We start from the raw sequence: 144,179 nt of genomic DNA on the forward strand, positions 1-144,179 counted from the left end.
ATAAGTATCCGTCTATTTTCGTGGCTCATTCGGTGCACCTCAGAAAGGAATAAAACAGTGTCAAAACCTGGCCAGAAACTTTGAAGTATGATGAGTACGGCTGGGAGGTTATTGGATATTTTAAAATGGAGGTATTTCTTATGTGTCTCCAAGGAAGCTTTACCAAGTTTCTCTGTTATCTTTGCCTTTGGGACAGCAGGGACACCACAGCGCACTACAACAGGAAGCATTGGTCACAACAGACAGATTTCTCTGTGGATAGACACAATGTCAAATGTGAACCACTAGTGGACCTCCAGAAGGTGTTGTTCCCACCATTGCAATAAAATTGGGTCTTAGGAAACAGTTTGTCACAGCTCTTGATAAGGAGTCTGCAGCCTTCAAGTACCTTCAAGACTTCTTCCCTAAGCTGTTTGAGGCAAAGGTCAAAGCTGGTGTCTTCGTTGAACAACAAATAAAGAAGGTCCTGTAGTGCACAGAATTCCGCAAGAAGCTCAGAAAGAAGGAAAAAAGCTTGGGGCAGCTTTGTCGCAGTGGTTTGGGGCTTCTTGGGCAATTACAAGGCCGAAAATTATATGGAACTGGTTGAGGTACTGATGAAGAATTACGGCAAAATGGGATGCTGGATGTCCCTGAAGGTTCATATCCTTGACGTTCATCTTGATAAATTTGAGGAAATCATGGGAGCATACTCAGACGAGCAAGGCGAACGCTTCCACCAAGATATACTGAACTTTAAACGCCGCTACCAAGGAGCGTATAACGAAAACATGATGGGAGACTGTATTTGGGGGCTGTTACGTGAAAGTGATTTACATTACAGTCGCCAATCTCGAAAAACTACTCACTTCTAAACATTTTTGTATAACTTTAGTATAAATACATGTAAATGTGGATTCATATGTTGTTTTATTCAGATCTTATGTAAATGAAAATGTGCAAATTTACCTGTTTTTACATAGAAAATAGGTTAATTTCTAAATTTTATTATCCAGCTCACAAAAGCAAAGTTTGAAGGAAATAATGGCCAGTTGCCGTACTTTTACAGCATAAGCAATTAAGAAATAACATATACTATTCAGGAACAAAACTTGTGTTACATAGTGTTATCAAACACAACTTATCCCATAACTTTATGTGAGATGTAGTTTTGAGCGAGATCAGTTTTTACCAGTTTAGCTTAACAGATGAATACAAATTCCACATAATTAATTTATTTATACGTTTAAGAAAAGAAGATTTGTTATACTTTTTTTTGTATATATATATATGTGTATATATATATACACACACATATATATATATAAACATATATTTGTTTCTGGTTAAGTACAAAGATACTCTGTGGGCTATCCGTGCTCTGTCCACCACGGGTATCGAAACCCGATTTCTAGCAATGTAAATCCGCAAACACTCCGTTGTGCCTCTGAGGGGCATAAACACGCATAGTTATGATTGCTTCAGTCTACGTATTGCACAGTTTATTTTATTTTTTATATTGCAAGATAAAGGAAAATAATATATAACTTCAAAGATAACTCTCCTTAGATAGTAAATATTTCAAATATTCATCATTATTTATTTTGACTAAATATTGTATAAACCAACAACATTTCAGGTGGTGAAACTTAACTTCATAGTTAAATCATAACACGTAACTGCATCAGTTATATATTTTCATTACATCATCATACTAAAACATTTGTTTTCTACAGAAAGTATGTAAAATGGGCTGGCTACTTTATCTTAAAACCAGTTTGAAGCTTCACTTTGACGTTAAGGTGAAAATAGACACGTTCAGTCATTCTCTCTCTGGTGATTCTACTTCTTGAAAACAACCCTGACATACATATATTAATAAAAAGCATATATTAGGGTTAACAAAGAATGTCGAAACGTTATTCTATACTTTATTTTAATTAAAGTTTTAATACCCATACCAGTTGTCTTTAGAATTCATTTTTTACTTCTAGTGAGTTTCTCTTCATCGTGAATTAATAAAGAGAAGAAATATTAAAAGGCACAGGGTTAATTACTCTGCTCTCTTTCTTAACTATGAAGAGAAAACAAACATCATACTCAGATTATTAGATCATATATAACATTTGTTGCTTCTTTATATGAATTGTGTGTATGTTTCCTTATAACAAAGCTACACTGGGCTATCTGCTGAGTCCACTTAGGAGAATTGAATACCTAATTTTAGCGTTGTAAATCCGAAGACTTACCGCTGTACCAGCGAGATACTATTCATGAATTACCAGAAGTGTGCATATCTTTCATTCCTCATCGATTATACTGAGACGAGTACTTTAAATCCAAATAAATTGGGAATCTCTCTACGTCGTTACAGTTAATGTCGCCACGTCTGGTTATTCTCTATCTGATGATTGTGCAACCTGACAATAGCTCTGCAGTGTAATTTACACTGCAAATGGATCTGTCTTAAAGATATCTGCTTTTCTTCTTTTTTACGAGGACGACGGTTTGCCAGAGCCGGATTTGACGGCTCCTCTGATAAATCGTCGTGTGGAATAGCATGATTAGTTGTGTCGTTCTTCAGCTGCTTGATATATTCAATAATTGAATGGAAATATTGTGGTTATGTCAGCAAATGTGGAACTGTTAAAAGATATCTTAGAAGTAAAAGAACTAACATTATGGAATGGTCAGGTCAAGCACCTCGTAACAATCCAATTGAAAATTTATGGACTGAATTAAACATGTTAATTCACGAAAGCTTGTAAGCCAAACACGGAAGATGAACTTTTTGAAGTACTCAAAGAAGGATGACAGTCAATTACTTAGAAATATCTGCGCAAAATCACTGAAAGTATGCCAAACTGATGTGAAGCAGTCTTGAAGTACAAAGAAGAGCCAACTAAATATTAATTTTTGAAACTTGTCTGTGTTATTTTGAGTTTCGTTTTTACATTCGATTATTGCAGAAAAACTTATTTGATTATTTTGTAGGCCAACTAGAATAAGAAGATCTAAGAAACTACCACAGGTGCACAACACTTTTTATAAGAAAGTATAAATAAAATCATGAAATGTTCAGGTATTTACAAAAGCTAGTGTTATAATTAAGATTTGAGATCATATTTGAATGGATCTCGTCGAGTGTGTTCTAAAAAACTACAGTTTTACATATTTTTCTGTTATCGAATAAAAGATATAACAAATTGACAACATTTTCAAGGTGGGCGGGGCCCTTTTTTTTGTCCATCCTCTGTAACACTCAACTGGTTTAGTACGAAATTCAAGAATCAAACAATCCCCCAATTTTATATCAGCTTTAGTTGTCATATGTTTGCTTATTCATTATTGATTTAATGTAACGTACTGAATCCTCTGCATTTTAATAAGAATACACTATTTATCACATGTTACTTTTATTCGAAACTTAGTATAAGTAGCAAACTTAGAAAACTTTGTTAAAATTAAAAAAGTATGTCAATTTTCACGTCCATGTCTAAACTCTCATTCACCATTTGCAGACAATCGTGATAAAGTAGTTTCTCTCAAATATCAAAAACTGGTTATTAAAAAAATGTAACTTAACAAATTGGAATTTTATACAATAATGGTCTCACACCTTTTGCATTAAATATAAGAGAAATAGAGTAATATATTTTAAGATATAATACAATTAAAATTTACCTTAAAATTTTGATAATGAAATGTAACATTCAAGCTCTTAATTGATAACATACTCACGCACACACACATATTTATACGTTTTTGCATAAATTATATATATACTTGTTGAAAAGGTAGACTGAATAAATAAAGTTAGGGTCATATTTGTTGCTTATATTTGTTATTATGGAATAAAATATTAAAATATCACAGGCAAAGTGTAATATTTCGAATTACTAAAATAACTCACAATTCGTAGCCCTCTATAATTATTATAAATACAATTCATAATAAACGCGCGGGAAGATTGGTAGAGGAGAATGATATCTTGGGGCTTGTTGCATAGTTAAAAATCAAGTGTTTAGAACAATATTAATATTTTATCTTTAACCGAATATAATATTTAGAGTCGCATGCAATGCATATAAAATCAATGGTGATTGATGGATTCAAATCATATGGCCAAAGAACTGAAGTAAATGGCTTTGACCCTTTATTTAATGCAATTACAGGATTGAATGGAAGTGGAAAGTCAAACATCTTGGATGCAATTTGTTTTTTGCTTGGAATAACGAACTTAACTCAGGTAACTTAACGTCTTAAGCCTAGCATTATCTAAAATTATTTTAGTAAGACTTAGAGCATATGTTAACTGTAGTGCAAGCAGTTATTGTAAAATTGCGAAAGTTAAAATATAAAACAGCAAAATTAATTAAGAGTACAAGCTTATTTCTATAACATGTGTTGTGTATTCAATAACTCACCAGTTTTGAGAATTCTGACTTTGATTTTGTGTGATTGTTGCTAGTACTAGCAGTAGAACTGCTGCATGACAGTGATAGTACCACTAAATAATAGTAGTCTACTAACCTAAAACTTTCTTCATGTTTTATATGACTATTAGTCGTGTTTTTGTATTATCTGTGCCCACTTCTGGATAATCAAGTCAACTATAATTTGTTGCAAAGTATATCTAAATATTTGTTAGTGTGTTGCAACTTATACAACTTTTAAGTTACAGCATCAAACAATGACATTCTCCACTTATCTTCAGGTATTTGACAATTATTAAAATATTTAATTTTTTAAATATAATATACTTAAGCTTTGAGAATGTTGCATTTATTTACAGTTTGCCAGAATTTCAAACTGTGAAAGTCCTTGAGTTTCTTAAAGTCAGTCTACTAAATTCTAAGAAAATTTGTTTTAGCGTGATAGAAATGTATGTTTTTTTAATAAAGATTTTAAAGAGTTGTGACACTTTTGAATAGCATTGACTTTTATAAGCTTGTGAATCTTAGTCATATTTATGGAATGGAGATACTGAGTTAATATCTTTCTTTAAAAAACTGCTGTTTAACAAGAGTTAAGACTGAGTACTATTAGTGTCACACATCATTATGAAATAGTCTTAAACCTTGAATAGTTTTTTAAAAGTTAAACAGATAAAAATTAAATAATTATTACATGACTGACCTATGATTTGCAAACTTGTATATTAAAAAAAAAGTACCATTTGAAAGTATTGCAACTCTTTAAAGTTGATGTCAAATTTATTTTTCTGTCACACTGAAACAAATTTAAGTTGTAACACTCCATTATGAATTATTTTAATATTTTCTGTTATAGATTACAATAAAGTTGACATTATTCAGATGAGCATGGATGCTACAAAGTGTGAAAAAAGCTTTACACACAAATGTTTTTAAGAACATTTAAAGAAATGGAAAAATGAATTTTTACAAAATACATTAAAAACTTATAAAGCTTATCTAGATGTGTACTAATATAATTTTGTCTTGTATTTTTGTTTTCTTTACTTTTTTGTCTTAACTGCAGGATGCAGTTTCACAAATTTTAGTCTGACATTGTTCACTTTTTTCTAATGATCTTGAGTTTTTGTTGAATTATCAATGTAGCTCATTTATATTTCATTCTTAATAAACACATGACACTCAATATTAAAAACTATAAATAGAAGATAATGAATAGGAACCATTGCATAAATAATTCAAAGTCACACTTAAATATAACAGCTTGTAGGATTTTCTGGATTGTGGCATAATTAAATTGCAAACTGGATAAGTAAGAGTTAACTTACACTTATTAAGTCTTGCAAGTTTTACACCATTTCTTTGAAATATCTTGCACTCACATGCAATAAATTTAATTTTGTTATAAATATTGCTTACTAGTGCACAAGAAAGCCTGTTCTACATTCTTACTCAGAAAAATTTGACATTGAAATTCAACTTCAAGTGTTTGTTTTTGCATAACATTGAGCTAGATACATCACTAGTCTAATAATAAGACTGTGGTTTAACTTTTTATTGTTTAGACATTCATGTAACTTTGGAGTTTGTGACTGTTTTAGTATTTTGCTTGCATTTCTAATGGCTGTCACTTTTGTAATGACATATCCACTTAAAATGTACATATGGTACCAAACTACGAATAATTTCATTATACATATTACTATTTTATTTTGCCATTCAACTTGTTACTTGTTTGAACTATAATGCAGAGAATCATTTGTACTTATTCTAATTTTTTTGTTTAGGTTCTTTTTTTTCTCATTGTAGGAATTGTAATAAATATCAAATTATATGTACTTTGATGCTGTATGCAGTGTACCTTATGAGAGGGCATGTCATTTCAAAAGAAATGGGTATTGAAATGTACATTGTAATCTAACTATAACTAACATAAAAGCCCCGAAAAAAAAACAAAAACATTAATCAGTCTCAAAGAAATTCTTTAATTGCCACCTTTTCTGTAAACACTATGCAGAAAAATGAAGTTATCATGAACAAAATTACTTGTGCATTTTGAAAGAAACTTAAATAACACAGCCTTTTAACTGTATTCTAGGTCATGAAGTAGAAAATATGGTGTGAATATTGTTTCATATTTTCAACTCTTTTTGACTGTACAGAGCATAAAAAATATTTGATAGTAACAACCATTTAATTTTTTGTTGTTTTAAGACCAAGTAAATAATGTCAAAATATCAAATGAATATTTATTCATCACTTAAAACATGCCAAAGATTGGCTCTGACATTAGTAATAGTAGGCCTGTTTGCAGTCTAATTTAAGCATGTGGTCTAATACATAAATAATAATGTAAAACTTAGCTGAAATGTTACTTGTTGCATTTTATTTTGCTTTTTGCTGAAACTATCATAAAACTTCTGAATTAAACTATTTTTGTGGTTATATCACCAAAGTTATATATATATATATATAAAAAAAAAAAAAACTTTATTGGGCATTCAATATAAATATTGCTTAAGAACAATCAGTTGATAGTTTTGTTGCTGATCAATAATGTATACTGTTGAGCATTATCTGAAAAAGACCCTAAATGTATTTTTGACAGTTAGGATGGTGGCTTTTAGTGTTAGTTGATTCCTGTATAAGAGTTTTAGGGAGTTATATCTGTAGTAATGAATGAGTGAATGATGCTTAATTTATGGAGTGTGGTAATGGCAGAGTAGGTTATTTTAAAAAGTAATTTAAGATGTAATTTTTAAGAAGCATAAGGTAAGTGTAAAGTTTGTATAATATTCATGTTGGAAGAAAAGTTAGAATTTGATTTGAAAAGTTGCTTAAGTGTTATAAGAAATAAGTTAAGTAATATATAACAGTAAGAAACTAATTTAGAAGCCAGTTATTCTTGTGAGAGGAGTTTCAAAAATTCTTTTTGTTAATGTAAACTAAAGTTTTTTTCATACCTGTCCACTGTTTTTGTCTTGAATTTTGTTATTATTGTTGCTTTACATTCTGTGACTGATAACTGCTCACTGCAGAATATCAATTTGCAAATGATGCTATTTCATTATGCCATTTTTATTTAAATAAAAACATTGACAGATTTGAATACAAAGCCTTCTTGTCCTGATTGTTTACATATGGTATTAGACTAGTAATAAAATGTAAGATTAAAAATGTCTCCCATCAACCAAAAACTTGATGAAAATCAATCGCAAGGAAATAGGTTTAGGACAAATTCAGATGCAGATAATTACATGAAACTGATTTAAAATTATACCCTACAATGAGGATGAAGAGAAGAGTGGTGCAAAGTGGTTTTATAGAATCCTCGAGGTACACTGAGGTGTAAGGGTACGTAGTGAAACAGACAGGAACAGTAGGGCTTCATAATGGTTGTTCAAATTCATGATATTACAGTAGAAATAAAAACTTCTATTTTTTAAGTTTTAAGGACAGAAATTCTAAGTGTCTCTGAAACGTTCTGTGTGTGAGACTTGGAAAGACTTGGAAAAGTTTCAAATGGGATGTCTGGATTAAATGAGAATACCTGTAAATCAATTTAAGTTTGTAGAACAGGTTTTAAGAGTGTGGAACTGATGTATAACTATGACGGCTGTAGAAATCATTATAAATAAGATTTTGAAAAGTTGTCCTTAGCATGAAATACTATCAATAAGAGATCACCTGCAAACCAACCAATGAGAAAAGTAAATTTAACCCACTTCTTATGATTTTAAGGAAATCATTAGTACTTTGATGTGTAGAAAATAACTTAAGTTTTAATTTCTCCATGGAAGGTAGGTATGGCTACTGTCAGAATATGACAAGATTTCTTTGTCTTGTGAATTGACCAGATAGAATTTCAAAGGATTAAAGGGTGAATAGCCCTGTATGCATTGCTTTGCATCTAGACATCGATGTATCTTGGAGGTGAAGCATTATTCAAATAATAGTGCATCATCTGACACCAAAATCTGAAAGTTTGATTATTTTTATAGTGTTTTTTTTTAAAGAGATAAAACTTTGAATTATGACATGTATGATGGTGCTAATTTTATTATGCAGTGATATTAAAAGGATTAAATTTTGGATGTAACTTTGTAAAATCTTGTAACGTGTGCAGAAAGGAGTTTAAAACATGCATAGTAGTTGAAGGGCTAAACTCCTATAATGTGCTGGTCTTTACTGCTAATTTCAACTTATTATAGTCAGTCTGTTGCAAAAAATAGTTTTAACTGGAGCTTATCTGATTTTTCCAAATTATGTATCTTCTCATTTTGTTACCTTCAAAATATAGCAGAAAGAAATTGGAGGCTTTTATCATACCAATTCCATAGAGGTCTGATACCACTAGGTGGTTAAGGCACTTGACTCGTAATCCGAGGGTTGCGGGTTCGATTCCCTGTCACACCAAACATGCTTACTCTTTCAACCCTGGGGGTATTTATAATTTGGTCTATTCCACTATTCGTGGCAAAAGAGTAGCCCAAGAGTTGGTGGCAGATGGAGATGGCTAGCTGCTTTTCCTCTAGTCTTACATTGCTAAATTAGGAACAGCTAGTGCACATAGCCCTTGTGTAACTTTATGTGAAATTTAGAACAAATCAATTCTATAGATGATTTTGTACAATTAAAAAAAATAACCTCTTGCCATTTTTTTTCTCATGGGAATTCAGTTAATTTTTAACTATTCTTGTTTCCAATTAGATAACTTTTCATCCTTAGAATTATCCTTGCAGGTCACCTTTGAACTTTTCTACTAAGCCACCAAACTTTCTAGTCTATGACCAAAGATGTATATAGTATTCTAAATGAGACCTAACTAGTGATCTGTACATGAAAAGTACCTCTTTTTGTTTTTGACCCTTTTGTGACAAATTATGGGACAAAGATCACATCATCTTGTTTGCTGACTTGAATTTAAAATTTTATTGAACTACTATTTTATGAACGTGTATGTAGATAAGTTTGGAATGAAATTGTAGATAATTCACATTTTATGTGTATTAATTTCTTAATTTAAAAGTAAATATTAAAAGAGCACATCTAAATATAGAATTTAGTGAGCTACGTGATATGTTGAATGCAACACTGTTTTAAAATTAATTTTTGTGATATCAAAATACTAAGTCTGTAGTTTCATACAAATTAGGAACTCCAATTACTAATGTTGAAAAGCTAGAGTATAAAATAAACTTCATTCATGTCATTTTGTTTGGCTTAGATATGGCTTATGTACTGAAACACTGATCCTGTTCAACACATTCCATTTTTTCAAACAATCCTTTTTGTACTCTTACTATAATTTATGACATAACCAATTTCAGCCATTTTAATCTGTGAAAAGGCTATCATATTCTTTTGATACAAGTTTTCAAGGAGGTAGGTTATGTTTTAAGTCTACTCAAAGTTTCATATTTTCGAAAATCTAAATAAAATTTGGTTACTAAGCTTAATAAATTATAGTGGAATTCTGTGGTGTCAGTTTTGATTATTTACGATTTTTTGGTTATTCAGTTGTATGTATAAAACAAAAAACCTGTTTTGATATTCTCCACATACAGAATTTTTAAAAGGCTTAGCAACCTATGTTCAGTAACAATGGAGTACAAAGGTTGTAGTGAGAAGAGAATATTTTGCTTTAACTCTTGATTTACTGTTCAATATTTTAAGAAAAATAAGTTTTAATAATTTATTTTTAAGTAGTAATAATCGATGTACATGTATATAATGTATACTAATTGATACTTGACTGTATATTACAAAATACTAAAACACAGCCAAGACAGAAGAGACTGAAGGTTTTATGTTACTGGATACGTGACCTGGGTGCATGTGTACTGCATCAATGCAAGTTGTGTAATGTTAGGTAGACATGATTGGAAGGTCAATATAATTGAAAAAAAGAAACAAATGTAAATATATAGTGTTATAGACTTAAGCTACTTAGAATAAACAATTACATTTTTATGTAGTCATTCCAGCATGAAAAAAAGCATAATTTATATTTATTTCCTAATGTTTGCTTATAATGGTTGTGAGGTTGGTTAAGTGATTCTCTACATGTGATTAGAGTACAGAAAATAACAATTTTAGTTACTGAAAACAAATGTTTAAAATGTATTTTGGAGGTTTTAGAGATCATGCAAATATTTGCAATTTTTGCGATGAAGAATAGTTCTTGTTTTTTTTTATCGTAACATGATATTGCACTCAGACAAGTAACAAAACAGAGTACTTTCACAAACATTTAGTAAAAGTGTTTCAATAAAAAATCTGATTTTTTATTAGAAATATTTATAATCTTTATTAAAAGTATTCCAAATTTTTTGAAGATAACGCATGGTGTATCAAGGTATAGTGCAAATACTTAATATGTGCAAATTTGGAGATGAACTCTTGTATATTATACCAAGCACATTGTGAAAGGGCTAAAACAATGCCAATAAATAAACCCTCATAGTTTCATTGTTAGTGATAGAGCACTGCTTTGAGCTCAGATCACTTATTCACCACTGTGTGATAATCATCTTATTCAATATCAATATAGAATGTGTTGTGCCTGTATCAAACAAATGATACAAATTTTGATAATCCGGTGCATTATCTTGTATAAACTATAATTAAATATAATTTGTCAAATGCCCAATTTGTTATTTGGTTAAGATTCAAATAGTTTCAGCTGATGGTACTGGTGTGCTTAGAAGTGGTGACTGTTATTCAAGAGGGCCTTGACAGCTAATGTTAAGGAAACTATAGCTTAAAATTCATTTTAATATTAATATAATTCCTATACAATATAATAGCTTTTTGGTTCATGCTTATATCTATATGCACAGAATGTTTTGCTAACAGCCTTGATTCCTGCACCTTCCTAGTATGTAATGTGGCATAGCTGTGTTGTAACATGGAAATAAGCATGCAACAACTGGTTCCTCTGAAGCAGTGGGTTCCAAACTTTTTGTGGTCATGACACCCTAGGAAAAGGTTAACTTTGCAGCACATGTCTGACCCTGCACTCAAAAAGAGGACAGTTTTTTTTGTATTAAAAAATTTGAAATATGCCAGTTTGGGGTTATGTTCTCAATTCAATACATTTTAAATTTAATAAAAGAATTTAAACATATTTGAACACAGTTTTTAATCTACACAAAATAAATGTTGCTTATTTACCTAATTATCCAAATGAAGCCATTTTAAGTGAGAATTCCCCATTTATTTTACTTTGATACTTTGTGTTTGGGTAATAAGGCTACATTGACTTTAAGCTTGATTATTTTACACAATCATGAAAAAACATACTTAATGTTATATATTTACAAAATTTCATAACTCGCATCTTGATTTGAGAGAGTAGTGTGAAGATGCATCTAAATTTTGCTTGTGAGATTTTGACTTTTTCAATATATTTTTTTTTCCTACAACTTTTACTTCTGCTTTGTTTTGTTTTATGCAATTGAACTTGAATTACTGTACATTGTTAATTTTCTTATCCATGTTTATTTAAGTTATGAATTCTGAATTTCAAATCATGGCCACTACTACTGCACCTCAACCTGCATTTTCTCAGGCTTTATTTTGCATACTTTCAGTTGAGGAGGTTTGGGCTTTAGTATGTTGTGAATTGGAATCCATTATGTGACCTGTAGTGTCTCCTGATCTCAGACAGTTATTCCCTTTCTTGGCAAACCTAAATAAGATGATGATGATTTGGATAGTCTTGTTTTTTTTCTGTTTTTTGTCTCCGTATATTGCTGTACAATCCTATAATTTCCACATTGATCCCCCCCTCCATAATGTCTTCAGCTTATCTGGATATGGTATTGCAGGTGTTACCTCTTATCTGTCTCCTGTGTCATGATTCCTCTCATTCCTTTTTGTCACACAATTTCCTTTTTTTTTAGAGCATTTAAATGTTTTTCACCTATCTATTTCGTGTGTGTGTGTGTGTGTGTGTACACATATAAAAGGTCAATGCTATCTGTAAAATTCCTCACACAATGGAGGAAACTTTGCATGATGTTTCAACATCGTAAGAAGAACTTCCTAATAATGTTTCATTATAATTGTGTTTTTTATAAAAGAAATTTATTTAGTGCATGTGTCCCCTGTTTTAATGAAACAAGTCAATAACAGCTTTATATTGCACCAACATGAAAAATGTTATGAATTCTTGCTAAAATTAATAACAGGACCTTATGTTATAACATTTTTCAAAAATTACTTAAATAAAAAAAAAGGTAATTCTTTACTTTTTTAGCAGTGTATATTAATTTGTACACTTATTAAGAATGTTTCACTAATAATAATAATAACTTAAAATTGTGGTAAAATGAGTTTGAAGAATTTCATAGCGAGTCTTCCGAGTGGAGAATCGTTGTTTCAGAAAAAAATTTTCAGTTGGGTAAAAGGAATCTCTAGTCTTTTGTACTGAGTTCATTTAATAGAAAGTTTTAAGAATTTTGTAGTAACTCAATGCTTGTAAATTATACAAGTGTTTTTTTTTACTTCAGTATGAGTTTTAAGTGACCAAAAATATTGAAAATCGCAATATCAGAAAGTGCTAAATGGAAGTGTTTTTTATCATGAGAAAGTCTGAAATTTGGAGAAATAAAATGGAAAATAAAATTGAAAATTAAAGTCAAATAGAAATAAGTTGATCACTAAATTGGATAATAGTAATGCAGAGTGTTTCCTGCAGGTTGTTTTAGTTGCATGGTTCCAAGAAGTTTCCTTAACTTCAGTTGTGGCTCAACAAATATGATTGCTAATTGGTTGGGTTGCTTGTAAATGAGAAAAAACTTATTTTTAGTACAAAGCAAATGGTGAAAAACAAGAATTACAAAGGTAGGCAATTGTTGTAAGACTTTCTGTTGCACTTGTAACTAAGAGGACTCTTAATTCTTTTGACTGACACTAAAGCTAAAATTTTGTAATTTTTTTATGTCACAAGTGAGACAATGTAAGTGCTGAGATTTGAAAAAATACTTGATGAAAGAATGTTTCATGTGAGTTGAAAAATTCTATATAATTCAACCAGAAAAAGTGGGTCTTCTTTTATCATAATGTATTTAAGGTTGTAAAGGTGATTATTACATATGTGATTAAAATTACCTTAAGAGTTTTTTTTTTTTTTTTTTAGTAAGGCCAATTTAAAAAAAATATTTGGGCAACTGGTTTAAAAGTAAAAACTTTGATAGGGTTTCACTTTGACTCTTGGTTGTAATACTTCATTTGGTTTGGAAAGTGATTTTATTCAATGTATAGAGTGATAGCAGTCTTATAGTTAAAGTAAATAATGAATTTAGGGAGTGATCCTCAACAATTCATTTTTCTTGCAACAGTCATATAATGTTGTGGCTTGATCATATACAAGCCACAAGTTATTCACCATTTTTATGTTAAGCTTCAAAGTACATTTGCTGCTTTATTATCAACTATACTGTATGTAAATAGAATTGGGCTGATTGTGCTGTATAATAATCAGAAGTCTGTGATTTCTAATTGTGACATGATACATAAAATGGCAATGTTTTTATATTTAGCTAGTGCAGCATGTAAAGTTGGATTAAAAAATGCTTGGACTAATATATACAAACAATATAAATACAAAAATGTAGATTCTCCAGATCACTTACAAGTTTACAATTTCAACGTGCATACATGTTTCAAGTGTGTGAACATTGATGCAGGTTTGGTGTTGTATATAAAATGTTAAAGTAGTATCCTAATTGAAAACAATCATATTGATTAGAAATTCAAATAATTACTCCACATTTTAAATTTTTGTACAGTAAATTGTATGTCAATTTTATTACATTGGTACAAAAAGTTTGAATTTAGACAAAGTAATAACTTTCTTATTAAAGAAAGTGTATTTACTTTGAATACACAGGCATTAAGTGATGATGATTGTGGATTATGTGTGACTGACAAGTGTTTGTAAATTTAAGAAAATCCATTTGTAGTTTGTTTTAAGGCACGCTCAGTTAAGAAGTGCTTAGAACAGCTTATGTGGAGACAAACTTTTAATAGCTCCTTTGATTTTAAGAGGTCTCATGAACTACCTAGCAGACACTTTTCTATGGGGCTAGTGGCTCATAGCTAATTTCAAAATCTGCTACTTGGTTTACCTTCCCCCTCCAGATATTGGGGTCCATGTTGACCAGTTAGTGGCATAGTTACGTTCTGGAATCAGCATGCCTCGATCCTTCTTACTTCAGATCCCCTCAGTGTGGATTCCTGTATGTGGTGAGGGGACCCCCAGGAAAGGTTCTATTCTTTCAGTTTACCTCCTTTGGGATCTAAACATCCACCCACGTGTTTGCCTGTGAAGGGAAAAGAGGATCATGGTGGCTGAGGGATCCAACCCTAACTCACTGTTTTGCCTTTGAATTCCTTTAGACGGGCAGCCTTGGGGTGACCCCCATGGGTCAGTTGGCTGGTCCACTTGGGCTAGGGTCAACCAAGTACCAGTGTTGGATGTTCTCAACAGGTGTTGTGGACATTGTATCTGATGCTGATTTTGGGTATAGTGCTCACAAAACCCTGATGTTGCTGCAGTGTTCTTGCTTGACATTGTAGTGTGTCCCCTCTTTGGTTCCATGGTGGGTGGGGTCAGTGGGCACCAAAATATTCCTTTTATTATGGATCCTCCAAAGAAGATTTTAAATAAAATAGTGAAAAAAACGGTACATAGGTAAATGTCCACGTATAGAAGATTCTGAGCAGCAATCTCCATTTGTAACACCTGTTGTACCTTATTCTCTTTCAGACAACCCTTTAGGGCAGATGTCTCCCTTTATCATTTAGAAGGTACTAGAGGGACTTGCTGGCTATCCATAGTGAGTAAAGAAGCTTCAATCTGACCATGTATTGGTGGAAACATCCACATCTCAACCCAGTGAACTCCTCTTGCATTCAAAGGCAATTGGGGATATACCTAATTGAGGTTACACTTCATGCTACTTTGAATTCATCACAAAGAGTTATTGTTGAGAGGGATTTGAAGAACATTCCAGAGTCTGAGATTCTTGCTGGTTTCTCCACCCAAGGAGTTTCTGCAGTGAGGCATATCCACTTGCAAAGATGGACTTATGATGCTGACCAATGTCCTCACTCTGACATTTACATCACTATGCCCTCTTTCCACCATGAAGGCAGGTTATCTTAATTGTAGAATATGGCCATACATTCCAAACCCTCTCTGATGTTTCCAATGTCAGCAGTTCAGTCACTCAAAGACATCGTGTCGTGGTTTCTTGACGTGCTTGTTGCAGTGGCAAGGACCATGATGCCTACAAGTGTGAAATGGATCTGCATTGCATCAATTGCAATGGCTCTTGCCTGTCCTGCTTTCATTCTTGCCCTAAATGGTTGGAAGGAAGAAGTACAGCATTTGAAAATGATTCATAACATTACCTATCCTGAGGCTCAAAAATTGCTGTCCAACACCTCATCTCGGACATATGCTGCTGCAATTTGTCCCACAACTACTCTGCAGACAAATCTCTCTGCCTTCTAAAGAATCATTCTCTAAACAAATGAAAAGTTTTTTGACCTCCATGGTTAAAAAAAAGTTGATGAATCAACTTCAACACCTATCTGTCTCTTGTATACAATTCACCAAACCCCAACATCCACATCCTTTTGTTCCAGGTACAGGCATTTCCTCTGATCTATCTTTATCTCTCTCACCAAGATGCAAAACAATCATTTATTCACATTTTCAGTCTCAGGAATCCCCTTCCAACAGCAAAGACCTGCTCAATTGACTTGGCAGGATCTATGGAGGTTGATAGACTTCCCTCCAATAAGGGCAGTAAGGAAAAAAGATGTGGTTGTAAACAAAAGGATTCTCCACACAATTCGCCTACTCGTAAATAAAAATGGCCACATTGATACAATGGAACTGTCGAGGTTTACATTCTAATCTGGATGATATCAAACACTGATTATTGCTTCCTACCATCCTATTTGTCTTTCCTTGCAGGAAACATTTCTGAAACCTACTGATACAGTCACCTTTTTGGTGGTTTTCTTTGTACAGAAATGGCAGGCTGTGTGATGGATGAGTGCATGGAGGGGTGGCACTGTTGGTTGATCAGCATTTGCCACTCAACACACCCTTGGAGGCTGTAGCCATCCATGTTTCCTTGGGCCATGCCATCACTGTTTGTTCTTTCTACCTGTTGCCTGGAAAGATGTATGATCAATCAGACCTTGATGCTCTCATTGAACAGTTGCTATCTCCCTTTTTAATCTTGGGAGACTTTAATGGACAAAATCCCCTCTGGGGAAGTTCTGATATTGATAGGAGAGATTGCTCTATAGAGCATATGCTCTCTGATCACAACCTCTCTTTTCAATACTGGTTCTTTTACTTATTTTCATGCACCTCATCAGTCCTTTATTGATCTCTCAATTTGCTCCCCTTCACTATTATCCCATTTTTCATGGAGTGTCGACAAGAGAGAGACTGGCTGTGGTTGATGCCACCCCACCTGCGTGCCCCGGTGGAAGCTGGATCAGGCAAACTGGCCCTCTTTCACTATTCTCACAGAATATGATCCTACCCTTGTCTGTAAGCTATCAAAAGATGGCTGTGTGGCAGCAGTAACTGACTGTATTACACAAGCAGCTGCTCAATGTATTCCTAAAACCTCAACATGTTTTTCACTGTATCCTCATCCGTGGTGGAATTCTGCCTGCCACCTGGCATGGAAGTCTCAAAAACGGTCCTGGAATACTTTCCGTAGGTATTTCACACTCTTGCACTGCATCACTTTCCAGTAGGCTTATGTACATGCTCAGTTGGTAAGACATCAAAGCCAGAAGGAATCTTGGATTAAGTTCACAACTAGCATATCTTTTACCACCAGTTCCAAATTCATATGGGACAAAATACAAAAGGTCAGTGGGCAATATAATTCTGTTCCCCTCTCAATCTTGCTCTCTGATGGCCAGGAAGTAGCTAATACCTGGAGCATCAGCGATACTCTAGGTGAAAACTTTTTTGCTGGGTATCTAGCACATCTGCTTCTTCCTCCACCTTCTTAGCTATTAAGACTCGGGCAGAGTGATCACATCTTTCCGTTCAAGCTTGTTGTCTCTCTGACTATAATCGTGCCTTTACACTGGTGAAACTCAAACTGGCCATTCATTTGTCTGGCAGTACATTTGTTGGACCAGATGATGTACACTATGAAATGCTGTGCCATTTATCTCCTGCTTCTTCTCCTGTTCTTTTGATTGTTTTTAACCAGATCTGGCAGGAGAATGTTTTTTCTAATGCTTGGCACCAGGCTATTATCTTACCTTCTCTAAGCCTGGGAAGGATCCCAAAGTTCCTTCAAACTACTGTCCATTTGTTTTAATGAGCTGTCCCTGTAAGATTTTAGTGAAGATGGTTGATGTTCCTCTTGTTTGGTTTTTCAAATCAAACAACCTCCTCTCACCCACTCAGTGTGGGTTCCAATGACAGCACTTCATCATGGACCATCTGATTCAAGTTGAAATGTTGATCAGAGGAAACTTTCTCAAACGACAACTTGTATCAATATTCTTTGACATTTGAGAAGGCTTATGGTACACAATGGAGAAATGTCATTTTGCAAGACCTCCATATATGTGGGTTACATGGCCATTTGCCCATTTTTATTAATGTTTTAATGGACAGCAGATTCCAAGTTCATGTGGGTGCGACGCTTTCCTGTTCTTTTCTACAGGGACTTTGAATATTCTCAGGGCTGTGTTTTGAGTGTCACACTTTTCAGTATCCAAATTAATGCCATCACTGAACTCCCTGTCACTGTTGCAAACCGGCTCTATGTTGACGACTTTCTCATCTCCTGTCAGTCATTGAACATGAGGTATATTGAGTGGGCAGCTACAGACTGCCTTCAATTGCTTACCTAAGTGGACCACAGCAAAGAGCTTGAACTTCTCTCTCTAAAACCATTTGCATGTACTTTTGCTGCCAACAAGGTATTCACCATATCGGTAAAGTTGTGCTGCCTGTGGTCCCTGAGACCAAGTTCTTGGGCAAATGTTTGACCGTAAGCTGACCTTCATACCACAAATCAAGTAGCTATGGGTCAAATGTACAAGAGCACTGAACATCCTTTGTGTCCTCTTTTCCGCCACTTGGAGAATGGATCGACATTCTATGCTAAAGATATATTGTGGTCTTATTGGATTAAAAATTGATTATCGATGACTGGTCTATGGCTCTGCCAGACCATTAGCGTTAAAAATACTAGACCTTATTAATCATCTAGGACTTTGGCTCTGCAGTGTGGCTTTCCACACTTCCCCATTTCAGAGCTTATACATAGTCTCATGAACCTTCTTTGCACTTCTTCCGTTTGCAACTGTCTTTACAATATGCTTCGAAACTTTGTTCCTTACCAAAGCATTCCACCTGAGATTGTGTTTTCCTTCTTCGATGGGCCATGCTTTTTCAGATCAGACGGTCTGCCATTGCTCCTTTTGGCCTTTGTATCCAGGTGCAGTTGGATGAATTGGTTCTGCCCTTGGATAACTTTGGTGAATCCATTGGTCAGCCCATCCCACCATGGCTTCTTACAATCTCTGTATGTGGCCTATCTTTAAGTCATCTGAGAAAAGCAGACACTCTCAATTGGAAATACTGTCTGTTATTTGCTGAACATCTTTCAAACCAAACTTCCATTCCTATTTATACAGATGGTTCAAAATCAGGTGACTGTGTGGGCTCTGCCATGATTTGTTGTGGTTCAGTGGTTGCGTGCAGAATCCCCTCTACAGCTTCTGTGTTCACTGCTGAACTGTATGCCTTTTCTCTTGCCCTGGATCACATAGAAGCTAAGCAGTACTCAAGCTGCATGATTTATACTGACTTGCTTAGTTCTCTACTGGCCCTGGAATTGCTTCATGTTGGTTCACACCATGTTCTTGCCAATATTCAAAACTGACTGGTCCATTTTTCTTTTAACATCTACTTCTATCCAGTTTTTCTGGACACTGGACCACGTTGGTATTCATGGGAATGAGCTTGCTGACACTGCAGCTAAGTCTATCTGCTCTGGCGCTATTACTGCTGTGCCTGTCCCATACATGGATTATGGTCTTGTATTCAAGGCTCGGCTCCGTGCCAGCTGGCAATCGACTTGGAGTGAGCAACGAGAAAACAAGCTTTTCCAAATAAAACCCTATATTGGACTTTGGCCATCTTGCTTCCATAAGGATCGGAAAGAGGAAGTTGTTCTAACTAGACTATGCATTTGTCACAGTTTTTTAACTCATTGTTTTCTTTAATCTGGAACTGATACACCATTGTGTAGTTTGTGTAACACTCAGATCACAATAAGCCACATTTTAATTTCTTGGCATTGTTAAGATCCTCAATGATGGCACCAATTTAAGCATGTTCTGTCCTAAGGTTTGTCCATAATGTTGGACAGTATCATTGGTGATGGTGACACTGTCCACCTTGGTAATGTTTTTAGTTTTTTAAAGGCCATTAATTTTTTTAATGTCATTTTAAGTTTTTAATTTATACATTACATCTTAATGTGGCTCCATTTTAAAAATCGCAGTTCATCTAGTTTGATTTGAAATTAGAAACTGGCCGTAACATTAAATAACTCAACCAGGACTGGAAAAGCCAACTTCAGGTGACTGACAGTGGTTTTAGTACTTACCTGTTAGTCTTTATGGCAAGTTATGATTATTACAATTATACTACAGAAAGTCCTTTACAACTTGAATTACTGTAGTTTTTCTCTTGACATTGTAGGCTAGATGTAAACATTGGTTTTATGCTATTTGTTTTTTAAACATTGGTTTGTTTTACCTTAATTTCCTTTTATGAATTTTACTAAATTTCCTTTAATTTAAATTTTTACTAGATGTTTGGCACAGATAGCCTAGCTGCTTTGTGCCATAAAACACTAAATCAACCAACTTTTAGATGGTCTTGCTAGCAATTTTGTTTTTTTCCATACCTCCCATTTCCTTTCCTCCTCCTTGAGATTTGTGATATGCTCGTATCTGTTAAAGATGGTTGAAGATTTACTTTTGCAGTGGGCTCTTGGCCTGGTTCACCATCCCACATTCCCATGGAGAGTTTATTTTTATTCAAGTCTTTTCATAGCCCTTAAGAAAACAAAGGATTGGAAGCTGGTCATCAATTGTTATCATGCCTAATTTCATTTTGCCACATTGTACACCACAATTATATTAAAATTTCATTTTTGTTATAAATTCATTAATATAACAGTTCTTTATCCTTTCATAGTACTGGAAGAAAGAAAATATAGCCCCAAATATATTAAAGATGTATTAAGTTTATGCATTTATAATTATACATTTTTCAATATCCAGATTTTTAAATAAGTAGGAGTTCCAATGGGAGCTAACTATTCTACTTATATTACAAATTAATAGGTTTATTGAAAATTACATGAACCAAGACATTTTTAGTTTAACTTTAGATATGAGATGATTTAATAGTATAAATAACTATTTATACTTAGGTGATGAATGTTATTTTCACTTTATTCTTAGACTTAAACATTGAAAATACTTCAATTCCTAATATAGATGTTATTTAAATCTATAAATTAAAATAATTGATGACAATCTAAATATTTTGATAAAAGAGAATATTTTTATTTCCCAATATATGGCTTATCCTAAGTTGATAGTAATGTACCATACTCTTCTGTTAGTAGCATTGTAACTTCACAGTTATTCAGGTTTTGTAAAATTTGCAGTAAATTACTATATTTTATTATTAATGTTGAAATATTGATGCAAAAGTTAAAACATAATGGATATTTACTAAATACACTAAATGAAAGTATTTACATATTTTGTGAAATATATAAGAATTTATTAAATATGAAAAATTAAGGACATTTTACTGAAATTGTTTAAGTATTTTCAGTTAAGGTCATTTAGACAACTTGGCAATTAATTTTGTGTGAACTAATCTATTATTGCATAGAAAGGCTTGTTTTTTAGTTTGAAAACATGTAGTTACAGTGGTCTTAATGGGTGATGGTTGGCAGTTATACTAGTTTGTTTAGATAACTGGTTGGGACTTTCTATTCTAATATAATTTGCTCACTGTGCTACTAATCAGTGCTTTACCACTATAATGGAGGCTGGAATATCAACTTCAGGAGAAGTTTTCTTACTTAACCCAAAGCAGTAATATCTTTTTTATTTTTTTCTTTCTTCTCTCTAAAGCAGTCACCTTCTCAAAGCTGTCTGCAAGCAGTGAAGGGTGATATATAAATGTGGGACATAGTGGGGTTGAGCATCTCCCATCTTGCCCTCCTAATTTTCATTTCTTTTATTATTTGATTTTCATTATTTTGTTATTAGTTATGAATTTTCTCATGAGTGGTGCACAGAGGTTAAGACCGATAGACAATGTATTCCAACCACAGTGTGGGTCCTACTTCTAAGTCACCTCCAAAACTTAGAGTACATTTTATATCCCACAATATAGCCTGTACTCTGGGAATCTTTTAATTTGTGCAGCATTTTTGTATTTTTGTTTTGGCTTGGTTTTATTCATTTAAAAATATCAGTCAGTGGTTTGGATTTGCAATTTTTAATGCAGTCCTTTTGATTTAGTTTTATTTTACTTGACTGTACACACACAAGATTAATACTCCACAGTCAAGTAAAATAAAACTAAATCAAAAGGACTGTATTAAAAATTGCAAATCCAAACCACTGACTGATATTTTTAAATGAATAAAACCAAGCCAAAATATAAATGTGGGACATAGTGGGGTTGAGCATCTCCCATCTTGTATATATGCATTAAATTTGCCCTTTGTGTATTTATTTTATCTCTAATTATAATGGAATTATAATTAGAAATGTTTAAGAAAAATTTTTAATATGTAAATTAATGTGAATAATTATAATGTAGAGTAGTAGTGGAGGGTAATATCATCAGGTGCCTAATATCATCATCTGGGACATACATAATTTATTAACAAATGCAAATTCAATATATGGGTTGAATAGTGTGGAAAATTTTCAGCACAAATGTTTTGCTTACCAGTTATTGTGTTTGTCAACAGCAAGTGATAATACATCTAAATGCGTATTATGGTTTATAATTCTTTACCTGTTGATGATGCGTTGGAAAGATCTTCATAATTTTTTCGTTTAAGAAAATGCACAGCAGATTGTTGGAGGCAATTGTGAAAAATGACCTTGAAAGGTGACAGGACTGGGCATGATATTACCAATCAAAAAATAGTGTTCTGGTAATATCACCTTGCAGATAAAAAGGAAAGTCCAGAAAATTCTCAATTTACAACTTAAGTTATAGTACTAATTCTGGGGAGTGATTATTTTCACAATTTGCATGTGGAAGCCTCATGAATTCCAGATTAGTGCCAACATTGCTTCTCCCTGACAACATGGTATTTTATTTAAAAAACAACAGTTCAGATAACTTTCTTAATTCAAAATATGAGATAGCAAATTGGTGGGAATAATGGACACATTCAACAAAAAACACAACAAATTTCAGTGATGATATTAGCCTCCCGATGACAATATTATCCTACCATGACACTGTTCCATTTGAAAAATACTTCCTCATTTCATTGTATTTAATAAAACATGTATCAGTTTTATTCATTGCTCATAAAGCACCACAAACAAAACAATTTGTATGTTCAATACTAATGATTGATTTTTAAAGTGGCAATATTACCCTCCACTGCTCTATTAGTTTTCTAAATTTAATTATATATTTGAAATGTTTGTTCAATGCCTATAAAATATTTTTTGGGAGCTTGAAGGACTTCTTTTTTTGCATTTTTCAGGTACGAGCCACAAATTTGCAAGAACTTGTTTATAAAAATGGACAAGCAGGTGTTACCAAGGCAACTGTCTCAATAACATTTGAGAACAACAACAAAAAACAGAGTCCTTTGGGTTATGAACAGTATGATGAAATAACTATCACACGCCAAGTAAGTATGTTAAATATTTCTCAAGTCAGGGCTATTGTTGTTTAATGTTTAAGTTTCTGTTCTATACTTATTGATTTTGTTTAATACTTAATATTTTTTTTGTTAATTGTAAGTAATCATGATGAACCTACTGTCAGATATTAGAAATTATGAAATCAAACATACAGTGCTAAATATTTGCATAAGTAAGCTTTATTAAAAACAAGTTTCAGGCTTAAAAAAAACTTTCAGTCACATTCTCTGAAATGTCTTTTTAGAGCCGTTTCCTCTTTTGTTTTGAAGAAATTTTATTTATTGTGCAGCTATTTAATGTTTGTTTGCATGAGAGCCTTTTTGATTTATGTATTACTCACTATTAGCTTGTACTTGCAATTGGTGCAAGAAATAAAACTTTGTTGCTTTCTATTCTGTAAATTTTTTTTTTTTCAGTTGCAAATCTGAAGTCAATTCAGCATTTAATCCAATTTGAATTTGAAAAGAACCTGAATTTTGGGCTTCAGTTGGTAGGATGAGACTTGCCGTTTAACTTTTAACTACAAACCTTTCTCTTAATATTGGAGTTAACCTTCATATACCAATATTTCCAAACCAATACTGGAGCTAGTCTTTAAATACCAATGTCTACAGTTTATAGCTGGACAGTCTTGGATACAAATGTTCAGTTAGTACTGAATGTATTCTTGAAATACTAATGTGCACAGTTACTCTGAATTTTTTGGTAACATTCAAATTGTCTCAGTGGTTAGTCATGGGCAGAAGTTTCATGTTCAAATCTCAATGAAGAGGACACTTTTTTTTTTTTTTTTAATTATTAACTAGTGCTTAGAACAAAATCTTATGAAAAACCAAAATAACATAATAATTTAAATTAGGTACTTAAGGATTATTTGTTGACTTTCAATTACAAAAAACTGCATGCCACAGTGATTATAGTACTAGACTATTATGTAGAAACCTCTTGTTCAAATCCTGGTCATGTTGAGATTTAACATTCAGATTTTTAATATTTAATTTTGAAATATTTATCAGCGTTCGTCTGTGTCAGACGCAACTTAAGTATATTTTCAATGCAATAACTGTTACAGTACATTATGATTGTTTTTCTTGGGTAAAAGATTTTCAAAAACTTAGTCAATTTTATAAACATTTTATATGAAAACTTTACCTTCAGGCATTTTCCCTTCACCCTCAAATTCATTGATTGCTTTTACAATAAATAAATCACTGCATCAGGCTTTTGATAATGTAATATTTTTTCAAGATCTAGTTTTGTGCATGATTCAGTCTAAAAGGCTTTACCAAGAAGCAGATTTAAACATAACAAAAATATACACAATTCAAAATTCTAATGAAGGACCACTTAGAGGAGATGATTAAATATACACAATGTTTTCATGTAATTCTAGAAAAATAAAACATTGTTTATGCATATATTGTCACTATAATAAATTTATTTTTAGTAAATGTATTGATAAAGCATTTATTTTATTTAAATTTTGATAAGTTCATTCATCATCATATGATGGGCATTTTGCTAGTACATTTGTAATTTTGTAGTTTTCATTGTTCATGAGATGATAAATGAACCATAGAAAAATTTAATTTTATTAATTGTGAAAGCTACCAATTTTTGTTTATTAAGTATTACAAATATAAAACTAATATTTGTGCAATTATTTGAGACTTGAGTACTAAAATTTGTTTCCTTGGTCTTGGTTTGAGGCTATTAAATTTACTCTTAGTGTGTGGAAGTTGTTCTTTTGTTACCTTTTTTTTCAGGTAATCCATAGTAATAAGATTCCTTAAACTTGTTCGTAATAACAGAAGTTCAGCTAATGTCTGGTATTCCTGTATGCGTTTTTGTATTTTTCTGTCTAAAGTATTGAAACATTCATAATATTTCATTTATACAGGATCTATCTAATATTTGTAGAATTTTTAAGCATTAGGGTTATTTCCTGTTAATTCCAATTAACATCATGAATATCATCAAGAACAAAGGTTTAAGTTTTTAAACTTTCAGTTGTTGTGTGGGAGTTTCTTCTCTAAATGTTTTAGAAAACCTAATTCCCTTCAGTAATAAAAAATATTTTCAGCATATCCACACTCAGCTGTAACCTTCAGTGAATTTTTATTACTCAGAACCATAACATTCATAAAACACATTAATAGCACCCTATCATGTTTTTAAATGTGCACTTTTTCTTTATTTTATGAACTTGAAAGACTATCAGAAATTTCATTTAAAAAGGCTATTTTGAAGAGCAAAGATGTTTAAACTTGTAAGTCATACGGTACTCCTTTGTTTGGTTACAACCCATTTGTTAAGGGACATTGTGCAAGGATAGTGAAAATCAGGTAAAAGCAAGTTCACTTGGGGGGAAAAAATATAAAGTTGTACTACTTTCACAGATAATTTAGCGAAAAGACTAACATCAAACGGTATTCTCAAATTGAAACAATGAAGCCACACAATAGGAATGAAGTTAACTAACCAAAATTTACAATTAGATTTTTATACAAAATGCTTGAATGTATCAGACAATTGAATATTTAAGTATTTTGTTAGCACAAAACTGTTAGGATATTGTGAGAGTTGTATATTAAAATGTTTTTATATTTTGAACAGGTAGTGATTGGTGGACGAAATAAGTATCTCATCAATGGATGCAATGCAAATAATACTAGAGTTCAAGACCTTTTTCGCTCTGTACAATTAAATGTGAACAACCCACACTTTCTGATTATGCAGGGACGTATCACCAAAGTACTTAACATGAAACCTCCAGAGGTACAATTTACAACACTCTGTGTTGTATTATCATCAAAAAGTTAAAACTGTGATTATGTTTATAATGATGCTATTTAGCAGATGTAACTGTTTCCCTTTTCTATTTGGATATTTTGAGTTCAGGCTGTTTTATTTCAGTTAAATGTTGCAAAAACATTATTTGATGTTTGAAAAAGAAATTGATTTAACTAATAGCAAAGTATCAAGTTGTTATTAGGTTAAATCCTTTAGATGTATAAATGGAGGGGGGGACCAAAAAAACCTAGATTTTAATGACTTTTGGTCCTAGATGCAAATTATCACATTCTTTTAAATATCTTTTCTGGCCTGGTATGGCCAGGTGTTTAAGTTACTCAACTCATAATCTGAGGGTTGCAGGTATGAATCCTGTGGGAGTATTATAATGTGACAGTCAATCCATCTATTTGTTGGTAAAAGAGTAGCCCAAGAGTTGGCATTGAGTGGTGACGACTGACAAGTTGCCTTCCCTCTAGTCTTGCACTGCAAAATTAGGGACGGCTAGTGAGATAGCCCTCGTGTAGCTTTGTGCAAAATGCAAAACAAACCAATCATCTTTTCTGATTCATTTACTTTGTAATTTAATAATTGGTCACTTCTCATGTTTGTATTTGGTAATCTTAAATCTATCTATATAGCATCAGAAAAATTAGTGTTGACTAATTGTCTGCACCCATAAGTAGAGTTGGTAAGTATATATTAAAACTTGTTTATATATGTAAAATATGAGACAGAAATCATGGGATTAGCATAGTGTTTTCCTTATATCCACAGAAATTGTATATCTCTATAAAGTTTACATTTTGCTGTACCAAAATTGCATTACCAATAATACCTCTTCTTGCACTTTATCCAAATGAAAGGTTTTTTTTTGTTTTTTTTCCATTTAACTGTTGGTGTGAATTTTACTTTGCTTCCTTCAGTCTTTATACTGTACTATGTTGCCCCTAGTGATTTTAATTTTGTGACTCTCCACCTATATTAATTTGTTCCCTACAGCTGATCTGATCTGCATAGAAGCTTCCCATTATTCTTTCTTATTCAGTTTCTCAAATCTAGCAAGGTTATTAGGCCAAAATGGTGTATATGTGTGGAGGAAGGGTTGGATAGTGTGAAAGCATGTATTATCAGAAATACATTTTTGGTATAGGGAAATGTAAACTTTCACAATATGTTAACCTCCACTTGCACTTTAGCTAGAATCCCACATTGGCAAGGTTGAGGGGCTGGTGAGGGCAAGATCCTCACAGAAAGCATCTGCTTAGAAAAACAGGTGTGCAAAACTTAAATATAATAAAGCAGACTAGTGGGGATCTGCACTACTTCTGGAACAGGTGTACTCTGTGCTTTATCTGAATAAAAAAAAAATCTAATCATGAACAGTAAGGGCCAATCAGCTATAGAATCAACATTTTCCACTATCACAAAATTTATTTAGACTCCAACTACACAGATGAGTTTTTCTAGTCTGATAATTGAAATTATAGGGCTGCAGATACAAAGCTACATCAAAATTGTACTGGTTAAGGCATGATGATTAAAATATGATATGAAGGGAGACCAACCTTATGCTAGAGAATGTTACATGTTGAGCCACCAGAATTGTGAAGAGAAGTCAAGCAATACTTATGTGGATGAACTCTCACTTCAACATGAAGAAGCACAAAAAGTAACAAACCAAACTCAAAATTACAAGCCCAGGCACACAACCTGAAAGCTACAGAATGTTGCATGTGAGCTACCAAAATTATGAAGGGGAAGGCAAGCAATACCCAACTGAGAAAGTTTCCCCCTCTCTCCCCCCAACCTGAAGAAGCACATGAAACAACAATCTAAACTCAAAATTATGGAGCTCATTAGATCTGAAGAAATGGATCATCCAGTCTTTGATTACTAACCTCATTCTGGGAGGTACACCTCTTGCCCCTGGAATTATGAGGATGTAGAACAAATTAAGTCAAACCAACAACTAAAAAGAAGGGCCATGCTTACACAACTGGATAATGAAGTGTCATCTCTGAACCAGAATTATGAGGAGGCTCCTGAGACAAACATCCAGAGTGGAGGGTGGGAGGGTGCCAAGCTTTGCCTTTTCACTTGTGTGGAATAAGAGTATAAAAACACTTGGGAGGAATAGACTTCTATCCACCACTCCAGCAACTGAAAATGGTAATAACTCCCTTACACCACAAGAAGAGAGGTAGGAAACTCTTTGGGGTGTTTTGAGGAAAGATCCTCATGAGACAGTTCATCTCTTGCACTATGTTTCTTATTTGGGAAAGTAAACAAACCCACATTTGTTCAATATAGGAATTAGCAGGGAGGGGCAAAATCCCATTATGCTTTGCTTGTGGTTGTCCATGGAGGCAGTTCAGTATTGTATATTATATTTGATATCAGACAGTTTTTCACCATCCAGAAAGAACCAAGGTGATCTCATGGAACACTCCATCTTCATAGAGCTTGCTGCTACCAGACATTTACTTATTAGTCTACTGGTAGCTAGTGCAAATTTGTAAAAGCATACTTGACCAGGCAACTCACCACTGAGTGGATCCAAATGAGAATGATGAGTCCCTGGAAAGAAATAGTTATTCACCACTGTCACACCGAAGTCAGAGCATGTAGAATAGCTACAGGAGGTAGCTGGAATTCATCCAAGGAAGAGACTGTTAAATCACATAAATTATGTGGTATAAAGGTATTAGGTGTGATCCTCATACCAATCTGTACAATTTCCTCCAGTTTGTGATGTAACCAAGCTGCCATGGACATTAATGTGTCAAATTTGAGATGAGACCCAAGAAAGCCTCTCCTACTCCAGTGAAAGACCAGAGTAAACTATCCTAACCAGTTGAGGAATCCAACTTGTCAAATTTAAAAGTGATAAGTTGTAGGATACCAAAGAATCTCGACAGATTAAATAACCAGTGATGTTGAGCCCATAAATGCTTCGGTACATGCAACATAACCTCAACACTGATCAGAGAGAGAGGAGGTGGCATACTGTATGGTGTTTTTGTACACAATATCCTGGATGATTTATTTTTGATGGTTGAATTTAAGAGGGTCCCGGGAATAGTGGAAAGCCAATTGATACAAGAGACAGAAGAGATGAAGATGAAAAAGAAGGAACAATCTGCTTATAGGGCTTGAATGATCCATTTATCTGTGATGAATATCTTTCATACTGACATGAACACTTTCAAATAAGACCACACAGGACCTGACCCCATGAGGTACTACCTCAAGGTCAAAATCTGTGCTTTGCTCTGGAGGATGATTCCTGCTTGTAAGGTTGAAGTTGCATTTGCATTCCACTGGATTGTGATGCCAAAGCAGAAGGTGTGAAAATTCAAGTGGTAGATGTAGTAAACTATACTTCAGAAGAACAATGGATAGTGTAAATGACTCATATTCACATTTTGTGCTGACTGGAATTCCTACAAGTATTGACTGGCTAAGAAAGCTTTTCTGAAATCTCTAAGGATTGACACAGGATGGCAAACTCCTTCTAGGAAGACATTTCAGCAACAGAATAGCACAATACCAAAGGGAGAACAGAGGCCAATAATCTGATCAAAGTGGAAGTCAGTTAATGACTAAGATCCTCTAAATTTGAGTAGGTGATCTATGATAGGCCTCAGACAACAGTGGCAAAAACTATAAAAACTCAACTGTTATAACAAACTAATTTTGGAAACATTTAAGATGAATAGTCTCATTTATCTGGAGACCCAAATATGAAGATGGTCTAATCTCTGAGAATGCAAATAGGGGTTCTCCAGGTGTTTGAAATCTGAAGCATGCTGATCTAATAAATGAAGAGCTCAATACATGGCAGCTTCCTCCATCAGTTTATCTGCCATAGTCTGGCAAAGGAGGAAGGATCATGTAATCCAATAAAATTTTTCTCAAGAAAGGTGATGATTCATAAGCTACAGGAGAAATACTCAAATATTACAAACATGGCATACTAGTTGTATAAAGGGTGCAGGAAATGGAATGTCTATGCGAGTTTCATGAGTAGCTGTCTGAGTAAAGAAAGGTATTGTAAAAATAGTGTAATTCTCATTAGTCCACCCTTGATCTTCAACAACCTTGCTTCAGAGCGAGCACCAGAAAAAACAACTTACTCACATGTATGAGATGTTCATATTTTAAAATATCCCAAAAGTGCTTTTTCTGTTTTTAAATCAAGAAAGCAAACAATTAACTCGAGTCCTACAGAAAAGGTCTAAAATAATTCATGATAAAATGTAATAAATGTAGCAATAATACTGCAGTAAACACAAGATTGCTCTTCATAAGTTTTACTGTTGAGAAAAAGTGAATAGAAAAATAATGGGGTTCTTGCAGAGGGAATGGGTGTAGGTCCACATTGACATAGGTGGAAAGAGTTATGTGATTAAAATTACTCAAAGCAATATAATGGGATATGAGACTAGAGTGAGTTAGAATTCATACTAGTGATTAGATTGCAAAGAGAACCTTTCATTGGGATCAAGTTAGTGAATGTGGTTTGAAATGTATTTTCAATAATGTGAAGAGAGCTCAACTATTAATGTTATTTATACATTGACTAACCAAAGTCTCTAGTACTGTGTCCCTCAAACTATGGCATGTATAAGAAAAACAAATTGGCAGGAGGTACTGCTAGCTAGTTACTTCCCCATAGTTACCTATAACCTACATTTAAAAAAGAAAAACAATTTTGCTACAGTTTGTGCAACCAGTTACCTTCCTCATAGTTACATCACACAATTATTCCCAAAGTTGAACAAACTTGAAGTAAAAATAAAACTTGTAAGGCAACAGTTGGGAAGCACAGAAATAGCAAATTTATGTAGTTTCATGGTTTATCAACTAAAAACATAATAGCAATATTGCGATTACTTGGATGATTGGAATGATTGAAAACTAATAATTAAAACCACTAATTTTCATTGAGTTTCTTTAATTCTACTTTTGATTGATTTATTAGTTTTTGACACTAATCAATCTAAAGTAATCATTTGTATAAATTAAGTCGCATACTTCGAGGTGTGAATGTAGAAAAATTCTATTAATAGTTCCTAGTAAGGTGCAGGTTTGTTAATGTTCTGCCAGTTTATGAGAAATGGCTACTCTTGGGCCATCCGTACTTTATTTCTGTATTTACTTAATTTTTTAATTCATCATTTAAGGAGTTTGTTTTGTGTGAAAACAAAACTAAGACAATAATATATTGTGAGAATAATTGTATGAAGAATAGTATCTGTACTTTTTATATTTTCTTCCTTTATGTTTTTTATTAAGTTGTTGGTACTGTATCCATTTTGTAATTCTAAGTTATGAAAGTTTTGTTAGAATATGATGAAAGATGTGGAGTAGGTAATAAGTAACTTGGTTTTATTGCTTGAAGATATAGTAATATATGAAAAATAATAGCTTCAGTAACTGTCTTGCAGATATTATCTATGATTGAAGAAGCAGCTGGAACCAGGATGTATGAAAGCAAAAAACAATCGGCAGAAAAAACCATTGAAAAAAAAGATGCTAAGCTGAAAGAGATTGACACTGTGAGTCGTTTATATCTACATTCTCCCAAGGTTCTTGATTATACCAGATAATGCTTGGTCTTCAAATATTTACTGGAATAACTTGTTATGCAGAATTTGAGAATAACCCTTGGTGTTCATAAATAAGAGTACAGATGGCTTTTGTGAAATATTTTAAATCTGAAGAGTGGTTAATTCTTATTTGGTGAAATTAATTCAATGTAAAAAAGATGGAGAGAGGGAGTAGCATACTTCTGATTGAATATTGTGTGTAGTATTTATTTTTTGTTAAATAGTTTTAAGTACTGTGTATCATAATGAAAGCAGACTGTTTTGTTCACTAGTTTCTTGAAATATCTTTAGCTTTACAGGTGATTTTATATAAATATAGCAGTCAAATTAATATAATGTAATATGGGTGGTCCCACATTTAAAACTTCCTGTATATGACTTGTTGAAACAGAATTTTAACCTTAGAATAATTGAATATAATGATTTTAACATGATTAACCATTATTGATGTATTTTGACCTCAAAGTTATTGTTAACAAGTATTGTGGAGTTAGGTAATTGGGGCACTTTTCACCTGGTTATGTAGAATGTTCAAAACGTCACTATAATAGTCATAATAACTTAAAAGGAATTCTTCTGTAGTTCCTTTAATCAAACTTCACACTGTTGTGCTATATGATAAAAATGTAGATTAGTGTTTGTTTTCAAATTAGTTCCTGATGACACTAGTAGTATTTTTATAATACTCAGTAACATTCCAATTGGTTTGAAGTACAACTGTGTTTAAAAAAATTGCATTAATCTTCTCAGCACGTTTCCTCGAGTTGGATTCCTGTACGTCGTGAGCGGACTTCTCAGTGAAGTTTCTGTACTTTCAATTTGCCTCCTAGAATCTGAAATCCACTCGTGTTTGCTGTGGCTGAAGACTTTTGAAGGGGATGAAAGGATCCTGGTGGTTGAGGGGTTGAACCCCAACACTCCACTTTGGCTTTGTATTCCTGTAGGTGGGCAGTTTTGAGGTGTCTTACCCAGGGTCAATTGGCTGGTCCTCTTGGGCTAGGATCAATGGTGTACCAGTGTTGGACTTTCTCAACAGGTGTTGTGGACTTTTTATCTGATGCTGGTGTTTGGGTATAATGCTCACAAAACCCTTGAATTGTTGCAATGTCTTTGTTTGGCATTCTAGTGTCACTTCATAGATCTCCATGGTGGTGGGATCAGTGGGCACTGAAACATAATCCTCAAAGAAAAACTGAAAAAAAAATATTGGCATTTGACCACACATGGACGATAACTGTTGCACAGTCACCATCACAATTGGACTGAACACCTTAAATTCTGATTCTGCATTCATTATATGAGAAATCCTAAGGGTAGATGTCTCCCTTTTTCATTTGAAAGGAGTTTGAGGGCTTGCTTGCACCCCGAAGTCAGTCAGGAAGTTGTGTTTGGAAGTTCTTCATGATGAGAAACCCACTTGAAATTATAATGTATCTCAGATGGCTGGTTTGGGTATTAACACTGACCACCTTATTTCTGTTTTTAAATTTTTAAGGGTCATTGGCCTTTTTAATGCTATTTAAATCTTTTATTCAAATTTTAACCATTGTTTTGTTTGAACTTTTGACTTGTTATAATAATTTTACTTTTATTGTTTACCAGTTGTTTGATGCAGATAAGTTAGTTCTTTGTGCCAATAAATGTCAAACACCCAACCTTTCAACATGAGGTCAGTCTTATATGTCCAACCATACAATCTCTTTGTACTTCTAACTTTCAATATAGTGTGTGTAGCTTCACAACATTTGGCAGTATTTCACTTAATATTATGCCTTTTAACATACAAAAACTTCATATCTTTAGTGAAGTTTGTTTAATAAGATAAAGATTTCTCCATAAATATGTGTATTTATTTTGGATAATCTTTGTACAAAGTAATTTTTATGTTTACAAATACTTTTTCCCTATCTCAAAAATATCTAACTTTTCTGTAATTCCTAAGACCTCCTAAATACATTTGAAACATTTTTAGTAAAGCTTGATAGTTTGCCTAACTCCAAAATGAGATCAGTAAATTCAAATTACCTCATAACCACATTTTGTTTATCCTAATTAGCTCCAAATTCCTAACAGTATATAACTATTTATAGTAATTTTATTGTGTTATTGCTTTTGAACCATGACTAACTACTGTCTAAGTGTTTAGAAGTGGTAAATCACTAAGGGAACATGCAGCTCACTTTATGCAATTGAATTATGGTTGCCCATGAGCTGCTACATCTAGTACAGTCAGACTAGAAATGAAACATTTTTTGGTATTATTATTATTATTATTATTATTATTGTTGTTATATATTACACTTAATCTAATCTTAACTTACCTAAAAATTAAATGTTATTTTTACATTTTAGTGGTATTTTTTTATACATACAAAAAATATGTAAACATGAAAAACAAAAATTACTTAAAATCTTTTTCTTGCTTTTTTACTTGAGTTGACCTTAATTTTTATACTACTCATTTTATTGAAATTAATAATTAGTATTTAATTAAATAATGCTCAAAACAATGTATACTGCTCAAAAAGATTAAAGGAACAGGTACATATTTCACTATTTTTCTCATAATTAAATTTATGTATGAAAAACATATCTGTTAGTCTACAAGTGTAAATTTTCTAAGCTTGCAAGTGAAGTTTGAAGCAACTCAAATGAAAATAGGGGTACCCTGTATAAGGCTATTACATGAAACTATGCATTCTTCATTAATTCTTAAAATAAACATCAACATGGATATTTTGCAGCTCATTTTGTCAAGCACTCAGGTGCCATCTGCAGAGATGCCAACCATTACAATTTGAGCGTAATCATTACGATTTTGGTGTATACATTATAACTATACACTCATACAGACAAATATTACGACTTGTTGCAACTCCCAAATTATACATTACTTAGACCTATACAATAAAGTGATAAATTGTTCCCCCAATACTAGAAAATTTCTAGTGAGATACAAATTTTTATAATAAATAAAAGACGTAGTCCAAATGGCTACTTGCGATAATCATGTTTGTGTTTGAAATAACAAAAAATATTTATCTCCGATGTGTACCAATAGTTTGAGTGCGGTGCTTGTCTGTACTGGGTATGTGGGGGAATCCATAGTTTCATCATCAGTGCTTGTCAGCCAATCAGTGCTCGCGTAGATGGGTATTTCTCGTTTTCTATGAGGCATAGAAATTCCAATGTGATCGATCACAAGATGGAAAAAAACAGAACTCGTTCACCAGATTGTCTTGTTTCTGGCAATTCTAAAAGGAGTAAAACTGTGAATCAAAAATTTAGGAAAGAGTATAGTGCAAAATATCCAGTCATTGCATCAAAACTTAGTGACAGTCATGCGTTTTGTACAGTTTCACATCAATTTTTTTTCTGTGGTGCATGGCAGGATAAACGATTGTTCTAGACATACAAAATCTGCATCTTGCCAACAAAAGGCTGAGGCAAAGACAAAAATGATGCAGATAACGACATTTATGAGTAAGAATTCAGAATATGAAACCATAAATGCAGAAGTGATGTTCATGTAATTTGTCATTGCTCATAATTTACCCCTAGCTCTAGCTGATCATGCAGGACATCTATTCAGAAAAATGTTCCAAGACTCTGATATAGCAAACAAATGTGGCTGTGCTAGAACCAAAACTACAGCCATTGTACAAATGTTGGGTTGTGAAGATGACAAAATGATTTCAAGCATACTTATTAACAGTTTACAGTTCAGCCACAGATGGTTCCATAGACATAGATGACTCAAAACTGTATCCAGTGGTTGTACAATATCTGTATGGGCTCTGTCTACAATCATTATGCTAGTCATTTGAAATAGTTGGTATCTCTGCATCTGACAGAGAACGAGGTGGCCAGGGTGGTCCAGATGCTGTGCCAGACTCAAAGACTGGTGGCACAGTGTGTTGGTGTGTCACTAATAGTCGTCAATCAATTTTGGCATTGCTACAAGGAGACGAACTCTTATGACAGGAGACCAGGTCAAGGTCATCATCGCTGCACAACAGTCAGAGAGGACCGCTACATCGTGACTACTTCTCTGCAGTACAGGTTAGCTACGGCTTGGTCACTGTGAAATAACAGTCACCTTTCCACTGGAACCTGTGTGTCGACCCAAACAGTTCGCAGTTGTCTGTACAAAGGACATCTTAGGGCTAGGTGGTCTGCAAGAGTAATTATTTTAACAGCACGACACTGTGCAGCCAGGTTGGAGTTTGCTCGTCAGCATCTGGACTGGGAACTTGGTCAATGGACCATCATGCTGTGAACAGACGGGAGTAGGTTCACTGTGTCTCTTGATGATGGATGTGCGATTTTTCCACCCTAACATTGTGCAAGTCGATGCTGATGGAGGATGTTCTGTAATGATCTGGGCAGGCATATGCTTGGGTGGCTGCACAGACTTACTCACACTTGACAAGGTTCTCTGAACACACGATGATATAGAGACGAAATTCTGGAACCCATTGGGAGACCTTTTGTCAATGTTGTTGGCAATAGGTTCATTTTCATGCAGGTTAATGTGCAAGCCCATGTTGCCAGACTGTGTGTGGACTTCCTTGACAAGGAAGGAATAGAGATTTGAGTGGCCTGCCAGATCTCCAGATTTAAATCCGATTGAACATTGTTGGGATATGTTGTCAAGGCATGTTAGTCAATGCCAGCACCCTCCTCAGAATGTACAGCAACTCTGACGAGCCCTGGTAGACAAGTGGGCTGCCATACCCCAATATAATATCAATAAAGTGATTTGAAGTGTGTCAAATCAGTGTCAGGAGTGTGACACAGCCTTTGGAGGTCACACTAGATATTGAATGTTTCAAACATTTCTTGAATAAATGCATGTAAACTTTTTAAAGCATGTTTTAAACACAGTATGGGATATGAGTTTTGGTGATGTTGGTCATTTTTAAAAATTTTATTACTTAATGTTTTTACTGTTCATCACACATTAAACAATAGTTGGAACTGAAATGAGGCAAATTTCCTAAAAATAAAATAAAAATATCACATTTGGAAAACTGAGATAAATTATTTAAAAAAAAATACATGTTTCTTTAATTTTTTTTTATGCAGTTTAGATTAATAACATGCAAAACTTAGACAAATTCCCATACCTATCAAAACTTTTCTTGGTTTTTAACACTGCGACAAGAGTCATTACAAATTCATCCAAGATGGGTATCTGTCTGAGAGGAACAATGTTTGTACTCGAATGCAATTGACATTTAATTGTTCAGAACATAGCATTATACAACACTTCATTTGATAAATGAAAACCTTGTTTCTGTTTGTTATAGATAAAACATAATTAAATGGTCACCTATTAACAAGTTATGAAAACGTGGATGTGGCAGGAGGTATCTGATTTTCTATTCAATCGCTGTGTAACCAAACAAAGTTGAAACTTGTATAAAAATTATCCTTGTTCAGATATCTACATAATTAAATGTAAATTACTCTTTAATAAATAAATTCAAGATGTTTTCAAATGATCCCTTGTAAAATAAAGATTTTAGAACTTGTATACTATAAAAATATGAATTATTCATTAAGATTTTATGCAGTTCTACCTGCATAACATAAAGTAGTTTTTAATACAATTTTTGAATGTAAGATATTAAAACTTTAAGTGTAGTGAAGGACACCTGGGGAGATGGGGTTAAAGAATGCTTATGTTTTATGTCCAAAATCTACTTCTTAAGCTCTGCTTTTATACACAATTTCATGTTGTAAAATAAAATCCAGAAACATGCATGTCTTAATTCCAGAAATTCTTCAGTAACTTTGCAGCTACATTTTGATAGGTCAATTTCAATGTTAAGTGTTGACCTTTTTCAGACAAAAAAAAAGCTAATTGTTTTGATTAATATCCTAAATTTGAATACCACTAGTGTGGTTTACAGTTCATTTGATCTGTGATGTAATAACATTTTTACCTTTTGAAATCCTTTTAATGACCAATTTGAATTAATCTTGTGTGAAATATATGCACACAGTTTAAGGTGAAAATATAATTGATACAGATTTAATGAGCAACGTGTATGATAGTTTTGCTTGAATAAGTGCCTTTTCATAAACCTCCTTAATCACTTATCAATCTCTTTCAGCACAGCTTTAAGCTGTAATAAACTTTTAAACAAAAGATTTTCAATTTTTCTGTGTTCCATTTTTTTCTTTCAGTACAAAAAAGGTGTTCTTAGTTTAAAAAAAAAGAAAAACAAGAACCTCTCTATGTAATATAAAAACTCGAACAATGCCTATCCAGTAAAATGAGTGACTTGCATCATGATTTATGTATAAACAATTATTTGGAATAGTCATATTAGTTAAATTATTTTCTGTTTTTTTTGTTGTATTTTTTCCTCTTTGATACTCTTCTGTGAAAAATCTTTGGTATCAAATTTGTGTATGATGTGGGAAAATGTACATTTAATTTTTAGTATTATATATCAAACTGAAAAACTATTGAGCAGTAAATAAATTAGATTTAGAATATAAACTTCTATAGTACTTAGTATTTTCTTTATTCAAGAATATAATTAGTTGTTCATTTAACATGCTAAGTTAATTCTAAGAAATGTAGAACTAGAATAAAAAGACAACGTACAAATATAGCAGTGTGTTCTATCCATACCTCTTTCAATTTCTTTTCTTAAATGTTTTATTGATTTTGAGACATTTTGTTTAAAATATTTTCCATAAGATATTGAATGAAGAGATTACCCCCACTTTGACCCGCTTGAAAGCTGAGCGGCAGGCTTATATGGAATACACAAAAGTTGTTCGAGAATTGGAACATTTGACAAAGCTCTATATAGCTTGGCAGTTTGTTCAGACACAGGTAAGTAACAAAAAAAAAAGATATGTCACTTAGTTCACTTTTATATAGCACTGAAGTGAAGTGGTATATCATAAACTTTGAATAAATGGGTATATTATTTTTTACAAACTACTGTTGAAAATATCAAGTTTGCTCAAAAATTCTTTTGTTTGTGAACATTTTTTGTGGAAACATCTGTGTGATGAACGATTAATACTGAAAACATTCAAAATATCACTAAATTATTATTTTTTCTTACCAAACAGCTTGTGCAGATAATTGTTACAATATTCTTCAGTGTTCTTCATTTCTAAATAAGTAAACTGGACAAAACAAAAATATTTCTTCAATGAGGCTTACATTTGATAATATTTCTACAGTTACATTAAATTTATTCATCAACCCTATAGAGATGGGTCTTCCTGTGGTCACGGGTCCAAGACCACATCATCATGTTTGTAAATTTCCATCCAAAATGTTGAACTACCATTCTATGAATATATGTCAATAACTTTAACATCAAATTGTAAATTATAATTTAAAACTTAGTGTTATACATTAGTTAATTTATTAATTTAAAAGTAAATATTAAAAAACAAATCTAAATATTGATGTTTGTTTCATGTGGTATGTTGAATGGAGCATTCCTTCAGATTAGATGTTTATGATGTCCAAATGCAAAAATCCAGTCTTTTTACAAATAAGAAACTGATTACTAATATTGACAAGCTAGAACATAAATTCTTATCTCTCCTGCATTTTGAGGTATTAATGTTTTATATTATTGCATAAAGTAATGTTAAGTAGGTATTGTTGACAGGTCAGAAAAAAACAACAAATTTTATATGTAAAATGTTATGAGATTTAAGTTAGGTAGTCAGTACAAGAAAATACTTATGCACAAGCAAATAATTAATTTACAACTGTTAAAACTTAATTTAAAAATTTAATACTTTGTGTATGAATGCTTTATAATGTTTACTGATAATCTTCAAAATGTTGTGAATGTGTGTACATTTTAAAAAGTTACGATGTATCTGCTTTATGGTTACTTTTGGGAATAAGGGCTGGGTGGAATCTAATTCTCGTTATTAGAAGGGTTAACCTTTAAGAAATGTAACGTATAATTTTTCAAGGATTGCAGTTTTTGTGAATTTTTGTTTTTTCATTATTATGATAGTGTTTGATTTTCCTAGTTATGTAGTAATTTAGACCCTACAAAAAATCTTAATTTCATCTGTTAATCTTAAGGCATCACTTTTTATTATTTTAATTATTTCAGACTAATCATATTAGTATTTTGAGTATCATATTTTGATACTGAAAAAAAATTAGAAATTATTTTGGGTGTGAAATTAATTTGCCAAATGAAAGGATTTTTGCACAATCGAGGAAGTAGAGTGAATCATGAAGATTTTTATGGACTTTTGATGTGAATAAACATTAGTTATTTATTTAACAGGAACTGTGTCAGAAATCAACAGAAATACTGAACGAGATGAAAGAAAATATTGCATCTCACCAGAATCATATTGTCCAAGTAGAAAAGAAAGTTAAAGAGTTGGATCAACATATTTATGAATTGGAAAAGCAAAAAGATGAGGTGAAATCTCCATATTGTTGAAGTTGCTTAGCTATTTAGACTTAATTTCATTAAAATTTTGGGTGGAACTATATATATTAATACCTTTTTCAAAATTGTTAGTTTTCAGAAATTCATTTGCATATTTCTATAATTTTCAGGAAGCTGGAGGAAAACTTTCAAGGTTGGAAGAGGCACTTAAAGAAAAGCAGATGTCTGAGGCCAAATTTAACAGTGATCTTCAGTACAAGAGAGATTGTCTGAAGGAAGAAAACAAGAAAAAAAAAGATTTGCAGAAAAACCTCGATGAGGTGATTTTATAGAATTGTGCTACAACTTTTGTATATAAGTTTGTTTTGCTCATTTAGTAATAACTTTTGGAGCACATCTGATATTATTAATGTTACAAGTTAAATTTTTCTTAATGAGGAAGTTCTGGGGCAAACTTTTATGTTCTGTGCAGAAAAGAATGGACATAATATTATGACTTTTCTATGTCACTATTATTGAATGAATATTTAGTATAATGTATATATGAGCAAGATTATGTACTGTGCTAATTCAAACTATTTGAAATGAAAGTTTGTATAAACTACTTTTTAATTTTGTTGTTGACATTATGTTTATGTAATAAAACCTTATAGGATGTTGCAACAACTGTAAGCAAAGAAAAACAACTTCAAACATTGCTGACCCAATTAGAAAAATTGCAACAGGATAGCAAAGTAGACAGTGAAGCTCTGACTGCAGCGCAGAAGCATTTTCAGGCTGTGAGTGCTGGTCTTTCTAGTAATGAGGATGGAGAAGAGGCAACTTTAGCTGATCAGTTGATGAGTATGTTTCCAATTTAATTTTTCAGTACTTTGTGTTTGTGTGTGTGTGTTTGCTTGTAATTTATTTTAATTTAAAAACAAGCCAAAACAAAACAAATACAAAAAAAAAATTGTATCAACTGAAATAATTCCAGGGTACAAGCTACAATGTGAGATTATAAAATATACCCTAGGTTTTGGAAGTAATTATAGAAGTAGGACCCACATAGTGGTGGGGATACACTTTCATCAGTTTTAACCTCTGCTTGCCAGTCTTGCATGAGAAATAAAGAATAGCAATAGATATTAGAAATTAGGAGAGTGAGATGTGGGTATTCAAGCCCACAATTTTTCCACATCTGTATCACCCTTCACTGCCTGCAGACAGTTGCAGAAAGGTGACTGCTCTCCCAAGTAAAGAAATAAGATACTACCATTTGTGGGTAAATAATATAAAACAATATGGTAGAAAGGCACTAATTGACAACACAGCAAATGAACTATACCAGTACGAAGTGTCCCATCCAGCTGTCCAAACCAGTACAGCTCCCAATCACCATGTCTATTGTGACTATTATGCTTTAAGCAAGCCTTTATGTGCAGCAAGGTTTGCATCCTCATAAAGTTGTGCCAAGTTGTTAAATGACCTTATTATTAACTAAAAATAGTTATTAGAAATTTAAAGTAAACTTTCTCTAATTTATTTATTTAACATGTTCTTGTATTTGCTACAGAATAATTTAATTTTATTTAAAAATTCTTTATTAAATCCATTAATTCTTGTATCAATATTTCAACATTACTGATAAAACATTGTAATTTATTACAAATTTATATTGTATTTATAATATGTATATTTCAACAAACTGGTTTTTAAACAAGAAATAGGGGTTGAAATTATTTCTAAGCTTAAGGTCAGTCATGTTCACTTGCAAAGATGTGCTGCCAAGTAATAGTTCGAAGGTGAACGACATGCATGTGACTAATAAAAAGAGCAGATTTTACACCATTCATGTATAGCTTAAAGAAATTGCTACCAGTGTATGGACATGTAGCATGAGATAGAAGCTTAGTCCATTGTTCTCTTGAGATGTACAGAGTGCTTGGCAAGTGTTTCTTGCCTTTATATATTAGTTTGCTAAACAGTTAGATTGTATTTAGGTTTTACATTTATATTTTAATTAGTTATGTATTATTTTTATAAATGCATATTTAAAATTCTGTGATGGTTTACATTTAACTTGATGTAGTATGGGATCTTTGCCACTTACAAGTTCATTACCACTGGTATGGACTGTAGGCCTCTTCTCTTGAGTGATACATCATATCACTCAGTTGAGAGTAGAATGGCACATTCTGTTGGTGTTGATGGCAGATAACACTCCCTTCCACAGACCTGATATCTGATTCCAGATGCCATAAGGTTTTGTTTGCATACTCTCTAGAACCTTCTAAATACATTTCAAATGTTTTGTGTCAGTAAAACTTTATATTTTATCTGTAACTTTTTCTACCCTAACTCTTTAAAAGACTGGTCAGTTTCACTAACCTTGAAACCAACTCCCCCCAAAAAAAAGTGTGGTTGTATATACATAAAATCTAAATCACTTAATTCTAAAATTACTTTATTATAACATGGAACTTTATATGCTTATCCTAACTAGCTTTAAATTCATAACAATATACATCTGTTTATACATAAATTTTATTGTCTTACTGCCCTTTGAACCATAACATTTGTAAGTCATTGAATGCACAGCTTGCATTACACTGCTAAATTGCATAACACATGGGCTGCTTGTAAGCATACTTGCTGGGGAAATTTTATTATTTATTTTTACCTGAAAATTTTCTAATTTCTCTATTTTAATTACTTTTACAAGAATAAGTAAAGAATAACATGAAAAACAAGAAATACTTACCTAGATCATAACTAGATTATACATATCTGGATCACTGTTGTCATAATAAAGAGCTGTTAAAAATGCAGCTAAGCTTGTTAATGTATTTCCAGTAAGAATAAAGTTTGAAATGGGAGGGCAGTAGTAGACAGTTCTTTGTACAGAAAACAATGTAATATTGAATATAACCAACAAAAGCCAAGGTTTTAATATATCAAACTACATATTAAATGTCAGGGAGAGAACTATTGGCATTTTGTGAAGATGATGTGACAAGCAGGCTTGTCAAAAAAGTTATTTTCTATTTTATGGCTCTGTAATTAAATGAGATTGAAGATATAAACATTATTCTTTGAGTGATGACAATATTATAATAGTTAATTTTATACTTCTTAGAGGGGTGGTGAATAAAATGGGGATGGGATGCTTACAGAAAATGTCACCTTTCTCCCACTAGGAGAAAATCAGGAATTTTTAGAAATACTTTCATATAAAATTAAGGATTTCAAGTGTGTACACTATTGAAATATGCATTATTAGCTATGTTTTCTTGCCAAATGATAAAATAATTTAATAAAATTTTAAATATAATTTGCTAGAACCTAGTAATATTTGCAGAAAAAGATACCCATAGCAAAAGTTAATAATGGTTAAATGCTTAAAAAAATTAAAAGCTAACTTGATAGTGCTTTTGTACTGAAGTATAAATTTAAAATTAATATATCTTGTGATACAAAGAATGGAAAGCTTAAATGTAAGCTTACTTAAAAGTAAGATGTCTTTTTAACCAAATACATCTGTAGGAATGTATCAAACTCAGGTCATCCCTTAAGTAATGGTCAATTTTAAGATCAGAAAAAGAGAGAGGATTTCAAATGCTTTTAGTGTTATTTAATAGTGCATGTCCCATTATTATTATTAATTGCGTTCTGCCAACAGTTCACAAGCTCCTGAATACCACTTCTATAAAATTCTTGGAGTTTCAAGGAAGAGAATGCAGAAGGTAGTTTGGACATCTTCATGCATTTTAAAGCTCTTTTCCATCAGTATAGTTCTGCAAACTTTGGAATAGATGATAATCAGATGAGGGCAACGTCTGGAGAATAAGGAGAATGTGGAAGTTTTTCCCAGTTCTTAAATCTTTGCAGGTGTGACACATGCTATATGGGGCTGTGTGGTATTCTGGGGTAACGCAACACCTTTATGATTGATCAAAGCAGGCCTCTTTCTTTCAGTGCAACATTCAGGTTCTCTAACTGTTGACAGTAGAAGTCTGTAATCGTCACATTGAATGGAAACAACTCAAAGTGGATCACACCACCAAATGTTTAAGAAGACTCTTCTAGGGTGGAGATTCATTTTGGGCTGTGCTTTAGCCAGTTTACCTGCACTGAGCCATTGTTTGTGGCACTTAACATTTTTATAAAATATCCATTTTTCGTATCCAGTCGATAACCTGTTAAAAAAAAGTGTTATGTTCATGAGAGTGCAGGGAAGTACAAATATCCACTCTTGCTCTAAGGTTCGCTTGTGTCAAATCATGGGGACCCATTTTTCAAGTTTTAACACATTTTCATGCTGCTGCAGATGATTGTGAACTGTTGAATGGGTTGAATTAAGCTTCTGTGCTAGTTCAACTGTTACAGCACAATCTTCATCAAGTGCAGCCAGCAGCAAGTCATTATTAAACTCAACAGGACGATTTAAATGTGGTGCATCACTTAACTTGTAATCACTTGGTCTGAACTTCTGAAACCACCTTCAAAATTTTCTTTCATTGAGAGAGACTGTACCATTAACATCTTCAATGTTTCGTGTTTTTTCTGCTGCATTATTGCCTTTTTTAAACACATAAAGCATTATATGCCTAATGAGCTCCTCAGAACATCCATCTTCATAAGGGTTTATTTGATTAATGATCTGAAAAAATGTAGTTGGGCTAGTTTCTTTTTGTCTGAACATTTTCATACACATCCCACTACATATTTTAGTCATTAAAGCCTTCTGCAAAGACAGAAATGATGATGCCCTTTCTGTATTAAATTTTTGAACATTGCATATGGAATGACCTGATAAGTAATGTAATGAAGTAATTCCAATAATTTCAATAAAATAATGGGATCACCTTTAGTTGCATATGACGCATAAGAAAGAATCAAAGTGTACGTGTCATGATTTTGTATAGCTATGTTCAAAAGGTAATTCAAGAACTTCATTATCTGTATATGTAAGCAAGCCTGGTATCAAAATGTATATGTATGTATCTGTCTATCTGTCATGCTTTTTGACTTTATGGCCTAATGGTAAGGGCAGTCAACTTAATGATGGGGACTAAAACCCATGACCCTCACTCTGAGTATACTTTTTCAACCAAGAGGTATTATAATATAATGGTCGTTCTTCTAACTACTTATTAATAAAAAAAAAACAAACCAAGAGTTGGCAGTAGATAGTGTTGACTACCTGCTTTCAGTGTAGTTTATCACTGCTAAGTTATGGATGGCTAGTGCTGATAGCCCTCGTGTATCTTTGTACAAAATTCAAGATAAACCAAGCCATTATGCTCTGTATCCCTTGAAGAGTACATTACAAGGAAATTATTAAATTTTTTGTAATTCCTAAAATTTCATGTCTATCAACATCAGTCTGTCAGTGTTCACGTGTGGTGAACAGTCTAGAAAAAATTTATATATTTAATTTTTCATTTCAGTATTATAGACATCTGTAATTTAATTATACTATGTCAAATAAATTGTTTGAATTGAATATTACTGACACTGCTTACAGTAATGAAAACTGTCAAAAAATGCTCATTTACATCACAATCTTATCTTGAGCTTGATAAAAATGACAACCAGTGGTTGCATCCATATTAAATATTCTCTATGGCCACTTGAAAAAGCTGAGTGCTGTATTATGCTGGATGTTTCCATTGCATGAAATACAAACATTTTTGCTAACAATGTACAGCAGTTAGTCTACTTTGCTCAAAAACAAATTATTCTGCCTTATTTCAACGAGAAATACAGCACTTAAGAAAATACAGTAGTAAGTGGTTCACTCGGCAATCATGTTTATGTTCTTTGGTACAAGAGATTGGGTTGACTTTGTTGTATATTCTTTCATCTCTTTTTATAAAAATTACCATTGAACTATTTCATGTACTTTAGAAAATCTAAGTTTTTTTGTAGTTTTAAAAGGAAAAATTTAACTATCAGAATTTGCTTTTATGTATTTATTGCTCTAAATTGCCAATTTTAGGTTTTCTATTTCCTCGTACGAACTTGGTGTCTCATCAGTTACAAACTTATTCTATAGATATTGACAAACAGAGTATAGATTTCTGGCTTAAAAACTTCGTTTTAGTAAGATTTAAAAACGTCAAAACCACATTCTGTGTCCCTCCTGTCTCATTCTGTTTTTTAAAAAAAGGTCAATAATTCTCTGACATTTCCTATTGAATTACTTAACCAGTAGAAACAGATATTAGGCATCAGTTTAATCCTTTATAATTGTTTTTCTATTCCAAGAAGAAAACTAAATTGTTTTAGCTTATTTATTGCTTAGGTAGAAAGCTAGTTAAATTTGTTTTGTTTTAGGATATGTTCTACTGTCTTACCTGTGTTTAATGTTCTAAAATGTATATTTGAAAGCTTAGAGAATTGCATGAGGAACTGACTTTGTGAGAACAAAGTTTTCACTGAGATCGAGCATGTTATGTACTTCAATGTGTAATGGATTATCTCCTGATGCTGCATTTATTATTTTTGAGAAAGGATTAGTGCTCAAGTAGGACAATACAACATTAAAACCATAAATTTAAAGGAAATAAGTGTGGAAAGTTTAACAGTTGAAATTTTGAAGATTAGAACTACATGGGAAAGAGCAAATTGGAAAAAAATTCAACCACTTCTGTAGACAGACACAAGTTCCAGCTTTAAATCTATAGAAAAATTAATTTTGAGATATACACTATGCCCCAGAAGTTTGGACCCACAGGGAAAACTAATATATTCTTAGTTACACTTTCACATATCCAATCCCATTTATACATATGTTGGGAAGGAAAATACCCTGATGGCACAGCATACAAAGAATTGATATGGCGATTTAACCCCTTTCCAGATGAGTCACAGGCCAAAGGCCATGTCATTGTGTTTGACTTGGATTCAAAATATTGTTGAACTACTATTTCATAATGAGTATGATATCAAACTGTAGATCACAATTCAGGTTTTAGTATTGTACATTATTTAGTTTACTTTTAAATTAAGAACTATTAAAAAAATGCAGATAAATGTATGTTTATGGTATGTCGAATGCATTTCTTGTTCAGATTAGATTTTTATGATGCCAAAATACTAAGTGTGTAGTTTTGTACAACTTAGGAACTCAAATTACCAATATTTACAAGCTAGAATATAAAATGAGAACCTCTTATTTCTTCATTTGGCTTTTGTACTGAATCAAACGTGGTGGCTACATTCACCTCTCCAATTTTCGAAACAGTCCCTTCTATACACTCAATTCAAATTATAGTGGAATTCTATGGTATCAATATGGTAATGTATGATATTTTTGGTTCTTGAACTGTGTGTGTGTGAATATATATATATATATATAAGTATAACTAAAATATTATTCATTTCATATCCTCCATTTGTAAAAAATTTTAAAAGTTTTAGCTATCTGTCATTCAGCAACAGGCTATATAGGACATAGCTGAAAGAGATAACTGCTTTACTTGTGTTTGGTTTTGCAAGGACAGGTGCTCAGGGTGCTTGACTTGCAATCTGAGTGTTGCAGGTTCGAGCAGTAGGATGTGACGGTCAATCCTGCTATTTGTTGGTAAAAGAGTAGCCACAAGTTGGTGGTGGGTGGTGATGACTAGCTACCTTCCCTCTAGTCATATACTACATCCCAGAGATAGCTAGTGCAGATATCCCTAATATAGCTTTGCACAAAATTCAAAACAAATACTTACTTTATTTACTGTTCTATATTTTAAGAAAAATAAACATTTCTAAATAGTAATAATCTGCGTACATAAATGTATAATAATTGAAATGTGAGTGTATATTATAAAATATACTAGTTTACTAAAACACAGCCATATATTATTGAATATTGTAGTGACTATTATGGGATTTAAAGCTATTTAGTCTGAACAATTATGTTTTTGTGTTATAACCTGTTGTCATTCTGGAACAAAAGCATAATTTAGACACACACACACACACACACACACACACACACACACACACACACACTGTTGCATATTTTTATGCTAAATAAAGGCAAATGTTTCCTAACTTAAAATATTTACAGTTCTATAAAAATAAACTTTTTGTTTAATTATCTGAGCATAAAAGGGACCAACAGTCAAACTGCCTATAATTTATGCATTTTGAATAATTCCAATAAGTTTTCTGAGATTTTCATGATCTGAAATTTTGGATTTGTATATTTCAATACTTTATATGACCCGTGTAAACCCTGTATTCAAACTGTCTTCAGCTTACTATACCTAAGTTACTTTAAAAATTATACATCTTTTTATATTATGCTTACCTCATTAACCCTATCATAATGGGTCACAGGTCAAAGACCAAATCATTGTGTTTCTTGACTTGCATTCAAAGTTTCATTGAATTACTATTTTATAAATTTGTCAGTTTGGTGTCTGAAAAACACACCTAAACATTGATTTTTGTGTGTCGGATGGTATGTTGAATGCAGCACTAATTCAAATTGGATGTCTGTCAAAATACAGACTATATTTTTTGTACAAATTAAGAAGTCAAATTACTGACATTTAAAAGTTGGAATATAAAATTAAAACTTCCTCTCTTTAGTTTATAATAAATAGTGTATTTTACCCTTTTGATCCAGATTTCTGAGACCATTTACAGTTATAGTGGTTTTAAAGTCCATAATAATTTTGATATTTTTCATTGTCAGAGTAGACAACAATTTAACTTTTATACTTCACTTTATTTTTCATTGTTTTTTGAGTAAGTGAACCTGAAAATAAAAGTAGAAGATGATGCAATGTTGGTTATTTTGTGATTTAAATTTGAGAATTCTAACAATACCAACTGTGTGCCAAGTTCTACAACTGATAGATTTGCTCTTGCACTTAGTATTTATCCAAATATGAATGCAAGTTAAAAAATATTGATATGGATTAAGAAGTGAAAAATGTTTTAATGAGAAGTGATATAAAATTAACTTCCTAGAATTTTATTTTAAATTGAGTGAAGTTTCATTGTTCTTAATCTGTTAAAAGCAAACAACACAATTTTGATAAAACATAGTTCTATAAATTATGAGTTTTAAATTTTGATTATACTGTTTTCTATTGAACCACAGGAAATTATAATTGACTTTGATATTGATTAACACTATAATTATAAATCTATAGTAGAACAATGTTCAGTATGCATGCCTTGTACATGTGGTGGATGTGGAACAGCTCAAAATATGAGGTTGACATTTCTTAAAATTAGTAAGCAATATATTAAATGTTTTATAATAAATAAATTTGCAGTAGTTATGCAACCCCATAAAGAATCACATAATACAAAAACTAAAATAAAAAATCTGTTTTACATATATATATATATGTATATAGAGCTTTAAAAGATGTTTAAGATAGGAAGATTTAAGCAATTAAGGATGCAACTATTGAAAGAGGATTTGAACTGAGTATATTAGCACTTAAGAAATTTAGCAAAGGTGCAAATACACTTAAAAATTCTAGATTAAGATTTATTTGCAAAGAAAAGAAAACTACATTTATCTTACAATCAAGGATTAACAAGTCAATTTTATAAAGTATACTCTTTAAAAAAAAGAAACACAAAATATGAGACATATTGTTAAGTTTATTTCGGGTAGTTCTGTATGACGTGTGAAACTTTGCACATTCACTGCTGAACATCCAAAGTCTGCAAAGGCGAAGTCCATGCTCACTAGTTGACATTTAACGTCACTCAACGTCAATAACGAGTATGCCCCCGTGAGCATCAATAACTGCTTGGTATCTCCTGCCCATGGAAGCGATGAGATGACGAATCACATCCTGTGGAATGGCTGTCCACTCAGCCTGCAAAGCTGCTGCAAGCTGAGGTAGAGTCTGTGGTTGAGGTTGTCGCAGACGTCGGTCCAACTCGTCCCAAAGATGTTCGATGGGGTTTAAATCTGGTGATCTGGAGGGCCAGGGAAGAACGCTGATGTTGTGGTGTTTCAATAACACAGTGGTGAGTCGGGCTGTGTGAGACGGGCGTTGTCATGTTGAAAAACGTCGTTGACATTCACCATGATGGGTTGCACATGGGGCCTAAGAATCTCGTCGACGGTTGCGTACGGTCTGATTAGAAATCCTACTCAGCCCTGGTATGGTTGAGGCAGTAGACGTCGCAGTGGCGGTCCTATCCCGAAGGTGACGTAACCGAATGTAGCGATCTTGTGTGGGCGTGGTCACACGAGGTCTGCCAGATCGTGGACGGTCACGAGTTGATCCATGTTGTTGGTGATGATTCCATAGCCTTGTGATGGTGCTTGGGTGGACATTCACAGCTCTGGTAACATCTGATCGAGATTCGCTTGCTTCCAAGCGACCAATGGCGTTGTTGTGTTGTGCTTTAGTCAGTCTTGGCGTAACTGTATTGTGCGTCGGTGGCTTAACACTGAGCTATGGAAACAGAAAACCCATCACTTTTATAGGGATTTTGCACATGTTGCACTTGCAGAACATGCAGATCTCTCAAACAAATGTATTGGACATGAATGCGTTTTGGTGAAAAATCCGATGTTTTCCTTCGTTTTCAAAGTGCACAACTTTTATTGTCATTTTGGTCTTACAATCAGTGCCTTAACACGTGTAACATCACATACTTTGAGCTTGTAACATTATTACATATATTTCTCTTTAAAATAACAAAAATATCCCTTTTGCGTTTCTTGTTTTGAAGAGTATATTTAAAAAGCATCAAAATTTTTATCCTATCTTCACATCAATAAAGAAAGAAGATAAAAAATAGAATTAACAAATAAAATTAGTATTTACAGAATAGAATGTGAATGTAGTAGTATTTATGGTGGACAAAATAAGAGAAATTTAAAATTGCAAGTTGCTAGAATGTAAAGGTTGTATAAGAAATAATAAAATAAACCGTGTGTATAATGAACATTATAAACTACCTGAAATACAATGTTATGGGGAAAATCTTTAATTTTAGCTTAGCCTCATAGTATTATAGCATTAAATATTATAGAAAACATCAGAAATAATGAAATATAAAAAAACAAAATCTAGTACTAAATAGAGATGAAGGACCAGCAAGTCAGTATATGGTGAGATATAATAAAAAAAAGAAAAAAAAAGTAGAACAAGGAAATATGCATATAATAATCAAGTGATATGACAAGTTATACAAATATTAAGTACGTCTTGTAAGTGACACCTGAATATGATGCAGGTCGCACCAAATTTTCTACATGTAGTGCCATTTTAAAGTGTAAACCATAGGGCTTCAATAAAGTTTTAAATTGTGTAAATAGGAAACAGTTTTTATTTATAATTTTACAGATTGCATAAGTGCCAGTAATTTGGATATAAAATGCTGGTAAGAGTTAAATTGTGATGAAGTTAGTAAACACCATGCATTTTTTTACTACTTTTTGTCTGAAAACTTACAAATAAGCGAGAGTAGTGACTCTGATATATCATAGGCATGTGGAAAAGTGTTAAGTTCTGACCAATATGTTTGACTTGAATATGATAGTTGTCAAAATGGATTCAACCTCAAAGTTTTACCTTTGCTATTTGATTCCATTCTTTGCATGCCAACAAATATTAGTTAAGTATTTAAATGAAACTACAAATTTGTTTTGCATATGCAATTTGAGGCCTTGTTGACAGGAAAAGGTAAGTTTCATTGATCACTACTACAAAGTTCTAATAACATATAGTAACATGTTTTACTGTATGCTAGGAATTTTCACACCTAGGTGATCTGTTTGAATTTAAGAAAATATTTATGTATTGCCAAAGTTTCAGGTTTAATTGCAGAAACATACTTTCACCAGGCATGGAATTTGCAACCATGTTAATGAATTTAATGTTTTTATCTTATACTTATACTTGCTAGTCATTGGTATAATTTTATTGTGTATTTTTAAAAAAATAACTTCATATAGCTTATGTAATGGAAGTCCTACAGATAGATGATGACACTAGTCTGAACAATGTCTATACCTTTCCAATCCTGATCATTTTCATCCCTGATTATGTTGAGTGCATGTGTAGTTAAGCAACATTTACACATAATGGAAGACACAGCCAGGGTTAGAAGCTAAATGTTGCATGATATATATTTAACATTGCAATAAAAGAAAGAACCTTATCACATCTGATAATGACATTTTAATGCTTTAATCATTTCTTAATGAGGAGCTGCTGGTGCATTAACATGTTAATCAGCAGACTATAACTATGTGGGAATGTACAGAAAAATCCTGTAGTGCTGTACAATGCTTAAATGCAAATGACAGAAAAAAATTTGCAAAAGTGTTGAGTCCCATGACCTGAAATATCTTCAGTGGTTTGTTTTGGTTACTATCTTAGCTACAAGATGGCAGAGTTGTGCAAATGTTTAGGTTTCAACAAAAGTGGGAATATTTTATAAGAACTTGATCCAGGGTCATATGATGATGATGTCAATAGAGATGGTACTTATAGGCCTACTGATTTTGAGTCTGATGATGAAAGAGGCCTGGATTCTACAGACAAATTTGATGCTCAAGCTGATTCTTTCATAGCTGACTCTTCTGATCTAGACACTAATGCCAGCACCAGTTGATGGATGACAAACTGTCCAACCTACATATATTATTCTGAGTGATATTTCTCTTATAACACAATCCAAGGTGGTAGTTTGCTTCTGTGGAGGCCATTGCTGTTGTCCTTTTAACTACTTGTGCTGCAGGATGTTGGGAATATAATGGTCGCTGAAAACAAACAAGTTTGCTAGACAGTTTTATAATAGTACTGCTGAAAACCTGAAAGCAAAATCTGCTGGCTGTCTGCAACTAATGCATCTGAATTGAGGAAGTTTCTTGACATTATGAAAACTACTTGGAGAAGATTACTGGTCAAATCATTTATTGTTGGCTATTCTGCTTGCCAGTATCATTTTGCCACCTGATTATTTCGAACTGTTGCATAAGTTGGCATTTTAGCAGTAATAAATGTGGCTTAGCTCACAGGTTAAAATTACTACAGTGGCAAATGTGTTAATGAAACTTAACTTTCTCCTACCCCAGTACGTTTTTTAGTTTTCTTTACAAATAAAATAATTAGTATTGTTAACATATTGCAGTATTATCAATCACCATTCATTGAATTTCACATATTTAAAGTATTGAAAAAATGAACTTTGTCATTGTATTAATTTTAATACTTGATATTTAGTTTAAGTAGACCATATTTATTAATGTTGTATTTTTCACCCATTCACTATGCAGATGTACTGAATCTTAGAAAAAAATTTTTTCCCAGAAATTCACTTTTGCTTGCAGTCAAATACGTTTTGAAGTTAGTGTTGGGCAGTGCTATCACATATTTTTAACCTTTTTGCAGTGGGGCAACATGTTTTGCATAATCTTGACTGGGAAGGATATTTATGCAACAATATATATATCTTTAGATAGCCTCATAAGACTTGGCAATATTTTATTGAAGATAAGAATCTCATTCACAAAGTGACACTGTTATTAGAAATAATAAAAATATATTAAAATAATGTTATTTATATTCAAACTCATAAAAATTCAAGATTTTCATTTTGAGTATAAAAAAACTTCTATTGATATACTTTTCATATTTTATTGCATAACATCTAGAACCTCATAAATGAATAACAAATTTTCCAAGGCAATTGTTTATGTATTTTTTTCATTTTTATTCATATCACTAACTCTACCTGTTATCATGAACATACAATGCAGTGCAATGATTATAGTCCTTAACACTTAGTCATCTCAATACAAGTCAATGGTACCTTCAGGCAGAGATGCAAAACCCTACAGCAAAATTTTCATGCATCGCATAATGTAAGCTGTGAGAACTGATGCAAAGTATGACGTATTTAGAAAACGTTTATACTTTTCAATTATGCATTTGAAAACATAATTAACTAAAATGTAAAAGTAAGACCTAAATACAATTTAACTGTATCTCTAAATATGACATATTTAGGTAAAAAAACAAGGAGTGCTATAGTTGATCAAGCTGTTGATACTATTACAGGTAGTTACATGTAACCTGCAATGAAAACTGTGTACCAATTCCAAAATTATTTATGTTGGATTATAGTGTGACATGAGCTATTTCTAACGACTATTTACATATGTATGTTACGCTACATTCATATGGAAAATATATAGCTCAAAGAAATCTGGTAAATGTGGGAGTGTCATCAGTTGGGTTTATAAACTTTATTACCGCTTCAATTGCATCAATCCAGTAAATTTTGAAATGTGCATGTCAGAAGCTTAAGTAAACGCCTTATTGTCTGATTTATATCTACACAACTGGTGTTATTTTAGTGAAGATACATAGTGCCAAAGTAGAAAATTTTCATAGCTCTTGGTTTGTATAAGAAATACACGTGAAATTTATTTTATTCATTGAATTCACTCCTTTTCTCATCAAAACAAAAACTAAAGTAACTATCTGTTTTAGTGTAGACCATTGTATCTACCATCTATGAGTTTTTGAACATATTTTATAATGGCACACAAAAGAATTGAGAAATAAATTGCATATTAAAAAGTAAAACAAAAATAATTCTGTCACAGTAATAAGCCTTCAGTTAGCAATCTTAATATTATGATTTTAATACTTGCACACATTTCCTGTTTATGTTAAGTTATTGTTTTAAATTTCACAACTCAAACCTATCACTTTATGCTTTCTTATTCAAATACGACCAGGTTTAAGAATACGTGTATTTGTGTATGTGTATATTTTAAAAAAATTGATTCATTGTTTATTTGGAAATAGACAGTTGTGTCAAGCTATACACTTTTCTGTTGTAAACTAAATTGTAAGAATGATGTATATAACAAAAACATCACTGTGGTGCTGTTATTAGTTTCTCAGTTTATGTTGAGGTAGTGGAAAGAAATTAGAGTTGTTTGTGACTACATTAAAAGAATAGGGAAAGTTTTATTGTGACTGTGGATGAACTTTAAGTCAATATTTATAAACCATGTTATTCTCATTATTTCATATAGTTGGGTTGAAATCCTAAAGTATTTGGTTAATTTTTATTTGTTACTGGTAATTGTCATTAATTTTTCTTGCTCATAAATTATTTTTAGCTGCAAAAAGTGACATTGCTAATGCTGACACAGAAACTAGGCAAGCAGAAATGAAATTGAAGCATGCAGAAGGAGAGATCAAGAAGAAACAAACAGAATGCAAAATGACTGAGAAAGAATATAAGAAAGATCAAGAGTCTTACCAAGCTCTGGAAAAAGAACTGAATAGGATAAAAGTGTGTATTACAAAGAAAGAACAAAAACATTTGGAATAGTAGATGTATTTTTCTAACTATTTGTCCATGAATATATGTATTCTTATCTTTTGATTTGTCCAAGTGCAAAATGCTTTTGGTGATAAAAACCTCTTTATTAACCTGAAGATGGCCCAAGAAGGTTGAAATGTTGTTTTCCACTTTATTTTAATGAAAGTTTTAATACTTATACTGGCTGTCTTGAGATATATTTTTTGCAAAGTGATTTGCACGTTAAGATTAAAATACTTTTTTTTGTTTCAGAAATCTTGGTAAAATTGTTTTGTCTGTTATTTTTACTGCACGAGCTAATATTAGATTGCACAAGGTTGGTGAATTTGATCAACCTCATAACCACATTTGTTTCTTTCTAGAATTGCATCAAATTGTAACATGAAACTACTTTTATTTATCCTAATATCTTTTAAACTTGCAACAGTATATATCTATTTAAAAATTTGTTTTATTGCCCTTTGAGCCTTTTGTAACTAATTCATGTCATTATAATTTGTAAATAACTACGTGGATGTGCAGTGGATGTGCAGTCAAAAAAATTTTGAGCCTTTTGTAACTAATTACATTATAATTTGTAAATTGCAGTTGCTGTTAAAAGGTGGATTCTTCTCAATAAGTAGCAGTAATTGTTCCATGAAATAGGATACTTATTAAAGTCTTCTGTATTCAGGTTTCTGAGAAGTTTTGATGTACATGAACATATTAATCTGGCACTATTGGTGTCATGGTTATATGTAGGCTGCTGAAGTATCAGGTTTTAAAATATACATACCAATTCATATTTTAGGCAGAAATGGATAAACTAGGATATGGAAATGGGAAAGAAGAGAATTTGGTGGCAGAGAAACGCCTGGTGGCTAAGGATGTAGACAACTTAAAGGAAAAAGTAGAAAATCTTGAGGCAAAGTATGTGTTTTTTGGTTTTATTTTACTTGAATGGATAGATATGTTTGACAGTTAAAGTCAGTTAACAAAATTCGATTGTATTAGTTAGTGTAAGGTAAAATAATTGAATAACTGAAATTTACAATTAAATAGATTCATGTCATAAAAACAATTAATTGAAATTATGAATAGTTTCAAACTTAATCAGAATTACTCTTTCCAGTTATTGTTGTTTGTGATTATTCCATCTATCTAGTAATTAGAAATATTGCCATTATGAGTTTTCATTTTTATTCTTGATAATTCAGATTTGTTCAGCTTAATAAATTAGCACCATGAGACTTATAAAAATAATAATAATAATCAGCTAATGAAAATTATTGTTTTCAATTATTCAAGTAATTGAAATATAGCTGTTATGTTAGTTTGTTTAGCACAAAACAATATAGTGGGCTCTTTGTGCTCTGTATTAGAAGTGTTTTTTTTTAATTTTATCACTTTTATGCATGAATAATGCATTAATGGGCTTATCAATTAACAAATTCCACAAATTGGCTATCTCTATTGTCTTGTAAGTGTATAATTAGGGAATTATCTTTGTAAGACTATAGTGTTATTCAGTTTAAATGCTTTTATTTAAACCTGAATCTATGCGTATGAAAGGAACTCAACATATAGTTGTAGATAAGTTTTTCTTGGAAATATTTGGCTACTTATCTAGAGATTTTTGTATTGTTTTTGTATCTTCATCCCCACATTTTTTCTGTACCTTTTGGTATTGCTATCTGTACATTATCCTTATTTTAATTTTTTTAATTACTTTTTTTTTTTTTCCTTTGGAGGAATAATTGATGGAGAATTCCACGATCATTGTGCAACATGTTCTGAGGTCCATCATGCGTGGAAAACTTCCTGTTCCTATCCATTCTTCCAGTTTTCTTTCCCTTCATTTTGACTTGAACTGGAGGAAGATGAATATGCTCACTTGTTTCTTGCATTTGGTACCTTTCTACCAGTTAAGGAAAGTTCTCATCTGTCAGCACAGTTTCAGGTCTTGATCTTTCAGCTATGTTCTCTGATCCATGACCCCAATCCTCACAGTTATTTAATCTTTACTCTTTAATTTGAGTTCATGCTGACTCTTTCCTTGAACAACTTTATAGCCTTGTCCTCTTTGCCCCAATAATTCTTATTTCCTAACATAGTCATTCTTCCTTTCCATTTCTTGATTTTTTGTCTTTGGAATTTCTGTTACCTACTTGGAGAGTAAACCTCTTATTTCCTGTTGGGCTTTCTAGTGTCCAACTTTCATATCTTCATTTTCTTCTCAACACCCTTCTTTGCTACCTCTTCTCCCTGCAACTTGCATCTGTCACTTTATCATCCTTCATATGAGTTGTCAGAAGAATTGTTCCCTTCTTTTTACCACTACAGACCATACCACTTCTGCTCTAACCTTCCTTACTTACTTAGTTCCTCTACTGTTGGTACTTATTTGTTAGGGTACACTTCCTACGACCATGTGCGTACCAACTTCCTATCTGTGTGATCTCTGTTAGGCACCCTTTGTTTGCACTGAAGACTGAGTGTTCTTGACACAGTGGAGACTCTGATAGAATTGACTGATACCAGTCCTCATTATTTTCTCTGGTTCTTCACCTCTTACAACCACATCCTTCAACTTCTGTCCCTTGACTGGGTCAGTTACACTTCATTTTTAGTGTTTCACTTTGCAGACCTTCCTTCTCATCTATTGCTCACCATCAAGTCCATCACACCTCGCTGATTATATTATATTGCTGGTTTGGAATCTGTCTCTTGATTTGCTGACCTTTGGTCAGATTTCTACCAACACAAGTTCTTGAAGTCTACCTACAGTTTTTCTCCACTTCTCTTTCCCATCCCCTCTTCTTTTCACATATCCTTCTCTCCTCCCTCTGATCCTGTCTATCTTTAGTGCATTGAGGAGGTAGTGTAGGATCTTTTTAGCTAAGCATGCCATCAAGAGTACACATGACCCTTCTCCTTTACTCTCATCTCTACATTGTCCCTAAGAAGTCAAGGGACTGGCATCCAATAATTGATATCTTGTATCTCAGTATTTTTCTAGTTGCTCCATTTTTCTGGCTGTAGCAAGTCTTTTATTTCCAGTTATTCTTTTTTACTGGACAGTTGATGGCCAAAATTAATGTTTCAAATACTTTAGTCTACATCCCAGTTGACCCATCCTTGATAATTTCTCTGGTTTATCTATCAGAATCAAGTGTTCTAGTTCCATGCTCTTTTCTTCAGCATAATTTTGGCTTCTTATGTCTTCAGTTTAGTATGCAGGACCTTTGCTTACCATCTTCATGGTCTAGGACTGAGATTCCATTTTTACATGGATGATTGGCTTTCTTAGCCCATTACAGTAAAATACCCTATTCTCCGACTTTATTGGAAGGTCTTTTCATTTGGGGTGGCTTGTGAAGATCTCTTTCTTGTGCTTATTTAGTATGTGATAGATGTGGTTGTCTTCCAGAACATGTTTTTTTAAACTATGCAAGGAAATTTTAGAATGTTTAATATTTTTTCCTAAAACTATAAAATTGAATCAAATACAGTGTACAAAAAAAGTTAAGTAAAATATATTTTTTATTGTAACACATTTATTGCATATTGGGCCTTTTAATATTTTATTCTGCCTAATGCCAGATGATTTTATTTAGCTTAAAGGAAGTTCTTATGGTGAAGGTGTTCATACAATCTCAGTTAATTTTGATAGTGGCACCACTGGTTGCTAGTAGATATGGCACCATCTCAAGATTGCATCTGTCACTGGAGATGCAAGATAGTCTAGTAATTTTCATATGAAACATCAGTCAACCCTGGTTAGTGATGTTAACTGTTTTTTTAAAAGCAAGATCTGGATTAGCAGCTAAATCTCGAACAAAATGAAACATGATGTCGTAACTGAAACTTGTCCAAATTTGTAACATTGTGATGCAATTAGATACAGTCAATTGTTTCAATTTCAGAGTATATTTACATGAAGTATAATTATATTTATGACAATTATAATTGGTAATTGTTAGGTTAGGTTAGATTTGTTGCAGTTCAGTTAGACAAACTTGGTACCAATGAGCTCTGTGACGTCATGTTTCATTCGAGACTTAGATACACTTCAGATCTGGCTTAACATTTTGTTATTTAGCTGGAATTTTGTAATTTATTTGGAAATCAAGAGTATCCACTGCTGTTTTCATTGTCAGGCACTTGCAATGAAAGAATGCCATAAGACTTGAAAGAGGTATTGTGTGATGTCATAAATAGTTAATTTTATAAAATCAAGACCACTCAATGTGAGGATCTTCAGTTTATTTTGTGAGGATATGGGAAGTTGACTGCTTCATACTAAAGTCGGATGGCTTTCTTTGGGAAAATCGCTTGCTCGGTTTTACGAACAGCATGAGGAGATAGGTTTCTTTTTATCTGAATGCCATTTTGAACTTTCATACAAATTAAGAAACAAATGCTGGATACAGAAAGTGGCTTACTTTTCAGATGTATTTGCTCATCTAAATAAAGTGAATGCTACAATGCAGGGTACCAGGGAAACATATTTCAAAGCTCAGAGTAAAATGGAAATGCTTTACTGTAAGCTGAAACTTTAGGGTGATTGTATACTTATGGAAGGACTTGATTGCATCAAAAATTTCAGTGGTTTATTACTTAAGAATTAAATTTCCTTAAGTAAAGATGCAAAAGTTTCAGTCTTGCAGAACATGTCTGATTTGTGTGCAACTATTGGGGAGTACCTCCCTCTTCATTTAAAAAAAAGGTATTGTGATTCAAAATACCTTTTTGCCTCTTCAAATACCAACAATATGCCTTTGAAAGAGAAAGAACAGCTTTTAGAAATATCAACTGATTACACCCTAAAAACAAGATTTCAACAGGAAGAAATTACACAAGTTTGGGTTCAAATACCTTGAAATAAGTAAGAGTTATGAAAATTTCGATGCGTTTTTCGACAACATATCTTTTGTGAGCAAACATTATCACTGTATACAGCTACAAAGACCAAATTTAGAAATAGGCTAAATATTGAAAATGATTTGCACTTACAATTAACAACCATATTTCCAAATATTGAACTACTTTGTGAACACTGAGCCACTGATAAATAAATTGGTACACTGTTCTTTTACCAATATAAATTTTGCAAGCAGAAATGTTTGAACAAGTAAGTAGAAGTAAAAATTTGTCTTTAAATATTTATTTTTAATAAATTTATATTCTGAAAGCTTGAAGTAAACTTTATATGGTGCTATGGTGCTAGTGACTGATTTGTTTTTATTTATTTTATTTTTAATTTAAGGATCTGGAATGTTTTTTTTTCTTTCTGATGTGAATCTCTGCAGGTGTAAAAAGTTTGGGAACCTCTGTCTCAACTGAGCTTAACCTTCTCCAATTCATTTGTGAGCTATGGAGTGTCTGGCCAACAAATTTCATGCTTTTCCTTCTCATCATGTGTAAGACTCCTTCTTTTATATATAGGACTCTAACTTTCCTGGACTGCACCTTCTCCAGTGAAACTTGTGGGGTCATTGTATTCCTTCTTGATTTACTACTTTCAGTTGTGAACCTATCACCCACTCAAGGAACTGTCATGGCAACTATAATGTCCGAGTGTTATTTCTAGAGTTCCTTACAACCTCCCAAGTTCATTTCCATCTCTTCACTTTCTGAATAATAACTGACTTTTGGTGTTTGGACACAGAATGAGCATTGTCTCCATATCAAGGTATTCAAACTTTTACTCTCTTCATCAGTCATGTTCTCATTTACTGTCCTTACTGATTTGTTCACTTCATCATAATCCACTTCAACAATTAACTGGTTCTTTTTTACATGAATCATCAAGGATCCTTTGCTTTATATTGGACTTTATTTTCTAGGTCTACTCATATTGGGTTTGTTTCATTGCCTGTTATGTACCAGGAGCCATAAACCTAGTGACAGACTGTCTTGTTGAGACCATATTTTAACAACAGAGTGGTCTGTTACATCTTTTAATCATTTGTCAAGTTTGCTCTTGGTTGGCCAAGTCAGTTTTAGATGCCTGTGTCATTCCTCTTCTCCAGTCTGCTGTTCTGTATCATTTGGCTCTCAGCCAGAATTGGCCTCATTTTTTCATGTGTTTATCCTGCTCATCATTTCTCTCTTTTTTTTTTTTTTCCTCCTCTATTTGTGCCTTAAGTGAAATTCCTCTTTCATCAGTCTAATCTTGGTTTTCTCTGTTGCTTCAGTTTTGCACATCTATGTTTCATTAAAGGATATTATCAGTTCATTGTGTGTGATTTATCTGGTCCATTGTTACTGCTCGACTAGGTGATCATGTAGCCTTTTTCTTGTCATGCTCTTGTCACCCCCTCCCTTTGTCTACAAATGTAAGTGATATTTTTATTAATGTTGGTCCATTCATTACTCCTTTCTTTCTTGGTTATCATACTGCTGATCCCATTTCTGTATTTTCTACTTATGTTTGACCATGCTTTGTTGGTCTTTTTTATTGTTGGTTATCTATTTGGAAATAGACAGTTGTGTCAAGCTATACACTTTTCTGTTGTTCATACTCTCACTCTTGTCCTGTTGGCTTCTTGCTCTTTATACCATGTTTCTGTGAAAACTTGTTTCTTTCTTTTTCTTGGTTTTAATCACCATTGTTTTTTAGACATCTGTGCAGTTGATGCTGGTTGTGCTCTCTTCCTTACTTTTATATTGTCCCCCTACTTAGACTGGTCTTTTTGTTCCTGAGACTTCAGCTGCTCAGGAATGTGACTGCACTTTCTTTCCTGTAGCCTTTCCTTCTGTTTCTCATTTCTGTGGTTTTTCAGACCTGGATCAGCTATTGTGTCTTGTTTGGACAGATGAGTAAATACATGTTATTTTTCAGCTCCTCTTTACATTTATTAGGATTTTATCAGGTTGCTTCCAAAGGTATGTTTATTTCAGTTATCCTGCATTGAGCCAGGATAACAGAAGGCATTCTGGTCATCCACCCTGGCTCTAACCAGTACCCACTTAAAGTATTTTGCAAGACTGCTTGAGATATTCTTGTGCTATACATACTACTCATTTGTCTTATCCATGCAGTAGTACAAAGTACATTAGCTATTGTCTAAAATGTCAACTCCAGATAAGTGTTCTGCACACGTTTTTAGGATGCATTTGCTGACTTCTAAAAATAGGGTTTAATGGTTATCCATTGCACTGTTCCAAGTGAAAAAACTTTCTGACTAGTTGTGAAGTGGGGATTCCTAATGCATATTCTGTTGTTTTTTTTGAGTGAAACCCAGGAGACCTTTCCCACTTACCAGTTCTTAGTTACTGGTTTAGTGTGGACTGTAAAGAAATCTCTTTGGTTGGGCTCAGTGTAATATAGTGAGAAGTTTGGGTAGTGGTGACACTGTGTGTGCAGTGTGAACTACATGCTAAAAAACAACCACCACAAAACTAAGGTACCCTCCTGCAGCCAAAGCCATTTTTGTAGAGTTGAGAAATGCACTCATTCTGTGGTCTGATTTCACCCCATCTACAATATACACTGACTTGTCAACCACTTGTTTGCCAATGCTTGGACATTCATTTTCTCGTTTTGCCAATTCCTGCAACACTTGGGAGCTCATTTACTTTTCTCCTTTACATTTTTGGCAAAGATTGTCTGCCACTGGTGTGTTCCTATGGAGCCCCCTGCCATTTGGTGCTAAACTCCATGGGTTTCCCTTTGGGTGCTTTCTAATGGGAGCTCAGCTAGTTTTTTTTTTAACTTGCCAGTACACTGTTTCAACACAGAATTCTTGTATTTATGTTGTGAAGGTGAATTGTTATCTTGTAAACTAATATTTTCCTGATCTGATAATGTATCTCTGATAAATATTCACCTCCTCACACACATTCCAATCTTTCCTCCTGATTACCAGGGCACTTATTTTGCTACATCAGAGAATGACATTATCATAAGTGAAAGTGCATAGGGGGAGTTACTGCTTATGGAGGTTGTGGTGCCCTCCTATCAGTGGAAGGCGTTTGTTGCATTATGATTAGTGCAGTAAACATTAAAACACATGAATTTAGGTGGGAGTTTCTTGATGTTAGTGACATGCAAATCCCATAAGATGATGTCTGAGAAAAATATTGATTCAGTGTTACAAGGTGAGTATCATTTAAAGTTTAGGAAAACATTAACATTTCATTATTAGAATAAGAATATTTCTTTTTATTGATGATACTTATGTTGAGTGTGTTCTTGGCTCAATAATGATTTAAAATTCCTGAACTCTTGTGTAATATAATCCTTGACTATTATTAATGTTAAAATTTCCTAAATTGTTAAACTATCACAGTATTGTGTATAAATAACGTTTTTAGCTCAGGTTCCTGAAATGTATTTGTAAATATGGTTTTACACAATAGTATAGTATAGAAATTGCACTAAAGCTCATGCTGCTGTTACAGATTTCCTAATTTGACTTTTGAATACAAAGATCCAGAGAAGAATTTTAATCGACATCAGGTTCATGGCTTAATTTGTCACTTGGTTAAAGTGAAGAATCCAAAAACATCAACAGCTTTAGAGGTCACTGCTGGAGGAAAGGTTAGATCTTGGAATTTCTAGCTTGTAATAGTACACGGTTCTCTTAAATGGTATTAAATAGAGAAAAAAGTAAGTAGGAGAAAGAAGAAAATCACTTTTAAACACATGCTTCATAAGTTAGATGATATGAAATGATAGTGTTAACTTTGTTTTATGCTTTAATACACAATTGCTTCATGTAATATTTAATTACAATTTGAAGCTTAACATGTTCATTACAGATTGGGTGGAATTTACCCAGCTCATTACCATGAAAGTAATTGCTATGATTTTTTATAATGATGCATATGTTTACAACATTTTGCAAAAGCCTAGTAATGTTTACTAGGCTTTTGCAAAATAAAGATCCAGTTTTTAAATTAAGTATTAAGGTATCTTAATTTTAAAAAAATTCTCTTAATCTTTTTTTGCAGAATATTATGCAATATGCAGAGTAATTTTCATTTTAAAATTAACAATACTTTTATGCATAGTAAAATTTTTAAATTTTACTTGTGAAATCTTTATAACCACAAATAATTATCAAATGATTTTTTAAGATTAAACTTTCTATTTTATCTTATTTTGACTATCAAATGAGAATTTCTATACATTTTCAATAGATTTAAGATCCCTGCTATCATTTTTATGTATATAATAAATACAAATACAACAAAACATTTAGTGTAATTGAAAAATAATTAATGTAAACTTGCAACTAAAATTGTCCTGAATATAATTTTAAAATTCTAAATTAAAATGTTTTTTTTTCTCATGTTTATGAGAAAATGCAAACTTTTTATAAAGCTGTTAGAATTTTTCCAATAGACATAAGTAGTGAATGACTGTTAAAAAGGCTTGAAAGTATATTTTAGACATTGTAACAATGATAAAAATGACAGGAAAAGGAAAAATTTCAAGGTCTTTAATAGCATTGTTCACTATTTTATAGTTGTATAATATTGTGGTGGATACTGAAGTTGTTGGGAAAAAGTTGTTGGAGAAGGGCCAACTGAAACGAAGATACACTATAATTCCACTGAATAAGATAATTGGCCAATGTATTGACAACAATATAGTAAAAAAGGCAGAAGCTTTGGTAAGTACATTTAATATACTGCATTTTGTATACAGTTGAATGAAGAAAAATGTACAATTTAGAGATAAGAAGGGGACCTCTTGGTCCATCTAGACTATCCTATCCACAATACCTAGCTCAAATAAGTAAAACTCAACCCTTATCATTTGAATATTTATTAAGCCTTCCCTTAATTCTAATCTTTTTCACAACAAGCTTGTATAATATATTAAGATTTGTTTGTGAAAATAGTCTGTTTTCATTGCTAATCTGAATGTAAAGTGATTTTCATGTTATGATTATAAACTGTTCTTCATTTAAAAAAATCCTCAAATATTATTTTAAGCAATCTCTGAAACATCCTAAGTATGTTTCTTTCTATTTTTAGTAAAACTTTATATTTTGTTATTTTCTCTACCCTAATTATATGGGGTCTGTCAATTTGATGAAATTTTGAGAAATATTACGTCATTCGAAATTGCATTAGAAGGGCAATGAGACCAGTCAAAAAACAATTTCTTACCAATTCAATGAAGAAAAATGATATCAATGGGGTCTGAAATACAAGAACAAGACACAAGAACAATGGAGGAAGGTGTTATTCAGTGACGAGACTCATTTCTTCGTACAGGGTCAAAGTCTGCATGTTTGCAGATCTCCATGTGAGAAACTTTGAGAATCTCGCATCAATCAGTTGGTAAAACATCCCTTGAAGATGTTTTGGGGTTTTTTCAGCTACTGTGGTGTCGGAGGCTTACATATCATAGTAGGAATAATCGAGGACCACAGTACATGAAGTTTTGCAGAGAAGAGTTCTTTTCAGAATTGAAAAAAATATTTCCAGATGGATCTGGCTCCGTGGCACACATCGAAACTTGTGAAGAATTTTATGACTACAATGCAAATAAAGGTGTTGGACTGGCCTGGAAACTCTCTGGTCTTTGAAAATCCTATTGAAAATCTTTGAGCCATTTGTAAAGAAAGACTTCAGGGAAAAGACTGTACTATGAAAGATAAGCTAATTGAGGCCATAATTGAGGTGTGGTGCCGTGATCCAAACATTAGTGAAGATTGCAATCAATCGTGGACTTGATGTCAAAGCGGGTTTATGATCTTCTGAAAAATAAAAGTGGTCATATCACGTATTAATTTGTGAGTAATTTTTGGATTCTCAGAAATAAAACTCTAAAAATTGAAAAAATCGTAATTTTCCGTCTTGTATCAATTAATTTTGCACAAGGGTGTACAGATGAATAACCAAACAAATAATAAATTATTATAATGATACCATATAAATCCATTATAATTCATCTAGTATAGTACAATAATTGTATATGGGTAAAAAACAAAACAAAAATCTAAACAGACTAAAAGATTCAACATACCAGTAAGAAGGTTTGTCTGGAAAAAACAAACAAACAACAATGCTGTTATATTTAAAAATGACTGGGAAATCCACTTGTGCAACACATTCTGATTTTTCATTTAGTTATTCACAATGTATATAGAATTAAGTGTATGTATACTAAGTTTTATATTATAACCATAAAATTTTCAAGCCATAAACCAAAACACATTAACATGAAATTAAAAAAACAATTTTAAGAATATGCTGCACATTAAAAAAAAAAAAAAGCATCCTAGGGTACAAGCTACAACATGGGATTATAAAATGTATCCTATTTGGGAAGTGACTGAAGGGGTAGGACTCGCATTGTGGTGAGGATGCACTGTCTATCAGTTTGCTAGTCTTGCGTAAGGAAATTAGGAGAGCGAGATGTGGGTGCTTAAGCCTACAACATCCCACATCTGTCACCCTTCACTGCTTGCAAACAATTGTGGGAAGATGACTGCTCTCCCAAGTTAGAATAAGAAAAAGATGATCATAAAAAGATGAAAAATAATAAATAAATAAAAATGAAGATAAGGTACTACCATTTGGGGGTAAGTAAGATAAAACTTACCTTTTGAAGTTAGCATTCCTGTCCCCAGTGTGGTAGAGGTGCTAACTGACATGACATCAGCAAAGTGATAGTTTACTGTGACTGTTGTGCTTTTATATGTGGCTTCAGGTGTATGTCCTCATAAAGTAGTGCCAAGTTCTTAGATGACCTTATTTTTGACTGAACATTTTTGGTAGTTTTAATATATCTCATTTTTATTTCTTTGTATTTATTACAGAATAATTTTATCTAAAATGTCTTTATTAAATATGTTAACTATTAATTTTGTATCAGTATATCAACATTATTAATAAATTACAATATTTTATTACAAATTTCATATTTGAATAACTGCAAAGTTATGTTTATAATAGATGGGTATGGCACATTACTATGTAAGGAGGGTAAACCATAAATTGAAAAATGAAAATCTTTTATCAAAAATATATTTATCCTTTTCATCAGTTATTTTAACCTTAAATCTAGGATACATCTTATAATCCCATGTTGTAGCTTGTATCCTAGATCTTTTTTTAAATGTACAGTGTATTTTAAGATTTTTTTAAAATTTCATGTTAATGTGTTTTGGTTTATGACTTACATTTTATGGTTATAATTAATCATATCGTTGGGATTTGCTGTTTTAATGCAGTCCTTCCTCATAATTTTGTTTATTCATTTAATTTCACTTAGTTTTATATATACATTTGAAATAACAAAAAAATTATGACTGTATCAATACCGTAGAATTCTATAATTTATTTTAAGATTTTTTTAAAATTTCATGTTAATGTGTTTTGGTTTATGACTTACATTTTATGGTTATAATTAATCATACGTTGGGATTTGCTGTTTTTAATGCAGTCCTTCCTCATAATTTTGTTTATTCATTTAATTTCACTTAGTTTTATATATACATTTGAAATAACAAAAAAATTATGACTGTATCAATACCGTAGAATTCTATAATTTATCAAGCTTAGTAACTAAAGTTGTATTTTGTCTAAAGAAATGTGTGATGTTGAGCAGATTAAAAGCCCAACTTACCTGCTGGGAATCTTGGTTTGAAAGAATACGATGGCTTTCAAGCACTTTAAAATGGCTGAGAAAGCAGCTGTGGGATACATTGATATTTTGATTTGTTTATTTATATATCATATGTTGAAGTGTATGTGTGTGTATATAAGGAACTGTTTCCTAAAGTGGAAGGAGGGGAGCAGGGCCACTGTATTTGATTCAGTACAAATAGAAAAGATAGATTTCTTATTTTATATTCTAGCTCATCAGTATCTACTTCATGTGAAACTTGGTATTTTGACATCACAAGCACCTTACTTGAACCAGTGCTGCAATCAACATACCATATTACACCCAAGATAGTGTATACTATAGTTTAGTGTAGATGCCTGTATGTAGTGACAGAACCTCCTATAGAGGAGAATATTCTGTCATTTCAATTTACCTTATCTGAGATCTGAATGTTTATCTGTGTGTTTGCTGTGCATAGTGACCAGTGAAGGGGAGGAGAAGATTCTGGTGGTTGAAGGGTCCTACCCCAACACACCATTTTGGCCTTAAATGTCTATGGGTGGATGGCCTTGGGGTGCTCCCTCAGGATCATTCAGCTGATCCTGTTGGGCTAGAGTCAACCAAATACTATTGTTGGGTGTTTTCAGTGGGTGTTGTGAATATTCTATTTGATGCTAGTGTTTGGATATAATACAAAACCCTGGTGCTGCTGCAGTGTCCTTGTTTGGCATTGTAGTGCATTTCCATGGTGGGTGGGGTTATTCTACAGTGAATAGTTCTTCTTTCATTATGGATACCCCAAGTCCAAATAAAAATAAGACCATCTATGGATGCAAACTACTCTCACTGTGTTAATTGGAGTGATTTTCACCCCTTTTAGTTTTGTGCTTTTCCTTGGTAGGTGTAGGAGAAAGAGATGCAGCACTTGAAAAGGATTGACAACATTTCTTACCCTAAGACTCAACTATTGTCTACAACTCCATCTGGGATATACATCTACATTCCCACTCTGGTAGTGGAACATAGAACATAGTACAGTAGCATATATTTCCATGTTTCCAACAGTCTTTTGCCCTCTATAGATCAGCAAGTTAACAAGTCAACATCCTCTCCTATTTCTGTTCTTACCATCTCTAGGATATAGTGACTGCCTGGGTCCACTTCCTTAGGCCGTGGCTTCTGCCATCTGCTCTGATCACCTTCAGTTTTCAGGTATAGAGCAGTTATTTATTCATGTCTTCAGTTGCTGAACTCTACATCTACTGATAGAGGTCTGACCACTTGACCCAGGGAAAAATCCATGGTGAAAGACACAGTTTACAATCACATTTTTCTTTATCAGAAGAAAATCTAAGGTTCTCACCCAGTTCATTTTTGCTTTGATACAGTGGAGCAGTCAAGGTTTCCTTATTAATCTGGGTGAAATTAAGACTTTGATTGATTCCTATCATTGTGAGTGTCTTTCCTTGCAAGAAATATTTCTAAATCCTGCTGGCACAGTCAACCTTTGACAGGTTGCGTGATGGATGAGTGCATAGAAAGGTGCACTGATAGTTGACCAACACATGCCCATCCTGTCTTTTGTCATTGCATTTTCTTGTATCACCAGTGTTTCTTTGTCTCCTGGAGAGACTTTTGGTTAATTGGACCTTGATGTTTTCATTGAACTGTTGCCATCTGCCTTTTTAATTTTGAGAGGTTTTAATGGACACAAACCAATCTAGTGTGGTGCTGATATTCATGGGAAGAGTCATACCATAGAGGGTATGCTCTCAGATCACAACCTTTCTCTCTTCATATATATGCAAAAACGGCTCGTTTGGGTTCATAAAATATTTTACATAGAGGAGCGAACAACGTTTTGACCTTCTTCAATACTGGTTCTTATACTTAATTTTCATGCACCTAATCAGTCTTAATTGATCATTCTATCTTGATCCCCTTTTCTTTTGCCTTTCTTGAGGGTTTACAGTGACCCATGACATAGTGATCACTTATGTATCATATTGAGAGAGATTGGCTGTGGTCAATGTCACCTGACCCACATACCTTGATGGAAGTTGGACCAAGCCAATTTGCTCTCTTTCATCGCTCTTTGCACTTCTCAAGCTCAGAGATTGTACACTGAATCCCACAAATCTGCTCTTCACCTCCACCATTTGCACCTTTGTATACAATATGCCATTAAACTTGATCCTTACCACAGCATGCCACTTGGTTTGTCTTACTTCCTCAATGAACAATCCTCTTATGGAGTAGATGGTCTGCCATTCTTCTCTTTGGCCTTTGTTTCCAGTTACAACTGGCTGAGTTTGATTTTTTATTGGATGAAGTTGCTGTCTCCACTGATCACCCCATTTCATCTTGCCATGGCTTATTACTATCTCTACTTATTATTTTTTTCTCTAAGTAATCTAAGGAAGGTGGATACTTCTGATTGGAATTACTGTCTTCTCTTTGCTGAACATCTTTTGCATCATTCTTCCATACACATTTACACAGATGGTTTGAAATCAGTTAATTTTGTGGGATCTGCCATGGGTTGTTGTGGCTCTAGTTATTCACAGGATTTCCTCTACAGTTTGTGTTTTATTGCTGAGTTGTGTGCCATTTATTTTGCTCTGGATCACTTGGAAGCTATGTTAGACACTATTTCTACTGTTTACTTAGCTCTCTGCTGACCATGGAATCGTTTTGCATTGATTCTCTTCAGTATTCTAAAACAACTGGCCCATTTTTTCTATCTTTTGTTTTGATTCAGTTTTTCTGGATACCTGGCCATGTTAGTATCCACAGGAACAAGCTTTCTAACACAACATTAAAGTTTGCCTATTCTGGAGCTATCACATTCATGTGTATCCTATATATGGACTCTTGGTATTATGTTGAAAGCTCAGTTTCATGCCAGTTGACTGCCAACTTGGAGTTAACAATGTAGCAAGCTTTTGCAGATCACACCTTCTATTATTCTTTGGCTGCCTTGTTTTCTTAAGGATGTAAAGGAGGAAGTTGTCCTAAGTAGGCTGTGCATTGGTCATGGGTTTTAACTTGTCATTTTCTTTTAACTGGGACTGATTCAACAATGTGTGGCTTTGTGACACTCAAGTCACAACAGCCTACATTTTACTGTAGTGCAATCATTATGACCATGAGTGACAGCACCATTTTGACACGTCTTTTCTTTGAGTTTACCTCTGATGTTAGTGTCATTGGCAATGGTGACACTGTACAACTTCCTTGTGGTTTTTAACTTTTTATGGGCCATTGGCCTTTTCAATTTTAATATTTAGATCTTTTATCTACATTTTGGACATTGTTTTGTTTTAACTTTATTTTTTTTACCTTTTATAATAACTTTGACATTTTTTTATTGGTTGTTTGATGCACATAGCCCAGTTGCTTTGTGCCATTAAATACCAACTAACCAAACCAGCTTATTATAAGAGGAAGCCACATAGGTTATTTGTTTCGAGTTTGACTTTATAAATGAGTTACAAGTAGATTTATTGTAAATCTGGTTATACAGTCACTAGTGGACTACACAAATCAAAGTTTTGTTTAATTAAACTCTACAATAATCATTAAGTTACTATGATTAACAAGTTATGTGTTAAAGTATTTTTTGAGTTGTGCTAAGAAACATTTTGAGTTATCTTTAATATTATTCATTTTGCATCAATTTTCTAAGTATGCTCTTCAACTGAGAGAAATAGCAGTTATTTATTGAGTAGTGGGTATTCTGAACATGTTAGAAGAAAGGTGTCTTTAGTTTGGGCATTATATCTGGATTTGAGGGTCTAGAAAATAGGTTAGTAACAGGCTACTGACTTTTTCATCAGCATCAGAAAACTGATTTTGAGTCTAAAATGAGGATTCTTGTGGAATTTTTATTAATATTCTTCTCCATATGGGTACACTAGTACACATCAACTTGCAAGATCTTCATCTGTATCAATTTTAATGATTCATCATAATTCTCAGAATTTGATTATAGGTAATTAATGAATTAATTTTAGTTCAAAGACAGTAAAGTTGCTTGTGTTTCTTCTCATCTTCCTTCTGATCAAAGTTCTACCTAGAATCTCTGGTTTACTTACTAGTGTTTTTTATATAGTTTGTTTCCTGTCTTAAACAAAGTTAACATAAACAGATGCAATTGTAGCAGAGATGAAGCTATGAGAAAATTTAAGATGAAATTGTCATTTTTCCATACTGCCTGTAATGGTCATAGTGGAGAACTGACATGTGCATTTCTTTCTTGCTTAAGTCTCATGACAGAATCTCTCTTATCCATCTGCTAAGTGGTAACAGTATTTTTTCGTATTGCATATATATGTGCCATACATGGAATTTTATAAAGTTTGTCATTTCCTTAAGCATTTGAAAATATTTTAAAATGCCACAAATACTTCTAGTTTCAAACAAGAAAGTTGCTGTGAAAAATAAACTAGAACACAGGGGGCAAGTCATATGTTAAATTTATTGTTATTGTAAAAAATAAAGATCTATAAACATTCTTATGGTATTATAGGTTGGCAAGGAAAATGTTTGTACAGCACTCTCTCTGGTTGGCTACGAGAAAGAAGTGGAAAATGCAGTGCAATATGTGTTTGGAGGCACTTTAGTATGTCCTAGCATGGACATAGCAAAAGAGGTTACTTTTGCAGATGTAATCAAGAAGCGGACTGTTACGCTAGATGGCGAGGTGTTTGATCCATCAGGAACTTTATCTGGAGGTCAGTACTTGAACAAAAGTATGTATATTTTTAACTATCTGAAAAATGTGTTATTTCTTTTACTTTCCTCTTTAAACATTTTTTTTAATTAACAGCATGTTAGAATGAAGTTAACCCTTGTTTATTTTCTGACATTTTATTTTGTTATCCTGGCTTTTTTTAATGATGGTAGATTTTATATTTAATGATGCATTTTGAGATATAATATGGTTCTTCAAGTATTATGCAGAGTTAACTCAAACTTTTCAGAATTCCAGTAAAATTATGACTTGTTACAAGCAACCACTGTTTTTCTATGGAACTCGTATAGTTTCTAAACATTGTGGCTGTTTTTGTGGCATTACTCTGCAGTTTACTGTAAGATATAAAGTAATTCCTTTTTTTCTTTTGGGTTATGCTCATTGTTATTAGTATCTGAGATATCTGGATTGGAGTGTTTATCAAGGAAATTAGTTTTAATGTTTTTTTCATAATCATACTTTTGAATATAAATAAAAAGTCATTCTTTAACTTGTTAAATAGGAAAGAAAGCTACTTGGAAAGTGGCTGCTTTTGTGACTGTGCCTTTATGCTTTTTATCATTCTAACAAATATAATTCTGAAAGACCTGTAATTATACATATTAGAGAATGTAAATTCTGAATATTTAAAAGCCTTTAATCTCTTTGTGAGCAGGTACAAGCTTTATTTATATAACTGAGTTTACTAGACAGACAATTAATTTTGATTCTTAATTTAATATGATCATGTTTCACTTACTAAGTATCAACAATTATAATTTGTAGCTTTCATATCGCATATTCCATTTTGTACTTGGTCAATAAGTAATTAACTTGTATGGAAAATGTAAAGTTTTAAGGAAGGTGCTTGGAGTGTTAATAAATCTAACACAATCAAAAGAAAAAGATACTTGCATAATATTTTATTCTGAAATAAAGATTACACTACAGTCTTCTTATTAATAGTGGTTAATTTCCTTTTATACAGTAACTTAGTGTTGAATTTAGAAAATCTATTCATAATTAACACCTGAGTAATTACAAAGGCAGGTGAAGTACTATCTTTGCTTGAAACATTCAGAGCTTAGTTTGTCACCTATGTTGGGATGCTATCAAAATTGAGGGGAAAAAGTCTGTCCCTACAGTTGTTCACTGTTTCAGACATGCTGAAAATGCAATTAACTTATATAATGTACCAACTCACACACATGTACATTTATACTATACTAGACACTGAGTGATAATAAGATTAAGCTGGATATTTGTTTGTGGAACAAGCACATATCTAACCTGTTTTGAAATTTTTAAATATACTTAAATAAAGATATAGTTCTGAAGCTTTTGGGGGTTTACAACCATGATGTTTGCATACTGCAGGGTTATTAACTTATCCCATTTTATGTTCAATCAGATTTGTTAGTTTTTATGTATCTGATTTTTTTTCTTTTAATATTAATTTTTCTCCTTTATAACATCAAGTATTAAAGCATGCATCTTCTATGCTATGCATACATTGTATAAAAGCTATTTTTGCTATGTTGTTTTTATAATACCTTATGTACTACAGACACTAATAACACGTTTATGTCTATTATAGAGGAATCTAATTTTGTTATTAACCTTGGTAACATTTGAAAAAAGGGTAAGTGCAGTGTACTAAAACTTCACAAAATTAAATTACTCTTCATCTGGTTTACATCTAAATGTGTTTTTACTAGGTGCCATGCCCCAGAGCAGCAGTGTTTTACTCTATTTGACACAGTTAAATGAAGTTCAGGCTGAACTAAATACGAAACAGGAACAACTTCAGGAACTTGAAAAACAAGTCTCTTCTTTGAAAAAAGTAGCTGATAAGTAAGTGATTTTTGTTGAGGGGAGGCTGTATGTTATTGAAGTGAACCACTTTAAGACTTTCTAAAAATTAGTTCAGCTGACTAAATTAAGTTCTTTAATGTTATTTTGGTATACAAAAAGTTATAAACCTAAATTTACCTTTTAACCTCTTCTATTAATTTGTGAGAATACTCTCAAAATGTTTTTAAAAGTGTGATTGAATATCTGGATATAACAATTAATAGATCTTTAGAATATACAGTAGTATTTTTAAAATGTTTGCTTATGCACTTTTTTGAGGATTCATTGCTTTAAAATCACAAATATGAAACAACTACAGTGTGTGATCTTTGTCCTTGAAGAAAACCATCTACAAGAATTCCACTCTTATAATTTAAGATGCTTCTTATGCCTATAACATCAGCCATGATAGTGGTTCATAAGAGGAATTGCCTAGGAATTTCACAAGTATTCTAATAAACTTTATAGGCACAAATCATCTTATAAAGCAGACTTGATCTTGAAACAACACTCAAGACCTTATCTTTCAATCGCTAAGGCTGCTAAATTATTGATAATAGCAGAAAAGTTGACATTTAAATTATTAGACAAAATTCATCCATTTGCTCTGCATATTATCATTATTGTTTCACAAACCTACAGAAAAAAATGGTTGTGGATATTTTGTTCGCACCTGGGCAAATCTACTACAAAACACTTGTGCAAATTGTAGTATTGATTCTTTAAAGAGAAGGAGAGATTTTATCAATTTTTTTCATTGCTTCTGGCCAGTTTTCTCTGAAGATATTCATTCACCAAAGCCTACAACAGAAACAGCTGCAAAACATCTACACACAGTTACTAAAAAAAACAACTCAAAGTTTTAGGCTCTTTAAGTTGATTCTTAGAAAGTCAAAATTTACACACTAAAATTTTCTGTTCTTTAGTAACTAATGTAAGACCTTTGAAGCCATTCAAGCATCAGAGAAATGTAGAATCTATTTAAGCACCATTATACTAGTTGTAAGTACTTTGTTTTATTAGAGTAAACTATGTGTGTATTTATCATGGTGTCTGCAGCCTTATTTTTTTAGTTTTACAAGCTACTAAAGATGTAGCTATGAATAGTTTACAGAAACCTAGATAGTACTAATTAATGCTGTATTGAGTATATCATAGGGTAGTTTTAAAGTTAATTCAAGTACCTTTGTTTTATCATCATGAAGAATTACTCCAAGTCCTTTGAAAATATTTCGTGTTTCACTAATGCATAATAATTTTAAACTAATTGGTACAACTTGTAACTCATTTTATAGCATTACATGCCACTTTGAGTATTCATCATTTCTCGAGTTCAGTGTTCTTCATTGCTTCTCAAGTTTGCTGTTGTATTTTGTCTCTACATTTCAGTGGGTTTTCTAACAGTAGATGATTACCATAGTTTAATTTTCTACTTTTGTGAGTGGGGATTTGTTCTGATTATTTTTCTACTGTGGTGAAATTATAAGTGCATAGTTTAGAAGTATAATTATTTTTGTTTCACAAGTCTAAAGCAAAATCAGCTGTGTATTTTGCACCAAAATCTGTACTGATATACTATATGAAATGCTGCAAATGCCCATGACTTGTTTAAAAAGTTGATTATTTCTCATTAAAATATGATCTATGTTCTTATAAATACATAATATATGCATGATGTTAGAAAAACATGTAGGTTCAAGAAGTCGTGATAGAAATGAAATAACCATGTATAACCCATGTATAGCACTTTTGAAAGGTGGACCTTTCTTCTTCAGGTGCAAATAATGCTTTAGTAACAAAACTAACTTTAATGTGTTGTTGAATTAGCCAATGTTTAATGAAAGCAATAGACAACTGAGGAATTGCTAGGCTAACTGGAATCAATATTAATGTATATTATTTTGTATTTTACTAGTGTATTTTGCATGTATACAGTCCCAATCCTGTTATATTTGTGCACTTAAAAATTTGAGAAAAACAGTAAAAACTGCATTTTATATTTTCCCTTCTGAAAAATTTAGTTTTGATGGTACTAATGTGAATATATCTTAAATTCTGTATCTTAAAAAAAATTAGGTATTGATAAAGTAAAAGCTGCAGTAAATGGATAGTGTGGGCTAAAAGAAAATCATAAGTTTGAGAATTTGTGTTAAATGAATGCAAAATAGTCAATAAAATAATAAAAATTCAACTTGACTATGTATTTTTCCACTTCTTGAATGGATGGCCTGCTGCATAGGGTAGGAAGGTTGAAATGTTGTTCTCTGGTTTATTAGTAAAAGTGTTAATACCCCTAGCAGCTGTTTTGAGATGCATTCTATACTTTACAGATTAATTAATCATAATTTCAAGATGTAGATTGAACTCTTTAATCTAGTCTGTAAACTCTGACACTATGTAACAACATTTATACTTTCTCTTGTTCCTGGGCAGGAAGTGTTATTTCCCAATTCCTTCTGCCTAAAATAAATTGAAAAGACCTATTTTTTCTTCAAACTTATTTTGTGACCTGGGTAGTGAAATTTTCAAATCTACCCATTTTCCAGAACATTCCAGCTAGATTCAGTGCTAAGTAGCTGATAGAATTTTCTTGAATTTACAAGAATTTTCAAGAACTTTCTAGAATGTTGTAGAACTTCCCCTCACCACTTCAGTTTAGTTCTAGCTGCCTAAGTGAACATTCAGACCTATTCAAGGAGGCTTTAAGTTTCCCTGTTATCTTTGCCTTTGGGACTGCAGCGCACAACAGGAAGCACTGACCACAATGGACAGAGTTCTCTGTTGGGGAGACAATGCCAAATGACAACCACTAGTGGACCTCCAGAAGGTGTTGTTCCCACCATTGCAATAAAATTGGGTCTTAGGAAACAATTTGTCACAGCTCTTGATAAGGAGTCTGCAGCCTTCAAGTACCTTCAAGACTTCTTCCCTAAGCTGTCTGAGGCAAAGGTCAAAGCTGGTGTCTTCATTTGATCGCAAATATAGAAGGTCCTGGAGTGCACAGAATTCTGCAAGAAGCTCGGAAGGTAGGAAAAAAGCTTGGAGCAGTTTTGTCGCAGTGGTTTGGGGCTTCTTGGGCAATTACAAGGCTGAAAATTATGTGGAACTAGTTGAGGCGCTGGTGAAGAATTACGGCAAAATGGACTGCAGGATGTTTCTGAAAGTCTGTATCCTTGATGCTCATCTTGATAAATTCAGGGAGAACATTGGAGCATACTCAGAGGAGCAAGGCGAGTGCTTCTACCAAGATTTTCTGGACTTTGAATGCTGCTACCAAGAAGCGTATAACAAAAACATGATTGGAGACTATATTTGGGGGCTGATATCTGAAAGTGATTTACGTCACAGCCGCATGTCTTGAAACACTACTCACTTCTAAACGTTTTGTTCAGTTTTGTATAACTTTAGTATACAGACCTTTATATAAATTAAAATGTCAAATTTTTCCTTTTTACATAGAAAATAGTTTAATTTCTAAATTTCATTATCCAGGCCACAAAAGCAAAGTTTGAAGGGAATAATGGCCATTTTCTGTACTTTTACAACATGAGTAATTAAGAAATAACACATACTATCCAGGAACAAAATTTGTTACATAGTGTAGTTGCTAGTACTTTGTAATTCAAACTTTTCTTAAATATGATGAGATGAATAAACTTTTATTTGTTTGAAATCAGGTACCAAAGCTTAAAGCAACAATATGATCTAAAGCAACATGAGATGGAGCTTTTAAAGTCTAGGCTACACCAAAGTACTCACCATCAACAGCTTGAAGAATTGCAGAGGTTGCAGAAGTTAGTTGGTATGAACTTTGGTTTTATTGTTTTTATTAAAAATTTAGTTTCTTAAATATTAAATTCTTAAGTTACCTTCCTTGTGTTGATTGGCTGGTCCTCAGGGGCTAGGGTTAATTGTGTACCAGTATTGGACATTCTCAATGGATGTTTTGAACTTTGTTTCTTGGTATTTGGGAAAAGTGTCCAAGAAAACCTGGTGCTACTGCTGAGTCCTTTGCCTTCGATGTTGTAGCATGGCCCCATCTATGGCTCCTTGGTGGATAGGGCTAGTGAACACCAAACATTTCTCTTTTTCTCACAGCTTCTCACTTTATTCACAGCTGAGGTTAAACAATTCTTGATCAATAAATGACCACACTTGGAAGACTTTAATACTCAGTCCTCAGTTAGTTGATAATGTATCTAGATTCCTCATTTTACAGTAACTAACTGAAAAGTCCCTTGGACAGATGTTGCCATTTTTAATTCAGAAAGAATTGGAAGGGCTTGCTGGCTATCCAAAAATTAAGCTCTGAAGACATTCTGGTTGAACCATCCAAACCAGAACACACTGAAATCCTCTTGAGGTCCAAGACTTTTGGGTATTTGTCTATTCAGATTACTCTTCATGGTAATCTTTATATGTATATTTTGAGGAGTTATTGCTGAGAACGAACTTATCATCCAAGTCATAGCTTCATAATGGTTTCTTCAGTCAAGGAGTTTTGGCTGTGCAACATATTTCTAGTCACAAAGATTGAGTAGTTTGGCCTACCTGCCTTCTCATTTTGATGTTCACTTCTTCATGTAACCCTGAATCTGTGAAGGTAGTTTACTTGCATTGTAAGGTTCAGCCCTATATCTCTGGTGGCTTCAATGCCAACAGTTTGGTCACTCTAAGACCTCTTGCTGTGGTTCTTTGTACTGTATCCATTGTGGGAGCAAAGGTCATGAGTCAGATTTATGTGAGCAGGAGCTTCAGTGCGTCAACTGTTATTGCTCAAACTTTTCTTATTCTTGTTTTTCTCCTGTGGATTTGGGAAAGAGGTATAGCATTGAAAGTTTGTTAACAACATATGTTATTCTATCCTGAGGCACAAACTTTTGTCTTCTGTGGTGTCAAAGGCATATACTGCCACCATTCTACCTCCTCAGTGGGTGTGCAGGTTGATTTTCCTGTGCTTTTTGAGGTGTCTTTTTCATCTTATTTTCTTAATTTGTTGCCTTCTGTGGAAAAGGAAGTTGACAACTCTTGGGTCCCTCTCTACTGGCCCAGAGTTACAAAACCCTAATATAGTCATTCTCACAGTTGCTAGATTCACTGTCTTCTGACAAAGATCTGTCCACTCCTTACTAAATAAAAACTGTTATACTGATAGAGTGGAGCTATTAATACTTACATTCCAACTTTGGTAAAATTAAGGCTCTAATTGATTCATACCATCCAGTCTGTCTCTCATTACAGGAACCTTTCCTCCATCCTACTGATGCTGTCACATCAGTTTCTCCTCTATAGGAAAAACAGGTTGTTTAATGGTTGAACCCATGGTGGTGTGGCTTTGTTAATCACTCAGCACATGCCCTCCACATCTGTGCCTGTAGCTGCTCCAGCTAAGGCTTCAGCAATTCATACTATTTGTTGGTTCATCTAGCTGTCTTCAGGAGATATTTAAAATCAGTGAAGCCTTGATGTTGTTTTGGATTAGTTTTCATTTCCCATTATCTTTGGCATTTTTAATGTTCATATCCCTCTAGGACAGTGCCAACATTGACAGAATGGGTTGTTCTGTGAAGCCCATATTCTCAAATTGTAACCTCTTTCTAGTGTTTTTTTTGCTTCTTTGATTTAATTTTATGAATCCAGTCAGTTTATTACTGCTATATATCTTTCTATCTGTTCACTCTCTCTGTTCTCATTTTATTTGAAGTGTGGAGAGTGACCCACATGGCAGTTATCATTTTCCCATTATCTTATGTGAAACTGGCTGTGGTTGATGCTGCCTGAGCCATGTACCATGGAGGAAGCAAGACTAGGCCAACTGGCTATCTTTCGTCACTCTCTCAGAACTTGATCTTGCCATTGTCTGTCTGCATGGGAGCAGTTAATGACTGTATAGTTTAGGTAGTTGCTTATTCTATTCCCATGATCTTAACATGCTTTCCACAGTATCCTTACCCATAGATGAGTCTTGCCTTTCAGGAGGCATGGAAGGCAAAAAAACGAGCCTGGGAGACCTTATTGTGTTCCTCTCTTCTTAACTGAATTGATTGTCAGCAGAGCCATGCCCATGCTTGACAGGTCAGGCATCAAAGCCAGAAGGAATCTTAGATTAATTTCACCTCCAACACCAATATTTTCACCAGCTTCATGGTTGTGTGGGACAAGATTTTAAGGGTCACTAGGCTGTACACCTTCCAATCTCTTTTGATTTTGCTGTCCTATACTCTGAAAGTTAACAATGTCCTTGACATTGTGAACACCCTTGGGAAGAATTTTTCTTATCTTTCTAACTCTTCTTCTTCCCCTGTAACATTTCTGGTGATCAAGACTTGTTCCAAGAGATTGTTACTTTCCTTTAGGTTCAGCATTACATTAGTTAGAATTACAATATTCATTAGGAAATGCTACACCATTAATCTCCTGCCTCTTTATATTCTACTGATTGTTTTCAACCAGATTTGATAGGGGAACTACTTTCCATATTCTTGGTGCCTGGCTATTATATTATCCTTTTCTGAGCTTGTGAAAGAGCCCAAGATTCCAACAAACTATTGACCAATTTGATGAGATGTATGACTAAACTTTTGGGGAGGATGGTTAGTGCTTGTCTTGTTTGGTCTTCAGAATCAAATGACTTCCTCTCACCAACTTGGTGTGGATTCTAATGACACATTAGATACAGAATTTGGATTCCTGTACGTGGTGAGGGGACCTCCCAGGGAAGGTTCTGTTCTTTCTGGTTATCTCCTCTGGGATCTAAACATCCACCCACGTGTTTGCTGTGTGTGGCGACCCGTGAAGGGGAGGAGAGGATCCTGGTGGTTGAGGGGTAAAACCCTAACACACCACTTTGGCCTTGAATTCCTGTAGACAGGTGGCCTTTGGGTGGCCCCCTTGGGTCAATCAGCTGGTCCACTTGGGCTAGGATCAGCCAAGTACCAGTGATGGATGTTCTCAACAGGTGTTGTGGACATTGTGTCTGATGCTGGTGTTTGGGTAATAGTACTCATCAAACCCTGGCATTGATGCAATGTCCTTGCATGACATTGAAGTGTGTCCCCTCGTAGGGCTCCATGGTGGGTTGGGTCAGTGGGTACCAAAATTTTCCTTTTTCCTATGGATCCTTCTACAAAAAATTTAAATAAAATAGTGAAAAAACAGTTAAAAGGTAAACGATCACGTCTTGAAGACTAAGCAGCAATCTTCAACATCTGTAACACACGTACCTCATTTTCTTATATTACATTCTCTTTCAGAAAAGCCTTTAGGGCAAATGTCTTATTTTACAAGAAACATTTCTGGCACCTGCCAATACAGTCACCTTTTGGCAGTTTTCTCTGTACAGAAAAAACAGGCTGTGTGATGGATGAGTACATGGAGGGGTGGCACTGTTGGTTGATCAGCATGTGCCCATCATGTCTTTGTCATTCAACACACCCTTGGAGGCTGTAGCCATCCGTGCTTCCTTGGGTCATACCATCACTGTTTGTTCTCTCTACCTGTCCCCTGGAGAGACATATGATCAATCAGATCTTGATGCTCTCATTGAACAGTTGCCGTCTCCCTTTCTACTCCTGGGGGACTTTAATGGACATCATCCCCTCTGGGGAAGTGTTGTTATTGATTGGAGAGGTTGCTCTGTAGAGCGTATGCTCTCTGATCACAATCTTTCTCTTTTCAATACTGGTTTTTCCACTTATTTTCATGCACCTAGTCAGTCCTTTACTGCTATTGACTTCTCAGTTGGCTCCCCTTCACTGTTCTCCCATTTTTCATGGAGGGTTGACAATAATCCATGAGGCAGTGATCATTTCCCTATACTTTTGAGAGAAACTGGCCATGGTCGATGCCACCCTACCCGCGTGCCCCGGTGGAAGCTGGATCAGGCAGACTGGTCCACTTTCACTGCTCTAGTAGAACTTAATCCTGCCATCGTGAGTCAGCCATCAATAGACGACTGTGTAGCAGCGGTAACTGACTGTATTACACATGCAGCTGCTCAGTGTATTCCTAAATCCTCGACACGTTTTCCACGATATCCTCGTCCGTGGTGGAATCCACTTAGCACGGAAGGCTCAAAAGCGGGCCTGGGATACTTTTCGTAGATATCCCATACTTTCAAACCGGGTTGCTTTCCAACGGGCCCGTGCACATGCTAGGTGGGTAAGACGTCAAAGCCAGAAGGAATCTTGGATTAAGTTCACAACTAGCATATCTTCTACCACCAGTTCCATGGTCATATGGGACAGGATTCGAAAGGTCAGTGGGCACTACAATTCTGTACCCCTCTAGATCTTACTCTCTGATGGTCAGGAGGTGGCTGATGTCCGGGGCATCGCTGATACTCTAGGTGAAAGCTTTTGCTGGGTATCTAGCACTTCTGCTTGTTTCTCCACCTTCTTGGCCATCAAGTCTCGGGCAGAGCGTTCATCTCTTTCCTTTCAAACTGACTGTCTCTTTGACTATAATTGTCCCTTTACACTGGTGGAACTGAAAATGGCCCTTTATCGGTCTGGCAGTACATCTGTTGGACCTGATGATGTACACTATGACATGCTGCACCATTTATCTCCTGCTTCTCTTCATGTCCTTCTAATTGTCTCTAACTGGATCTGGCAGGAGAATGTTTTTCCTGATGCCTGGTGCCAGGCTATTATTTTACCTTTCTCTTAGCCAGGGAAAGATTCCAAGATTCCTTCAAACTACCGTCCAATTGCTTTGACGAGCTGTCTCTGTAAGACCTTAGAAAGAATGGTTAATGCTTGTCTTGTTTGGTTCCTCGAATCAAACAACCTCCTCTCGCCCACCCAGTGTGGGTTCCGACGACAGCACTACACCACAAACCACCTAATTCAACTTGAAACATCAAAGAAGCCTTTCTCAAATGCCAACATCCTGTATCTATATTCTTTGACATTGAGAAGTCTTATGACACAACATGGAGGTATGGTGTTTTGCAAGACCATATTGAAGCTGAGCAGTACTCCAACTGCACTATTTATACTGACTCGCTTAGTTCTCTACTGGCCCTGGAATCACTACACGTTGGCTCACACCCTGTTCTCGCTGATATTCAAAACCGACTGGCCCATTTCTCATTAACTGCTACTTCTATCCAGTTTTTTCTGGATACCAGGTCATGTTGGTATTTGCGGGAACGAGCTGGCAGACATAGCAGCTAAATCTATCTGCTCCGGCACTATCACCACTGTGCCTATTCCGTACATGAACTGTGGTCTTGTATTCAAGGCTCGGCTCCGTGCCAGCTGGCAGTCCACTTGGAGTGAGCAACTCGACAACAAGCTTTTCAAATAAAACCCTCTATTGGGCTTTGGCCATCTAGCTTCCGTAAAGTTCGGAAGGAGGAAGTTGTTCTAACAAGACTACGCATTGGTCACAGTTTTTTAACTCATCGTTTTCTTTTATCTGGAACTGATGCACCAATGTGTAGTTTGTGTAACACTCAAATCACTATTAGCCCATTTTACTTTCTTGCCATTGTTATGATTCTCAACGACAGCACTATTTTAAACATGTTTTTTCCCAGGGTTTGTCTGTAACATTGGACAGTGTTATTGGTGACACTATCCACCTTGATAAAGTTTTTAGTTTTTTAATGGCCATTCATCTTTTTGATCTCATTTAAGTGTTGGATATTTATTCATTACACCTTTTTAATTGTGGTTCCCTTTTCACAGTTTAATTCTCTCTAGTTCAATTTGAGATTGTAAAATGGCCAGAACATTATATAACTCGACACCAGGACTGGAAAGGCAAACTTCAGGTGACTAACGCTGTTGTTTGAACTATCCATTTGAACTACCCGTTAGTCGTCCTGGCGAGTTGTTATTACACTTTTGCTGCATGTGATTTAACACTTTTATTACTTTACCTTTTTGTACTGGCCATAATGTCACATAACCCAAAACCAGGACTGGAAAGGCCAACTTCAGGTGACTGACGGTGGTTCTTGAACTTATCTGTTAGTCTTCCTGGCAGGTTATGATCATTACCATTAAGCTAGAAAAAGTCCTTTACAACTTCTCTTACTCTGCTTTTTCTCTTAACATTGTAGACTAGGTGTCAGCATTGGTTTTATGCTTTTTCTGTTTTTCAATGCTGTTTTGTTTTACCTTCATTTCCTTTTATGTATTTTACTACATTTAATTTATTTTTACCTTTCTACTGTACGTTTGGTGCAGATAGCCTAGATGTTTTGTGCCATAAAACAATTGACAGCACCCTGTTCATTGTCAGGTCTGTGACTCTGCATATAGGCATTCTACACTGACTCCCATGCACTGCCTCTCCATCTTTGACATCTGCAACTTCTCCTGCAGTATGCTGCTAAACTACATTTTCTGTTCTAAGTGGGCTCCTCTATTCAGTAAAAGATGGTCCATTATTTTACCTTTTGACCTCTGCATCTGGGCACACTTGGCTCTGGCACTGGACTAAGTGTATGAGATTAACATTCAGCCCATTTCTTCATGGTATGTTACCATTCCCATATGTGGTTTTTCCCCCGAGTCACCTAAAGAAGGCAGATAATTCAGACTTGAAGTACTGCCATCTCCTTGCTGAAAATTTCTTGAACCAGCCATCCATAGTTAATTATATGGATGATTCTAATTCAGGTGCCTCTTTGGGATTTACCATGGTTTGATGGTTGTGAAGACTCTTTTACAGTTTTTGTGATCACTGCCCACTCCTATATCATCTCTTGGATTATGTAGCAGCTAACCAATACATTGACTGTACTGTTCATGCAAACTTTCTGCTGTGTACAGGCTCTGGAATTGCTTCATGTGACTTGACATTTTGAATGGCTTTGCCCAATTTTCTTTGTCATCTATTCATATTTGGATTTTCTACATACCAGGCCTTGTTGGTATTTATGGAAATGAGCTCTTGGACATCACAGCTTAATCTGTCTGCTATGGGGCTTTTATGGTTGGGCCTATTCTATATGTGGACTCAAGTCCTGTGACCAATGCTCAGCTTTGTGCCAGTTGGCAGTCAATTTGGGGTGAAGAATATTTCTCCAAGTTTTTCCAGATCAAACCTAGTGTTACTCTTTGGTTAATTTCTGTAAGAATCGTAAGGAGGAAGTTGTCTTGAAATGGCTGTGTGTTGGTCAAAGTTTTTTAACCCATTTTCTTTTTTCCAGGACTGATACACTGATGTATGGCTTTTGTGACAGTGGAGTCACAATAGCCTACATTTTACTATTCTGTCATTGCAATTGTGAATGGTGGCACTATTTCATGTTTACATTCTGAATTTACCATTGACTTTGAACAGTGTCACCATCACCTTTGACTGTTTCTAGCTTTTTATGGACAATTGGCTCTTTTTACTTCTATTTAGGTTTTACCTTTGTTTGGGATTTCAGCAACAAAAAATATTAATCCCATATTTTTAGCATGTACCTTTTTATCTTCTTTGCTTTTGACTACTGTGTATATGTTGCTGTTTTTATTAATTTTACTTTAAATTTTATGGGCAGTTGTTTTGCTTCATAAAAGAAATGAAACAATTTGTATTTTTCCCAACTGATGGTTTGCTATTTTACCCATTGTTTGGCACAGGTAACCTAGTTGCTTTGCACCATTATATGTCAACAACCAAAACATACAAGTTACCTTTTAAGCAACAAGACCATGTACACTTTTAGGCACTTTTTTAGTCTAAATTTAATATTTTGTAAAGTGATTTGAAATATGAAGTGGTTCAGGGTGTTTTTGGCCACTGCATTGGAGTATTTGTTCCAATTTTTACACTCAAAATAACTGTAGATTTTGAGTTTATTTTTGTAATTATTTGTTTAGAAAGTCATTTAAAATTATTTTAAAGAAAACATAATTCTTTGTATTGCTCATAAATGTGAATGAAACAATATTTTGAAGATAGATATTTCTTATCAAAAGTTTTCCATCTGGGCACTATGTTTTACACAAATATTTTCTTTATCTATACACGTTGCTTCTGAATACCCTTCAATTACTTTTACATTTTTTCCGCAAATGTCTTGTATTTAAAATGTTCATATCTTTTCATGTTTAAAGTTTTGTGCCTCCTCTTGCATTTTAAATGCTTTTTTACATATTTTTCATTGTTTTTACAATATATATACCTAAACCTCAAGCTACTAACATGTTTGTATACCATTAACTTTTGATGAAAGCTTACTTTTTACACCATATAATTTTATTTATATAATGCTTTACTACAGTTGTCACTGTAATGAACTAGGGGGGTGAAAGTAATCATTTTCCATGTATATTATATAATTATTTACTGGAATTAAATGAGATATTTATGGTTATTTTGTTTAAGATCCTTGTATGGCTCCAATATTACTACAGGATTTTATAGCTGTCAAATTCTCAAAGAAATTTGTTGCATAAATAATTTAAAAGTGACTTTGATTCAAAAGGATACCACCATCAGTAACTTAAGTGTTGAAATGTACCATATACTTATTGTTTAAAAATGTTTTTAGATTAAATTGTATATGACTTTTTTATATTTTGTATTAATAGTTAGTGTTTTTAATAGATATATTTACAGATAATGGTATCAAAATATTCACTAAGAATTTTTTGTGATTATATATTTATTTTTAGCATGTAAAAACATAAAGAAAATGAAATGAAAATAAGAATCTTTAACAGTAACAAATATACACTACACTAAAAATTTGAAAATTAAATTTTAAATGTGACAGTTATGATGGTAAGGCCAATAACAAGAGCATCTGATAGCATTGTTAAATACTTATTTGTTTAACAGAGGAAGAAAAAACAACAGTTACTAAGTGTCATGAAGTTAAAAAAAGGGCTGAGGAACGGGTGAAAGACTTGGAAATTAAGCTTAATGATGCAAAAGCTGTAAGGGAGAAAGAGCTTCGAGCAGCAGAAGAAGCTATCAATAGATGTAAGAAAAAGGCAGGGGAATCAAGCAAGCTAACTAAAGAAAAGGAACAGGTATATGTATATTTTCATGACAGCCTTAATCTTACTGAATGACACACATTTGTCAAGAAATGTTAATATTATTTCAAGTGTATTTGTGCAGACAACTGTAATTAAACTTCCCGAATTGTGCTTGCTTACTAATATTTTAATATTGTTTTCTATGAACAATGGCATTATAGTATTTTAATTACTTGAAAAACTACTGCAAGGTAGAATTGATGCAAGGATTATCCATAAAACACTTATCAGGATAGGCATCAGGATACTCCTTCAAGTAGCGAGTAGATTTGATGTAAATACTAAAAAGTCTTCCCTAACTAAAGTACAATCAGAGAATAAAATTTAAAATAGTGAAACTACATGAGATTTCCTTTGAAATGGTAGGAAGCTGAAAGTTTAAAGCTGGAAGTGGAGGAGCTACAGAAGGGTTTGTCTACTTATAGTGAACAGATGAAAGCTGTCAGTGAGTCTGTCCAAGGGTATGAAAATCTGGTGGAGGGATTAGGTGTTACACTGAAGGAGAAAAAGGTAATGCAAAGATTTCTTTATGTACATTTTTATATATTTGATAAAATGAAATTAGTATCATACAGGAATAGCTGTTTGACATTAAATATTTGAAATTCCTTTAAAAATGTAGCTCCAGGGTTCTTTTGGGTGTTTAGAAACTTGAAGGTGCTTGAAATTATTTTCTTTAAATCAGTGCATCAAAAGCCAGTAAAAGCATGCATTTTTTTGCCAAGGTTTCAGAAATCTCATAGTCAAGGAATCACTTATGCACGTACACAGATTTAAAAGCATGGGTTTTTCTGTGGACTTAAACTTCTAGAAATTAGGTTTCAATACATGGTAGGCAGAGCACACATAACCTTTTATGCATATTGAAAAAACAATTAGATTATTGTGATGTGAAAATACAAAGCCTATAGTTGTGGATGAATTAGGGACTGAAATTACTAATACAAGTTAGAATTTAAAAAATGCATCTTTTTACATTTGCAGAGTGATCACTATATGTAGAGAATCAAACATAGTGGTCTCGCCAACATCTTTCTATTTTTGAAAACAGTCCCTTACATAGACTTACTTATATATGACTTGTGAATAACCAATAAAAAGCTCAGTGTTTCCTTAGTGAATTTCTCAACCATTTTCAAATATACCAGCATCTTTTTCTTTAGAGACAAATCTTCCTGCTGGTTAATTGCATCTCTGGCCTGTTCAAAATTTCATATTTTTTTTAGACACAAATACAACTTAGTTATTAAATTTGATAAAGTATAGGGGAATTCTGTACTATTGATGAAGTAACTTATGATTTTTTTCAGTTATCTAAATATCTATATAAAACCTTAAACTTGTTCCACATCCTCCATGTGCAAAATTTCTTGAGGCTTAGCAAGCTACAACAAGCAACAATTAAGTACAAGGTTGTAACTGGAAGAGATAATTGTGAGCTTTACTTCTTTATTTGTTGTTCTATATATTAAGAAAAATAGGCTTAAGAAATTTTGTAAATAATAATAATATTTATACATAGTAATTGAAATGTTGTGTGTATTTTGTGTAATTTAAATTATATGCTTACTATAATTGTAGAGTAAGTATAAAAGCGTAGTCTGTCAGATCTTCCAACAACACCCATAGCGAAACTGGTATTAATAGACAAAATAGAACTTCATTAGTACCAGATTTATTTTCGTTAGAATGAAGTTAATCAAACTCCTAGTATCTGAAATTATTAGAGCTCACAAGCTTCAAATTAGTTTTTGACATTGGTGAAGTGTACCTGTTTTTCAAAAAGAAAAAACAACCTGTATATAAACATAAAAAAAAAAAAAGACAAAGCAGCTCATACAAGTTCCAGTACTTGTACCAGCAGAATTTCATCCCTGGATTTTAAATATATCATATTCTTTGGATATTCTTTTGTTGGACAGAAAAACTCAGATCTAATATTAATAAAGCTGTTATTACAGATAATGAGATCATTCCAAATGATTTTATATTTAGTATATTATTATCTTGTTATTTGTACATATTGGGCATAGATGAAAGTGTGTTTAGGTAGACTTTGAAATTAGAGGAGAGGTTGTGTATTTTAATTTCACGTAATATTGCAGAGCTCTCTGTGTTTAGTTTTATACTATTCATAATTCATTTCACCTGTGTTTTGCTAAATGTTATTCATTTTGCTAATAATTTGTAAACATTACTTACAAAAGTGTAATTTACTATGATATCACAGACCTGCAATGGTTTTATTGTCTTGAAATGTTAACATTTTCTTCAATAATTTCTGTACTCTGTACATGATAGAAATAATTGAATATCAATTTTGAAACCAGAGTTTTCACAAAATCACATGCACTTTCACATAAATGAATGATTTCTTGAAATTGGATAACATTTTATGTTCAGTGGTGATGACCACTGGCTGTAGATTTCGTAAAAGTTTGATTGTTCTAGAACCAATGAGAAACTCTTCTGGTATAAAAATGGTTAATAAGCCATATGATGGATTGTATTTTTTTTATACCAAGTGCACTGCAAAAGGGATAAAGTGCAAATTGTGTATAAAATACTTGCAATCTTTACCAGAAATTTACCAAATTTTGTGAAGTTGCATACAACAAGAGTTATAAATATTTTAATGCATCCAAATGTGTATATTAATTTGTATGTTATACCAAGTGCAAAAGGGATAAAACGTAATTAAGAAATTTTTAGGAAACAAGGAGCCAACTTAAAAACAGTCAGTAACATGCTCAATAAACTCAAATAATTAGGTTGTAATATGAGCGTTAAATTCATTTCTTAGTTTCATATATTAACAATTTCCCTAAAAATCTGTGCCATCAACAAAGAACAAGGGGAAAGGTTTAATCAAAACATAGGAAAATGAAAAGGTGGAATATCAGTATGATGGTTGATTATTGCTGTTCATTTAAATGAGATGCTCCAGACATATGTAAAAGAAAAACCTGAACACAGTTTTGAGACTAAAAAACATGAATTTCACAAAACAATCTGAATTAATATTTGTATTACTTCAATGTTCTGCCCTTTTCTTCAATTTGCTATTGCTAACAAGCATAATACAAAATATTCATTGTGGTTAATAAAATAATAATTTGATCTAAGTAAGGTTTTCTTATTTATAGAAAAAAAAATAGAAAATGAATATTTTCTAACTCTGCATAACTTAATTATGGAAAACCTGTCACTAAAACAACTTTAATGAAGTAATTCTTGATGATGAGAAACCCACTTTAAATAAAAATCCATCTCAGAACAGCTAGTATGAGTATTAACACTTATTGATAAGGAGAGAACAATGTTTTGATCTTCCTAGGTCATCTTTGGGTTAAACTGTGGACATATACACTATTATAATAATGTTGTGGTTCAGTCATGTAATTACACAGGCCTGCAAAGTTAAACTTCATTAAAGTTGTATCTCAGAATGGCTAGTATGGGTATTAACACTTCTATTGAAAAAAAAAACATACATGGCAAAGTATATGTAATAAAATGAGCATTAGTTCATGCATTATTTCTAGATATTTTCTAGAATAGAGACAATTTATTATGCACTATATCAACATTTTTCATGATACAGTATGAAATATTGTTTAATGTGAAACAAGATATCTGTACATCTCCAGTTCTAGATTCTTGAAATATGGCTGTTGGTCAGTACATTGTGTTTAACATATCTTGAATTTGTTGTCTAGATATTATACAAACTTTGTTTTAGCTTCTCTTTATTAGGAAATTGTACGTAGATCAGTATCATCTGTTATGCAGTAAAATTATGTACCCTAATTAGACCTGAAACAATGTTAAATTGGTTTTGGTATAATATTGTTTCTTGCTTTTTGTAATGTTTTTTTTTTTTTTTCTGTTTTTCCTTACTACAATATTTCTTGTTTAACAGGCTGAGGTTGCAGCAGCAATGCAAGAACTCAAAGCTCAGAAAGTGCATCTGAAGGCTCAAAGTGAAGAAATAGGAAGGCTTCAAAAGGAAAGGGGAGACTTGAGGAAGGACATTGATGATAAGAAGTTGCATATTCAACAATTAGAGCATGATGTCAGTAAAACAAATAAAGAAACTAAAGAAGCAACACAAAAGGTAATATCTAGTTCTGCCATAAAAAAAAACCTTTTGAATACTATAAAAGATAAGATTGGAAAATATCCATTTATAATTTTGTAACATAAAATACTTTGCTGGGGGCAGTCAAATAATTTGCATCAAGGTTTGGTATTTCTGTTACATAGTTTTCTATGGCTAGAATATTACTTTAGTTTTTTTAATATTTTAGCAAATTTAAAGTTTCAAAATTGATTTTTGAAACATTTTCTTTAATTTTTTCCAGGCTAAATTAAATATTGAATGGTTTATGGCTTTTTAAAGCTAATTTAACATTTATTTTGTGGCTTAAGGTTCACCAAATGATTATGAAGTACGAATGGATAGAACAAGAAAAGCAGTATTTTGGGGTCTCAAATACAGAGTATGATTTTGTTGGTAATGATCCTAAGGAGGCTGGTCGCAAGATACAGAAACTTCAAGAAAATAAGGATAAGCTGGGGAAAAGTGTCAATATGAGAGCACATAATATGATGAATAAAGCTGAAGAACAGGTGGGAATTTGAATATGGTTTAAATTGCTTAGGAAAAATTTATTTTCTATATATTCCCCCATCCCCATTTTGATTCTCTGAAATGGTAATTTGCATTTTATAGAAAGAATAAAACATCAAAATCCTGGAGGCACTCTTAAGTAACCCTAACTGTTGAGTTTTAAAGATTTGGATATTTAATTAATTTAGTTGACTGTGGATCTTACATGAGGTGGCCCAAACTTTTTATTGTATAAAGAATTTTGGGAAAGGAAATGTATGAGAATTTCTTGCAGTGTACAAATAATTCCATTTCTTTATGCTTACTGTATTCTATAAGAAAATAAATTCTTATACTTTTCATATTAAAATTCATGTTTACCAATTAAGCTACTTTTTCTTTGTTAGTATCAAGATTTGTTACGGAAAAAGCGAATAGTAGAGAATGATAAGTCCAAGATTGCTGCAGTAATCAGAGAGCTTGATGAAAAGAAGAATCAAGCCTTAAGGGAAGCATGGGAAAAAGTAAATAAGGTCTGGATTAAATGCAGCTGAAGTGCTTTATTATATTACTTCATATAATATTATAGTTATAAAGGTACTCAGTTAAACATAACTTTAAATACAATGTATTTTTAAGTTTCTGTTAAATATAAGTATGTCAGTGTGGCTTACAAAATTACTGTCATAACAGTCACTTAAATTGAGGGGATATAATTTATTTACTATTTTCTTAGGATTTTGGTTCCATATTTTCCACGCTTTTACCTGGAACCAATGCTAAGCTGATTCCTCCAGAAGGAAAGTCAGTTTTGGATGGTTTGGAAGTGAAAGTTGCTTTTGGAGATGTGTGGAAGGAATCACTGAATGAACTCAGTGGAGGGCAGAGGTAAGAGTTAGCTGTGGCATGAATGCAAATGGCACACAATTGTAAATCCAATTATGTAATAGTGTTTTGTCCCAGTTTTCATAACTTGTTTCACAAAATTGTAGCATTGAAGTTTTATGGTGCAACAGTCCATTGAAAAATATATTTGTTAATATTTTAATTAGATGTAGAAACTCCATTAGCAGGTAATCTTGTAACTTTGCTTAAACAAGTATAATAATTTTATCACCCCTTTTTTTTTTTTTTTTAACAACTGCAATGGCATTATCATTTGTTTTGGCCTCGTAGAATCACTCTACTACCCCAGTAGAAAAATAACTCTTTTTGGAATGTGTAATTACAATAGCATCAAAGAAAAGCCATTTTAAGATAAATATAATTATCTGTTAATTAATGAATAAAAATAATGTTCTCAATAGACCCATTTATTTCTGATATACATCCATTAAGGACCTAGCTGGTTCTTCAAAATTTAGTGCAATCAATCAACTTCTGTCTTTAATATAATATGACCAATACAACTTCATTCTAGAGAAGTTCATAACAAAATGCAATATAAGAATAGACTATCTTTTTCAAGATAGGGAAAAATGTGATCAAATTGTCAATCACAGAATAAAAAAATCATTCATATTTCTCATCAATGATACTTGCACTTTATTTGGTGTTTTTATTTTTTGTTTCTTAAATTGGTAATTTTTTTACCTATTTGTATTCTTTAAAAATTACTAGTAATCTGTTCTGTTCTCTCACTTATACTTTGTTATTCAGGTCTTTAGTAGCTCTGTCTTTGATTCTGTCCCTACTACTGTTTAAGCCAGCTCCCATCTACATTCTGGACGAGGTAGATGCTGCACTAGACCTTTCACACACTCAAAACATAGGTCAGATGCTGAGAAGCCACTTCAAACATTCACAGGTTTGTAGCTTTTCACTTCTTTAAAGTTTTAATGTATCCTAGAGATGGCTGGGATGGGTATTAAAACTTTAATCAAATTAAAAAATACAAAAGTATAAAACATTTAAAGTTTTATTTATGCACACACACACACGCATGCATACACGCACACATTTTGTGTATATAATGCATCTAGTGCTTTACAATGGAAGGGAAAGCACCAAAGGTTGGCCTTTTTCCACTTTGTTGTATAGGTACGTTAGATAAGAATGGAGTATTCTCTTAACTTCTATCATTCATTAAAGGTTAAGCTGAGTTTTAAAATTTAATTGCATTTTGCTTGCAAAATAAAGTATTGATCATGTCCAATGTTAAATGTACATTTGTTGTGTATATTAACATGTTGCAGAATTTTCAGTTGTAAAATGGTGAAAATTTGTGGATTTGATTCTAAATTGATCTGTTCATTTTATTACACCCAGTTTATCATTGTGTCACTGAAGGATGGGATGTTCAACAATGCCAATGTGCTTTTCAAGACCAAATTTATTGATGGGTCATCAACAGTAAACCGCTTTGCTCAACAGCGACCATCAGGACTTTCCAGAAAGTAAAATAAGCTGAAAGTGTACATAATTCAATCTTCAAATGTTTATTGTATAAAACATTTAAATGCCTTGCTCTAATAACTCTAACTCTATTTTGGGTATTCCAGCCAATAGTTGCTCTAAAAATTGTTTGAGAAACTATAGTATTTCTTCAGTCAGCCCTATAACTTATTTTTAACTGAAGGATGTTTTGTCTCTTATCTTATTACACTATAACAGAAGAATATCCATAATAAGAAATACAAGTTTTATGTTTTATCATTGAAGAAAATCTACAATACATCAGGTCTCAGTTTTATATCCTTCTAGGACAAAAATAAGTGTTCAAATATGATGGAAAACCTGAAGCTAATCATTTTCTGTATTGTAAAACTTATTCAGGGCTGAGGGTTGTTTTACTCAAAACAGACGGTTAGAGCATACTTTTTATGACAGTGAAGTTTAAGTGGTAACATTAAAGATAAATTTGTTTTTTCTTGTATGATACAAGTATGGATAAATAGAGCTTTGACCTGTTTTTTTCAGTGTGAAAACTTGTTTGTTCACTGGAAATTATTTTGTCCATTGTCCAACTGCTGTGTGAGGGAGGAGGATAGTTGCATAATAATGCACGGAAGTGTATGAATTATATTAATATTGTCCATAAAATATAGTAATCACTGCATTTATTTGCATATATACCTAGAAATAACCAAGTTGATGACTGTTCAATGCAAAAGGTGGAGCTGCTTATTACGTGACAGTTGGAAAAGAAATATCCAACTCAGTGTTGGTGAACTTAAAAAAAACAAAAAAACGATGCAGCTCTACGTCAAGAAGGCTTTGGGTTTAGGTGGAGAATTTTTTAATGTGAATAGCCCAGACAGTACCACCAGTGTTGCACACTAGTTCTATGTTTACCCCATGGTTGGTGATAGGATAGTTTCATGAATGCAGAGTGTCCAGAGCTCTAGTTTATGTTCAAGTTTTCTAGAAACTATGTCTTAACTTTTACAAAACTATAAATTACTGCTCATAATTTTTTGAAACATAATGAAGACATAAATAGTGTAACCTGCTTTGGCCATAGCTATTTCCAAAGCTGAAATTCATTAGAAATTTTTAATATTGCATGATGTGACATAATTTTGAGTAAATACACTACAATGCTTTTAGCATAGACAAAAACATTTTTAAAAATGTTTCTTGTGAACTACTCTAAAAAAAAGTTAAAATTTGAGAGGCAGATATACATTGGACATTTGAAAAGTGCTTGTTGATTATGATAGGATTAAAGTATGAAGTATGTGAGGTACAGAGTAAATTATCCAACCATTTAGTTTTAGCCTTTACCTGTTATCTTTCACAGGCCACATGAAATACAAACTTACAATAAAATAGCAACTTCAACCACACATTCAAGTAAGCTGTTTGCAGAACGAATTTTGTAAGTTTAACAGCAACCTAAACATTCCCAGTTATATTGGAATGTGCAAGTAACTCCATTTTAATTAGATTAAGCAAAACATCAATATAACATTTAAATTTGTGTATACATTTGCACATTATATACTAGGTCTGGAATATCTGTTGAAAAGATAACTACAGAAAGATTCTGTCTATAAATATCCACCATCTCACACCTCCTTTTATTTACAAACAAGTTACTTTATTTCTTTCAACAAGCCTCTATGTACAATTTAGAGTAAACTTGATTATACCCTGTAACAGGATGGTTAAATATAGTAAAGTTGGGGCAGAGATGAGAAGTTAAAAAAAACCAAAAAACCATTGTTCTAAATACAAAAACATACTTCTGTGACCTTTCAGAATATTGTTTTAGAAATGTGAAATTTTATAATTGTTTCTACTTTGTTGTATTCAAAACAAATTAGAAATGTGAGTTCTAATAGATTAATCTTGTTATAAAAGAGAGGTACTCCTTTGATTTATCCTACCCTATTCACTTTGCTGTGGTTTTACTAGATAGAGCCAATCAGAATTTCATTTTATTCATATGAATCACTAATTTGATTACAAGGTCATATCTTAAGAACTTGTTTACAATATAAGTAGAACCTTAAAAATACATCATATCTTTTCCAGTTTACTGTATGACTATTAAATACTTGGATCCTGACTTTCAGTGTCACTTCTCCCATTGCTTGTATCTGAAACCCTCATAACATGAAAAATTGTATTTCAGTTCCTTGAAACCAGGGGAATGCATTTTTTTATTTCTAGTTTTGAAATATTCCAGTTGGGTAAAGTTCCTTCAGTATATTCTCTGTAAAACCTGGAACAAAAGTTCTAAAAACATAAATATTTACCTAAAATCAACCTCATAAGTACAGTAACACAATGGCAACTCTACATTATTTGAAGACCTTTTAAATTAATATAAAACATGTATAATACAATTTATTGTAAAATTACACTAATAAATGACTCTACTTCCACTTCTAACAAAGCTTGTATTCCTTGGTACTTCTAATTTGTTCTTGTATAAATTGCCAATGAAACTATAAATATTTGTGATTGTTTTAAAACTAACACTAATTTTATCTTTTTTCTTTCCTTGCTGGTTAAACAGATAAAGGCCTGCCTGATTTTCTCTGCACAGTGATTGTGATCAGACTAGAAACACATTAATTCAAAACTAAATGTAAATTTCTATTTAATATGAAAATGAGATCCAAAAGGTTGACATGTCATAGTTTGTGTCTGTACAGCTACAGTTATATAAATCAGCAATTTAATATTACTACTTCAAATAACTGGAATTTGAATTTTGTAATTAACTGTTAATATGTACGAAGGTTATGGTACTTACCAGCAAGATTAATATACACCATTTCCTTTTTTTTTTAACGTAACAAAACTGTATATATAAAAAGCATACAATTTATAAGAATGGTTTATATACACCTATCTTGATAGAATATTCAGTTCACCAAATGCAAGAGGCCAAGTTGATATTGTTACACCTTCCATAAGATAAGTCTTTTTCTTGGCTGACTCCATGCAGTAGGATATTTAATGTCTGATGTGAAAATTTCTCTAAGGAAGTAATTCACTGAAGTTGAATAGTTTGTAATGTTCAAAATATAACATTCATGGTCAAATTCTGTTTTCCAATTAAATATAGATGTTAATCACAGTTATAGGTTCCTAGGCTGATAGATGTCCAACAATATTCTCTTCTCAGCACATTACTTTTCTATAAATCATGCAAATCTTTAGAGCCTTCAAAGTTTGCTTGCAAAATTATTCTAGTAGATTGTTGTGTAAACAAATATTATTGCTTCTTGCTTTCAAGAATTCTCTACAAGTTTCAAAAACAGTCACATAGAACTAAACAATACACAGTCAAGAATATACAATGGAAGCACTGAAGTATATAATGGTAAATCTGTTGCATCTCATTTTATAAACATGAATTATTGATTCAAATAATTTTGTAGAAGGATTTTAAAAGAATTATAAAAATTGTGGTTAAGTTTTTTGAGAAATCTTTAGAACCATCCTTATTTCTGAGCTGTGCCATATATTTATAAAATTAGATAAACTAAAACACAGAGACCATATGTAATGGGTAAACAACTTAAGTTAAAAAGAAAATTGTAACAATTTCTATTGGGGGGGGGTGGACTTTTGGATCATGTAATTCAATAGATAAGGTGAGCCATGCATTCCCCAAATGCTTTACCACTTACAGTGGTGCAACAGCAATAAAACTTAATTATAAATAGATGCAAGTTACTTAGGATAAACAAATGTAGTTTCATGTTACAATATGATCCCATGCTGGAAAAAAAGAGGGTAATTTACATTTATTTCGACTTTTTTGGTGGTTATAGGGTCAGTCAGATTGACCAACCTTCCATAAAATTAGGGTAGAAAGACAGATTAAATAAAGTTTTACTGAAAAACATTTGAAATGTACTGAAAAGGTTCCAGTGATATGCAAAGAACATGCAAGATTTCTTACGTGAAAACTGCTTTGTGAATATACTGCCTTTTTTTTTTCCACCAGGCCAAGTGCCAACAAATACTTCATGAAAATATTGTATTAAAATTTATAGTACTAAACCTATGTATGTGGTAACATGGTTGGTCCATATAACCAAGCCCATATTGATATTGTAACCTGCTTAATGATGAATGTCAGTGTAGTATAGTTTACAAGGTAACATACAAGAGAAAGGAATGATTAGCACATTAGGCTAAGCAAAGAAGAAAGATTCAGAACTAGGGTTTGGGTTCACAACCTGCAATACAAACCCAGATAATTTGTTCCCTAATTTGGCTTAAGTTATTTTTTGAAACTATAAAGAACATTCAGGTATTAGAGCAACATCTAACAACAAATTACTCAAAATTACAACTGAATTGATGTCACAAAAATAATTACTCAAATCTAAGGTTTTGATTATCACTCTAACTTTCCAAGTAATAGACATGCTGCAGTTATGTTTTACTTAAAAACAAAGTTACATCATTGGGTATTGGTGCTGTGCCTAAGTTTGACTATGTTTTTCTTCACATTAAATCAGTCCACATTTGGAGCTTTTGGGTTCAATTTCCTTTTTCTTGAACTTCTTATAGAAGGGGAAAAAAATGGACACAGCACCTTCAGATGCTTTTTGAAATGCTGACTAGAGAAAGCTAACTGGTAGCATCTGCCACAAATTTTGTTTGTGATTGTATGTACCATAATAAGCAATTAATAGAGCTGTCAATCCCTTAAGTACCAATAGTCACCCAGTAATCAACAGATAAAATGTTACCTGGCTAATATTTCTAACATGCAAATATGAAGTTCAGCTTCTGTCCAGACTTTTTCTCTCACAGCAACTATTCCCACATCAATGTCACAATATTTTTTCTCTGCAAAAAACAAAGCTTACATTAATTTCAACAATTTCATGCATTGTTGACAACTACAAAAATCTATATTAAACAGAGAAATAGAAGTAACTTGTATGTGGTTTGGTAATTTTAAATACCACATCAGAATTATTCATAATTTAAAACAAATATTTCAATTAGTTTCTTTAAAAAATTTGAGATATTCTCAAATGTATAGCTTTGAATGCCTGTTACCTACTAAATAAAACAAGAGTAACACCTAAAATGGTTGCTTAAAAATATTTTTACCTTTAAGATGGGTTAGCATTTACTGGCACAAAGCAACATGGCTATCTGTCCCAAAGAACCACTAAAAATGTAGAAGCAAAATTATTATAAAAGGTAAAAAAAAGCTATGTTTAAAATTCTGGTAAAAGATTTAAATAGAATTAATAAGGACAGTGGCTGATAAAAAGTTAAGAACACAAGGAAATTTGATAGTTTCACCATCACCAATGACACTGTCCAACATAAAGGGTAAACTCATAGGAATGACATATCTGAAATGGTGCTGTCAATTATGGGCATAACAACAGCACTGCATTAAATCATGGGCTAATGTGACTTGAGTTTTATAAAGACCACACATTTGTGAATCAGTTCCAAATTAAAGAAAATGACCAATTTGTAGCCTTATTAGAACAATTTTGTTCTTCTGATCCTTACAGAAACAAGACAGCCAAAGACCAAAGAATAGGTTTGTTCTGATAAAACTTAAGATATTTATTACTCCAAGTTGACTGTCAACTGGCATGAAGCCAAGCCTTCAACATAGAACTGTAGTCTATCTATGGGATAGGCACTGCTGTGACAGCACCAGAGCAGATGGACTTACCAGCAAGATCATTCAAGTAAATACCTATGTGCCCATGTATCTAAAAAACTGGATATGAACAGAAGATAGAAAACATGTGCCAGACTTTGTTGAATACTGATTAAAGCAGGGTGAGAACTAATGCTAAATGATTTCAGAGTCAGTACAGAGCTAAGAGAGTAAGTGTTAATAGTAAAATTTATGTACTGCATAGTTTCCAATTGATCCCAGGGCAAGAGAAATAGCATACAACTTGGAAGTGAACACAGAAATTATTGGTTTGGTATTTTATGGCTATTTGTGCCAAACATCACTTAAAATGTTAAAATTCATAAAAAGGAATCAAGGTAAAACAAAAATTTTAATTTTTAAATTAAAAACTTAAATAGCATTAAATTCAATTTTTATATCTAGTTTACAGCATTAAGAGAGAGAGAACAGTAATACAAGTTTTAAAGACTTTCTGTAGCATAATTTTAATTATCATAACTCACCAGAATGATTACTGGATAAGTTCAAATGTCAGCATTAGTCACCTGAAGTTGACCTTTCCAATTCTGGTTTCGAATTATTTTATGTCACAGTCATTTTCAGAAATTAAAAATTAAATTTAAAAGACTTTCTGTAGAATAATTTTAATTATTATAATTTGCCAGGATGACTAACAGATAAGTTAAAACATGAGCATTAGTCACCTGAAGATGGCATTTCTAGTGCTGGTTTTAAGTTATGGCCATTTTCTAATTTCATATTGAAGTAGTTGTGCTTTAGTTTGTAAAATGGAATTGCATTTAAAAAAAAAATCATTTATGAAATAAAATAGCATTAGAAAAGTCAAACTAAAACATTTTTAAAGTGGACAGTATCACCATCACCAATGATGCTACCAATGTTATGGATACACCTTGGGACAAAACGTCTAAAATGGTACTGTTGTTGGGAGTCATAACAATGGCAGGACAGTAAAATGTGGCTTACTATGACCTGAGTGTTGCATAGACAACACACTGGTACATCAGTCCCAGATAAAAAAAAATGATGACCAATGCATTGTCTAGTTAGAACAGTGGTTCTTAACCTGGGTTCAATCGAATCCCAGGGGTTCAAAGAGTCAGTCTCAGGGGTGCAGCGGAGGTAAAACATATGCTGTGTGTGTGTCTGTTCCGATCACCCCTCTCGCATGATTTGTGATGTCATGCTCCACTTGGTCATCATTGGCTGCGGCTGATCACGTTACATCATTTGGCCTTAATATCTGTGCTGCAGGGAACTTAGTGCGCTTAGCAGTCGACTTGTGACTGTATAATCGTGTGTCATTTGTGATTTTTATCCTAATCTTTCAGTCCCTTCATACTAACTATGTCGAGCAAAATCAGAAAGTGGTTGGACAAATACGTAAAATATGGATTCACGCTGTATAACGGAACAAGATGGGAGTCAGCATCCTTAATGCATGATTTGCAATGCCAAGTTGAGCAATTCCAGTCTAGCAGTGGCAAAACTAAGAGAACACTCCCTAAAGCAGCATGGAGATTGGAAATACAAGAACACAACACTTGCTGAATTTTAGGAAAGAGAGCCAGGTTCAATAAAAAGGCTACTTTGCCTGTTCTCGGCTTTGTACCCATCGACAAACCAATCCTTACAGCATTGTACGAAGTTGCGTACTTGATCGCAAAGAAGGGCAAATTACCATTGTTGAAGCACATCTTAAAGATGGCGAATATCATACTGGGAAAAGCTGCTGAAAATAAGTTATCCCAAATTCCTCTTTCAAATGACACCATTAGCAGCAGAATAGATGACATGAGTGCTGACATCTTGGCTCAAGTAGTTGCAGATATGATTTCAAGCCCAGGAAAATTCAGCCTTCAACTCGACGAGACCACTGACGTTTCCAATCTAAGCCAGGTTGTTGTATTCATGTGTTATGTGAAGAACAATGAGATAAAAGAATATTTTTTATTTTGTAAGCCTCTTACAACAACAACTAAAGCAGCCAATGTGAAGAAACTTGTGGATGACGATCTTTTGTTGGATATGATTTCTGCAGTTTGTTCGGACAGAGCTCCAGTCATGCTGGGACGAAACTCTGGTTTTGGTGAGCTGGTGAAAGCCGATGCACTACACATCATTGTAACGAACTGTGTTCTGAACAGGCATGCATTGTCAACAAAAACCTTACCTTCAAAACTAGTAGAAGTATTAAAAATTGTAGTGGAATGTGTGAACTTTGTGCAAAATAGTGCCCTGAAACACCGCATCTTCAAAGAGCTGTGTAATGAAATGGGCTCTGAATTCGAGGTACTTCTGTACCATTCTAACGTTCGGTGGTTATCTCGGGGAAAGGTGCTAAATCGTGTTTTTTACATGTGTGTGGAATTAGCTGTTTTTGCAAGAGCACCAACATTGTCATGCAGACTGCTTCAAAAAATCTGAGTTTATTCTCATTTTGGCATACATGGCTGATATCTTCATCTCAATCAACAGATGCAGGGTGGTGGAGTCAACATCACTGAAGCAGAAAAAAACCTTAAGGCCTTTCAAGAAAAGCTACTGTTATGGAAACAATGAACAGAGAATGATAACTTCGCAAACCTTACCCTGCTGGACGACTGTGTAAGTAAGATTAAAGATGTGAAATCAGAGACATTTCTGTACTAGGGGAACTGAAGCAAGCAATTGCCATGCACTTAGATGAGCTCACAAAGTCTCTCGATGGATACTTCCCCACCAGAGAGTCAAATCCAGCATGGGTGAGATATCCGTTCATGTTTAGTGTCGAGACAGCAGATGTCAATGATGAATACCTCGATGAAATCACTGAACTTCAGCAGAGCTAGGTTCAACATCAACTTTTCAGAACAACAAAGCTCTCAATGTTTTGGTGTCACCAAATCGTAGCATACCCTCTTATTGCTAAGAAAGCCCTTGAGATACTTATACCGTTTGTTACAATATATCTTTGCAAGTAATCCTTTTCGAGGATGGTAGACAAAAAAACGAAGAAAAGAAACAGACTTTGTTGTGAAAATGATATGAGAGTGGCACTTGCCAAGGTGAAGCTGCACATTTCTGAACTTGTCTTTGAAAGGCAACAGCAAAAGTCACATTGATTTGCAGTAAATATTCGTTGAGTTATGTTTTTGTGTGAAATTCATGTTTTGTTAATTTTGTTCTTTGAACACAGTCATATTGTGTGCAACTGATGCATGGTTCATTTTGTGCACTAATAAAATATCTACTTATGTTTTGAATTTGAAAAAATCATTTTATTTCCTCAATTATGTAGGATTCAGTGAATACAAGTACGCAACTTCCGGGGTTCAGTACCTCCAACAAGGTTAAGAACTGCTGAGTTAGAACAAATTCCTCTTTTCAATCCTTACGAAAGCACACCAGCCAAAGTCCAATAGAGGATTTTATTTGGAAAAGCTTGTTTTCACATTGCTCAATTCAAGTCAACTGCCAACCGGCATGGAGCTAAGCCTTGAATACAGGACCATAGTCCATGTATGGAACAGGCACAGCAGTGATAGTGCCAAAGCAGACAGACTTAGTTGTGGTGTTGACTAGCTCGTTCCTGCAAATACCAACATAGCTTGGTTTCGAGAAGAACTGGATAGACATTAACAAGAAATGGGCCAGTCGGTTTTGAATAGTGGTGAGAACAGGGCAAGAATTAAGATGAAGCAATTCCAGGGCCAGTAGAAAACTGAGTCAGTATGAATAGTGCAATTTGAGTACTGCTTAGCTCTTCTACATGATCCAGAGCAAGAGAAATGGCATACAGTTCAGCAGAGAAAACAGAAACTGTATAGGGGATTCTGTGTGCAACCACCAAACCACTGCAGAGCCCAAAGAGTCACCTGCTTTTGAACCATCCATATAAATGGAAATGGAAGGATGGTTTACTCTTCATCAAAAGACAGCTTGTTTTGTTTTGCTGCAGAGTATTTGCTCTTAATGACAAAGGAATTGGAACATTCAGCTTTGTCACTGGGTTTGAAACATGGTAACCCAAAGGTATTTTGACCATGAAGTTTCTGAACAGCATCTCTCATGTATGGAAAAATGGAAGACTGGAGCAGGGTTGAGGCTTTAAAAAAATGATTAAGTTCATGAAGCAGAAATGGACATGGAAAGAAAGAAATGGAGGGATATTTTACATTGCCACTTGGATATAATCTTGCTTCTGGCATAAGCTTCCTTTTCGTGGTCACAAAAGAGGACACATCATCAGCAAACAAAGGAAACTTCAAGGAATTTGTAGAGTTGCTGTCAAATTATGATCTAGTTTTGAAAGAACATTTTGTAAAGATTAAGCATTCTATTCCACCTGGGAGGAGAATGATTTCGTACTTATTTCCAAAGATTCAGAATGAATTAATCTACTGTTAGGGAATTACATCATTGAGAAAATAGTAGCTGATATCAAGAAATCAAAATCTTTTGGGATTCCTTTTGCCAGCACTCCTAATGTGTTGTGTGAAGTGATAAAGATGAAGTAAAAGATTCATTCTTGGGCTTCTTCCCTGTTGGCAGAAAGACTGCTGCAGAGCTCACAGAGGATATCTGGAGAAAGATGGACTGAATGTAAACTTGTGCCTTGGTCAAGGATATGAAAATGCTGCAACTATAGGTGGGATTCATGGTGGTGTTCAGTCAAAGGTTAGAGAGATTACTCTCATAGCTTTGTTTGTGCTTTCTGCAAATCATTCTCTAAGCCTTTGTGGAGTGCACTCATTTGAACATTTTTTGGAACCTTGGAGAGAGTCTATTCCTTTTTTTTAAGTCTCACCTCATCAATGGGAAATTCTGATGGGAAAAAGTAGGCATGATAGTCAAAAGACTTTCCCAGACAAGATGGAGTGCACATTATGATGCCATGAAACCAGTGAAAGCAAATTTTGAAAAGCTGACCTCAATTATTGAAGTACTGTGCAATTCCAGAGGATCAGCTCAGATTTTACTGTATGTGATTTCTCTTTTTTGAGTTACCTTTCCTATGGTGTGAAGTCCTGGAAGAAATTAAACTCACATGAAATATTTTTGCAAATATTTGGAATCAGCCTTGAAAAGTGCACTGAAGCTCCAAGCTTTAAAACTGTTTCTTGAAAAACATGTAATAAAATTTTGTAGAGGGTCATTCATTATGAAATGAACATTTCTATGGAGAGAAGAGGGAAAGTAAAGTTCTGAAAAAGGATGCCAGGAAAAACTGTAAAGGGTACTGGTCTCATATTGCCAGAGGAAGTAAAAAGGGCTATGTTTGACGTTTTGATTGCTTTCATCAAGAACTAGAGAGATTTGTTCTAAGACAATGGATCAAATTCTGTCAAACACTTTAATTGTTGCAACAGAAGAACTTTGGAAGTATATTTCACATTTGACTCAGAGTTTCAATGAATTCTCTGATGAAGATATCAGTGTGAAAATTGGACAGCATTGCAGTTTCTGGAGTTAATTGTGATTCTCAACCAAGCTTGTCATTGAGTTTGAGATTATTTTTGACTGTGTGTATGTGTTTCTTCATGTGAAAGAATTTTCTAAATTCAAATTGATAAATTTATTTTCCTTGTACATGGAGTCATACAAGACTGACAAATTTGGCTTTATTTTCAATTGAACATGAATTCTGATGATGTCATTGATCAATTTGCAGAAAGTAAGGCTTGAAAGCAGAGAATGTGAATACTCTCCGTTTACTTTTGAAGAACTGGCTGAGCACTGAGACTGGATTTCCTGTGTTTTTGTATAAAATAAAATGCAGTATTACCTGTTCAGTTTTAAGGTCCTGTATTTTTATTTCTAATTTGCTCACGACAGTACTGTACTGTTTAAACATCTAGTTGCACACAATATATATTTCTGTGTGTTTAAATTTTAAAATTATTTATAGGTGGGTGGGGATGCCAAATACTTAAGGTACATCTCTGACCACTGGAAGAATAACATCAGTGAAACAGAGATTGGGATCAGGAAGAATATCCCATTGGTGGCAAAAGTACATGCAAACAGTTTTGGAGAAAATGGTAAAGACATCTGTAACTTTTGAACTAAATAAATAGCTTTCTACTACATCAGGCAGTGCATAATTCAATAAGAATTGTCAAAAATAAAATTCCAAGACTTTTTAAGGGTCTTCCAGGAAGGAATTACCTATTTTGGGGGATCACTAAACTCTTTGACATTACCTCTATGTTTAAAAAACAAAGACACAAGGTTTTTCTCTTAGCAAAAACATAACACCTTGAGTAGGGACACAGAAGAATTGACTAATTTTTTTAGTATCCCAGGTTATAAACCAAGGTAACTGACATTGACTGATTAGACTACTAAATTTGCCTCACAATTAAGATGTGAAGCTATTAAAATAATTTATTTTAAATTATCATTTTAAACATTGTAACTTAAGTATACAAGGCCTATATAAAATAAACAGAAAAATGAGACTGAAAAATATAACCACTGTAGCGATCATTAAACGAAAACTGGAATTTTGAACTGTACAACTATATATCCACAATTACATTAACTCTTTCATACTGGGCATTGGTTGTTACAAGGTTGTGTAAATTACAATGCTGCAATTACAATTTGTAACAATGAAAGTATAGGTACCATAACTCACAAAATACTAAATATATATTTTAGGTTTTATATGTAAGGTTGAATAACCATAAAATCATAAATAACTAAGCTGATACTATAGAATTACACTAATTTATTAATCTTAGTAACTATGATGCATGTAGATTTAAAACAATATGAAACTTCAAGCACATTAAAGACAATCTACCTCGTTGAAATCTTGGATTGAAAAAATGAGATAGCCTTATCACAGATTAAAATGTCTGAGAAAACCACTCTAGAGACATTCTAAGCTATTGATCAGTTATTCAGATGTCAAATCTTGAAGTGTATATAAGGGACCGTTTTCAAAATGGAAAGGTGAACAGGGTCACTGTATTTGATTCAATACACAAGCCATACTTCAGAAAAAGATACGAGACTTATTTTATGTTATTGCATCATAATATTAGTAGTAGAGTTCTTAACTTGTACAAAATTATAGACTTAGTATTTTAACATTACAAACATCTAATTTTAAACAGTGCTGCATTCAACATGACTCACTAAAATCTATATTCAGATGTGTTATTTTAATGTTTACTTTTAAATTAACTCATATAATATTAAAGTTTGAATTATGATCTACAAATTGATTTCAAACTTACTGACAAAGTATAGCATAGTGCGATGACATGACCTGTAGTGAAAGGGTTAAACACTTTCTTCATCAGAAAATTTTCATATTTTATCTGTTATCTTCTCTAACTTAGCCTTGTATCCATTCAATCAATTTCACTAACCTTGTTACCATCAGTAAAAATGAAGAAATAAATCTAAATTACCTTTTGAGAATGATTACAAATTGTTATAGAAAACTGCAATTGTTTGTATTAAATATTTTATTGACATTCAGTTGTGTCTAATACCACCACCAAATCAGTTGTAAATTACTCTGTAAACATACAGCTCACCTTAATGTATCAAACTAAGAAACGAATGAGGTGCTTGTAAGCATTATAACTTTTAATGACTCCATAACACAAGCATTGCTAATCTGACTAATGCGAATAATGAAACAATGTTGCTTTTTTTCATAAGCAAATACTTAAGAACCTCATTACTATTGCCTTGATGATGCAAAACTTCAGATTGTATGTAAATCACAGTGAAGATAAGTGTGAGGTGAATTATTTTGTTAAATGGACATCACACAATACTGAATGTAACAGAACAGTGCATACACATTCATTAGTATCTACTACAACAGAACATCACTTACAGGCATTCATTAAATGCTAAGTGTTTGAAAAATTAGTTATATACTTAAACATTTCATTAGATGTTAAGCCCTTTACATAATAGTCACAGAGTCATTATTGTAATATATCAATTCTGTTAGTTAATGACAACTATCATTTAAAGTTGCAAAAGCAGGCAAAAGAGTTTGGTGAGTTCAAAATTCATGATGGATTATGAAGGACAGGATTTAAAATACATTGAACAAAGTAGAAATATTTTAGTTGTTGTATTTTATAATTTTCGATTCCAATTTAGTTTTTACAACTCTTGACTACATTATCATTCTAAAGGGCATTCTCCATATTCCAAAACCTCAAGAAACTTACTTGTATAAAATAAAATTGTAGATAATGAAAAATGTACCATAAAATATTATTATGGTAAACTAGGATGAATTAATAAATAAAAATGGTCACACTCCTTAACAACACATCACCGAGACACATTTTAATGAACTTTTACATAAGATGCAAGACTGAATTTGACAGTAAAGGTTTCAACTTGTAAAAGAAGAATCAGATTAACATAAGAATTTTACAATAAATCAAAGGCTAATAGATAGAAACTTATTCAAAATAATATCCCTGAAGAGAAATATTAAATTTATAATGCAGCCAAGTAAAAAAAATGAAGCACAAGTCTCAACAACAATACATACAAAACCAATTTAATATCGTTTCTCAATATTTTAAAAGTAAATAACACAAAAACATAAAATAAGAGCATTAGAAAACTAGTAAGAACAGACTCTTACCAGCAATGGTTTGAAGGCGAACATTTTGAACTTCAGCAGTTTTAATATCATCTGGACGAAGAATAAGAGAAATTCCCCTTTTATGTTCAAATCTCAAGGAAATATCATTAATTAAGTCTTTCAGTGCCTGAAACCACCAAAATAAGCAATTGTTTATCATTTTAATGAACTTTGTTCTTCAAAGAGATAAAAAGCAGTAATAAGGAGATAAAAAACAGCTATATGAATGTATCAAACACTTGTATATAAAAACATACCTTATCATACATGTAATTTAAATTGAGAAAAACTTGCTATGTGCTTAATTACAACAATCAAAAATGAACTTCCAAGTTTCTGTACTTTGTATAAATGATTTACAAAGTAAGTGTTACCTACATATCACAATTTATTAAATTATTAATATTATGATATTTTGCTTTCTCTAATCTTATTTTTGGGTATGATTTCATGGATTTTACAAAAGAAATTAGTGTTCATTAATTAATAAGATATTTTTTTGCTAAAAACCTTATATACAAAATTTTGACTAAATTAGGGAAAAAATAAATGATGTGAATTTATGTTTTTAAAGAATCATGATTCACAGAAGTAAGATGTTCCAAAAGTAAACATGTATACACAAAATTGCTGTTTTATTACATGTTCATAAAATAAGCCAGCATACATTACTTTTCCACATCAATATACATTAAATGTATTTTGAAGATGAAACAAAGTCGTACAGAAGGAATTAAACATCTCACTATAGTCAGGTCAAATGACACATATGATGTTTTAGTTATTTTCAAAAGTTAATTAAAGAAACTTGTTATCAATGTCCCTAAAATTAGAATTAAAACATAATTCATGTTTAACATGTTTTCATTTCTTAACTCAAAAGAATGTATTAAAAACAAAATGCTAAAGTTATAATTTTCTTATACTAAAAATGCATTTCCAGTACATCTTTACTTCCAGTCACACAAATATCTATTTTCATTCAGTGCTGCCCACTTTATGCAAAAAATTATCATGTATGCCACAATCCTCCTGCTTCCCCTCCACTGAAAATAACTCATTCCAATGTGTCTCTCATGCAATAACCCTCGACCAATGAATGTTCCATATACTTTCGTTACACACGTGACTCCCTCTACTCAATTCTATAAGACTATCACTTCCAGTCTGACAGAAAATGGAACCACCAGTTTTCGGTCAGGAGGAAGGGTACGAATTGTGAGAGGAGATAAGCAGCTATTGCAAATACATTTTCAGAACAGGATATGCTACATTACATAAATAACTAGAATCCCACATTGAACAGGTGGAGGGACCAGTATGAGAGAAGAAAAAAAACATACTTCAAAAGTGTCCAAAGGTGGCAACTTGAAATGAAAGAGTCATATCTAAAGCTCTGACGAGGGGCACAGCACCACATCTGAATCAGGTACACTCTTCCTCCTTTGAAGAAAGGTGTGATATATATGGGCAGAAAAACTGACAAGCACATCCAAGTGTTGTGGCAAAAAACAATGGAAGAACCCCCAGGTGTTGAGCAATAGAACCTTGTGAGTAGTAACTGACTGAGCCGAGAGGGTGTGTTAAAGTAAAAGGAGCTCTACTAAAAACAAAAAAACTGAGTTAACAAATCCAAGCCAATATAGAATCATTATTTCTAATGTACCAACAATAAAAAAACCAGACATGTAAAACTAAGAGACAGACATAACTCAGGAGCCACCACCTAAATAAGTAACAAGAAATGTAAGAACTATTGATATAAAAATTGAAAGACAATCTGATGAAAGAAAAGGGCAAAATAAGCCTATGTTCTCAGAAGGCACAACTTGTTAACCCCCTCCCACTTAACAGTGAGGCTTAATGATCAGCAAAGACATGATTATCAGGGGAGGTAGGAAAAACTAAAAGTAATAAGTAAGAATGGAGTAAATAATAATTACGTGACATTGAGAAAACATAAACCTGAGACATAATTCCGTGAAGACTGAATTAGGCCTAGGAAGCACCATGAGATCAGCAAATTCTAGAGATAGAAAAAGACAAATTCCTTGTAAACCAGCAAAGGCTCAGAAGTGTTAGTGAAAACTGTGGAGAAGTCTGAAGATAAAATATGGACCATGTAACTTCAATCTCCAGAAACATAATGCAAATCAACTTGCCCACACCTGAAACCTGTAATCCCTAAACCGGTAACATGAGCTTTGGAATTCATAACACCAAAAGTTTAGACCAAATATGAGTGCAGAAAAAAGCATCATAAATGAGCTTATAAAAATGAATATAATAATCTAGTTGAATAAATCAAAGTAGATAGAAAATAAGCCACTTTTAAAAGAAAACAAAAATGCAGTAATAAAGAAAACAAAAGAGTATGTTTAAACTAAAATACTGCCAAATGAGTAGTAAAGGTAGGGGTGTGTAGAGGGAGCCATGCATGTCATACTCCTGTTGGTAAAGAGGTGACACATGATAATTTGCATGAAAGACATGTTGGAATCTTACAGTGCCAACAGTGAGGAGTAGAAGACTTGTGGGATATTTAAAGAAAAAGTCTGCATATCGAAGGCAGCAATGAACAAGAATAACTACACTTGTGAAGTACCATATTGGAAACAATGTTTCCTCCTGTTATTCACTAACAAAAACAAGTGCTGATAGCTACATTGCAATATAAACAGTAGTAATTGTAAAATAATTAATTCCAACAGCTACTTCTTTTATAAGAATACTATTGTCAGATAATTGAAGAGCAATAATATTCCCACAAATCTTTAACTATTTAGGTGTTATATAATTACTGAATTTTGTTAGATGTTTTCTGTGGGGTGGGGTCATGCAGTTACTACTGTTGTATCCAAGAGGTGGGGTTAATGTTTTTTTCCTAATTACATAATATAGCAGAAAATTAGTCTGAAAATATTTCTTATTCTCATACCAGCTAAACAGATATTCTTACCTGATACTTGCCCAAATGTTAATATTACAATCAACATTTTAAGAGTTTTTTATCAAAACCTTTGCAAAAAATAGAAACTACTGAATAAAAGTTTAATTAATTATATTAATCACATCTCACCTTTGGCTGTATAAGCCCTATCAATTCTTCATTTTCATTCTGTACTGCGTGTGTCAAAACAGTACAAACAGCCTAATATAAAAAAGGATAATATCATTATAACCTGTATTATGAAGTATTCCTTATTTTACAAAAGCTTTCAGAGCTCAGCTGGACAGTTTCATGAACAGAATATAATACTTTTCAAACAACTAAAAGTACAGAGATGGGCATTTTCACTAACATTATATAATTAATGTATCTACATTTTTTTGCATGAATACACAGTCATTTTCCAAAGTAGTGTTTTTAAAAATTCTCAAATTGTTGGTAGTCTTTTTCATTTAACACTTAAAAGATCCGTTAGTACTACTTCTGTAATAGGGGAAGAGGTTTTGCAATATCACTTAATGAAATATAATATGAAAGAGAGCCAACATGAATTTACTAAAGGTAAATATTCTTTCTGTAACTGTAATCTGTTGACTTTATGTGAGGGTGGTACACATTATGTAAACAGTGGAAAAAGACAGATTTTCAAAAGTCTTTTGATAAGATGCCACACAAAAAAAATAGCTAATAATACCAAATCAACAGGGTTTGAAGAAAACCAGTTTTTTGGAATGTAGAGTGGTTGGATAAAACACAAATTTATTATATAAAATCTAGTGAAACTGAATCCTTGTTATTATTGGTGTGTCTCAAGGGTCAGTGCTTGAGCCCCCTTTCTCTTATTTACATTCATGATCATAATAGAACCATAATTAAAGTTGCTGGTCATTTCCAATTCTACCAAGGCAATACACATGTTGCACAAATATTTAGCAAATGACCATTAATTACATTAAGATGTAACAGTTCCATTTCATATTAAATCAAGTAACCTTTACATTCCAACAGATGAATGATACTACAAACATAACATTTTTATAAATTACTGAGGTTCTACACAAATTTCAGTAAAACTACACTAAGGTTTACATTTTTATGCAATATCACAAACAAATCACACAGCTCACAGCTTTAATAATATCTATTCTGGAACAAGAGTTCATTAGCATATAAAACATTAACTTTAAAGTATCACAGCATTCTAAATTTTATTATGAATTATTAAACACCAGTGAACATAATCAGGAAGACAGCTAGCTAATTCAAATGACCAAAATGAAAATAAAAATATTCAATACAGCCTACACACATGAAACTAATCACTATATAAATACACGTTAGCTATACATTATAAATTATGTGAAAATTACACCCTACAAAACAATTAGTGTTAAGATAAGATCAGAACAATTAGAAGGAATGCTAAAACATCATTATAATATCTTCATTATATCAATCTATTTCACTTCTGAATACAATTCCTTTGCTTCAAACATTTTAGTTTCTGAAACACAAAGATGACTCATTAATTAGCATTCATGATTGACTGAAGACTAGGTGGAAAATACAAAAGCTTATCTTTGGTTGTGTATTTCTTTTGTTCCATTTTTTAATACACAAAATTTCATCTACTAAAAAAGATTTTGAAAATTGAGTTATCTTATTGAAGATTGTTTATGATAACAGAAACCTCATTATCCTGATTTTTGCAAATTTTTAACAAATTACTTTCCACACATTTTCATATCATGTAAAATTTCAAATACAATCAAGTATATTTCACGTAGTTTCTTTGTGCTAACAGTTATTTAAGTAAACTGTGATAAATCACTACCACAGAAAGTTGTGCCTTTGCCTTCAAGGTACAACTGAATGTTTACTATTGCTCAAACTACAGACAAACAACCATTACCAATGGTATTCTGTGTTTTTTGAAGCTTCAAAGCAAAACCAACATAACTGATAATTATAATTAATTAAGCTTCCTGTGGCTGTGACAAAATAACACTTCATTCTATAATAAAATTAACATAATCACAAAAAAAACAAAGTTCTGGTTCACTAATTAAATACAACTGTAAATAAAAAACTGCTTTTGCCACATACATCAGCCATACCTTGTGATTTATATACTTCTCAAGCTTTCTCTTAATCTCACTCAAATTTACTGCCTCCACAACATCCAAAGGCAACCCATAAAAAGGTCAACCACCCTGTTAAAAAATAAAACTGCACTTAACTGAAGATGACTCCTACTCTGCCAAAATTTATACATGTATCCCCCAGTCCTACTATTCACACGGTTAAGTATGAGAAAAGATAATGTATCAACACTATTAATTCCCTTTACAATTTTAAACACCTCAATCAGATCCACCCTAACTCTTCTTTTTTCAGGAGAAAACAATTTGAAATATTTTAACCCCTCCTTGCATGACAAGTGATCCTTCTATGAATCCTTTCCAACAATTCAATATCTTTCCAAAAGTAAAAAGCACATGATTAAACACAATACTTCAAATGCAGCTTAACCAGTGACCTTTACAATAAAGTTACAACCTCTTTAAACTTTTATTCAATATTTTTGAAGATACAACTAAAATCCTATTTGTACTAACACTAGTAACAGTGTATAGTTTTGATGGCTTTAGAGTTTGATCAAATGTTCACAAAGATCCCTTTTTTTCATGACACTCTTAAAATTATTCTCAGACAAATTATATTTGTAATTAAAATTATGATACCCCATGTGCATTTGTCTTAATTAAAACTCATCTGCTTATTACTCGCCCAAGTCAATAAATGACCTAATTCCTTTTACAAATCAACAGTATAAACTTCACAGCTAGCAGCACCTTAATATCATCTGTAAATTTAAGTAATTTGTTGACTATTATTTTGTCTGTTATTGAAGTAAATAAAAAAGAGCAAAGATCTTAAGTCTGTGTCCTGAGGTACCCCATTGGTTATATACAGATTCATAACAATCAGTATTAAATCTGTAAACTCTAATCAGCATCACATGCCCAAATGCTCCAAGAATAATGAGAAAGAATAACTATAACACTAGCTATATTAAATGAATATCTACATAAATATTGCAAACATGATGGCAAAAATACATTCACAGTGACATATATTCCAAAAATGCATTTTGGAACTAATGTATAATATAACATCTTACAAAGAATTAGATAGAAATTAAAAGCATAGAAAGCAAACAATTTAAATTTCATCTTATATATATTCAACTCCCTAACATTTTTCTTTACACAATCATAAGATTGTCAAAAATGGATTAATATTTTCACATATTAAAATTAATTGATAAAAATAATAATTTAATATTTAGAAGATTCTCCTTTAAGCAAAAAAAAAAATGAATAAAAAAACTAGGAAGAGAAAAATTCCTCAACATTAAAATTAGAATCCTTGTATGTTTCTTCTATGCTTTGTACCTTAAAATGTTTAAAATTTTAAGAAGAGACAATTTCCTGAAAATAATAAAAATTTGATACAAATTCCTATTTTGTTTCAGGAATGGGTAAACTGGAATAGCTGTGAAGGGCCAAATCGCTTTTTGTTCTTCATGTATCTTATATAAAGCCTGTCGTTACTAACTAAAAATAAGATTCAAATGTACCTGATACATCAAAATATCTATAACTACTACTTTCACTTTCAGGAGGGAAATTATGCCACAAGCGGAAACTTATACTGTATTTCAAGTGTTTTTGCAAATTAAAAATTAACAAATGATAATTTAATACTTCTAAGATTCAGTATCACATGAAAGAAAATAGGTTTATGAACAAAGTACTGAAACACATCTTAATTCCTCTATTACTGTCCACAAGTCTTAAGATTAATTTTGTTCTAAAATCAAAACATGAAATAATTTTATGATACAGATTAGTACCTATTAAAATATATACATTTTTTTAACATAAAGTTTATAATAAAACCTAAACATGTTAACAAGCGAGACATGGCATACCTGTTTTGCTCCTTTGATAAAATCGTTCAAAGAGAAATGCGGGTCCCACCGAGCTTGTAATAAAAATACATCCAATCTTGTACTCAACCATTTGAATGGATTTTGAATGTAAAACAACTTAATATTACTAGTATTTTCTAAGGTTCGATTCCGATGAAATTTCTTGTATTGACTTAACTGTGGCAGCTTTCGTAGTAAAAATTTAAACGCATTTAATGACTTAGTATGATGACTGTATCTAATGTTAGGAGAACAAACCCACGGGCTAAGTGATAGTTTTTTTGTTAGAGTTCTGCTATTCATTTTCATTTTACAAGCACTTACAGAACACCCCATACTTGTTGTGATTCCTAAGCTTAAAGCCAAAGTCATTTGTTTTACTAATCAATACAAATTATAATTTGTATATACTTTACAAGCATAGACAGTTATGCGAATAAATATTGGAATACGAAGCTACTGAGATTAACGCTTTTATCGTCTTAAAAGAAAACATAAATCCGAAAAAAAAAAAAAAACTTTTCTTTATCCTTTACATCATTAGTGTCCCCTGCTGCCTTCGTTAATAAAAACAAAACATTTCGTATTTTGAAATAAATTTATTACCAACAATATTAAACCTATGAATGCACTAGAAACATTCAAACAAAATTTTACGATATCAGTGAAAATAGTTAACATGTTAAATGTGCTTCAGTGTCTGTGGATCATATTTATCAATGAAACACAAAAGTAATACCACGTTTACAATAAATTACGAGTTGATTTCAATGAAACACAAAAACAGTAACAAATACATAATTTTAAAATATAAAATATTGTTTTGTGTTTCTTTCAAGATTTTCGCGCGTAACTGCACAAGAGATGTGTGCACGTAATCGATCGTAATCTTGAACTGACAAACAAGAAAAGGTGAAAACCACTTAAAAGCACCTATCAGGAATTCTCGAGACACTTTCTCTCTCATAGTTGTTTCGGTATTTTATAAACCCAGGAAAGTCAGGTTTCGTCGACCTCTTCCTCCTTCCTTTATATTTGTTTCAGCATCTGTCAAGTATATTTATACGTTGAAGTTGTACACAAGGACCAGCGTAACCCGCACTTACTCAGGTCCCTATCAGGGCAATGTCCATGCAATATCTACGCATACACTTGGTGCAAATAAATCATTTCTCTTTACAGTTCCATAATTATTCGCGCTTTCATTAGATAGATATTAACTATAAAACATTTACATAAAACCCTTTCAATGTTTGTTAATTAACCTGTAAACTAATGTGGAGTCTAGTTTATTTATAGGTAGTCTTTCTCCTTTATTTTGAAAATATATATTTACTGGGGAAAGGTGTATGCAGTACCTGTCTACTTCGCTTACTACTTCATTTTACTCCAATTTTGTCAAAATAATTTATTGTACTATGCACGAGTCTATTTGCTATTGTTTCTATGTGTGCGTATTTATGCATGAATTCTGATGATGTAGTTCTGGGTACTTTATAAGCTGTTGTAAGTTGTGTATTTTGTATTGTTTGTAATAATTTTTTGCTTACATTTATCCATGCAGGGGCTGCATAGTCAATGACGGGTGTAATGTATGTTTTCTATATTTTTATGATGTTATCTGCCGTTGATCCACTATTTTTACTAGTTAGACTCCTAGCATAGTTTGTTCTTTGCCAAATTTTTGTTTTAATATTATTTGTGTGGTTTACTCATGTTAGCTTTGAGTCAAATGTTAGTCCTAAAAATTTTGCAGGTGTAGAAGTCTGAAGGAGTGCTCCATTCATATAGATCTGAGGTTGAGCTTTTTCATCTTCAGTTAATTTTGTGAATACTACTAGTTGTGTTTATTTTGATTCTATATTTTTGACAATATATATATGTAAAAACGGCTCGTTTGGGTTGAGAAAACTTTTTACGCAGAAGAGCGAACAACGTTTCGACCTTCTTCGGTCATCACCCCTCTGCGTAAAAAAATTTCTCAACCCAAACGAGTCGTTTTTACATATATATATTTTCTCTACAAGTGGGTTTCCTCGACATAACTGATTATATTTTTGACAATATTCACTTATTCTATTTAATTGTGCTTGTATGTTTGTGGCTGCTATTGCTGGTGTTGGTGCACTTTTCCAGAATGCCACATCATCAGCGAACTGTAAGGAGTATCCATTATTTGTATCTTTTAAAGGCATATTATTCACGTACCTGATGAATAAGATAGGGCTAACTACCCCTTCTTGAGGGGCACCATCTTTTGGAGCAAAACACTCTAAGAAGGTCCTTTCAACATTGACTGTATATGTGCTGTTTTCCAGAAAGTTTGATAGGCAGAGAATAATTCTTTGTGGTAGTCTCATTTCTTGCATTTGGAACTGGAGACTGTTATGCCATACGGTGTCGAAACCTTCTGAATATCGAGAAAGCAAGCATAGTGCATTATTGTTTATTAAAACTATCAATAATTGCTTCTGTTAATCTAACTAAGTGGACTGTAGTTTGTCTGAATTTTCTAAATCGATTTTGTTCTTCTGGTAATTTTGATGTTATCTCCAAGAATGTGGAGTGTTTGTTACTGATTATTCTCTCAATAATTTTGCCAACACAACTAGTCAGGCTGATTTCTCGGTAGCTATTTGAGTTATTGGCTGGCTTTCATTCTTTATGAGACATTAACAGATTTGCATGCTTCCAAAAACCCGGGATATAACTAGAGTGTAATAATAAATTAAAAATTGCTATGAGATGTTCAAATAATTTCAGAGTGCCTTTTTAAAGAAGGATGGCTTGTATACCGTCTTCTCCTGGAGATTTATTTTTTGTATTAGTTATTGCTGCCATGAGTTCTTGTACGGAAATTGTGCTTGTTAGCATTGTGTTTATGTATTAGTTGATTTTGTTGATTTGACAGTTATTTAAGATGACTGGGAAGAGTGGTTCAAATAGTTCACTCTCATTGGTTATAAAGTTGTTTACTTTATTATAAAAGTATGTGTTCATGTCGGGGTCGTTGTGTGTTTTAAACGTGTTTTGAAGTTGTTATTTGAATGCTTCGACTTTTTTTTTATTAGCATGTGCTGTGGTATTATTGTGTTCTAGTAGTGAGTATTTTCTTGTTGCTGTGTCTCCATTTGTGAGTCTTTTTAGGTGTGTCCAAAACTGCTTTGGATCTGTTTTGTCATTTAGTTGGGAGAAGAAGTTGTCCTATTTTTCTTGTTTTAATAATTTTACCTCTGCTCTGATTGGTTTCTTGTTTTATTTATTGAGACACGTTTGTATTTGCTGGTTTTTTTTAATTTCGCGCAAAGCTATCTGCACTGGTCGTCCCTAATTTAGCAGTGGGAAGGCAGAAGACTAGAGGGAAGGCAGCTAGTCATCATCACCTACCGCTAACTTTTGGACTACTCTTTTGCCAACGAATAGCGGGATTGACCGTTACGTTATAACCCCCCACGGTCGAAAGGGCGAGCATATTTGGTGTGGCAGGGATTCAAACCCGCGACCCTCGAATTACGAGTCGAATGCCTTAACCACTTGGCCAAGCTGGGTCCATATTTGAGCAGCTTTCGTCAAGTGCTTTCTTAAATCATAAGTTTGTTTATTCTTCTGTTATCCAATGAAAGATGTAAAAAATTAACAACATTTTCAAAAAAACACTTTTTTCCATCCACTGTATACAAATAAAATTTTACCTACCTTAAACATAATTAATCACCACTTTATAACACATTTACCTACTTCTCTCTATATTGGTATCAGTATTTATCACCACGTGACACCACAGTCTAATACAAATTTTACTGACATTTCCAAGATAATTATATTAAGTACTCTATGACAGAAATTTATACAACGCCCTCTAAGAAATCATACTAAGTACTGTATCTCACAAACTTATAACCACCCTCTAAGATAACTTTTCTCCGCGATCAATACGATTATTTTACCCACAGTCGTCCCAAATAGAATTAGTTTACAGTCTTATAAGCCTGACATGGCTAGGTGGGTTAAGGCGTTCGACTCGTAATCCGAGGGTCGCGGGTTCGAATTCCCGTCGCATAAAACATACCCGCCCTTTCAACCGTGGAGGCGTTATAATATTACTGTCAATCCCACTATTTGTTGGTAAACGAGTAGCCAAAGAGTTGGTGGTGGATGGTGATAACTAGCTGCCTTCCCTCTAGTCTTACACTGCTAAATTACGGAAGGCTAGCGCAGATAACCCTCGTGTAGCTTTGCGCGAAATTCAAAACAAACAAACAGTTTGATCATCAAGGTTTAACGTAAGTTTAATCATTTTTATCTAATATTGTTTTACATGTAATTCTATAAGAAATTGTTCCCATCTTGAATGACCAACTCCTTTTTAGTGTGATGGTACCCACAACCCTTTAAGATACTTTTAAGCATTTCCATGTAACATAGCTTTACCCATAATCCTAAAACTTATCGTTACTAAGATAATCATTGTCACACTTACCATAGTTTTAAATACTAGTAGCTTCATCCATTCTACTCTAAACAATAATGGTTATGAAACTAAGAGTAATTTATAAGCGGTACTTTCTTGTTTAATCTTTGCGTCAGTTTATTTTAAACGGACGCTCTTTTCATCATTGATCCTTGTTAAGATCTTACAGCAGTTTTCCTGGACGATTGTGTTATGCTCACTTAAGGTATGTTTCAGTACATTTGAGGCTAGAGCTTATCAAGGAAATTCTGCTTGTATGTTATTTTGGCTTTATACCCCGTAAAATAGATTTGTTTATTATCTTGTAACGTACTTTTAATTACTATATTTTATGAAAGCTTTATACATAAACTTATAACACAACTCTGACATACGTTTATTTACCAGCCTCTGCAGTAATTCTACCAACTGTCCTGTACTTTAATTTAATTAAAGTTTTAATACCTATACCAACCATCTTGAGAAAACATTTTTGTTCTCTAACGCAATTATAACAAAGTTTTTCACATAAACTTCTAAGACACCTCTGCCACCACTTAATACATATTTATCTATCAGTTTTTGCAGTAGCTTTATCTACTATTCTCCAACGTAGTTATAACAAATCTTTACACATAATCCTTTGAGATAAGTTTGCCACCATCTAATACAGATTTATCCACCATCCTTTAAAATAGCTTTATTTACCATTATCTGTACACATAATTCTCTAAGATAACTCTGTAACTATTTAACACAGGTTTATCCAGCCTCTACAATAATTTTGCCTATTATTCTCTACCATAGTTGTGATAAAAAACTGGTTAATAAACCTCTCAAAGTGACAGAAAATTAAAGATGAGAAAAAATCAATAAATTACATTATGGCAGAAGAAAATCATCAACTGTAACATCAGCATCAAACAGATTTTTTTCATTACCATCTAAAACAATTACATCTACCACCTTGTAACAAAACTTCTGAAATTTCTCTATGACATATCTTTACTTAAGTCTACTTACAATAATCAAATAACATACATAATACAGTTTAACATAGAATTGCCATTATCTTTTAAAATAATTTTACTCACCAAAATGTAGAATAAACCATATCTCTAGCACACCTTGAGTCACAACCTTATAAAATAGCATTGTACAATATTCTTTAAGACAAATTTACAAACTAGCCTTTGAGGGTTTTTTATCTACTACCTTGTATTGCATATATTCTTTTTCTAACCTATCCTTATTTTGTAATCTGTAAACAGCTCGATAATCCACCTTTTAGGATAATTTTTCTCATCAACTTCTTACATGGATTACACAATACCATCTAATATAACTTTTCACATTATTCGTAACATAACTTTCCTGAAAGCCTTTGAAGATAGTTTTTGACCACCGTCCTGAATTTACATTGACCATCAATCTTTAATAGAGCGTTATACACAATTTCCTAAGATAGTTTACCATAATCAAAGACACCTATAACAATTACCCTCTCTTAAAGCATTATTCGCTGTTCATTAAAATAAACTTATTTATCGTTCTCCATGTTAAATTTATGGTATATATATATATATGTATGTATGTATGTAACCGAAAACGTGCCTCTTATGCCATTCTTTAAAATAGCTTTATCTGTTATACTCCGAAATATTTTAGCCATTATGAACCATAATTTAAACACCGTCTTTGAATATAATGTTACTTACAATTAGTTAACAGTTTTACCTACACTTTCTAACATATAAGACTTTGCCCTTTTTATATATATTATTATAGTTTTACTCAAAAACTTTTGAAACAATTTTATCATTTTCTCTCTAGCTTATAGCTGCTTCATATCCTTGAAGATAGTTTTACTCTGTCCTTTGAAATAGCTTTACGCACCACCCTTGACGATAGTATTTACATGCTACCTTTTTAGATAAATTTATTTGCCACTTATTAGCATAGTTCCGACTTATATATAGAGTAACCCATCTATCCAATTGTTACTCTTTAAAAAAGCATTATCCGCTACTTTTAAGGGTAACTATACACGTAAAAATCTAACACAGATTTGCCTGTTACCTTGTAAGAAAATCTGTTATTTTACAGTGCGAAATAGCTTTACGGATAATCTCTGAACATGGGTATCTGTCACTAATGCTTTCTTTCTAACGTACCTCTGTGAGAGAGCCTTGTTCACCATCAACTAACCTAACTTTACCCAGTATTTTTTAACCTAACTTTACCACCTGAAGTATGGCATTTCCTTACCTGCTTTTAAGGCCATTCTCTGTAATATGTTTTTCTGTGTTTAGGTATAAAATGAGAGAATGTAATTTGAAAACAACATTAAACTATATACATATATATCTAAACAAAAACATATCCCTCAAAAAACAACAAAATTTAATTAAAGACGCTGCATAAATTAAAAGGACCCCTAGGATACAGGCTAAATGTGGGGTATAGAGTAGTTTTAATTAGATTTTTTTTGTTTGAGCTTGTTTTTATTTATTTAAATATCACAGGTTTGGATTTGTTGGTTTTAACACAAACCTTCCGTTTTATTTTATTTCGCTTAATTGTTTGGATATTAATTTTTCTCTCTCACTATATACATATAATTAAAGAAATAGTTTCAAATCTATTACCACATTACTCACATCAATTGTTCTTAGGAGATTAAAATCAACAGTACAAAACAATAATGAACTTTATATAAGTCTTAAGATGAATAAATAAAGTCCATCCAAAATCGTTTGGGATATCCCATCTACCAGACAAAACCCAAACGCAGATGAAAAGCTAGTAACCAATCATGGAAATTCAAAACAGTGAAATGCAGTATGAGTTAAGACGTTGTGGATATAAACATTCAATTCCCTATCCTTAATTGAATTTTGACAACAAGTTTCATAAAGGAATTTTAGACATATATATATTCATAAATTACAAGTTTTAACTTATATTTCACATTTACGTCATAGAGAAGAATAAAAACATTTGTGAGCAGGTAGGCTGTACGTGGAGAGAATGAAATCCCCTGCAGTCTTCTATACAAGAAAGCAGCAAGCTGGGATATATGATCAAGGAAATAGGTATTGGCAAAAATGATGGTAAAAACAGTGAAACTTAAAAGTCTTTCCAGTAAAGAGTTTTTAAAAGAAAAGTTAAAGAAACTGACTTGTACAACGACCTACTCTTAACAAATGAAATTCTTCATTTTTAGGTAACTCTTAGCTATTCTAATATTGCATCTCTTGCAATTTATCACGCACGATAAGTAAAATCAAAAGTTTGATATTTGACCAGAATATAGAAACATCTGAAATAAAATAGATGTAGAATTGTTATTACTAACTTTTAAGCAGTGTGCAAAACTTAACAATTTTTAATACTTGCCATACAGGCATAGCTACAGTTATAGAGCTTAAAATAATTTTCCTATCTCTTCTTGCTTACTTGCTCAGTATTGCATCAGTAAGCTTGAGAGCTTATAGTGCTAAGTATACGAGGCTTAATCAGAGCGATAAGCACGGTTCAGCTTTGCACTTGAACAAGAAAATTGTTGTTTATGTCGGGGATGAGTGCACAACTGGAAATACGTAATTTTAATTACACAGTTTTTCTTATATATACTTGATTAACAGGTTCAAATATAAAAAAATTTGCAAAGACTGGAAATCTAAATAATGAAAAAAGTCATAAGTAAACAAAGAACAAAGTATGTGCCATCAATAAAAAGGACAAAAACAACAATAACTGAGAATAGACATCACCAAAATTTGTTAAAGAATATAATGGGAAGCTTAATATTCAGATCGGTAGACCTTTCTTCTTTCGTTTAGGCCCGGCATGGCCAAGTGTGTTAAGGCGTGCGACTCGTAATCTGAGGGTCGCGGGTTCGCATCCCCATCGCGCCAAACATGCTCGTCCTTTCAGCTGTGGGGGCGTTACAACGTACGGTCAATCCCACTATTCGTTGGTATCGACGATTACGAGTCGCACGCCTTACACGCTAGGCCATGCCAGGCCCGGAAGATGCACAGATAGCTCTTTATGTAGCTTTATGCTGAAATACAAACAGACAAACAATCCAATTTGCATTTTAAAAACTTCACTCCATTTGCTGATACCTTCATCAGGTCCAATATCTTTATTAATGTCCTAGATTAATTTCTTTTCTTAATTATCTCAGTAGATTCACGCTACTAAAAATTTCAGGTTGTGTTAAAATAATATTTTCCCATTGAATTCTGTGTTTTGTTTTCATTAATATGTTTTGTTAAAGATGAAATAGTGATACTATTGTTTTTAACTTTTCTTTGTGTTCATTCATTGTAAATTTCAATTTTCTTCTAGTCTGTCGCATATAAACTTTTTCACATTCACACAATGTTTATATATATACAAAACTTTTACATAAAACCAAATTTATCTTTAGTTAAATTAAGAATTTGGCTTTGTTTATCGGTTTATTTATCAGAAAAATATCAGTTTTTTAAATTGTTTCCTTATTTGACAAGTAAACCCAAGTATAAATGACAGTACCAAACATTCTTTTTTACTTTTCCAGAAAGTGGTTTTAACTTAATATTTTATTACTATTTTTTGACTTTATGGCAATACTTACCCCTAAACTTTCTATTACGTACTGTTTATTTGGGATAACTTTCTATACCTGTTTTTAAAGATTAATCTGTTCAATATTTTTCTCAGTCAGTCTCCACGTATCACCCTTATTTTATTTGAACAACACAAAGGTAGTTTTTGACCATTTGTGAAACAAAACATTAACACCATTTTACATTATGCTCTCTTTTCCAGCCATATTGTACCTGAAATTAGACACACAACAGTACATTAAAAAAACATACAGAAATACTTCCTGGTAGCCCAGGTGACATTTATGACATCACTCATTTCCATTTTATATATCAAGCATTCATTTACACCACCATTTCCAGTTTACCCCTGCAGAAGAAAGGTCCACCATTCGAAAGTGCTCGAGTTATAGGGTTATTGTTCTGTATTAAAACTTCTTGGACCTACTTGTATTTCTGACATTAAAACGTAAAATTCACACAACTCGCCCATTACATGTTGTTTTATATCATTCCTAATACTGGAAGTTTTATAACGTGTGAAGGAGAGCTAAAATATTTAAAAAATGAAAGGCTGAGTTTGAAAAACTTCGGTTTAAATGAAACCAGTTGTTACATGCACCCCGGCAAAATTCAGAATTAATCAACCACTGAATGTAACAAATATAGATCTTCGAAATATATTTTCTCAGTGCTACAATATTTAAGACAAAGACAAAAGTCTAGAAAGGAATCCTTTTTCGCCTAATATTTATATTTGTACAAGTCATACGACTTTAGCCTATAATGTTTTATTTAAAACTTGTAAGAGTTCTTATAGTTTAAATCTGGTCTATAGTGAACGACAACAATAAATAAATAAAAAACAGATTGTAAAACCAAACGAGATCTGACTATTTCTTTCTGATTTAATATTTTAAAATAAAATTTAGCACCTTTTTAATGTGTTTTTTTTCTCTCTTTTACCTCTACTAAATCGTAGAACTGTCAAAAGTTATAGACCATTTGACTTAAATTCAACATACAACTTTACCTCAAATTCATAATTCAATAAATTTGGCAGAAATAAAATAATTACAGAGATTGTTATTGAAGGTGTTAATTCTTTTACTGTAAAATGCAATTCCATCTTCCTACATCTCACTGAATACCAGCATATGTAGTTACAATGGAACCACAAATGAAATATATGATTACGCATTAGAAAACTTTAATTAAAATAATCTCAACATCTAAACTTATTGGAAAGTGCAGTAGCATTTATTTTTGTTTATCATCCTCTTTCTTCAATAAGTCTGGCGTCTACCTAGTTCCAGCAGTAAGCTATAATTTCATCATATGGCCTGGCATGGCCAAGCGCGTAAGGCGTGCGACTCGTAATCCGAGGGTCGCGGGTTCGCGCCCGCGTCGCGCTAAACATGCTCGCCCTCCCAGCCGTGGGGGCGTATAATGTGACGGTCAATCCCACTATTCGTTGGTAAAATAGTAGCCCAAGAGTTGGCGGTGGGTGGTGATGACTAGCTGCCTTCCCTCTAGTCTTATACTGCTAAATTAGGGACGGCTAGCACAGATAGCCCTCGAGTAGCTTTGTGCGAAATTCCAAAACAAACAAACAATTTCATCATATTTCAAAGAACTAAACAGTCTTCATGATCTTTGACTATCTGTTATAATATTATTCTCAGCAAAATTTGTGAAGCTTTAAAATGCACTCTATAACCTAAGTCTAAAGAAACGAATTTATTCTAAATAATATATATATATATATAATGCTGGCTACTGAACGTGAAGAAAGGAACCAGACAACATAGCGACGAAAGTGGACATATCACTTCATCGGGTAATGATTACATAACATTCTAAGCTGTCTCAACTTTATATGGAGAATAAAATCCCTGCGTCGTTAGCTTCCCCATTGGTAAAATAATAGACCCAGAATTTCCAATCGAAAAGTGTTGCTCTATTGTAATATGGTCATAAAAGTAGTATTCTAAAGTTAGATAAAAGAAAGTTACAACGATGAAAGCCAAGATTCAAATCAAACACCAAGTTTTCGACAGGCAAAGTGAGGAAACCAGCAACGTGGCCGTTTTATTCTGGATTTTGCTCTATGCATTTTAAATTGGAAGTATTCACTGTGAACAGGATTTATCTGGCCTTAGACTCTGAAAATGTTCAAAGTTGTCTCATCTCTCTTTTACGTTACTACATGAAATCTATTCACAATATGCATTATTCCTCCATGTCAAATATGCACACCTTTCTTCATCTTTGGAAGCAATTACCATTTCTCATTATAAAACAAGTAATAAAAGATATTTTGCAAAAATTAAATATTATGTAGGGATGGCAAAAACTAAAAAAAACAAAACAAGGTAGAGATAAATACACAAAACTATGCAAAAATCACAACATAATTAGCCAAATCCTTCTAAAAATAACTTCTATCTACAACTAAATGCTTAATTCCTATCAGCTGCAGAAATTCAGTTTTGAATGAAAACATTTGAGCTAAACAGTGCCATATAGTCTTACAATGACTAATAATCACAATCTGGGAAGATTAATTCAGTACTTACTGGCTACAAATCTAGGGATTTTGGTATGATTTTATGTGTTTATCTCTAACTTGTTTATATACTTTTTGGCATTGCCATCTTTACATCATACTTAATTTTTGCAACATTTTTTTAAAATTAATTCTTTTCCCTCTTTTTTAAAACAACTTTACTGAAGTAGGTTGATAAATGAAGATTTGTGTTATTGTTATAATTCAATGGTTATACACACACACACATAAATATATATAATGTTAATATCACACTGGATTTGTCAGTTTCTATATCCTTTGTCGAAAATCTTGAAGATGAAAACTGACTTGGAATACTTTTCACAGACAAAGTGGGCTTACGAGTCAATGATGTTCTGAAAAATTCTCTCACATTTTCATGGTGTCTGCAGTTACTGCACTAGGGAGTATCGCTCAAACACAAACTGTACATCATTTCATGGTGGTCGACTTGTATAAGGATATGTTTTCTTAAGTTGGTTCATCAGTAGCTAGTGGATATAAACAGGTTTTGTGTAAAGGCTGTAACTAACAGTGTCTAAGTATAGCAATAATACTTGTACAGGCAGTCAAACGAAAAAGATAGTTTTCTGTTCTCTCAAATTTCAGAAAATATTTCATTACGTCCAACATTAACATGTACTGATGCCATAGTTTACTTGTTTTACTTGTCAATGCCATTTTTCTGTCATGTAACTTCTAGCTGATTTTTAACAAGGTGATCATGGTTCTTGAGAGATGTTAGAGACAACTCACCTTGCAATACCTTATCATGTAAAGCAAAGGTTGACTTTGTGTCTTCTCTGGTCTCCAAAAGGTTCTTCACCACAATTGAACATCACATAAGAGTTCTCGTTTTGAAACAGATTCCAGCTAAAGTCTGCCACCAGATCAGCACTGATCCGTCTTATTGTTTTGAAGAAGACGTTCATGAAGAAGAAGTAAAAAGTTAAACAGTGCTACAAACCTTATGTGTAAAGCTATATAAACAGTAAAAACTAAATGTCAATAGGCGAAGGTTAAATCAATATTGTCATAAGATAAGTGGACGAAAACGAGTATAGCTTGTAAATATTATCAAGTCATCGCATAAGTAATGTCCGAAAATTTAACACAGAAAGTGCATCATTATTTCTGTCTTTGTAGAAGGCTTTAAAAGTGTTTATGGTGCAGAGTCTCTCAATGAAAGAAAGTGTCAAAGGTGGTTTCAGAAGTTCATATCAGGTGACTACAACTTAAGTGATGTGCCACATTCAGGTCGTCCTGTTGAGTCTAGTGATGTCTTGCTGCCGGCTGCACTTGATAAATATTGTGCTGTGACAATTGAAGAACTAGCACAGAAGCTTAATTCAACCCATTCAACAGTTCACCATCATCTGCAACAGCTTGGAAAGGTGTCAAAACTTGGAAAATGGGTCCCCCATGATTTGACACAAGCCAACCTTAGAGCAAGAGTGGATATTTGCACTTCCCTGCACTCTCATGAACGTAACACCTTTTTTGAACAGGTTATCGACTGGAAACGAAAAATGGATATTTTATAAAAATGTTAAGCGCTGCAGACAATGGCCCAGTGCAGGTAAACTGGCTAAACCACAGCCCAAAATGGACCTCCACCCTAGGAGAGTCTTATTAAGTGTTTGGTGGGATATTGTTGGTGTAATCCACTTTGAGTTGCTGCCATTCAATGTAATGATTGCATCAAACTTCTATTGTCAACAGTTAGAGCGTTTGAATGTTGCACTGAAAGAAAAGAGGCCCGCTTTGATCAATCGTAAAGGTGTTGTGCTACACCAGGATAATGCAAGTCCTAATACAACAAGGATCACATCTGCAAAGATTGAAGAGCTAGACTGGGAAAAACTTCCACATCCTCCTTATTACCCAGACCTTGTCCCATCTTATTATCATCTATTCCGAAGTTTGCAGAACTATCTTGATGGAAAAGAGTTTGGAACACGTAAAGATGTCCAAACTACCCTTTTGCATTATTTTTTTTCCAAACCCCAAGAATTTTATAGGAGTGTCATTCAGAAACTTGTGAATCGTTGGGAGGAAGTAATTACCAATAATAGAACATATATTATTGATTAAATAACATTAAAAGCGTTTGAAATTCTTTCTCTTTTTCTGAACCTAAAATCGGACATTACTTAAGGGATGACCTGATATTTATCAGTATTTGTTTTATCCATCTCAAAGTAAACTATTTCTTTTATATTACTCTTAGGTAATATTTTCTGGACTAATAATCAATCTATCACTCACCACTACTAGTCTTGTCTACCTGACATTCTCATATTGTTCAAATCACTCTTCGTTCTCACAAGAATGTCCAAGTTATTAACCATCATGCTCATTATTCTACTTTAAAACTTTTTTTTTTTAAATGATAGTTAAAGTGTTAAAGACACAGTCTACAATAGTGGATATGATGATGAGGCATATAAGTTTATTAAAGTTAAATATATGTTAGTTTATAAACAATATGTAAATAGGTTAGTTCTAAAGTTTTTAATATTTATTAAATTGAAACGTCAGAAAATATATAAGGTTTTATTTCTACACATTTCTTACACCTATACAAAATTGAACATCACATGTGTTCAGTCTTTATGCATATGTTCATTCGCATAAAAATGCCGGCCAAAATTTTATTTTTGGTTTTAATAACTGCAGGAAGTTTTATTTTATAACTAAGTTCCTGTGTATTGTGTTTAAAACTTACAATAATTGACTCGTAATTACCTATAGATAATTGAAGAGTATGTAAAATTAATACTACAAACTTATCCTCCGGAATCATTCATCGGACTAGTTGTTTAAAGATAATATTACAATTTGTTCTCTTTTCACTAAAATAATGTGTCAGAATAGTATTTTGGAATAATTTCTAAACTTGTCTTTGACAATTGGTAAATCGAGTGATAGTGTGAGCTACACCATACATAACGAAGGCGTTACAAATTTATCGATATCGAGCGATAAGGGACAATAATGTTACCAGAAACGAAGATATCATAGTTCCATGAAATGGAAAAAGAGGGAGTGGCAGTTTTAGAAAGGAATGATATCATAGTTCAATACCAGAAAACCTGTTACTATAAGCAAATTCTGTTACAAAAGCTCATAGGCAAATGTTATTACTGTAGAAAGATAGTGTTAATGAGGTTCTCTTGGCAAATGGCGTTACCAAACTTGTATAGGCAGAAAGGGTTACTAATGTTTTACACAGAAGGCTTGTTACTATATATATACTTTTAGTAAAGTTTATAGGAGGATGATCATATTAAGTTCGCTATTGCAGATACTGTTAGTATAAGCGGGTGTTGTTTCTGTAGGCGTTACTAGGTGGATTATATGTTTTACAAAGGTGGATAGTCCCATTTGATTTCATACAAATTTCAACTTATGTTAATCTGAAGATGACCTAGGAAGGTCGAAAAGTTGTTCTCTGCTTACCAATAAAAGTGTTAATACCCATACCAGCCGTCCTGAGATACAATTTTATTTCAAGTGGGATTCTCGTCATCAAGGATTTCAACTTATATTTGTGTATCTATCGCATATGTGTTACAAAGGTAAATGATACTACAGAGCGAATTGTGTTACTACAGTTTTATAGGAAAGTGTCAAGACTGTTGTTTAATAGGAAATACAAAGGGCTTCGCGTAGTCACTCATAAACACAGGATGAGCTGTTTCAGTGTATTAGTGATGTATAACAGCTGAAGGCAAGATAAAAAGTATGACCCAGTGTGTGTCTAAATTGAAGTGACCAGAAATACTATTTCCATATCTTTCAAAATTTATTTAAACTTATTAGTTTTTTTTCAAATGAAATTAATCGTAAAAGGACTTTTAATTATAATTCAGAATTATTAAAAAAAAATAAATTGTACAATTATACAGCATACTTTAATTGTAAAGTATATTCGCTAATTATAGACAGTAAAGATGTTAGATTTATAAAATATTTAGAAAAATATATGTATTTTCTTGTCCTTTATGGTCGAAATTTGAAAGATAAGGAAATGGAATTTTTTATTTGTTTTTTAGTTTGAAATGAACTCATTACTTGACGAAACTTTGTTCAATCTATCAAAGAACTCATGACTTGTTTTTCTTGAGTAGTGGTCATGTGACTAATGAATAAAGGTGAAAGACTTGGTCTCAGTATTTAACCCTTTGACATCACTTATTAAATAGCTCTTTTTATCCGGATTATATATTACACACTTATATACATATATATATAAAGATGGTATACAAGCACACCTACAGACATGGGATACAATGGTATACTTTGTGGTTAATATTTTCAAAATATACAGTCATATAATAATCATCTCAGTATAAATCATTTTGAGTGTTCTATTTATTTTCTGTATAGGGGTTTGTTTTATGCAGTCATATGCTCAAAATTTAAATATAAAACAATTACTAATTTACCGGGTCGTCGGAATTACAAAAAGTAAACGTAATATATTTCAAAATAAGGACTCATACTGAAGATAGTGAAGAAGAGAAGCCTATTCTTCTTCTTAAGAAAATGATTTTGTTTAAACATGTTGAATTTAAAGATCATTTTCAGGATTATCACTTCCTGAGAAAGCCATTGTTATATACATAATTAGAAACTGATATTAGAAAGAATAAGTTATGATAAAAGACTAAGCTAGCGTAATTTGGCAGTGTATTATAAACTAAGATGTTTTTGTAAATAGTATATTAATGAATCTTGACGTTTGTTAACAAATGTTTCAGTATGTATTACACTTAAAAACTGAAATTTTACTTACATATACTAAAGCACCAAGTATATTACACTACGATTAAAATGTTTTTTATATAATAAAAATGATAGAACACTGATATGTATGATTTTAAGTGAAAAGATAAGCTTTGCTCTGTAGTAGTTTCAAATCTGCACGAGGAAATATCTGCTTTGAAATTGCCGATCAGCTAGTTTTCATGAGCCTAATAATTCAAATCTTACATTTATGTGGTGATATGTCTTTAGTACAACGTCTCATAAAAAAACTCTGATTAAGATATAGTGAACATTAAAATTATGTAGAAAATACATAATTATGTAGTATTTCAATATCAAGTACGTAAATACATAGATAGCGACACTATATTATAACTATCTTCTAGAACTTTTGTTTTCATAAAATGTTTCTGCCATATTAATCACTCTCTTCTTTCAGTAAATCCATAAGTCAGTGTTCTGGATACAAAAGAAAGCGATATATGTTTTATAAAATACGAATTCCGAACTTGAAGTCCTGCTCTATATATTTACTAGAACAGAAATACGTCGAGTTAGTCAGTGGTCTTGAATACCAAACATATGACTTACGTCAGGAATAGGCTGAAAGGAAACAAACAAATATATAGATTATATGTAGTTTGTAAGAAAAAAGGTGAGGAAAAAGACGTAATAACAGTAACAGTTAATTACATATTCTTTAAACTGTACTGACTTTTAAAGCTAAAAATGAAAATAAGCATGTTTTTCATAAAATTATAGAAATAAAAATATCAGAAAATGTAAAAAGTATGATTACATATAAAAGCAAAAAAATAAATTAGTTTGATAGTCCTGTAATAGATCAAACAATTGATAATATGTTTACATAGTTGGGTATAATAGTTGTCTCGTTAAAACATTGGTTTCACTTTGGACATACATGTATACGGTCATTTATACCCCGATCACATGTTGCACACAATGTGCTTTGTAAGACTATCAACCTATGCACCTTGTAATAATAACATTGTGTGCCTATAGAAACACCATAAACTTTTATGAAACGAAAGTAATTATACATATATATCTAACAGCATCAAATCAGCCTTTGCCAAATATATGGTGTTGGAATAAACAAACAATGATATGGACATAATTTGTGCGACAACTACAATTTATAAATAATGATGCTTACAGTGCTAGAAGGTTTGTTAAGTTTGTATGCTGCATACCAGGCTATGACGGAACACGAATTTTATATAAGAACACTGAACTATATAATTCATGTTAATGAAAATTTTTAAAATAATTGAAGAATTATGATTAAAAGTCGTTTTATGTTTATTCTTATTTAGAAAACTAACAAGTTTAAATGGATTTTTAAAAGGTATAGAAATCTAAGTTCTCAGCTGTAGAAACGAAAGCGTTATGTGATTTAAATGAACACAAGCTCAAAGTTTTTAATCTTTCAATCAATACTATGTTTAAACAATCCAACCAGTTTTTATAAGCGACTGAAACCGTTATATTTCCTAACAAACAGTGTTTTTGATGTCAGACAGTCTCAAAGTTTGATGTATAGAACATCGAGTAAATGGTAAGTGTTGCTATTTAAAATAATAGTAAAGTTCAACAGTAAGCCATGTATTTATAATATTTAGTTGTAGCAAAATAAGCATCCTTTCATGGTAATAAGAGTATGTAAAGTAACTTATTGGTTATAATAACTACTTCATTCAACAAATGGATAATAAAAACGGACATATATTATAATATCGGTCTTTTCACTTGTGAAAGTGAAATAGTAAGCATCCTGCAGAATTTTAGAAACACTGTAGATTATATAAGTGGAATAACATATTTTGTGAAGAACAATAAATGATAATCATATGGATAAAGACAAGCTCGTGAAAGTGCATGATATTTAAACAAGTGTCATTTTCAAAACAATAATTTTAAGAAATGTGCATAATTATAAAAACTAAAACTGTAATTAGTAAGTTAAAACAAAATCGGCTGTCTCGTTCAATAGTTATAAAACATTAAGTATGATAACTTTTCAGTTGTAAATTAATAGTCGTCCTATAGAAATACAAGTAAATAAAGAGTAGGAGGTATCTTGAAACCTGCGTGATATCCATGAAAGTATAGAAACGCCTTTGTAAAACGTGCGTAGTTGAATGTAAGTTGAAATTTGTATGCAATCCTATTAAATACAATCCGCTTTTATAAGACCATCCAATCCTACAGCACTTTGTAATGCTGTCTGCGTATAGAACCTTATTAAAACTATACACTTCTAAACCTTAGAAATACAATCTGTTCTTTGGTGACATTTCTTGGAATTATAACCTCTCTGGTGACTTTATTGTCATTAATGTGTTTTTGCTGTCTGGGCTAACACGTTCTTCTTTTGTTAACCTGACTGCTTTTCCGTGTTCATCCATCATTCCTTTTTTCATGTTAATTTATTTTTTACTTTTCTCTTAACTGACTAGTGTTTGTATTAACAAATATCTAATGATGGATTTTTTATACTACTTCTCACACCAAAAACAGGTAAACTTGTAAATAATCAAACATTTATCCTCTACTTAAGTGCTTTATTTTCCAGTAACAGTATGTGATTACTGTTCATTGAGTAACTACAATCAATTAAAAATTTTCTCTAAGAACAATTTTTTTTGTCTTCGCTTTAAGCCATACAGTAGGCTATCTGCACTCTGTACAGAAAGAGAAATCTAACCTCGAATTTTAGTGTTGTAGGTCTATAACTTTACCGCTGACCCACAGGCAGATACCTAAGATTAAAGGCAACAGGAGAGAACGAATAAATATACATTTTTCACTATAATATGAGTTATGTATTAATTTTCATATGTATATGCATATTCGTTCCAAGTTAACTCAATGAAAGCTCTGTTTATGGATTTTTTAGTAGTTATCATTTTTAATTTAAAAGGAAAGAAAAGTTTTTCTTGTTGGTTTGAAAATAAGCACAAAACAACACAACAGACTATTTGTATACTTGGGTTTCTAGCGTTGTAAGTCCATAGACATTCATACCACTGTGCCACTGGGAGACTGAAAGGTTTTGAAACATGTTAGTTAATTTGAAAGTGTAGAGTAACCTTTAATATATATAGTTCTTTAACAGTGATAATTTATTCTGTTTCTAGTTAAATTAGTTAGCCATAAATATCAACGATACTGGTCATTTTAATATTTAAAAATATATATATATATATTATGATTTTGATTAAGGTCTTACTTCGTAAAATTTCATCACTAATAAACTGTTTTTTAGGAGGGGATTACCACATACGCAAAAGTAACAGCGATTATACTGAATGAATAGTACAAATTAGTCGCTACTGCACATATTATATAACTTATTTATATTCCATTTTGTACACTGGTGTTATAATTTTAGTTAAAGTAGAAACTATTTTAAATACACCTCGACTAATTATATTTTATGTACTTTTTTCATGTAGTGTGAATTCTTAGCTAATTTATGTTAAACGTGTTATTCTTTGCTAGTTTCTGTTTGACGCTTAAATATATATATATTTATATCTCTGTCACAATATCGATTACATTATTTAACTTAGTTCTGTTCGAACGTTATTTATTATCGCCATCTTTCGATAATCATATACTCTTGTACGTGACTGTATGATTCTTACATTTATCAGTCACAATTCCTTTCTAATTTTAGCATTATTCAAAAGCTCACCAATAAAAGACGTTTAGTTATCTTCTGTCCAAATTTCGTCTCTAGTTGTGAATATGGTGGGCATTAACTTGGAGACAACAAAAATCAATGGGAAGATTTTCGAAGATCTATTATTAGTAAAGCATTGTTACTATATTAGATATATTGCCAGCGGTATTACTTAATTTCCAGAAAATTGTGTTAATACTAGAAATAAACGACCTTATAATAATAAACGACCTTATAATACCAAATTGTTGTTGTTTTTAAATTGGACTCTCAACGTTTCGCTTTACAGCTTCTTCAGAGGCGTTCCAATGAAATACAAAACACAAAATAGACTAAATAATTTCTGGTGGTTTGTTTTTCAAAGCTGCGTGGCCCTGGCATTGCCAAATGATTAGGGCGCTTGACTCGTAATCATAGGGCCGCGGATTCGAATCTCCATCACACTAAACGCACTTGGCCGTTTAGCCTTGGGGGCGTTATAATGTGACAGCCAATCTAACTATTCGTTGGTAAAACAGTAGCCCAAGAGCTGGCAGTGAGTGGTCATTACTAGCTGCCTTTCCTCTAATTTTACATTGTTAAATTAGAGACGGCTAGCGCAGATAGCCATCGTATAGCTTTGCGCAAAATTAAAAACAAACAGCCAAACATTCAAAACCTGATATACGGCTTGGCATGGCCAAGCGTGTTAAGGCGTGCGACTCGTAATCTGAGCGTCGCGGGTTCGCATCCCGGTCGCGCCAAACATGCTCGCCCTCCCAGCCGTGAGGGCGTTATAATGTGACGGTCAATCCCACTATTCGTTAGTAAAAAAATTAGCCTAAGAGTTGGCGGTGGGTGGTGATGACTAGCTGCCTTCCCTCTAGTCTTACACTGCTAAATTAGGGACGGCTAGCATAGATAGCCCTAGAGTAGCTTTGTGCGAAATTCCAAAACAAACAAACAAACAAAACCTGATACATAAGTCAGTAAATTATTCAGCTTATCTTATACTTTTTATCTATTATATTTTTGGATTCTCTACCAACAAAAACAAAATTGCTTAATAAGCTCATTTTCACAATCAAATAAGCAAGTTAAGATCACTGAAATTCTCATCTTAGCTCATTTTATGTATAAAAAAAGTATCAAAATGTGCATATTTGTCTTACGTTTACCAAAACACTTGAAAAAGTTTTTCCCGACAAAATATTTATGTTTTAAAGGGATGCTGCTTCAGTTCAACTTATTGGAAATTCCATGTGTAAGTTTACTTGTTCATAACAAAGATGTATTATTCATAACCTAGGAAATTTGGGTTAGGCATAGGTCTGTATAATTAAATTTTATTAAATGTTAACAACTTAAAGAACACCTGTTAAATAAGAAGTGTATTAATAGATTATGTGCCAAGGCAAGACTGATAGAAGCATTTTATATTTATAAACTTATGCCTTAGAATCATAGGACTCGTTATAACATAATCAAGAAACTAACCAAAATGAATGTCGGCTATACATTTCTAGAATCATTGTATAGATAAAAATGACATTTAAAGTTTGCAGTAATTTCCCAGGCCTGCGTATTTATAACGCATTTACTTGAACAATTATATTCAAATATTTTCGACTGAATATCAGTCAATGATAAGAATACTCATGTAATTAGCTTAGTTGATGAATTTGTCAGTTATATAACCCTGTTTGGCAAATATTCTGTGCTAAAATTCAAACTAATAAAATACAAAGTAGTAAGTAATTCGTATCGAATGGTTTCAGTACAGATGTTTCACATCTACTGTGGGTCCATTAATTTAATGTTTGTTCAATAACTGCATTCTAATAAGATATCTTAACAAATATTTCGAAGCTAGTTTCTTAACATGTTAAGTTTTATATTTAATTAAATACAATTTTTTAAATGTTGCTTTAAAACTTCGTAAACATATTTAGTTAATTGTTGTTAGATCAATCTTTAGTTCCGACTGTGATATTCATCACATACTGATTATTTGATTGAACGTGTATAACTGGTCTTACATGCATTGCAATTAAAACAAGAGAGCATTTCGAAGTGATAATTGGATAACAGCTATAATATACGTGTTTGAAAATGGAAATAGCTGAGTCATCTCTCAATGTAGTTGTTCATTGGAAGTTTAAGTTATGATAACTATAAGCAATACACTTTTTTACGCACTTACTTACATTAATTGATACATTTCAGAACTTTTCTTTAAAATGCATTTCTTATGATAGTAAATAATTATAGGTATGTCATTCGTTGATTTCTCTTAGACCTCAAGGAAATATCTTACATTTGTCTAAGAAATTTTGGTAGAACCGTTAGAGGATTGTTTTGATATAGAACCACTGAAAATATTTAAACATTATTGAAATATTAACATTTTTGTTTAATCTGTAATGAAAGTCGTTGTTCAGATATTTATCAAACAATTTTGAAAAAATAAATAATTTTGTTTTGCGAATAAACTTATTGTTTTACGAATTTTAGTATGTTTTAATTGTTTGTAATTATCCTGTTTGAACCGTTGATTCCATCAAAGTGCGTTCACATTTCTAACGTTCAAGAATCTAGAATTTACTAAGAACAACATAAGATTCTTTGTTAATGTAACTAGACGTACTTGTAATCCACAAAATACGAAACCTGACACGTCGAGTGCTTCGGAATGAATTGACAATAAGTAGACAGTGTAAAATGTGAAAGTCAGTGATCGTTAGTAACCTCTGAATATCTATGGTAGTTCTCTGATAACACAGTAAAGTGGTTGACTGTAAATGGGATTGTTGCAGGTTTTATAATTGCGTCTGGTAATTTAAAGATTTAAAAAGAAGAATTCAAAGTAATTATATATAATCGGTCGCATCATCGTAACATTAAAATTAAACCAGTAGATGTTAATCACTCTGATTTGTCTGTGGTGTGGAAAACACTTTTCAAAACACCCATAAAAGTAAAAGATGATAAAGTACATATAAGTTACGTGAAGCGTCAGTTTAAGAAAAAATATATGCCTGGATGTACAGATGAAATTTTTACGATTTACTAGAAAATAGAAAGAAATCCACCAGCTTATAAAGTGCAAGACTATCTAAGAGAAAAATTAGATTCAACATTTTATAAATCTGAACTACAAAGAGTTATAAAGTCTCTCGATGACATCTATGCTGTTGAAGAAATATTATTTAAACGAGAAAAAGACAAAAATAAACAATATTTATTAAAATGGAAAGGATATTGTAATAAAGTTAACAGCTGAATTTCTCAAACATATATGAATCACATGCCTTCATAAAATGATATGCATAACTCTATTTCTCGTTATTCAACATAGATCAGTTGTATGTGACGTAACTTAGTAACAGTTCTATTACTTATTTTGCTAACAATACTTTGATAAACTATGTCACTCGTCTCCCGAGATCTATTAACTTTCAAGTTTCGTGGGAAGTAGCTTTAGTCAAATTACAGTAGCACAATTGGAATCATGTGCTTGATAGTACAGGATAGATACCATACTTTTCAGACTCTCATTCTGCTACCATAATAAATTATATTAGACACGTCATTACAAAGAATCTTAATCCAAATAGAACATACACCTCCTAAACCCAACAACGAACGTATACTTATTTATGATTCATTAACCTTAAAAGAAAGCATGAATGTAAATGATGGAGCCTGTATAATGCTCAATATTGTACTCTCAGTTATTTAATAATAATAACATGATAATGTAGCCTGCTATAGCTCTATATACTGTTAATATGCATGGTGGATTTCGTTCACTTTATGTTTACTCAGAAATTGCGGAGGAATCTTGTATTATTTGTGTTGCATATTGACAACCGATACGAATTGCTCAACTTATAGGTCAGGATGGAAATATGATCACTGAAACCTTTACAAATCCTAAATACAGACCCGTGTCTAAACAAAATTTTGGTTCCATTATACCATATCTGAAAAAAGGAGCATAAGCCTTAGTAAAACAAGCAATCAGGTATAAATTTAGCCTCACATGTCATACAAGAAAAACCTTTTGTCAGTGATGGAAAACGACAAGTGATACAAGGAGCTCAGAATACGGCTAGATAAGTTCTATTTAATAAAAGGAAGAAACAGAAATGTCACTTGTTTAGAATATCTAGGATGAAGAACATCGACTTAAATATTTTTTTCGGCAAGTAATCATGACTCTTCTACCACATGTGAACTCCTGTCAGTGTGCAAAGTCGGAGTTAGACTTATTTTCTCTCCCTTTCACACAAACAATGATTGAAGAAGGTCTATGAACTAAATATCATTCTCTATCTTCAGCAACCAACAGAGAATCTATCGAATTTTCTAAATCAAACTCAGGTGATGAATATTTAGATTCTTCACAATTGTATATACGTGTAAAGACACAGATTATCAAGCTTAATGGTCCCAATATAGAAAAGGATGAAAATACCATTTCATTTGTGAACTTGTTACTTCATTTTCTCTTTACACAAGTAGATGTACACCTTAATGATAAACTAATTCTGTCATCTCGTAACCATTAGGTATATAAGGACTACATAGAAAATTTACCAAGTTATAATGGTGAAGGTAAGAGAAGTCATCTGACATCATCTATGTGAATAAAAGACACAGCAAGCAATTTTGATGATCTTGATTTTAATAAGGGCGAAAACGATGGAGTCGTAGATACATGCGGTAGGGAAAGAGTTGACATGATTGGCCATTTACATTCAGATATATTTTTAAACAACAAATCCTTGCCTAATGGTGTAAGTTTAAAACTCGAACTCATATGAAGTAAAGATTCGTATTCTATTATGTCAACTAATGAATTGAAAATCAAAATTGTACTACAATTGGTTTGTATCTAGACTGTAAAAACAGCTGGTATGGATAGAGAAAGCACTATGTAGAAGAGCGAACATGTTTGAAGGCGGTTGTGTAACTGAGTGTAGGAATGTAGAGGGCGTACTTAGATGTTGGATTACATTTTTTTTTAATATAGGTATAAAGGTGTTTCTTTGTATTCATTTGTTTTGGGCTTGAGTTGTTGTATAACTAAGGCTTCTTTAATTTTGCGTTTGTTTAGTTTGTTTCTTTATTTAATATTTGAGTGTTTTCTATGGTTATGCTGTGTTTATTTGATTTGCAGTGTTCGAAAACGTGTGAAAGTGACTTTTTGTGTTCTTTGAATCTGGTTTCTATTCTTCTACTTGTTTCTCCAATATAGAAGTCGTGGCAGTTATCACATTGTATTTTATAAATAATGTTGGTGTTGTGTTTGTCAGTGCAGTTTTTACATAGTATAGACCTTAGTTTTGTGCCTGGTTTTTAAATAAATTTGGTATTAACTGGAATGTCATATATTGTTGCTAGTTTTTGCCAAATGTTGGTTATTTTTCTGCTGATTACGGGAATATATGGTATGCAGCAGTATATGGTTTCGTGATTTTTTGATTTGTGAGATATATTTACTTTTGTTGGTTGATTTTGCTTTCTGTTTAGGAGTGTGCGTGTAATGTGTGAGTGTTTTCTACGGTTTGTGGAGGAAACTTATTGATGTTGTTGAAATATTGTTTTATTTTGTCTAATTCATCGATAATTTCATCTGGAGAACATAGTTTTATGGCTGTGTTTATTTGGTTTCTTATTATGTTGAGTTTTTGTTTTGTTTCATGTGCTGAGTCCCAAGGAATGTAGAGTCCAGTATGGGTGATTTTTTGGTAGATTTCTGTTTTAAATTGTGTGTCGGTTCTTGTAATTTTGAGGTTAAGAAATGATATTTGATTGCTTTCTTCTTGTTCACATGTAAAGTTAATGTTGGGATGTATAGATTTAATGTGATTGAAAAAATTAAGTGTGTATTCTGTAGAGGTGAATCCTGCAATCTTGTCGTCTACACATCTGTACCAGTTTAGTGATGGATGTAATGCTGTGTTAATTGCTTGTGTTTCAACTTGTGTCATAAAAATATTAGCTGGAACTGGTGATACTGGATTGCCATGCTTAGGCCATTTGTTTGTACATAGTTGTGGTTGTTGAATATGAAATTTGTCTTCATCGTGGTGAGTTCTATGAAAATTGAAAATTGGTTACTGGGAATGTCTATTGATGGGTTAGGGTCCCGGATGTAGAGTTCTAAGGCTATCTTCCAGGCTTCAGTGGTTGGGACTTCTGTAAAGAGAGATATGACATCGAAACTGGCCATTAAGGCTATATGATTAAGTTGATTAAGGTTGGATTTGAAATCAAAAGTCTTTGGTGAATGAGCTGGCTGATGATGTTACATATATGATCAGCTATCGGCCAGTTACCTCTTTGTGAACCTGACGACAACCAAAAAAAGGTCGAAACGTTGTTTGCTCTTCTACATAGTGCTTTCTTTATCCATACCAGCCGTTTTACATATATTTTTCTCTACAAGTGGGTTTTCTCGTCATCACGGATTATTATTAAATTAATAAAATTTTATTAAGATCTGTTTCAAGCTCGTGGTACTATTACGTAACCATTCAATGTGGCGAAAGTAATATGTCCCTGGTGACAAAATTTGGTACTATGTTATCATATGGAGACATGTTCTCTACATTGTGACGTTATTATCCATCATAACGGCCTGTTATGGAGGCCTAGCACCGTGTTTCTGAAACTACGGCCTAACCATCTTTTATATTAACACACCTCTCCTCCTATCCTGAGGCAGCCAATCAGTGTGAGGCAGCTTCTTTGAGCACGATACTTCTTCCCTAACAACTGATATTATTTATGAGCATATACATGAGTATAACCTTCGACTTACATCTTATACAATAAAATTCTTATGAAGTCAGACTGTTTGTGTAAGATATAATAAGTGTTCTTAATTATGAAATATTGAACTGCATGCGCAGTTCAATGAATTTTCACAAAGAAATGTCAGATATGATTTTCCACTGTTACCCTACCATTAATAAGTTCTATTTGAAGTGATACTTCTGATGTTACATGCATATCTGGTTTTATTTAGAAGCACCTAGATAGTTCTTACCTTATATTTTGCCGCTCTTCTCTTCAGGCCAGAGCAGATTTATGCGGCAATTGTGGCAAAGCAGATGCCCAATATGTAAACGATGGATGCAGTTGGGAACGTTCTACCCTTTAACCCGTATTTATAATTACAAAGGAGAAAGTTACCATGTTTCCGTACAAATTTTATTTATGTAAATATAATATAAGGCAAGTTATCCATTAAACTAAAGCATCAGTTTGAAAACTATGTTTCAACAACATTGATTCATATTATGGGGGTAAATCAATAATAGAAATCTCAAAAAATGGGTGAATATTACGAGTACTATGATATTGTTCGTGTGATCTACTTATCAATGACACATTACAGTGGAAGAACTACAATGTGGTTATCAATGGCATATTACAAAGTCGTAAGTACAATATGGTACCAACGGCACATTACAAAGTCGTAAGTACAAGTACAAGTAACGTACAGTTCAGTTTTATGCATCATATTTCAATGTGAATAAATAAGGCATTTATTAGCTGCATGTTACAAAGTCTTATATACCAGCTGGCTATCAACAACGTTTAAACCAGTTTTCAGCATCATATTTACAATGTCATTTGAACAAGCAGGTTATCAACGACGCCATAGCAATAAACTTATTACAGACCATTTTTCCTACGCAAAAACATTAGCAATATTATAAGTATATTCCGGCTACCATCAACTCATTGTGGTATTATAAGTACAAGCCAGTTACATAAAAACACATCATAAGTGCATAGTTAAGACTTGTGGATACTGGCTGAGGATGACATACAGTGATGCCACAGTGGTAATCTTATTTATAACAAAAATTAACAAAATTACTAGTCCAAATCACTTATCAGTAACACACTATGAAGCTGGTTATGAACGAAGCATCAGCGCTATAAATAAAGACTAGTTGTCAAAGGCACAGCACAATGTTATTTACAATTTTTAAATGGTTATTCAAAATACATCACAATTCTCAATTAATAAAATTCGTTACGAAGAATTATATAATGCCGTTTTTAAAACATCTGTAATTTCTGCTAAACTTA

The 144,179-nt window shown here is 32.7% G+C and overlaps 2 protein-coding genes across 4 annotated transcripts; one reads left to right on the plus strand and one right to left on the minus strand.

Moving 5' to 3' along the window:
• Positions 1 to 3,929: 3,929 nt before the first annotated feature.
• SMC2 (structural maintenance of chromosomes 2) lies at positions 3,930 to 95,221 on the plus strand. Its single transcript, XM_076490114.1, has 23 exons — positions 3,930 to 4,228; positions 23,261 to 23,410; positions 26,040 to 26,201; positions 31,670 to 31,780; positions 38,550 to 38,687; positions 40,129 to 40,269; positions 40,410 to 40,559; positions 40,893 to 41,082; positions 55,352 to 55,527; positions 56,348 to 56,466; positions 63,946 to 64,084; positions 65,016 to 65,162; positions 72,645 to 72,849; positions 74,567 to 74,702; positions 78,380 to 78,504; positions 87,495 to 87,688; positions 88,064 to 88,207; positions 91,620 to 91,814; positions 92,129 to 92,329; positions 92,717 to 92,842; positions 93,046 to 93,197; positions 93,969 to 94,116; positions 94,578 to 95,221. The coding sequence occupies exons 1-23, from the start codon at positions 4,061 to 4,063 to the stop codon at positions 94,707 to 94,709; spliced, it is 3,549 nt and encodes a 1,182-aa protein (XP_076346229.1). The 5' UTR covers positions 3,930 to 4,060; the 3' UTR covers positions 94,710 to 95,221.
• Positions 95,222 to 96,329: 1,108 nt separating this feature from the next.
• Positions 96,330 to 117,071, minus strand: LOC143244791 (m-AAA protease-interacting protein 1, mitochondrial-like). Of its 3 annotated transcripts, XM_076490117.1 has the most exons (6): positions 115,984 to 117,071; positions 112,116 to 112,187; positions 109,037 to 109,163; positions 99,473 to 99,572; positions 97,637 to 97,742; positions 96,847 to 96,978 (listed from the first exon to the last, which is right to left on the minus strand). In XM_076490117.1, exons 1-5 carry the CDS (start codon positions 116,353 to 116,355, stop codon positions 97,664 to 97,666), a joined length of 750 nt encoding a protein of 249 aa, XP_076346232.1. In that variant the 5' UTR covers positions 116,356 to 117,071; the 3' UTR covers positions 96,847 to 96,978; positions 97,637 to 97,663. The 3 variants fall into 3 exon arrangements, with proteins under 3 accessions (XP_076346231.1, XP_076346233.1, XP_076346232.1); XM_076490116.1 differs by lacking the exon at positions 97,637 to 97,742 and having other exon boundaries at positions 96,330 to 96,978; XM_076490118.1 differs by lacking the exons at positions 97,637 to 97,742; positions 115,984 to 117,071 and adding an exon at positions 115,630 to 115,663 and having other exon boundaries at positions 96,330 to 96,978.
• Positions 117,072 to 144,179: the final 27,108 nt, after the last annotated feature.

The sequence above is a fragment of the Tachypleus tridentatus genome, chromosome 2, assembly GCF_004210375.1.
Source record: "Tachypleus tridentatus isolate NWPU-2018 chromosome 2, ASM421037v1, whole genome shotgun sequence".
Taxonomy (NCBI): Eukaryota; Metazoa; Arthropoda; class Merostomata; order Xiphosura; family Limulidae; genus Tachypleus; species Tachypleus tridentatus.

Bases quoted from the DNA above. Each gene is read 5' to 3' on its own strand.
- SMC2 (XM_076490114.1), top strand. From the start codon at position 4,061: ATGCATATAAAATCAATGGTGATTGATGGATTCAAATCATATGGCCAA. The intron at 88,208-91,619 runs GTAATGCAAAGA...CTTGTTTAACAG, and splicing joins TTACACTGAAGGAGAAAAAG to GCTGAGGTTGCAGCAGCAAT. The intron at 91,815-92,128 runs GTAATATCTAGT...TTGTGGCTTAAG, and splicing joins CTAAAGAAGCAACACAAAAG to GTTCACCAAATGATTATGAA.
- LOC143244791 (XM_076490116.1), bottom strand. From the start codon at position 116,355: ATGACTTTGGCTTTAAGCTTAGGAATCACAACAAGTATGGGGTGTTCT. The intron at 112,188-115,983 runs GTATGCCATGTC...TTTTTATATTAG, and splicing joins TTATCAAAGGAGCAAAACAG to GCTGTTTGTACTGTTTTGAC. The intron at 109,164-112,115 runs GTGAGATGTGAT...TGGTGGTTTCAG, and splicing joins TAGGGCTTATACAGCCAAAG to GCACTGAAAGACTTAATTAA.